The 109,815-nt window shown below is 36.6% G+C and overlaps 1 protein-coding gene across 1 annotated transcript; it reads right to left on the reverse strand.

Annotated features, from left to right (window-relative positions):
- Window positions 1–16,631: 16,631 nt before the first annotated feature.
- Window positions 16,632–104,915, reverse strand: LOC140159301 (cysteine-rich motor neuron 1 protein-like). Its single transcript, XM_072182725.1, has 4 exons — window positions 103,723–104,915; window positions 100,722–100,857; window positions 21,652–21,853; window positions 16,632–17,147 (listed from the first exon to the last, which is right to left on the reverse strand). Exons 1-4 carry the CDS (start codon window positions 104,090–104,092, stop codon window positions 17,097–17,099), a joined length of 759 nt encoding a protein of 252 aa, XP_072038826.1. The 5' UTR covers window positions 104,093–104,915; the 3' UTR covers window positions 16,632–17,096.
- Window positions 104,916–109,815: the final 4,900 nt, after the last annotated feature.

Raw genomic sequence — 109,815 nt, forward strand, 5'->3', positions numbered from 1 at the left:
AATATTCAGAGGCTTTGTGATAATTTAAATAAAGAGTTGAAGGAAATTGTTAACTGGTTTAAGTGTAACAAGTTATCCTTAAATGCCAGTAAAACAAATCTTATGTTTATTGGAACACCTCATCAAACAAAAAATATAACTGAAGTTCACAATGTATTTCTCGATGGATGCAAACTTTCACGTGTGTATGATGTCAAATTTCTGGGAATTACACTTGATGAAAACCTTACTTGGAGGTCACACATTAACAATATTTGTAAGACCTGTTCTAGGAATATTGGCGTCTTAAACAAAGTAAAGCTATTTTTACCTAAACCAAGCTTGTATCAGTTGTATTGTACACTAATCTTACCATATTTAACTTACGGTATAGTATTGTGGGGTTCTGCTAATAACTATAATTTAAACAGAATTGTGAAGCTACAAAAAAGAGCAGTTAGAATTATCACAAATAGTTCGTATCTTTGCCACACCAAACCACTGTTCGAAAAGTACAATTTACTTAATATATGTCAATTATTTAATAAAGAACTGGGTATTTTTATGTACAAATATCATATGAGTTTATTACCAAGATCATTTGACAATTTGTTCATAAACATGAAGTCTATTCACAATTATAATACCAGAAAGAAAGAGAATTATCGTACTGATATCCATAAAATGACTGATGTTCTAACACTTGGTCCTAGGTTATGGAATAGATTGCCAAGTGAAATTAAAGAAGCTAAACGGGTAAATGAATTCAAAAATAGCATTATAAGGTATTTAAAATCCAATTAATACCTCTCATAATCTCATAATTTCTTGTTTTTTGCCGACTCTGTACACAATTCACCATAATGTATTATCAAACACTGCTAAATTATTTGTTGCTTTAATTTGCATTTTTATAACTTAAGATGGGTTCTTTGTATGTTTTTATGTTTTTGTGTATAATTAATGTTTTGATTATTTAATGTACAATTATAATTATATGTTATAAGGTGGTATATCGTTTTCAGGCCTCTTGGCCTTGTGATGTACCTGCCTTCATCAATACTTGTTAATGTGCAATAATTTAATTTACCTCTGTTATTACATTGTATGCTTTATGAGATTGATGAAAAATAAAAGATTGATTGAATACACATTTTATGGCAAATCATTAAAAATTGATATTTTTGATATTTAACAGTACTCGAAGTAAACTTTATAAATCTGATGATTTATACTTAACGTATATGTAGGTGGGATGAAAAGCCGACGATCAATTGAAAATTTTGACCTTTCGTATTGAAGATATGGATTTTTTTTTCCCAAAACACAAAAAAAAATTAGGTTTAAAAAAAAAAAAAAACCATATCTTCAATATGAAAGGTCAAAATTTTCAATTGACCGTCGGCTTTTCCTCCCTGCTACATACACTTTAAGAATATATCATTAGATTTATATAATTTACTTCGAGGACTGTTATATATCAAAATTCGAAAAATATCAAATTTTTATAATTTGTCATAAAATTTGTATTATATTGTGATTTTCAAAAATGAAAATTATTTGATATCAGAAAGACATGCTTCGTATTCAGAATACAATTCGATAGGTCTGAGGTGCTCTCATGTGCCATAAAAAAATACTGTTGAAACGCAATAAACGCTAATTTTAGATCCCTTAATGAGCTAAAAGGACTGCAAAGGCTCATTAATATGTAATTTTTGCCAATATCTTTGCTAAAAATCAATGCATAAATGTTCAGGGTACTTTTATTTTGCATACTTTTGCCATGAAACTTGGTCAAAGTGTTTCTAATATGTTCTAATGTATTATATAGTGAAGCCGCCCTCTAATTTGCATATTTGCATAATTAATGAGCTAATTTGCATAAATGCTACTTAATTATGCAAATATGCAAATTAGGGGGCGGCTTCATTATAGAATACATTAGAACACATTAGGAACACTTTGGCCAAGTTTCAAGGCAAAAGTATGCAAAATAAAAGTACCCTGAATATAAATATGCATGGATTTTTAACAAAATATTATATGTTAATGAGCTTCTCCAGTCATTTTAGCTCATTAACTATATTGATTATTGATAAAAACAATAAGATATAAAGAAAATATAAATTGATATATTTTTAAAACTGTAGGCCTATGTCCGATGATCTGCTTCAAACAAAAAGCATATTGATAAGTGTGCATTGCTCTACTCAATTAATCTGTTTAAAACATGTTTAGAGCACTTTCATAATGCCTCCAATACCACCTTAATTTAATAATAAATTCTCACACTGGTCTCTTTCCTTTATCTGCATTCTATTTGTGCTTTGCAATTGTGCGTTAGGCCTAAGTTCAGTGTTCATTTCACGTCGCGTCAGTGCCAGACTGGTTTTCAAAACAGAAAAAGCACTATTTTTTTTTATTAAAAAAGTATTATCCTATTTTGTCAAGTGAAACATAACTAAATCCTAATCATTAAGGTTAGTTCTTACTGGCAATGAAAGTCCAATTTTTGATGTTCAGTAAATTTTTAGAATTAGGCCTAAGGCCCGAAAACATGCGTTTTTCGTATGCTGTAGGTCTACTACCAATCAAGCCCAGAGACTTGTACAAAGACTAATTTCAAGTTACGTATTCTAATAAATTTCTAATATTTGGAAAACATATTTTCTTATCTTTTTCATATTGAACCAATTATCAAAAATAACATAACATGTTAAGGGATCGGGTATGAACGTTTGGACAGTATTTATTGTAGGACATTAGAGCACATTAGACATATCGAATTGCATTCTGAATACGAAGAACGTCCTTCTGATATCAAATAATTTTGATTTTTTGAAATTCGCAATGTAATACACATTTCATGGCAAATGATTAAAAATTGATATTTTTGATATTTAACAGTACTCGAAGTAAACTTTGATGATTTATACTTAAAGTGTATGTAGGTGGGATGAAAAGCCGACGATCAATTGAAAATTTTAACCTTTCGTATTGAAGATTCCCAAAACACCAAAAAAAATTAGGTCTTTTGGTGAAAAAAATCCATATCTTCAATATGAAAGGTCAAAATTTTCCATTGATCGTCGGCTTTTCCTCCCAGCTACATACACTTTAAGACTATATCATTAGTTTATAAAATTTACTTCGAGGACTGTTATATATCAAAAATGAGAAAAATATCAAATTTTAATAATTTGTCATAAAATTTGTATTATATCGTGAATTTCAAAAAATGAAAATTATTTGATATTAGAAAGACATTCTTCGTATTCAGAATGCAATTCGATATGTCTGGTGCTCTCATGTCCCACAAAAAATACTGTCGAAACGCTCATTCCAGATCCCTTAAGTCTTAGAATTTTGTGACTACAATAAATTGAAGAAAATAAAAAATAAAAAGGAATGGGGCGCCCAGTGGGATGTGATGTGATGAAATCCGGGGGGGGTGACGCGTATATGTAGGGCTGGACCCCCTTTTCACCATCGCTGTCACCCAAAGACCCCTTTACCAGCACATGCTATGTCACCCAAAAGAGGCTTTGAGGCTTCTTTTGGCTCTCAGACAAAGACCCCATTAAAAAAGTCATATTCTCACCCAATGCCCCCACCTATAATTGAGATCCAAAAGGATCTACTCCTTTACCCAAATGACCCCATATTTCGTACATTTTGGTCTCACCGAATGCCAAAAATCATGCTCTCACCCTTGCAATGTCCCTTGCTCTCACCGGATGCCTCTTACTGCACAGCCCTACACCTATATCCATTTTCATATTGAAGTGCCACCCCGGGCCTAAAATGTAACAGTTTGGATACAATTTTTTCTTTAAAACAATAATGTAACATTAGCTCAAGCAAAGAAAGATTAAGAAATGTAAAGCATATTTATTGCAGTGAGAGAGGTGTAAAATCGTTCTGCAATGGGATGAAGCGGTTGGTTTCAAATAAAAAGGAATAAAGATCAGGTAATACCATTTCAGTTACTATTGTTAGGAAATCATGTTATGGGGGTTGTTAGAGCAGAATTATTTTATTTAGAATATAGGTTTGCATAATAGGATTGTTTTCCAAGTGCACATATGATAACTGTCGGTTGAGTACCTGACAATAATGCATACCTGGTTATTGATTTAACGGAAAATCGCCGCGGATATCAGGTTAAGAGCATTTGAACTTGTTTAACATGTCAAGTCAAGTTAAACTTTATTAATCCATTTCTGGAAATTACATGCACATATGACATCATAAAACTACATTATAAGAGAACAAGCATTATACAATAAAAATTCCTTTAAAAAAGGAATGTGGCGCCCAATGTGAGCTGGACGGGATATGGTGAATTCCATGGTGATTAGATTTGGTATTATAATGATTTTTTTAGGGAAGAGTAGAAGATGATCAAATATGAGAGAAATGCTTCATGGAATGAAGCTTTCGTGTCAATTTGCGATTATGTGGGGTGGGAGTTCTGTTTTGGGGGCCGTTGTAGTGAGGATATTGCTTTGGATATTGAATATTGTTGAATTTCGTTATCAGGGCCTAGGGTATATGATGGATAACTAGAAGACATAAATAAGTAAGCTTCCCCCTAGTCATCTATACACTCATTCTTGTCACACGACGAATTTCGACAAAGTCATGTAAACGTAATTTCGTTTTTCACCCGACCTCCGTCCAGAAACAATCCTGAAATGTTGAAAACTTGGGGTCGGCGCACTCATGCCAGTTTATAAGGTATAGGCTACTCTGTGTCTTTTGTAGCCAACCATGTGGCTAAGAGAGGCTAGGAAATACTTAAACTAATACAAAACAATCATACCCTCCTTTCATATCAAACAATACCAAGAAATTGACAGGCCTGTTAAATCAAGGGTAAGATCGATCGTTATTCTTCATGAAACAGGCACAGCCCATTTTTATGTTATTAATTCTGCTAAAAATTAATTAATAAATAACAAAATTACGTCATAATTATGACTTTAAGTCGGCCATAGAACTCTATTTTAAACAGACAAAATAGCCATTGGGGTTTCTTTCACTTTACCTTGCTAGGAACCCATCCCAGCAGTTAGGCATATTACAATAAATATTATTTTTGCAAATAAACTTCTGACCTTCAACACAGTCATGTCTTCCAAATTTATTCCTTTCTCTGCTGACCAGGGTTGATTTTCGTTAATTAATGTTTTGTTTTTTATCAGAGATAGTCACCACAAAGATACTGAGCTGTATTCAAGCACATAAACCATTAGTGATTTCATGTTTGGTCAGTGGTTGTGTTGGTCAACTATAATTAATTGGTGTTTGTTTAAGGATTAGGTGCACTGTGTGCAATCACTATATTATCAATAACCTCAATTAAACAATCATAGTGCAAAATTTGACCTTAATTTGCAAAGTATGAGTTTTTGTACTCACATTTTCAAAGGTCATTCAATGAATGCACAAATGTATTGGGGTTAACGAACTGTGCCCTGATAGATGAGCATGTTGTAGATTCTTCACACTGTAAACAACTAGTTCATGTGCAAACATGTTCAAAACATACATAATTAGAATGGTCAAATGTCACCGTCTATCGGGTTCTAAGAGGCGGTAAACTGGTTTAAACCATACAAAGGTCACGGGTTATTTGGTGTTTTTATAAGTCCATTAATTTTGTATTTTAAACAAAGAATATACACACATCATTTTATCCCGTGCATATCAGAAAACAATAATAAAATAAAATCCTAGCATATTGTGGTTTTATTTCTGAGCTGGGCATAATTTTAGCAAAACAATTAAGGAGTAAATCTAGCAAGACTGAAATTAGAAGATTTCACAAAGTGCATGCCTATATGTGGCCCCTCCGTAGAGGGCGCCACAAAAACAGGCAATATAAGCAAAATGAAATTCAAGGGCACTCCCAAGAAATTGAATGAAAACATAAATTAACGACATGTTTAAGTGACACAAAAGTCACAGCGTATTGGGTGTTTTATTAACCCAATAATTTTGTATTTCAAACAAAGATGACAAGCCTATACGCACGGGATTTTTTCAAAGGTAAATTTTTTAAATAACACAACAAATGTCAATTGCAACTACCGCGCTAGATTTTCCAGAGATAAGAGACCATCCATCCCTTTAAAAAATTGTGAAAAAAAATAAGAAACCATGTTTATCGATGGAGTCCTGGCTCCTTGATCGCCAGAGCAGTTTTTTTGGATCAATGCCGCATCAAATCATGGCGCTCATCACCTGGATCAAACTCTGCGATCATAATAGCACCATCTCTTAAAGCGTTTTTAGTAAACCGAAAGCATTTTTATTAATTTCGTATTTCAGCGTTAATTCCCGCTATATGTAAACTATTTTACTTGCATTCAATGCATATTAGTAAGCAGTAATAAAATCAAAAGCAAGTTGTGTTTTTATTTCTAAGCTGGGCATACTGTTAAGCAAAACAGTTGCGAAGTAAATCTAGCAAGACCGAAATTAGAAGCTTTTTGCAAAGTCAAGCCAAATAATGGGGCCCGCCGTAGCGGGTGCCCCAAAAACCATGCAAAATTATATACATCATGGTTTTTGGCCTATTTTTGCTCAAACTGATTGCCAGTTAATAGAACAAACTGAAGGATTAGGATTCAGCTAGGTGTATGTTTCGTTTGGCAAAATAAGATAGTATTATTTTAATTCAAAAAAAAAAAAAAAAAGTTCTGTATACTATAGGCCTACTCATTATATAGTAAGTTGCAATTAATGTTTTACGGTCCAAAGTGTCAAGTTCAATTTCAGCCCTAGTGCCAGGTGCATGATCAATTATTCTGCAATTACAATTTTAAAAGCCCAATATAAATTCCTGCTGAGACCTACTCATACCCAGACAACCCTTAAGACATTATTTTAATGTACGAATCCTAGCCAAAATATGTAACCTACCCCTGATTATTCAGCTGGTCAACTTCAATATACAGGCCTACCATGATGCCATGCATAAATTCACTATAGGCAAAATGTCTGCTCTGAGTCTGTTATCAACCTCTGGTTATCAACAGTTTAAAATATTAGCAACCGATTTAAATAATAAATTAACCGAATATTGGGCGAACGAAACTATTCTAGCACTTTGGGCGAACTTAAACGAAAATAAATTCAAAGCGCTTCAATTTTGCCAAAATAATATTTTATAGATGTTACTATAAGACCAAATGTTAAACAAATCTTAATTAGCTCACATTTATTTTGTCCTATATAGCACGTTAGCCTATGTAGTACCCTGAAAGTTAAACTAACTCGCCCTCAGTATTGTTGAGCTGTAGCCAGGAACCCAACTAAAGGTGGGATCTTGACAATTATTTATTATAGAATTGGCAATATACGGTATATGAATCTTTAAATAAATGTTTTGTTTATGTTTTTAAAAGCTATCAGACCTCTTGCCAGTTTCAGCAAAGGTGTTTTTTATAGCTTTCTAGGCGCAAACCTGTCAGCAGTCTACGAGATGTTAAGTTCATGCCTAGATGCCCTGTTCCCCGTGACCTTTTCACATTATTAAAGTTGTGTATTTTGTTTGTTTGTGTGTGTGTGTATCAATGAAAGCATGTATTTAAAAATGTTAGGGATGTTTGTTTGAATTTTGTAAGTCAAAATGTATCTAAGAAGAATGGTAAGTTATACAGACTTCATTATGTTTCTTTCATTTTCGTATAAATAAAAACAAACAATGACATGGCGGCATAGTAATTTTTACTTGACACCAGACAATTTTAATTGTCTGGTGTCAAGTAAAAATTACTTAAAAGTGTTATATGCAAAAATGATTAGTTCTGGCAGGGATATGAGACAACATATTCCGATTCCTCCTGGCAACATAGACATGTTAAGTATGTAATTATGCAGGCTCTCCAGGAAAAGTTTAATCTTTTGTTTTTCCACCTGTAATTCATGTACTTTTAGGGAAAGTCTATTTCCTATTTGTTGTTTTTAGTAATCAAACTGTTGTTAAAGTCCCACTGAGAACAAGGGTGTTATGAAATGTTTTGGGTGTGGTCCATGCTAAATGCCTTAAGGATATAACAATGTGTGTTTTGTTGTTTGATACCAGCCAGTACACCTGCAAAATTGGGATGTTTTTGACCTTAAACATGAATTGTGTCCTTCAGTGCATGCAGGAACATTGAGTATGGGTTAGCTGGGGTAATAGCCATGTGCTGAAATGTACCCCCCGGCCAAAAAAAAGGCTGAAATTTCTTGTGTCAACCCAGAGAGCGAGGGGTGCTCATGTACCACAATTTTTCCCCAGGAACAATTAAAAAAAAAAAAATGTTGGCAAAAATATAAGAAAAAAAGTCTATTTTTAGGGTCGATCGGATTTAATATGCCAATCAAATATTTTTTTTAGGCCTTATTATGCTTTTACTGCCTTAGATACATTATTTGGGTGTATGGGATACTGCATTACTCTTTATTTCTTACATCTAATCAATTTACATTTAACATGTTTAATATCTTGACCATGAAATAATACACACACCAAAACAAGCAAATATCTCATCTTTTTCATATAATTTTAATGGTGACAACAATACATCATACACATACAATTCATACTTTCACATACAGTCTTCATTTATGATGTGTAAAATGTAAAAACTAATATTTTAATTTCTTCACAATTGTAGGTTTTATGGTTATTTTCACTGAAAGAGGTTTTCCAATTATACCTCATGAAAATTGTGTTTTCATGTGTAAATTCTTACTATAATTTAAAAAAGTAACAAAATACTTTAATAGTTCTTTTGGTGCAGCTTTGGCAATATGTAATTACTTTATGTAAAAATAAGCTAATTCTATGACTTATAAACATAATCTTAAGGATAAAAACAATAAAAATTGAAGGAAAAAGCATCCTAAACAAGTAAAGGCAGATACTAAAAGCTTCATAATTTTATATGTTAAAATTTTATCTCACAGATCTTCAGCATTGTCATTCAGCAAAGTTAATGTGACACAATCTAGTCCATGGGGGCCAAAGGAGGCATGTTTGACAATTATCTATGCCCGTGCAACGGGGCATAGATATTGTATTTGTTTTGTTTAGTCTTCGGATTCTCCTTCTTCTTCTCCTTCTCAAGATCAGTCCTTTGCCCTCCTCTAGCTCAAGAACTAAAGTAGCCTCGGGGCCCATACTTGGTACAATGATGGCCCATGACCCCTAGAAACATCCTAGGGTACCCCCGACCCCAGAGGTCAAAGGTCATGGGCTACAGTGAGCAATATGTGTAAAATTTCAAACAGCTCTAGCTCAAGAACTATAGCGCCCTCAGGGTTCATACTTAGTATAATGATGGCCCATGATCCCTAGAAGTAACTTATGGTAGCCTCGACCCCAGGGGTCAAAGGTCACAGGCTACAGGGGGTAATATGTGTAAATTTTTTATACCGCTTTAGCTCAAGAACTATAGCGCCCTCAGCGTTCATAATTAGTACAATGATGACCCATGACCCTTAGATATTTTCTGCAGTAACATCGACCCCAGAGGTCAAAAGTCATGGGCTACAGGGAGCAATATGTGTAAAATTTCAAACATCTCCAGCTCAAGAACTACAGCGCCCTCAGGGTTCATACTTGGTACAATGATGGCCCATAACCCTAGATGTATTCTGAGGTAGCCGCAACCCCAGAGGTCAAAGTTCAAAGGCTTTAAACTGCAAATTAGGTACGAACTATTAACACAGTGTAGCGCAATAGGCCGCATTTTGTTAGCTACCTGTATTTGCAATGATAACGGCCTGAATCGTACATCAAGGAAACTGATCACTTGACAAAAACTCCCTTAAAAGGGAATGTGTAGGCATTTTGATTTTGGTTCCTTGGACCACCTCAATAGGTTGTCATGATGGGACAAGAAGTGTGGTTGGTTAAGGGGTGGGGTATAAGAGAGAGTGTGGTCAAGTCTGGTGGTGTTTAAGAGAGAGTGAGGGTCTGATGGGGTATAAGAGAGAGTGAAGGCTTAGTAGTGTATTAGAGAGAGAGTGGGCCAGTCTGGTGGTGTTTTAGAGCGTGAGTGTCTGGTGGAGTATAAGAGAGAGAGAGAGAGAGAGTGAGGGTCTGGTGGGGTATTAGAGAGAGTGTGGTCCAGGCTGGTGGTGTTTTAGAGAGATTGATGGTCTAATGGGGTATAAGAGAGAGTGAAGGCTTGGTAGGGTATAAGAGAGAGTGTGGGACAGTCTGGTGGTGTTTTAGAGAGAGTGTGCGTGTATAGTGGAGTATAAGAGCGTTAAGGCTTGGTGGGGTATTATAGAGTATGGGTCAGCCTGGTGGTGTTTTAGAGCGAGTGAGTTTCTGGTGGAGTATAAGAGAGAGTGAGGGTTTGGTGGGGTATCAGAGAGAGTGTGGTCCAGTCTAATGGTGTTTTAGAGAGAGTGAGGGTCTGGTGGGGTATAAATGAGAGTGAAGGCTTGGTAGGGTATTAGAGAGAGTGTGGGCCAGTCTAGTGTTATGAGCATTACATGTATATCAAATGAAAGTTTAAAACAAGGGGTTTCACATGGGGCTCACCAAGTTTTCGTTTGTGAATAGGGGAAGGGGGTTAGCTGTGGTCATCACGGGCATAGATATTCGTGTTTGGTCAAACACAACTGTGGTTTCTAGTTGAGTTACTGTAATTATGTTATTTACTGAAAACGCCAAAGGTCTAGCATACTTGGTTCTTAAGTTATGAAATTTTTTGATGTCTTTTGTATTTTATTGTTTTTTACTCCATATTTTTACCTTTACCTCAGTTTCAAATTTGCTTCCTTTGGCCCCTTTGGACCAGATCGTGTCACATATTATAATGTAAATATTAATTTGTCAAAAATGTGGTCTAATTTGGCAAATTAAAAATAATGTTATTTTGGAAATTTATTTTTAATAAAAGAACTTTTCATAGCATGTGAAAGTTTAAAACAAGTTTTCAACACTCACATTTTATAGCAAGTAATACATATTTCAAGCATATCAAATTATTTTCTTGACTAATAAATAGTCCATGTGTAAAGACAAATGAAATGGCAAATTACTTTGATAAATATTAATTTTTAATTCAGTTTGTCATCCATTAATTTGTCATTATAAGTGAAATTTTTATAACTCAAGAAAATAATTTATTGTGCTGAAAATATATTGGAAATAATTAGAAATGTTCTTTTTCATTATAAATACATTTCCAACATAACATATTATTTTTTGGATGACTAAACTTATATTTAAAGATGGCAACTCAAATTAGACCACATTTTTTGTAATTAATGTACAGAGTAAGATAATGTGGATGTTATACCTGCCTTGTTTTCTCATGTTGGGTCACATTTGATAAAATCATTTTATTCAAGACTTCAAATTTTGCGATAAAAGTATAATTGAAAATAAACTATAATACAAAATGCTATGAATACAATATACAAATACAACATAAAATGGCAATGTATTTATAAGATCTTTATATAAATAAATAATAAACATGTCACTGAAGGCAACAACAGTAGTAATACATGTGGGAATAACTGTATAACCCACACATTTGTCAATGAAATGCTACACTAGTAAAAATACGAATCAAAGTGATCCGAATTCCGAATGGGTGATAGATAAGTTATCAACGAAGGCATGTGCACAAACATTTGACAAATTCATCTGACTTACATAATTTTTGAAAAAAATACTTAACAATGAATATCAAATATATTTATGGTTAAAGGTTTATAATATAACAAGGCAAAAGCTATGATTTTTGTCAAAAAAAATATAAAACAGCTATTAATATAATAAAACTTGAAAATAAAAACATTGTGTGTCATTAACCATGATTGCTTCTTAGTATAATGTAAACTTTTTTTCCAAACTGTTGTACATTGGATCATAAAATCTTTAAAATTTTCGTAAAATAAAACTGTTGAAGCCAAATAATAGTGAACTACCTAAAAACTCTGTTAAAATAAATTAAATCATGATTCAAATCAGATCTGCAATATCTACTATAGTCTAAAGACTAAAAGTGCATCTTCTTTTTGGCCTGTTAAGGGGGTACTACACCCCTGGCCAATTTTGTGCCTATTTTTGTATTTTTCTCATAAATTATATAGCACATTTGTGACAAGTAAGATATGTTTATTATAGGGGCAAGGACTACAACTACTGTACTGAAAATTCAGCAACTCAAGGCAAGTAGTTATTGATTTATTTGTCAAATATTGGTTTTCCCTCATTTTTGACTGTAACTCCACAACTGTTGTCTGTGTTTAAATAAAATTTCCAGTGCAGTAGTTGTAGTCCTTGCCCATATAATATACATATCTTACTTGTCACCAATGCACTATAATTTTTGAGAAAAATGCAAAAATAGGCACAAAATTGGGCAGGGGTGGTACCCCCTTAACCTTAAACACCAAAATTAACTCACAAAATTTGTACAATTGTAGTACATGTATCCATCAATGTGTGATGTACCGATGGTCCATGCTATCTGGAGAGTACAGTGGCATGTGCAAAGGGGGGCTGGGGGCACAGCCCCCCAGTTTGACCTATCAGTCAGGCGAAAATGGTCATTTGGGCGAACTTTTTCTGAATTTTTTTTTGATAAGATGAAACAAAGACTAGTGCCTATAATTTCCCCTTTTTTCTTTTGCTCTTCACTTTTTCAAACCATCTAAAAAATTGGGTCAACCTTTTCAGGCTGTTGATGAAAGGGGAGGCAAAATCAACCTTGGGCGCAGTCATTCGGGGGGACAAGATTGTGTGCCCCCAGTCAAAAAATCCTGCGCACATACCACTGACTGACCCCTTATGTGTGGGAGATTAAGGTCATGTCTTCCATCACGGATGAAATTCAAGCATATATATAGATACAAGGAGACATTGCAGATCCGACTTAAAGCATTCCTCCATATCACTTGGTTTCTATACAATAATGACAACTTTTAGAAAGTGCTTATAATTTTACAAATAAATAACAATAATATTCATACAATGCTTTTTTCCCTTAAAAAGAACTCTACCGAATCCTATAATCATATCTATGTGCAGCTTGTCATGATTTTAAGCCTATATTTTCCCTCTTTTTATAGGCATTTTTTAGAATTATTTACACCACTTTTTGTACATATACTATAAAGTCTAATCTATTGAACCAGTATCAATCACTTTTAATCAGTGCATACATGTAAATGTCTTATACACATCATGTTTAACATTTTTTGTTGGAAGGGTTTACTGCAATAGGGCTATTGTCTTTAATAAAGTTGAGAGCAATGCCATCTTGGATTTTGCATTGACAGTTTTGAATTGTGCATGCTAATCTATCCCTTGGTGCATATACATGTACATACACTGCAAAAACTTGGGTGTTAAAAGTAACACTGGTAATAAAGGACCGCATCCAGGCGTGTTATTTTTATCACTTTTGGGTGTTATTTTACACGCTTGGTGTCATTTTTGACACCTGGAAGATATAATAATAACACCAAAAGTGTTAAAAAAAACACCACTGGGTGCGGTCCTTTATTGACTCCAACCGGTGTTACTTTTAACACCCAAGTTTTTGCAATGGACTTACGCCTACCTGGTTGTGCATACAAAGAGTGGTTTTGCATATTGGGCAAGGCGAGGATAAAAAAGAGATATGCATAAAGAACAAAGTCTTTGTATTCACCAGTGAAGTGGTTACATAACTCCTTGGTAACTGGATCACGCACCTTTTGGAATTGGTAGTACATGCTATAGACTTTGTGTTGCGATCATTTCAATCGTGGTGCAGAAATCAAACTTGCATGATCCAGTTGACATAGTGATAATCGGATTACACGTAACACTTCGCTGGTGAATTCTCACATTAGAAGTGAGAGGTATGCCTATTCACCCCCATGCACCTCTCTTTGTCAGAAATTACGAAAATTTCCACTTTTTGCAGTAATTTTACCAAAATTTGTTGATTTTGCCCCCCCTGAAATTCACTTTGCCCCCTAATGAAAAAAAAAAAAAAAATTCCTGGTGCCGCCACTGCATCAAACTATGCAATAGCCCTTTGATTTCTTTATGATCCAAACATAAAAACACACTAATGTGAGATAAACATTTCTTGCACAACAGAATCTTTTCCTTTTGTTATTTTTAAACAATTATTTTATCTACGGTGTAAAAAATCATTTTATTTTCAACTTTTGTCTGTCTATTGTTTAAAAACAGTAACCGACTAATGCAGTAAACCCTCAGAAAAACGATAAATATAACAATAACTTATTGTTGATTTATGATGAAAAACAACGGGTAACATGATCACTAAGACACAATTCGCAAAATTCACTTCTTTTCTACTTGTTCCACCACTTTGCAATTTGAAAACTTAAAAAATAAATTTTGTTGAACTTTTCAAAATAAAGATACTTTTTGAGTGAATGTTCTTAGTCATCCAGTAGTTTCAAACAGAGTTTTGGAATTAAATCTAATATTGGAACTTACTTTTTGCAACTATTGCCACGAGTTATGTGAAGGTGAAATTATAACATCCTACGATGTAACTGCTCTTTTCACATGTATACCACCTGAATTTGCTCTATAAGTTGTGAAAGAGTGTCTGGAGAGTGATAATACACGAAAGGACAAACTTGAAGGTTGAACAAATCGTTGAACTGGTTGAAATTTGCTCAGCGGCTTATGTTGGAGAAACCAAACAGGCGTTAAAAACCCGCATTGGTCAACATAGGAGACCAAGTACCAATGAAGCGCAAAGCTCTGCTATTTACCTCCATTTAAAGGGCACTGGACACTCAATTAAGAACGAGGAAGTTGTCATTCTTGATCAGGAGGAACAATGGCATAGGAGAGGCATAAAAGAAGCCATTGAGCAACCATCACTGAACAAAAGAAGGGGGACTCCGCTTTAACTTATCTCATGCATGGGACCGGGCCATCGGGATTCGGGATGATACCTAGCCGTCTATCACGTGACCAGTCCAACGGGTTAGTTGCCTGATGAAGTCTGGTGGTTCCAGACGCAACGTAGCAATAGTTGCAAAAAGTAAGTTCCAGTATTAGATTTAATTCCAAATGATACTTTTTAGCACATTAATTTTCATTTTGAAAATCAGCAAACTTGCAGAAACAAAATGTACTACACAATTCAGTCGATTCACAATACGATGTGTCTCAAGTGGTTGCAGGGGAGAAGTCAAAATATGCAGTGTATCATGGAAAAATGGTGACATCCAAAGCCCGCGTAATACGAATACAACACGGGAACATATGTCATTGTGTGTTTAAATGTCAATATAATGATGTTGCATGTGCAATTATAGTACATTTGTAGATCCATTTTCTATCTATTGGTCACAAAGACTCTTTTGCGGAGCTGTTATTAACATTATTATTAACACACTCACATAAAAATCCAATGTTGGCTGGAACGGCGATGTCGACCATAGACCCTGGAGATTTCCAGGGTCTATGTGTCGACCCTGGAGATCATAAATTGGACTGGCGAGTGCGACCGCTGGCAGCGCATCGCATTTTGAATTGAAAGAATCATCCAGACTCTTCTCCAAGTATTTTGTGAGACAACATAATAAATGCTATGTAAACGGAACCTGTTTCTTAGAGCATTATAGTGACACCAATGCATACCAGTAAATTTTAATGATCAACTGATCTATAACTCACAGGCTGAATCAAGTGACACCTCCCACAAAATGCCAAAGGTAAAAACAATGAAATTGGCGCTTTTTTTAAAGGAAATTTTGCACAAAATTCACAAAAGGTCCTGTTTTAGCCCCCATACCCCTGGCACACCCCAGAAGAAATCCTGGCTATGGGCCTGGTTAAAGTTTTTAAAAGAGTTATCCATCTATTTTCTCAGTTTTTTTGTAGTGTAGGCCAGAACATATGTGTCCATCCACCACAAACTGGTCGTAAAGTCAGCATTTTCCATTTTGAGATACAATCAAAAACAGTATATGGATTTCTATGTAAATTATAGTAGGAATTTGACCTTTGATGAACTATAACTTCACTTCCAGATGTCAAATGAAGCTGGTTGAGGTGTCATTTTTAAGCTGAAAGTGAATTCTTTTAAAATCTGCAATAAACAGAAAATGATCTAGAGCCAACTTTACTACCACTTCGTGGTGGATGGTCACATATTGGCTCCAAAATGGGGCAGGCCACACTACTTCTGAGCTATTCCAGTTGAAATCCATACACCCCCTAAGACATGACCTTAATCTTCCACACAGGAGGTGTGAATTTCAAATGGAAGCACCCCATCAGGTAAACCCCATTTGAAAATCACACTCCCTGTGCAGAAGTTTAAGGTCATGTCTTCCACAGGGGGTGTATGGATTTCAACTGGTTAGCTCAGTTGCCCCTGTACACAGCCTTAAATCCAATGGGACAGACTGCTGCTGAAAATGTTAATTATTTTCTTCATAGGCCCTAAATGCTATGTTCAGAAGATAGCAAAGCAACCTGTAGCTCAAAATTTGACCTCAAGATGCAGAGTGTGAGTAATGGTGCCCAACACATACAAACGCCATTTAAAACACACATTATGGACCACAATGGCCTCATCCCAATGTCATAGTTCAATAACCTCAATTAAACAATAATTGCGGAGTATGAGTCAAGTTGCGGAGTATGAGTTTGTGTACCCAAATTTGCAAAGGTCATTCAATGAATGTGCAACTGTATTGGGGTTAAAGAACTGTGCCCTGATAGATGAGCATGTTGTGGATCCTAGTGACATTGAGATTAAAGAACTATGCACTGGTAGTTGTGCACATTTCCGATCTGAGGTTTGGGTAGTCATTGATGTCACTATCATGACTATACACAGGACACAAAACAATAAATTGCTGGCAAAAAAACAAAACTTATATCAATATTTGAACAAAAAAATCTTTTGTTTTATTTACAAAAAAATAATAATCTGTGATTCATTGTACTGTCCTGGTACAATAATAGTATCTTTGGCACACACAAAAAAGCACAATCGTCTAATACCTATCCGGTAACCATGGTAACCATTACTTGGCGGCCATCTTTGAATCCATCTTGTTTTCAGATGACATCAGATTTTTGATATCTATTACTACTAGCTGACTTGACAATATGGTACCCTGCATTGAAACTTCCCTGCAGATTCCTGTAGGAAAGAACAAAGAATGGACGGAAATATATTAAAATTTAGTTAAAATTGACTTTTATATTCACAAAATACATACAAAAAACAAACAAATACAAGAAAACAAAACAAGTTGGATTATTATACACCAAAAAAAAAAAAAAAAAAGAAAAGGCTGTGGAAGAAAACTGATCCAATCATAGATTAACACACAACAGTAATGTTGGATAAATCTTATATCTAATTTATAAGAACCTTAAATCAGGGGCTATTTTAACGTGCCTCACTGTCACGTACGTGACGAGATAAAATATTCGTGCAGTGACAATTAACCATCCGTGTAGATATGCTTTAATAGTAGACAATGGTAGAGCCTTTCTTGCGGTCACATTCAGGTAAAAATGTCAATTTTTTTATTTTTGAAACACACTCTACTTCATCAACACTTTTATCTCATTGCACGAACGTGACAGTGAGACACATTAAAATAGCCCCTGCCTTAAATAGTCACATAAACTCAGGATTGGGGGGGGGGGGCTCAACAGCGGACCTTTTGTGAATTTTTCCTGCCAAAAGGACTGATTTTCAACATTTTACAGAACAAAATTGACACATTTTGTTCTGATTGGCAAATGGGGGGGTAGCCTGCACCCTGGCTATGGCTTTGCATAAACTTCATGTATTTTTAAACAGCCACTGACCCGGTGCACAGTGGGCAGCAACATGGAGCACCCCCTCATGTGTTGATGTTAATTGCATGTGAGACTTTTACAAACAACACTATACCAGTATGGGATTGTCAGTATTAATGCACTTGGCATTTAAACCTCAATAGCATATGAAACTGAGAAAAAAAATCAAATTTAAGTATTAATGCAATTGGAGGAAAAATGGACAAAAAAAACAGGTACTTTTAAATGTTTTCTTACATTTGCAATCACACAATTTAAATACTTGGCACAAGTCTTAGCATTCAAATAGGGTAATATATAAGGGACTGTAAGTCAGTGGCGTAGTTCATGTGTGGCCGTCGGTAGATGGAAGGCGTTAACTATAGGCTATTTTTTTACCCCGGGTGACAGAAAGAAAGGGGATAAAATTATTTAAAAAAATGATGAAAAATTGTGAATGAAACAGAATTGTACATAAAAATTTTTTTATCTATAATCCTTTTTTTTGTTGCTCACCATGCAAAAAATTTTGGGGTCAACAAATCACAACTTCCGTTGGCAAAAAATATTTCCGTCGGTACATTTACAAGTTGTGCCCCCTCGGTTCCAAAATCCTGGCTACGCCACTGCTGTAAGTACTGATATAAATTTTGACAATTGTTATAAAAGAGATTCGAAAATGTGTTTTCCAAAAAACTGAAATTAGTCCATGTACAAGTCTTTGGGATTGAATGTCACAACATATGAAAAACACCATAAAAACACATTTTGTCAAATATTACAATTTGACTTTTATTACCAGTTGGTGCTACTAATGGATTAGGATTTAGCTATGTTTCATTTTGCAAAACAGGATAATATTTCCAAAATAATGAATGAATTTGGAGTAGTAGGAGCATGCAATGTAAGTGACCCTGTTCACGTTAGAAAATGTCTTCATTCGACGAAGATAAGTAATAATCTTGATTTAAACTAATTAAGCATGCGTACACATTACGCTGAATGAAGATCGAACAAAGACATTGCACTATACACATTTCATAAAATTAACGAAGCTATTAACACCTGGCGAGGGTCACTTGTCATATAATCACTTTCCTTCGTCGAATGAAGTATACCTTCGTTAAAAAAACCTGTTTAGCTTTGTTGAACGAAGGAATTTTAACTTTGAAGGAGGAAAAGTGCGTACACATTAGGAAAAACAATTTTTTAATCTTCGTTCAAGGTTCGTGGAAAGAAGAAAATTTTCTTATGTGAACAGGGTCATAGTCACATACACTGTACATCTGCTATAATACCCAGGTGTTATGCATCTTTATAACCACCACATTGACACCAATTCCACATTTTAACAACATCGGGTGAAATAAGATATGATGTTACACCCAACTCCAATGGTTCATGTGTATATGTTCAAGATTTATATTGAGTCCTATGGAACACAAAGTTACAAAAAAGAGGCACAATCTAACAAAGACATGAATCCTGTTCATGCAGTTTCTCCCCTGGGGAAGGGAAGGGGGGAGGTACTCAACTTTAGAAGTCCCCTGCTAGGCAAGCAATTGCTGCAAACGCCACACTTTTGGCCCAGGGGGTGTGGGGCAAAATTTGTGGCAACTACCCATCCAATGTCTGGCCATCATCAGGTACCCAGGGGCCAGGGGTCTAATTGACTCTAGTTGTGTTCACATTGTCGGACGTACGCCCGGCGGAACTTGGTCGGCGCAAGTTGCTAGGAGTAGCGGTAGGCGCTGCCAGGAGTAGTGACAGTGTGAACGATGGTCAACGTAAGTTCCGCCAGGCGTACGTCCGACGATTTACTCCTGACAAAAGTCAGGAGTAGCGAGCTGGGTGTAACCTCCGCCAGGCATAAGTTGCAATGTGAACGCTGATACTCCTGGCACCCGGTGTAAGTTTGACCTTTTGATTGTTGGAACTAAGAAATTACATATTGCGTTGTTGAAAAGGTCACGGAAACACCGGAAGTGGTAGCCGATGTTTACACCGACCAGAAGTGAATGCTTGGTGGAACTGGTCGGCGTAGTGCTAGGAGTAGGCTAGGTGTGGACACGTGGTAGGAGTAGCAAAAATATTTGTGGAATTTTTTTATCAATGTCAGCGTAAGTTTACCCCGGGTGTAACTCAAAATGTGAACATGCCTATTACAGTGTTCACCCGGGAGTGTTCATTAGTCGCCACATTGTTCTAGTACCTGGAGTGGTGTAAAATAAAGTCCTGACTGTTTGGACTACAAATTTACGCAAGTAAGATGAGTGGTGAAATGTCACCTAATAAATGGGGTGAAGATGCCTAGCAAGGTCACCAAAGGTCATGACCTTTGAAGGTAATGACCTAGATCGGTGCAACTCGGAATGTGAGAAATGTAAAACTCCCAGAACAAATATTCATCTTCTAAATAACCCACCTGGTTTATCACCATAAGATTGGGGATGATCTGTTTAGAGTTCCAGGGCAAAATCCTAGGTGAATGTGGTTTTGTGACATGGGGTTTGTCAGGTTTGTTTTGAGCAGAATTTTTATTGGTGTATTTTTCAAGTTCAGTAAGAAAACAGATGTGTTGAGAGCACAAGAGACATTTGTGTATAATATTGTTATCTTGTCAATGTTATTACTTTGAATAAATTCGATCAATTGTCGCAACTGCAGATGACAAGTTTCAATTTAATTAATGAATTTCAAAATTGTAAGTTCTCATGACCATATTTGGAATCAGCATGTAAAATGCATTAAAATGAGTACAAACAATCGTAGTATTGGATCAGTGATCAGCTTTTGATATTTTCAGAAAATATCTAAAAAAACTTTTTATATTGAAGCCTATGGCTACCATGCAGAGCATTAACAGACAAAATGTACTTCATATTCAAATCGATCACATTCATGACCGCTGCCGGTGCGCATAATTGATCAAAGATGTGCACACAATCTGAAGACGGGACAATGATGAACAAGTAGTTTGTATTAATGTGAGTAACCTCAGTTTATATCAACACTCAGGGCGATGTGCATATCCGAAACTAAGTGAGGCAGCTAACTGATGAAACTTCTTAAAACAATTTTGCCAAGTAGCCATGAAGGATGGGTCATCATCTAGGCTAGACTACCCAAGATGAATGGATGGTGGTAAAGTGAGAGCAAAGTGGCAATATTATCTTCTTCTGTGGCTGTCCTCATTTCATCATCAACTATTTTTGCCATATTGAAGCTAAAATGGTGAAATAGCTTGAAATATGGTGCAAAGGTAGAACAAATTTGCACAAAGAGCGCACAAAAAGTAGACACTTTTGAGGCTAAAATTGGTCAGAAACCAACCTACAGGTGTTAATCTTGGGTAGGATAATTGTATGGATCAACCTCCATCAGGCCAACCAGTGGTGTAGCCAAGGGGCACAGATGCCCCTAACAGTAACAAGTCCACTTTTAAGGGGTTATCATGATGCATGCCATTTTTTCTTTAAAGGTTGGTACCAAGGGGGATCTGTCCAATCTTGGGCTTTGCCCTCCCCTTCAAGAAATTGGGAAAATCCTCACTTTTTATACCAAAATGCCAAATTTTGGACAAGTAATTGATCCCATGTTCTTCCCCCTCCCAAGGAAAGTATCCTGGTGTTGCCAATGCACATTTAGGTGGTCTGGTCCAATATTTGAAAACAAGAGGGGGTATTTATTTGCCCCTAAAATATTTTCTTTCCCCCTGCAAAACCCTAAAATTTCCCCTTTTTGCAGCAATTTTATGTAAGACTGACCCCCCCAAAAATTCAATTTGCCCCCCTCCAAAAAAAAATCCTGGCACTGCCACTGGAAATGACTAATAATGACTCAGTAGTACCTACCTCTGTAGTACCCTGCCTTCCACAGGGGTACTTCTTCTTCTGACACAACTCCCTCTTCAGACATTTGGCAAACTGTCTCATACAACGAAAGTCATTTGGTCCGCAACGCCCACAATCTGGTTGGGCCTCCACGAATTGGCATGCCATACATGACGTATGCTGGCACTCGCCTTGGCAATCCTGCTTCTCATCCGCATTATCTCTGTTGTGAAAACAAACAAACAAATTGACAGACATTTTAATGGATGTTAATTGATTAAACATCTATCATGTTTATATGACTCAAGTAATTGAGGTTTTAAAATTGTCAAAGCTTCAATTATGTTTTATAAGCAATGGTACAATGAAGACATTTTGAATATTTCAGCTGAACAGGGTAAGGAAGGTGTCTGTGGGGCATATGCCGCATGTGGCGTAGTGAAGGGGGGCACATGTCCTGGGCACCACCCTTAGGGGGCGCTGAATTGACCAATTCAGCATCGATTCTGCGCCCCTCCTAGCGATGAAAACCAAAATTTTCAGCACAAAATCATTTAAAACATTAATTTAAGACCAATATTCAACTTCATTGTAACCAAAATTAATGAGTAATGGGCCCTATTTGTGCAAATTTTGTTTCAAGAATTAGGGAGTGGGCGCCATTATGTATCCTTCTGGGCACCACAACCCCTAGCTACGCCACTGTATACCGAGGGGCATATTATGGGCAAAAATTAACCTAATACGGACAAAAATCACCTTATTGCCCCATTTAGTGCAAAAAATTCCCATTTGTAGGATTTCCCCTAGAAAAGTGTCCACTTTGCCCTCCCCCAAAAAAAAAACCCCCAAAACACAACAACAACAAATAATTGCAGTTGCTGGGGGAGTTTTCTCTGTGGGCCACTAGATTTTTTTTCATGTTATTTTCTTTCGTTTTGCTTTGGGGTGGGGGAAAGGGATAAGATTTTTAAAAAGAATGCATTTCTGATTATTGATGCGCACAAAAATCAATTGCCCAAATTCATTTCGTATGTACAACATGTTTTGTAGCCTATTATTTCGTAGCAAATGCTGCAGGTTACATACAGAAAAAGGTCAAATCTGATGATTTTTTTTATCATATGGTGCAGATTCCAATCAATATTGCCAGGGTCCATCCAAACACTATGGACTACAATAGCCTCATCCCGATGGCATAGTTTAATAACTTCAATTAAATAATCATAGTGCAAAATTTGACCTCAAGCTGCAGAGTATGAGTTTTTGTACCCAATTTTCAAAGGTCATTCAATGAATGTACAAATGTATTGGAGTTGAAGAACTGTGCACTGATAGCTGAGCATGTTGTGGATCCTAGTGAAAGAGCCTCTAGATCTATCTGCCACAGTCCTGCTGAAGGCCTGAATTGCACAAAATTTGAACTTTAGAATGTCTATCTATCTATCCCCTACTTCAAAATGATGAATCTGATGACATGATTGATCTTTTACAACATAAACCTCACAGTAAAACATCATTTAACCTTTAAGGGCAAAATTCTATGTCAGATTCATGGAGCATCAGATTGAATGAATGAGCTAGGCAAATTATTGAGGAGAGTAATTACTGTAATATTGACTTATAAATGCCTCCGTCATTTACACTCACTCTTCAAAGTCATGATGTGATTAAATATGTTAGGAGTAGCTGTCATTAAAGATGGTGATGACCGGGTCATTATTGGTATGTAATGTTGTGTCTTTTTTATATATTTCTCTGTAGTGTTATGCAGTGGCGGCACTACAGGGGAATTTGCCCCCCCCCCATATTTTTCTTGCCCCCCCCCACTTTTGAGGCAAAAAAACCCAAATTACACAAATTCAGTCCAATTTTGCTGCAATTTTGTGCAAAATTAGTTGATTGGTTGAGGGGGAAGTAATTTTCTTGCCCCCCACCAATTTTGTGCAAAATTTGTTGATTTTGCCCCCCCCTGAAATTCACTTTGTCCCCTAATGCCCCCGAAAAAATCCCTGGTGCTGCCACTGTTGATATCATATTTTACACTGGTGTAATTTAAGGTGATGCTGAAGTGATATCAGTTTAGATGAGTTTTTCTTTCACCCCCCCCCCAAAGTCACTGTCAAGGCATCTTGTTAATCTTAAGATGACCAAACAGTATTAGCCGTTATTAACAGGCCGACAGATTGTCCAAATAAAATTGGTAAGTCTGGAATTTTCCCCTGACTAACTGACCCTTAAAAAGTCACAAAATCTAAAATAATCTGAACAAATTTTGAAACTATATTTTGAAAATGTTCTGAAGACGATCAAAGAAAGCCAAAAATCTTTCAAAGATATCATCTGGGCGGGTCTGGGCCGTAGAACGTTTTTTTTTCTTCATCACCTCAGGTACAAAATTTCTATTATATGATCTTCTTTAATTTTCTAGTAGTTTATTAGGAAACTAACATTGGATGCGGAACAGGGGGGGGGGCATCCCAATAATTTTGGTGAGGGGGCCCAAGTACCCTGAGGTAAAATTCCTAATTTTAGGGTAAAATTCAATTTTGGGATAAAATTCATAATTTTAAGGTAAACTTCCTAATTTTAGGGTATAATTAAAAATATACGGTACAATTCATGTAAAAACGTATGCATTTCAAAAGCTTCCTTGCGTATAACCCTCCCACACCCAGCCCCTTCAGTGTTTCACCTCTCGGAGCAGGCCCAAAATTTGGGCCCCCATGTTCAAATCTTCCAGAGCCTCTGACTAAAGATTTAAATATCAACCATTATTCAAATTGGAAATATACGAGAATTTGTTCATTATTGACAAAAACATTCAATCAACATTATTAAACAAACAAACAAACAGACAAACACAATTAATTAGACACTTATTTTAAATCAATATTCTTGACTGAAGACACATTTTGCTCTTCCACATACAAATCACAGTAATTATTTATCACGTCCACCTTAACCTCAATTATAGGCTAACAAATCTTCACCTCATAAATTTGAACCAATCTCACACAACAATAAATTATTGCAGTTCAACAAGAGTTGACTACACAAATCTACAATGTGATTGATTCTTTCATTGGAAATGATGTTCACAAAACTGAGTGTGTTTGTAAACAGAGTTTGTAGAATAAATATTGAAGCATTGGTGGTTGTTGATGGGATGGCAAGAGCAATGTTTTTTCCATTTTTTCACCATTTTACGACAAAACTGCCTGAAAAATGCAGCGCACTTTTATAGAAATCAGTCTTGTAGGAAATGAGTTACGGAAGCCACTAATCAAATTTATATTTCCATAGGTCTTATGGTTCTTGAGTTAAGGCCACCAAAAAGGCCACCAATCAAAATGAAAGTTTTGGGAGCTTTTCCAGTCCCAAGATACTTGCACCATTCCTCTTGTGTGTTAGCTCAATATCCCGGTGGGTTCAGTCTTCACTGACAATGTGTACGCATGATGGTTCCAATTAGGGGTACTTTTCAAGAAATGTCCGAGGAATTTTCGAGGACAAAATTAAAAGCGATTGTCCAAATTAGGGGTGTTTTGGAGCAAAATTGTCCTTGAAATGAAAAATAGGGTATATTTCTAGGACTTTCGTCCGTGTTTTACCGCTACAGTTTTCGTTATTGTCCTTATTTCCACGTGAAATAGGGGTACAAATTCAAAAGCGTCCTTAAATGGTAAAAAATAGGGTATTTATTTAGAAAAATGTCCTTGATTCCTCGTGATAAGGGGGTGAAATGAAAATCGTCCTCAAAATGATAAAAATAGGGGAGGTATTTGGGGCAAATTTTCCTTGATTTCGCATAAAATAGGGGGTAAAATTGCTGCAAATGTCCTCGATTCCCCGTGAAATAGGGGTCATTTTCAAATCCTGGAACGGTCATACGTCCTACCTTTAAATACAAACTGAACCCACCGGGCTCAATATCTGTGTGCAAACACCACTAAGTCCTGTTCTGACCTGCCTTCGCTGTATTAGTATTCGCTGTATTAGTATTCGCTGTATTAGTAGTATTTCGCTGTATTAGTATTCGCTGTATTAGTATTCGCTGTATTAGTATTCGCTGTATTAGTATTCGCTGTATTAGTATTCGCTGTATTAGTATTCGCTCTATTAGTATTCACTGTATTAGTATTTGCTGTATTAGTATTTGCTCTATTAGTATTTGCTCTATTAGTATTCACAGTATTAGTATTCGCTGTATAAGTATTCGCTGTATTAGTATTCACTGTTTTAGTATTCGCTGTATTAGTATTTGCTGTATTAGTATTTGCTCTATTAGTATTCACAGTATTAGTATTCGCTGTATAAGTATTCGCTGTGTTAGCATTCGCTGTATTAGTATTTGCTCTATTAGTATTCACTGTTTTAGTATTCGCTGTATTAGTATTTGCTGTATTAGTATTTGCTCTATTAGTATTCACTGTTTTAGTATTCGCTGTATTAGTATTCGCTGTGTTAGCATTCGCTGTATTAGTATTCGCTGTATTAGTATTCACTGTATTAGTATTCACTGTGTTAGCATTCGCTGTATTAGTATTTGCTCTATTAGTATTCACTGTTTTAGTATTCGCTGTATTAGTATTTGCTGTATTAGTATTTGCTCTATTAGTATTCACTGTTTTATTCGCTGTGTTAGCATTCGCTGTATTAGTATTTGTGTATTAGTATTCACTGTATTAGTATTCGCTGTATTAGTATTCGCTCTATTAGTATTCACTGTTTTAGTATTCGCTGTATTAGTATTTGCTCTATTAGTATTCACAGTATTAGTATTCGCTGTATTAGTATTCACTGTTTTAGTATTCGCTGTATTAGTATTTGCTCTATTAGTATTCACTGTATTAGTATTCGCTGTATAAGTATTCGCTCTATTAGTATTCACTGTATTAGTATTCGCTGTATTAGCATTCGCTGTATTAGTATTTGTGTATTAGTATTCGCTTTATTAGTATTCGCTCTATTAGTATTCGCTGTATTAGCATTCGCTGTATTAGCATTCGCTGTATTAGTATTTGCTCTATTAGTATTCACAGTATTAGTATTCGCTCTATTAGTATTCACTGTATTAGTATTCGCTGTATTAGCATTCGCTGTATTAGTATTTGTGTATTAGTATTCGCTTTATTAGTATTCGCTCTATTAGTATTCACTGCATTAGTATTCGCTGTATAAGTATTCGCTGTGTTAGCATTTGCTGTATTAGTATTTGTGTATTAGTATTCACTGCATTAGTATTCGCTGTGTTAGTATTCGCTGTGTTAGCATTCGCTGTGTTAGTATGCACTGTATTTAGTCCCTTCCTAATTAGTGCTTTTAACATAATTTATGCATAAAATAACAATTATTACAATACAGCCTTTATTACATTTTGCATCCAAACTCTTCAACTGATGGTTCAGTCCTATACTACTGTCATGTAGGCTAGACACTTTTTCAAACTGAAATATCACTGAAAGCTGCCTTTTGTTTCAAATTAGTGAAGAAAGAAACAAAGTTGGAAATGGCTGTCAAACTCTTTGATCTGGATGTGATATCTCTGGTGATATCTATTATGAATATCATCATTGGATCTGACATTCCTCCAGACTGCACAGTAGCCAGTGTAAATATCTTATGACTACATCAGTCAACACAGAGATCTTAAAAAACACACTCATCTCTCAGAAAACATTTGTTAACTCAATATGCCTGTACATTCGTGCAACACTTTTGATCGGCATGGGTATGGAAACTGATACTCCATAACTTGAGGTCAAATTTTGATCTATGATTGTTGCATTGAGGTTAATGAACTATGCCAATGGATGAGACTATTTACGGTTCATATAGTGGCAATATGGTATAATTTTGACCATACTGGATACTATGACTACCATAACCCCTAAGGTATCCATCAATAATAACCCTTTTCCTCAGCTTTTGCCAGGGTGTCTTAAGGGTCACTAAGCAGAGTAATTCCAATCATTTTCAAAGTGTCAGCCAATGACAGAATTATATGCGACAAACTTGCCAAAATTGATTCACTTTACATAACGTCATATTGTGGTTTGCATTAATGGAGTGAAAGAATGGGTAATCATTTTTGATTTGTCCAACGTTTTTTGCTGTGACTTCTTGAGTTTATAGGCATGATCCAGAGCATGATCATCAGTGACAAAGCTCAGGCTGTAGCTATGGGAGAGGGGTGCAATGCACCCCCAAAATGCAATCTGAAATAAAAAGGCCCAATCGTTACTGTAAAAAGAAGGGAAAATTCCACAAAAGGTCCACTTTTTAGCATGCACATGCCCTAAAATAAATTCTGGCTACAGGCCTGATCAGTGTAATTCTAAGTGGTTGCCAGGAGACAGATTAACTAAAATCTTTAGATAATTGTTTAATATTTGTATCAAATTTTTGCTGCAAGTTTTTTCCTTTGGTTAAAGATTTGGCTGCTTTAGCATGTTTAGCAGGCTTGGGCCATGATGCACCCCCATGCTGATCTGAAAAATGGTGAGTTTTTTCTGTAAAAGACATTGAAAATCAGCCCTTGTTTGAAGGAAAATTACACAAAAGGTCAGATCTTTTTGATAAAAACATTCAAATCAGCCATTTTATGTGAACTTCATAAAATGTCCACTTTTTAGCGCCATGCAAAATCCCCAAAATTTCTTGGGGATAAATTTGGGGAAAAACTTCAGGGATTAGAATATCCTTAAGACAATTCACATGGTGGCTTTCCCCAAGTTTATGCTTGAGAATCGTTTTGCTTATGGGGGATTAATAAGGGACGCATCATTAGACTTCAAGGGGGGTTAGAAAAGAAAAAAAAAAAAAACTTCGCCCACTACTTGAGTAAAAAACACTTTCCCCACCAACACTAAAAAAAACTTTCCCCACCTAACTGTGTAGGTATAAATGCATGAAATTAAAAAAAACTTGCTTCGGTGGCTTAAAAAAAAAAAAAAAATTCCGCCCCAACTTCCTAACCCCCCTTGAAGTCTAATGGTGTGTCCCTATAAAGACAAAAAAATACCCCCAGACCTGGGCCTCAAGGGGCATGTCAGCAAACACAAAAGGCCATAAGATCAGTTTGCCTCACGTTTCCTATATCAAAATATAAAATAGGGCCCTGAACTTACATCTCTCTGGGCCCCAGTCCTGGATGCTTAATTACTTTTTGCAATCAGGATGGGCCACAATACCCATAACTCTTAGGGTTAGAGTTTAGGGTGAGAGTTAGGGTTAAGTTAAGGGTTTGGGTTAGTATTGCTGCTCATCATGGATGTAGAAAATAGATGCACGTCCTGGACCACCTCTCTGGCCTCTTTATTGGTCCCCTCGGCCCTCCAGTTACAATCCTACACAGAGCAGCCAGTCCATTTCTCACATGGCCAAATGAAGTCACCCCAGGAATCACCATGAGCCTAAATCATCTCATCTTCAATGGCAGAGTTCAATAAACTCCATAAACAGGCAAAGCTCCAAATCTAACCTCAAGTTGTGGAGTATGAGTTTTGGTACCCAACACAAAGGTCATACAATGCATGTAGAAGACTATTGGGGTTAAGGAACTGTGTATTGAGATGGAGATGAGTATGTTTGAGGTCCTAGTGAGTGGACACTATGGACCACAATGGCCTCATCCCAATGGCATAGTTCAATCACCTCAATTAAACACTCATAGTGCAAATTTTGACCTCTAGTTGCAGAGTATGAGTTTTTGTACTCAAATTATCTAAGGTCATTCGATGATTGTACAAATGTATTGGGGTTAAAGAACTGTGCCCTGATAGATGAACATGTTGTGGATCCTAGTGGGAGGACCTGGCACATTTGAGGGTCACGCCACACTATCACTACTATAACGTTTTGTCAAATTACGTCTCCTACAGAATCGTTTGATTTGATTTAACCCCAAAGTTAAAATAAGAATCCTCACACTATGCGGTATGTTGTTGTAACATTATTTTTGCTTGGTGTTTGTGTATACCTTGGATTTAAGGTCGCCAAGTTGGAACTTTATAATGTGTCAATTGGTAGTTTTTACACATATTGGACTTAGAAAAACAATAGTAAACTCGAGCTGATGATGCCATACCCATGGGTATCAATCCTGGGGGAGAGGAGGAATGTCCCCCCCCCCACCTTTTGGCAAAATTACCCATTTCCTGTTCTCTTCAGCCACATTTTGGCAATTCAGGCCGAAAGTCCCCCGCCACATTTCAAGCCGGATTGATGCTAATGACTTGAACGGATAATTTTACCGAAAATATTACAGACCAATTTCTATGGATTTTTGATTCAGTTAGGTCCATATTTTGACCAATTTCATGATTTTTATACCAAATTATGTGTGCAGCATGCATAAAAATGTGAATCAAAGTGATTGAAGTATTATATATATTTTATGTGCATTTTGTGACACTTCAAAGTTATGACATGCACACTGCACTCACTATAATTGGTGCAGCCATGCATGCACCCCAAACCATAAACCAACCCCAAATTTCTTCAATCCAAAAATTAACCTTAAACCTTAAATTCTAAGCCCAAATCTTACTTCTTTGGGGTGGCGAGCAACAGTTATTTTAAAGTCTTGGCAAACTATTTTTGACAGCTGGCACATTAAGTCCAAAACATGATGATTATATTACAAAATTTGGTTATATTTATACCGGTCTCAATTTGGCAAACGAGGTAAACCAATCGGATGGTAAACAGCAGTGAAATCATTTCGTGTAATGTTAGATGATATCGCACAGTGTGTGATACTCATGTATCATAATGTGATAGGGAAAACATACCGCTAGAAATAATATTACAAACACAATTGTATGAATTATACTTGCTAACAATTTAGAAATAGCTGATGAAATTCTACTGTACATGCTACTGCACCCAAATGTTGTATCTTGTCATATCTGTATTTGAGCATATCTATGATTTGAGAAAAGTTGTGATATGTGCTGGTATCAATTGAAAGTGATCCTTGCAGGATCTTGGATGTTTCATCTTGAATAAAAAGGCTGATAGTTCAAGTTCGGTTATGTTCTACTTAATGTGGTTTCAGTTGACACACCTGTAAGCTTGTGGACTATTGCATGACACATGCAAAGTAACAGTCCATTAGAAGCACTATGCTTGCTTAGATATCAGCATAAAATTCTACTCCTTCCCACTATGTTTCCCTTCCCCTCCTTCCCACTATGTTTCCCTTCCCTTCCCCTCCTTCCCATTATGTTTCCCTTCCCAGAAGTATGAGAACGAATAAGTCAAAAAATAAGTAAAATATGCACCAGTTCAATAAACTCACAACACTTTTTTTCTTCTGATATACATCCACAATAATTTGACAGCCTTATCACCCCATCAAAATGCAGAGTTTGGTTTAGGTGAAAACTTCTATTTTTATTATGTACACAGTGACAGCGCTACAGGGGGAGGGCAGGGGGGAAATTACCCCCGGTCAGAACCCTTGTCCCCCCCCCTGTTGTCCCCCAGTAAAAACTCAATATTACGAAAAAGTCCTATTTTTGAGGAAATTTTGCGCAAAATTTGTTGATTTTGCCCCCCCCCCTTACGACTAAGGCAATCAACATATATATGAACAAAAATTTATTAGCTTACTCTATGAACAGTTTAGTGTCAAACCTATATATTATGGTAAACACAATGCTTCAATCCTCCTCAGAAGTCACATATCATGTCTGTTATTTAAGCACAAGTTTAAAATTAACTTTACAAGTCTGCGCTAATCAGCAACAGTCTACCGCTGCTACTGTATGCTACTACTAATATCCACGTTTATTATTGAAAAGCCACTCATTCGGACAAGATACAGGATGATTGTGAAGTCATGTTTTAATTACATCTGCATCCCGTCATCGGTCATTGACAAAATCAATATGATTAATACTCAGCGTGCTATAGTCATAGGCTTCAAGATAAAAAAATCCAAGTTTTCAGATATTTTCTCAAAATATCAAGAGCTATCTCAAGAACCACTGAACCAATACTAGGCTTGTTTGTATTAATTTTAATGCATTTTTCATGCCGATTCCAAAAATGGTCATGAAAATAAACAATTCTGAAATTTTTAAGTTTTGATGAAACTTGTCATCTGCAGTTGACACCAGCGTGGGGAGAGTTAAGATGGACGAGGGCAATCAAGTTCATGCCTACACTATATACTCAATGTGCCTTCCATAGTAAATATGCTGTATCTATGAAAAAATTACTAAACAGATACAGTATTCTTACAAAAATGTCTACTTTTTGTGGCAACTTTTTGTAAAATTTTTTGTTTATTTTTTTGCCTCCCTGCAATTCGCTTTGCCCTACCCCTCATAGAATATTTTTTCTGGTGCCACCACTGCTAAACCCTAAACTTAAACTCTCTTTGAACTAATGACCCTTAAGATTAATGGTTGATCCCTGACTGAAAGTATCACCAACAAACACTATTATATTTTCAAAGCCACTTGTAATTGCTTTGCAGCTAATAACTACTGTCTGTTCAATTAGCTTAGATTCTTGTATTTTTAAGATATTTGAAAAACTAAAAAAATTGTGGTCAAAGTCATCAAAGAAAAGTGTTAACATGGCCTTAGACCCAATGTGATTTATACTTGTCAAATTCCAAAGTTCAATTTAATACCCCATTTCTTTTCAATTTTGGTCTTCTCCCGCGATATTTTTATAAAAAGCCGTAAAACGTCGAGTACCATAAACTTTTTTGAATCAATCCATTTAGTGCAATGGGGACGAATGTCATAATAATTAGATGCGCTGAGATGGAATTTATTCGACCATTCGCATCAGCGAAGTAGCTATATTTGCCAGTAGGCCTAATTTGTGTTGAAACCCCACTGTTGAAACATTATGTTATTATAAAAATGTGAACAAAAACCGGTTGGCCATCATCATCTATAGACCCTATCCAGTAACCGGAACGGTACTAACAATTGAAATTGCAGGACAGATTTATGAACAGATTGTTTTGCTAAATTGGATAGGGTCTATGCCCTAAGTTGAAAATGGACCGTCCCACTTGATTTGTGAAAAGGTCTCGAACCCTTTTGGTGGACCCAAGTAACTGCAGAAAATGAGGCAAAATTGAAAAGAAATTGGGTTTTAAAATGAACTTTGGAATTTGAAAAGTTTAAATCACGTTGGGTCTAAGGCTGTGGTAACACTTTTCTTTGATGACTTTGACCACAATTGTTTAATTTTTCATATATCTTAAAAATACAAGAATCTAAGCTAATTGAACAGACAGTATGATTCTTAAAAGGGCATTTTGTGATCCACAGCCTCATCCCCCCACTTTTCTCAAAATAAGTTGAGATTTTTATACCACTGGAACCGTCTGGCTACATAATGTTTATGTACCAAAAATTTCTTGCAGATTATTTCGTTTTGCAAAAATATCGTCAAATTTGAATTTCGTTCTGGTATACAAGAACGAAATGACAGCAGTGGCCTATGGAGCAGTGTAATACACAGAATCATGCATAAGCTTTTTTCGTGGATATCAACTGAAAAATGTCATAAAAAGAGGATGCTAGGATCACAAAATCCTCCTTTATTTAAGTCATGTTTCTCTATCCGTTAATAGTCATTGACGAATCAATCTGGTTAACGATGGAAATATTTTGTGACATGATGGGGTAGGTAGGTTCATGTCTATACTCAATTAGTCAATATTTAAGGAAGCAAAAGCTTAGAGGATGTGTGATGCGAGTTGGTGGTAAGACATGCAAAGGAAATTACAAGTGAAACGTGCAAATCCGTGGACAACAAGAATTATTGTCTATAATATGTGATTATGTTGGACAATAGGATGTGAACAGTCTCCTCAAATAATTTATTGAAAATTGAATGAAGCGATATATCAGTTTATTAAAGTGCTGGTAACAATAATCATTCAATCCAAGAAATGACTTTCTTACATGTATAGGTCAGTGTTCAAAAAGAAAAAAGATTAATGTTTTTTTCCGTTTCATTCCAATGAATTAGGATTAATGGTTAAGTCTTTTTTAAATGTGTCTAAAAAGAGAGGACCTTCATTCACAATTGAAACCTTAATTAATTTAGATGATTAATTAATCTGAATATGATTAATGATCATAAGCTATAGATGATCATTTTAAGACTCATTATTTTACTCTGAATTGCCAGGTTTTTGCAGCGTATTATAGACAGGTGTCGCAACGTGTTAGGAAGTTGTTGATCTAATTCATCCAAGCCTTCATCAGCTTGCTAATTCTATTAGTTCCTGAAGGATTGATTATCATTATGGGGCCAGAATTTGGCAACAAATATGTTTCTTAACCCCCTGAGCACAACCGTACCTGCCGATCTAACATTGCCTCTGATTGGTCAATTATGTGATATTTTCATTTTAATCACCAATCAGAATGGAGCTTTGCAAATAATTCGTCCCAATTGTTTTGTGTGGTGAAATTATTCAAACAATATATTGCTGATTGGTCCAAATGATAATGAAAACTTCTTTTTGGCCAATTGGCAGGTAGTTCTCATAGGGTTAATGAGAATGTTGAACTTCCTGTTTCATTTTTCCAACTTCCACCTGATATGCCCAAACCCATGTTCTATCATAATTACAATTTGCTATATAACACAAGTCTGGAATATTTTGGAGTCAATTTTTGTATCAGTATACTTAATTTACAGCCTGCATTGTGAAAGGTTTGCTTTGTAAAAAATAAGGTTCACTCAGGCCCGTATAAATCAGGAATTTTTTTGCGGGGGGGCTGATTTTGACAAGTGGACTGGGGAAGATTTTCAAAAGTGCATTTTTGTCAAAATTTTGACCTTTTGACCAATAAGGCATTAAAACCCTCTATTTTTTCACTCGCTATACACTCGCAAATTGAATGGACTTTTGGGGTCAACAAATTTTTGGCCTTTGGCAATGTACACCCCTCTCCCCCTGATTACAGGCCTAGGTTCATTATGTCAAATATAAAATGAGGCAAGCTATGTCATATCTAACCCTATACTCTTATCCCAGAGTCCCAGACTGAATATACAATGTGCAGAAAACACCTCTGCAGATTGTCTAGGCCCTCTGTGTCATCGTTCGTCACAAGGTTAAAAGAAAAAGACACAATTTCAGCAAAAAAGCTTAGCAAGATTGCAACATATTTTTTGCATTATACTTTTGAGATGTATCATAGCTTACTTATCATCATGAATCAACACATGGAGAAGCCGGCCAGACACTGTAGGTCCAGCGTAGGGTATGCTAATAGATTATGTCATCATTGGCAAGGAAGGGGGCAGACCAACATTTGACCTTTTCATAGATCACCGTCGTGTCCAGGATCTGTTCCTGCAGGGAGCTCAGGGGGGCTTTCAGAGTTATGCGGGGGGCTTAATGGCTAAAATTGCCAGATTTTACATGATTTTAAACAAAGTGCGGGGGACTTTTGCCCCCAATGCACCACCCCTGGATATGCCACTGTATATGTAGTATAGGTACATTTGAGTGAGTGGTCAAGAACTGCTGTTCATACCTCAACGCTGGAGATTAGACACTTGTTTATGCCTTACTTTCCCAAAACTGCTTAGAATTCCTTTTTTACTCAAAATCTCACCGACAAAGACACCCATCTATGTGACCCGTTCTGATGAAACCCACCATAAGTCGCACTCAGCCATTTCGAGATATTGATTCCTTAATATGTTTACTTTAACCTACCATTGAAAACAAAATATTCTTTTATGTCTAAAGCACCCAAATCTAGCATTTTCTGAGCCAAACAAAGTCCTAACATGTCATTTTACAACTTTTTTCTTGCATTTGCTTTTTCTTTATGTGTCGCCCCTCCCCCCGAATTTGGTCTATGATGACATCAAAAACTTAATTTTCAAAATTAGTGACTTACGTCTGGTTTTGTGGGAGCGGGTCACATATCTATATCGGATATCCAGATAACATGTTTCTAATAAATTACATGCGGTACACAAATTAGTTTAACTCAGTCTTACTCAATGGTAACCAATTCATCTTTACAATGTGATCAGATCTGATCCAATCAGGCTAAAGTCGGCAATAATGAAACTGAGATATAAGCAAAAAGAGAGTAGAAAAACAGTAAAAAACACAAGAAAATTGACAAAGGAAAGGTTCATACTTTGCAACCAAGTTTTCAAGAGACCCGTGGATTCAACATCAGCAGTGTAGATATTGAGAAAGCTAAATGGTAGTAACCTATTTTTCAACATTTGCTAAGCCTGAGTGCATCAAATCAGGTCACAAATTTCCAATATTTAGTTTCAAACTTTTTGCTTCCTATAGAGGCCGTCAGCGTGACGTCATTTGCCGCCATCTTGTGGGTACACGCTGTGATGGTCGTTCGATCTCCATGCGTGGACAGCAAAATCACCGCGTTGATGCGTGATAACAGCTTCGTGGCAAGCTGCGCCCTGCGCGTAGTGTCCGACGCATGAACATACAGATCATTTGTACCCACAAGATGGCGAAAGGCTGACGGCCTCTATTGCAAAGCAAGAAAGGAGGAGCACAGATATTGGAACACATGTTCCAATATCTGTGGGAGGAGTAACTCAAATCGGAATCAAGGTTTTATTTTATTCCATTTCGATAAATAAATTTTAAGAAGAATGTTTTGTTAGAATGTAAATCTTACCATATCGCAGTAGTAATTCATGTTTTTGGGCGTTGCAAAGCAGACTTGTGGCGCCTTAGCACTTGTAAGCAGTAACTACAGAAGCTTACAGGCATTGGGCTATTCCAGTTAAAATCCATACACCCCCTATGAAAGACATGGCCTCAATGTCATACACAGGGGGTGTAGATTTAAAATGGAGTCACCCATTCAGGTAACCCATTTGAAATTCAAACCCCATGTGTAAAAGATTAAGGTCATGTCTTCCATAGGGGGTGTGGATTTCAACAAGAACAGCGCATTGGCAAAAAAGAGGAAACAACTTTGAAATCCTTAAGAAGTGAACCAGAGAATTAATTCTCTGAGGGGACAAAATGGCTTTCTTAAGGGGCATTGGCATGAACTTCACTGGCATGAAATATGATGGAATTTCTCATGACTTCTACCTTGAGAAATATTTACCAATACAATAGTTCATAGTGATGACAGTCATGTTACAGAACATTTGTGAAATCCTCCCCATATTTTCCTTTCTATAATGTTGTGAATGTAATAGAATATAATGGGTCAGAATTGGGTTAGGTATTTAAGCTATTTTGTTATCATCGATTCATTTGGCAATGATTTGTAATGTCCTTAATGTGACACACTTTAATGATAGGAGTTCATTCATGAGACACGTTCACAAAGAAAAGTTTTTGGCATAATCGGTTCAATTCTTGTTTACGACATTACATAGATACATCAAATTGCTTTTGTTATGCAAATAGGCTCAAAATAATTGATATTCACACTCAACCTCCCCTTATGCTATTCACTGGCAAAGTGATGTAATAATTGGATTAACTATATCATGCTGATCACTCGCACCTGTAAGATTAGTATCTTTGAAAAGAGCAGTAGCAATAGGTGAAAACAATTTTTGAATGTATCGCGCTGCACTAAAAGCATGTTGCACATGCAATACTGCTCTTTTCAAAGATACTAATCTTACAGGTGCGAGTGATCAGCATGATATAGTTCAATACAGAGGTACCGTGTGAAGGTATAGTGCAGCACGGTATATTCAAATATTGTTTTCACCTATTGCTATGGTAGTTAATCCGACTATTAATACATCACTTCGCCAGTGAATAGCTTTCCTAAATTATATTGCATGCTCATGGTCATGCCTTACATAAGTGAACATCAAAAGAGAAGATATTTCAGGCTCCTGGCTAAATGGTAACTGCAATTTTCAGTGTGTGTGTACATGTGTGTATATTGTTTATGTAATGTGAAATAAAATATGATTAAGAAATTGAGCAAAATACAACAATAATTGAAAAAAAAAATTACTTTTTAATTATTATCTTCCATAGGGGGTGTATGGATTTCAACGGGGAACCACAAATTTGGGTCATTATCACCCTGTCCCTACAAACAAGTCAATTTCACAATATGCTCAATCACATTCAACATTTAGGCTCTTCTTCCGGAAGTTTTCCCTTGTCAAAATATGAGTGGAATACTAACTAATCAATGCCAGTAAATCACACTCATAACCATGTAATGCAATATGTGCACTGTTGTTCTTACACTGTACAGGTTTTATTCATCAACCTTCCCCCCACTCTGGGAAAAAAAGGGCAAGGATCCTTTGAACCTTTTGGTAGTAGTTTTTCCTTACAGCTGATGAGGCCTGAGGTATGTTGGTTGAAGCAGCCAAAAATAAAAAAATGATTTTCATTATTTAAATCAACTGTTACCAGAATAGTGAGGCAATTTGGATCAGGTGCTGAGAGATAAACACACGAACAGAGAGGAAGGAACTTATGTCAAATATTTTCAACCAGCTCCTTGCTCCTCCATTTAACAGTAGTTACATAGAAAAGTTGCATCGCAGCTTGAAACTGTAACAAGGTATGTCACCAAACATGTTTTTGATTGTATAAGCAGTTATAATTGGCAATCCAGATGAATCTAATACAACACTTCTCAGAGTGACTTTTGTGTTAAAACACAACAGAATACAAAAGATCTGACATGTCCCACATTCACATCAGCTTAACATTCCCAACCAACAAGGTCTAATTCAAGTTGAAAACCTCACAAAGTTGTAAGGCCTACAATACACTAGATAATTTGCACAAAAGGAAATGTACTTCTGATGTGTTTAAAAATCACAAAAGTGAGGAAGTGGAAAGGGTGACTTGTACTGTTCACGTCTATACAATAATTCCTCCAACTTGTCTTTTGGGAAATCATCCAACAGGAAAGGGGGAAGGATGCATAGTATAGGCCTACAGTTAGCAATACTGAAATAAGACTTGACGACATCATGGCCGCTGTTAGCTCTAGCCTAATCCCTACTGCCATCCTGCGAGATGCTCCTGAAATTTCACCCTCTGAATCATTCAATCATGAATGTATACAGTCTCAATTCTAGTGATGAAAGTTCCATAAATATAACCTTTTGTGCATTTAAAAGCATTTTGAGTATGCAACATCATCCCCTAAGCCCAAAAGGTCATTGTACAAGTAACTACACAGCAAAACAAGGATTAGAACTTAGTCCTCTGATATCAGTGACCTGACTTACTTTGGATGTGTTTTTTACCAGGAAAGGAATATCAAAAACAATCATGATTTGTGATTATCTCGATGAGATGCAAGTCCCAAGCATCTTAATTGTGATCAAAACTACACGACATTGCATGTGTATTTCATTACACGCTCAAATCTCTCATTTCCACTTGGTTACTGGATAGATGGAGTGACTGATACGAAAAGACTTTGATGCTTTTAAAGAGCCTTTCTTACTCTAAATTAAACTTTTAGTGACTTTTTTGGCCCTATAATTTCCTGGTAAACCAATTGTATTGATAGCATTTGACCAAATTTGATCCGATTTGATTGGACTGACTTTGATCAAATTTGTTCAGAAAGTCATGATATAAGCTTACATTAATAGAGAGTTCCCGTGTTTTGGGTTACCCGCCATCTTGGAGGGAAACCTAAACTCCGTTTACAATTTTCAGAATACCAACACTCGGCGCAATAATTAGCAAATGTTATTTTGTAGAATGTAGCACCAATAGGGTCATTGACCAAATCAAAGGAATGAGGAATACGGCGGTGCGAATCACGTTATAAACACTATTGTAGTCCGTTCCGCTTGAAAACACAGGAACTCTCTATTGTTTTATTCCTTTGAAAGACTGACAAGGAAAGATTTCTGTTAAAAGCATGCTTTAGACCTGTCCCTTAAAAGCCGATTTTACACAATGGAAATATATAGAAGCTGACCAAATTGGAAGGAAAAGTAAGTTTTTTTAATGGTCAGCATCATAGCATGGTTCGAGTCACAATTATGTCTTCAACCTATTAAAAAAGAATCAACAATGGATACAAAGTTTGCTATCTTCTCAAACTCTGAAAATGCAAATTCACTATCTAATTCACCATGGTTCATTTACAATTGGGTAAATGAATCATGAAAGTACCCCGTCCTTTGGAGGGAACGTTAAGCCATCGTATGAGAGCCATACCCGTACATGTATCTCGCAAGTCAGTATCGAAAAGAGTAGGGTGTTAACCGCTGATTTTTCCCAACAATGGTTTGGACGCCAATGGAAATAAGCTTCAATAGAGGCTTTCTTGGGTTGTCCAGGGTTGTCAAAACCTGAACAAATCAAATCAAAAACTTAAATCAAATGATATATCCTACACAAATTATATTAGTAACCATTGAATCCATTTACTTATTTTTAGTTATGTACTTGTAAGTTGTATTGATTTACAAAGGTCAATGAAGATTTATCACAAATCGGCAGCTTTAAAGGTGTTCCGAGTCAATATTTACCAACATGATCGACAAACATTGAATCAGATAATTGACACGTAATTGGTGTGTTGTCATTCTTGTTTCTTTTGGAAAACCTCTCTGACATATCCAAATATAACACATTTGCAGGCTAGTGCACAGAAGTCCATTCCGGAAAGTTCATCAGTCACCGATGCTTCATTCAAAATGATCGAGTTATTAACCCATCATACAGCTCAGATGAACAGTGGCAGACTCACTCATCAAAGGCAGACCTGAAACTGATCTTCAGTGAAAAACGCTGAAAATGCTCAAAAAGAGCTAAAAACAGCATAAAATTGGGGTAAAATGCATGGCTAAAATTAGGCTGAAAATAAAAGAAAACAAAAAAAAAGAGGAAAAGTTTCAGGTTTGCAAAGGTAGTTGGTTTGAATTTAGTTTTAGCCTATAATTTTCATTAGATTTACTTGTGAGTAGTGGCAGTACCAAGGGGGAAGGGTGCACTTGCCAAATATGGGCTTTCACCCCATTTGCCCTCCAGTCAAAACAAACAATCCCAAAAAAAAAAAATCCAATCATTTGGGGCAAAAAGTCAAAATTTTATGTATTTTCCCCCCATTCCCCGAAAGAAATCTACCGTTACTGCTTCCATGCAAACCTTATCTGATTCATCGCATGCTTATACCGATATTGTCAAGTTTGATCGATTGTCATCATAGTCGGTATTATCAAACGGTTACTATAACGATGTGTGTTGTTGGACAAAGGTTAGGCTATCACTTTTTTTTAGCTTTTGCTATCAGAAGATTAAGTTTTCTGTTTGTGGTATCCGCCTTTTTGACAGTTGAAGCCGCTCCGTTATCTCAGTAATTCACACCTACTGTCATGCTTACTGGCTGACGATAACTTGAACTGTTTTGTAGAGCCGTACAAATGTATTTACTTAAATAAAAAAACTGGCTAAGTTTGTAAATCGAAACAACCTGATACAAATGACTGTTTTGCAGAGTTGCTGTTTTTTTGTTGAATAATTTTTTTTTTTTAATCAGATTTTTTTAAATTATAGATTTTTTTGACTTTTTTTTCTTCCCAACCACATAACATCCGCTAAACTCAACTAAGTGGCTCAACACAATGCCTAAAGAGTTAAGAAGTTGGCAATTTCTATTATGAAATAAACATATTGTCACCAGTACATGTGTATGAAAAACTAAAGACCTTCTATAGTCTGTATACCTTCCTCGAGTCGGTAAAGTAGAATCAAATTTTGAGATTTTCTCAAAAACTGTCAATTCATTTTTTGCAGGAATCTGTTATGCTAGTTGGATTCCTTCCATCATTTCTTTTCTGAAAATGTATACGTTTATATACTTCTCATCATTAGAGATACAATAAAAAACAATATCAAATTTATTGACTCGTGGAAAGTATACAGACTTAGTGTTAAGTTTTATAATATTTTATTTTAATATTCCATGGTAGTGATACTGTGCAGGAAGAGATCCCTGCATCTGATATTTAAAAAATACTAAGCACTTGACATGCAGTATATTACTGTATTTTTAGTAATCGCATTTGAAAACTAATAAAGGAAATAATATATCTCATTCTCATCTGCACTCTTGGCTAAACTCTTCCCATTTTTGCTATTGGATTGAATCAAGTATGAAATATTTGTTTGCATGAAAATTTTCACAAATTGTAGGCCCTACAAGTGAAATGCATGCCATGTTCGCAAATATTTCTTTTCATTTTATTCTACGAAAATGTACTCAATTTAGCAAAAATTATATGCTACAAACTATGGTTCTTTTTAAAATGTGAAAAACTTGTGCCGTGAAAATATTGTGTTTTACAGTAATTGAATCATTTGTTACTACTATAATTACTATAGCTACCATGTTTAGTGTGAATCTTATCAAATGCCAAATACCTTAATATGTTTGCCTCTGTCAGATTTTCGAGATGTTAATGTGAAAGAGTGCAAGGTCTACGACACAGTTTAACTCTCTTCACGCAGGTGTCGACTGCAGACGACAAGTTTTAAAAAAAATTCAAAATTCAAAAATTTAAATTTTCATGACCATATTTGGAATCAGCATGAAAAATGCATTAAAGTGAGTACAAACAAGCCTAGTATTGATTCAGTAGTTCTTAAGATAGTTCTTGATATTTTGAGAAAATATTTCAAAACTTGAACTTTTTCCATTGAAGCGCATGGCTAGCACGCAGAGTATTAAAGATCGGAATGATAAATGGTTTCAAGTGAATCAATTAGCGCAAATATGTGTATTTACCAATTTGAGTCAGTATTTGTTGTTGCTACCTATCTACTGATGATAACAAGCAACACTATAGATGTAATCATGATAATTGATTGATTTTGAAATTGTAGGCCTACATATTCTCCTGGTATATTGTCTTTCTTTTTTGACAATTATTCTACCAGTATTATACCATTCATAATGCATTACACACAAAGACCAATTTGGTAAAATATATCACTGTAGGAAAATAACATAATAATATGAATAATTTTAACTATTTTCTATGTCAACATTTTGAAATATTTCTAGAGCCATGGTCACCGTTGTATGATATAAACCTTGTACCTTTATTAAAAGACTGCATAAAATTCCCTAAAATTCTACCTTATCATAGCGCATCTTCAATGTCACCAAGGTCACCATCATTTCCACCTGCCCCATAGTTAAGTTAGCATTACAATTTGATTTGCACACCTGATCTAATCAAGGATACACCTCACCTGATCAGGCCACAGTTTTCACCTAATCCACTCAAAAATTAGCCATTATTGAAAGCTACAGAAAGCATAAGCAAGGGGAACAAATTGTGATATCGCTTGTTTTAAGCATGGTTCTTAGTGTTATATATCCGTTCCAATTGTATGTTATAATTTGTCTTTTATAAATTTGTTGATACAAAATTGGGTCTAACCATTTGGATGCCCCAGTCAGAAATTTCCAGTTGAAATCCATATTATACTCCCTCTATGGAAGACATGACCAGCGTTCGAAATTTTGGTTGTCCGGTTGCCCGGGACAACTAAAAAAGTCGCCGGACAACCAAAAATACTGATTCGGTTGTCCCCTGGACAACCATAAATCTGTAGCCAAAACTCACCTTTGTACGTGTATGAGTACACATGTGGTTGTGGGGAACTTTGTTCCAAGTACAGACAACCAAAAACTTAGACGGACAACCAGAAATTTTAACCTGGTTGTCCGTGGGACAACCATTTATTTTTCCTTAAGGATGCACACAGGATCACTGAAGTGTTACATGGCCAAAATTTAGTTTTCATCACTAATGTCATCTTCAAACCGTATTTTATGTTGTCATTAATAGATTTTAAAGAAATCTTAAAATTTGAACCATAAGAAAAGCTATTTTAAAGACCCTTTTTTATTAAAAATTCGTCAAAATGCAAAAGCAAATAAATCATTGTTTTCCCACAATAGATCGCGTTCTCGTAACGGGTACTGCGGCGTACAGCTAGCAAAGACACGCACACATGGTAAACTGGATGGGCGAGGTGATTACTGATTGAGGCGCTGGAGTGGCCAATTTTTTTATATGAACATATAGTGAATTTTTTGTTTGTTTTTGTTTAATTTGTTTTTCAAGTTTCATTCATTCATTCATTCATTCATTCATTCATTCATTTCATTGTTAGTATTTGATTTACCAAGTTGGTGTAGTTGGACAATAATAGGCCTATTATATTAGCTTATATTTTATGCAGTCCCAGCCTTGGTTCGGGAGCCTCTGCATGGTCGTTCAGTATCGTCTTCATTTTGAAGACCATAAAAAATAGGCAAGCAGTTAGGGCCTACTACCGGTAGGCCTATATTAGATACCAAAAGGACCCGAATAATGTTTCAAAGTGTTATTAAAACACGGATTTAAGATTCGTTTTCATACGTTCTCTACTCCTGATTGACCATTAACGCAAAGTAAAAAACGTTGACATTTCAATAGGCCTACATCATGTTGACCATCTAGGCATAGGGCTAGGCCTAACTCTATGTCAAAAATGTCGATATTTGAAATCGGCATAGCGAGCAGCGTTTATGAAAGCATTTTCATGAATGTTTTAATGCTAAATAATAATTTCAAAGCGAGAAATATAATCGAAAACGCAAATTGCGTGCTTTTTCATAACCCATTTTAACTACATTTCCATTAGTATGCCTATTAGGTCTACCGTGCCATGATTGTGATAACTGACCTTTTGGTTTTACAACACTTTTTGCGAATGTTTTGGCGAATGCCTTTTTATTTGCAATGTTTGTCTGGCTTTCAACTTTCACGTTTTCTGCATGCTTTTGCGTGAATGTTTTCATGCAGTGTTTTAAAACGCTCTTTATAGCATGATGCCTATATACTGCATATAGGCCTACTGCATAAACCACAATCTAATTTAAAGCCATAAGTGTTCCGTTTTCTACTTTTGAAATTCGGTTTTGTTAGGCTATGTAAATTTCCGTGTTTTTCAGTTTTCTTGTGACCTCTCCGTGTTTTGCCCGTTTAACATATATATATAGGCCTACTTTTTGTCCGTTTTACAAGAAGTTTATTCAAGACATATTACAACTTTTACCCCACTTTTTACACGTTTATTTGATTGAAAACAACAACAGACACACTTTTTTTTTTTTTGTATTTTATTCACTTTTTATGCGGTACAAAATATTTTACAACTTTGATATTCCGTAACAAACAATTACAAAAACAAAAACGGAATATTGAGTAATGCGACACATCAGAATCTTTTAAAATTTTACTTGGGATTCCTGTGGTGTAGGCCTAGCTTTAGCTTTATCTTTGGCGCGGACGGGCCGCTGTGGTGCCTCTCAAGCACCAAAAAAAAGAAAAAGCAACGAGTAGTAATTTGTCAACACCAAAAAAAAAAAAAAAAAAAAAAAAAAAAAAAAAAAAAAAAAAAAAAAAAAAAAAGAAAGAAAATCACCAAAAACATTGCATTTTTAAAACAAAATTATGAAAATTAGTACAAAACAGAAATCGCAATTATCATGATTATGTCTCAATTTATTCTTCATTTCATAAAACTTCCTGATTATCTGCTAAAATAATTGCTTGTCAGTTATTCTATGCTAATTTTAATGTTCTGATGTCCGCAAATTTTAATACAGAGCATGATCTTTTTTTATACGGAACAGGACAAAACTGTGCTTCAATAATCATGGTTTCGTTCGCGGCAACACGACCATGCACTGTGCAACTTATTAGCGTAACCTGTCTGTCTGTCCATGCGCCCTGTCGCTCCTCAAGCGCCGACGCGACCATCGCGACCTTGCGGAAGCTCTGCTGCACCATGGAAACAAGACTGCAGTAAATAAAATGGCTGCACCATGTGGATAAACATCTGCCGAATGTGCACGGATAATTTTGTCATATTGTATATTTAACCTTCTAAATCACCAAAAAAATGCCAATCTGCTGCAGTTGGACGCCCCTTCTCATTTTCTAACTTGACCAAACGTCACAAGTCACCGGATTATATATTTATGGAATAATCTTCAAAAATGGACCTAAAATCGGCTGTATTTTTCTAAATCGCGATTTTCGGCAAGTTCACTTTTGACCACTTTTAACCATTTTTGGTCCGCCATAGCGTCTAAATGAAGCATCACTGAGGTAAGTTTTTAAGTCAAACGTTTAGATATGGCCAAAATCTAGATAGTGTTTTTTCATTTTTTTAAATTAGGGCCTAAAACTTTTTTATCACCCATGATTCAAAAATTTGAACACGGGTCACACGTTTTTACTGATTTTTTGCATATATTTTAAAAACTAAGCAAAATTTGAAAAAATAAAAAACACTTTCTAGATTTATTTGTCTAAATTAATAAAATTCATGTTTTACAGTTTTTGATTTTCAAATAATTTTTTTATGGCGGACCAAAAATTTTTGGTCAAAAAAGCTGTTTTTTGGGATTTTCTTGAAAATTGTACTTTTTGACCCAAAACTGACATTTTAAATGGATTTATGAGCTCATTTCCGTTCAAAAAATGTATACTTTTATATACTTTACATAAATAGTTTTCGAGTTATGAGGTGAATAATAATGGATAATTAGTGATCCTGTGTGCCTCCTTAATTCGAACACTGGACATGACCCTTAATCTTCCACACAGAGTAGTGTGAATTTCAATTACCTGAAATTGGCGACTCCATTTGAAATCTACACCCCTGTGTGGGAGATTAAGGTTTGTGTCCATATATAGGGGGTGTATGGATTTTAACGGGAATAGCCCATAGTAATTTGTATTAACTGTAGTGTCTGGTGGACTACCATGCCACTAAACCAGAACACCTATGAATGTTGGTTTCTCAGTAGCACAAAGGGAAATGTATACCTAATTCAACTCATCATTTATTGAACATGACAATCAAATCTGGGACAAACAATAGGGAAACAGAAACTAGAAACCAAATCATTGTTACTGATACTTCTGTATGTATGCGTCACAACTGTCAAAGTTTTCCATTGTTTGAACGCTGCTTGCTGGGAGTTACGAAACATTTTGAAAAAAGTTCATCTCCCTTAGTAATCTGTACAAACCCGGGGGAGGGCATACACTAAATGTCAAAAAAAAAGGTGCCATCATTATCATAATGGTGGAATTGCTGCCTTTTTCAAAAAGAGATGTTCCCCCTCCCAGTTTTCCCCAAGACAAAATAAAAAATCATAAGAAATCCTAAATTGGGGGGAAAATATGAAAATGTTTCCAATTTTGCACCCCCCCCCCATATTTCACTTTCACCCACCTTGGAAAAAAATCCTGGGCCATCACTGCATATTTCCCAGAATTCTGCGGTGTGAAAAAATGGTCAAACCCCTTTCATGTTAGTGTCACTTTTTTGGTGTAAGCGTAACTGAGATGAAACGCAACTGTGAGTGGGTACCTCTCGTGTGATGCGTCAAATTTGGCAAGCTTAAGAACACTTCTCACATAACCCTTGTAACATTAATGTTAATGTGTCATATCAAATTTGAAAAGTACAGTGAAATAACACTATTGATGGTGTGCACGTGTCAAAAATTGAAATGTTCTGTATGTGCAGATGAGACAGTTATGACATGTTTCCTATTACTGAAAAAGTGGACATTTTTCGGTTACATTATATTTTCAAACTTTTGCGCGCTCCACGCTGCTACACCAAAAATAGCAATATGAAGTATATTCCTTTTATGCATAGGTCAATGTAAAGATGCTAAAAATCACAAATTTGACAAATTAGTGAAACCGTTCAAAATCCACAAAGCGGGAACTTTAATTACACAAAAAATATCTGCTTATACAGTAGTTGGTGTCATGTATTTAGCTAATACAATCCATTCTATGCTGATAATACTACATAGGCCTACACCAAGCAGATTAAAAAAAATATTGTAACATTCTGAGTCCATTATGAAATGCTACATGCAAAATGCATTCAAGTAAGTACCAACAGGCCTAGTAGTGGTATAGCTTTAAAAATAACTGGCAAATTGGGAAACGTTTATAAAAGATCTTTTATGTGAAATTTGATAAAAAGCAATACACACTAGGATCCACAACATACTCATCTATCAGGGCACTGTTCTTTAACTCCTATACATTTGTAAATTCATTGCATGACCTTTGACATTTTGAGTACAAAAACTCATACTCTGCAACTTGAGGTCATATTTTGTACTATGATTGTTTAATTAAGGTTATTGAACTATGCCATTGGGATGAGTCCATTTGTGGTCCAGTGACAATAGGACCTGTTGACTTCTTCAATCTACCTATCTTTGCAGTCCTATAATTGAAATGAATGATTCACTAATATGTATTGAGATGATGTTACATGCGAAATGTTAAGTAAATGTCACACAAAATTACATTGGATAGTTCTAAGGATGTCCTTGTCATGACAATCACTGTTTGCGAAGAGAAATCCATCACGTTAGCTTAAATTTAACATACATTAGACGTTTTTCTAGAGCAAACATTCATCGTTTTCACACAGGGGTCATACCAATTGCGGTATACGTCTCGCCTTTCACATGATTGATTGTTCGATTTCCCCGTATTGATGATATATAATCGGCTATTCCAGATTAAATACATACACCCCCTATGGGGGCTATTCCAGATTAAATACATATACCCCCTGTGGAAGACATTACCTTAATCTTCCACACAGGGGGTGTAGATTTCAAATGGGGTTACCTGAATGTGCGACTCCCATTTGAAATGTACATCTGTGTGGGAGATTATGGTTTATGCCTTCTATCTAGGTGGTGTATGGATCTCAAATGGAATCCCAATGGTGAAGGTTGCATGAATTACCAAGGATGTGGGCGGGAGTGTAATAGTTAGAGACAGTGCTCAAACTTTTCTTGAGGGGTGGGGGTGGGGTCAAGTAATGGTACTAGGGTAAGTGAATGGGTCAGGGTGGGAAGAATCTGAAATTTGGCTGAAATTGTACTTTTCCACCAAATTGGAAATTCCCAATTTCTTGTTTCCCTTGGGGAAAAATAGGTGAGGAACAAAGCCCTATGGGGAACTCTGCAACCCCCCTGAGTCATCACTGATAATTGTTCATTTATTGAAAGCATTTCACAAATAACCTATTGAATCAATTTATGCACCCCCTTGCAATTGCCATAACCACAGCTTCTATGTTATAATGGCCAATTTGCCCTTTGCATGGATCCGCCATCTTGCTACCAAAACAAGGTTCTCCCTGCAAACACATGCGCAAAAAGTGCATTTTTGTTTCTCACTTTTCTATCAATGTGCCAGAAAGCTTTTGCAAAGTGTACACAGCAAATAAAGCATGTGTTTGACAGGTGTACGCACATGCAACACACACTTTACCGGTAGAAAGAAATGCGTTTTGAGATGACCGTGCGATCGGCGAATGATGGTACCCTCTTAAAATTCCTTTGAAGTTGCCACTATTATCAGACTCACATATCTGAAATAGCCACTAAAAATGTGGATTGGATGGGCAGATCCCGGGGGCAGATAGTGTTATTTATGCCTACTAAGTACTATATTTTATTTTAATTATTAAATGACGGTTGACTGCAAAAACAGTCAAAAATATCTTATAATTATAATAATTAATTTAAAGAATGAGAAATTACAAAGAACTGTGGACATTGCTGCATTAAATCAATGTAATGTTACACAGCACATCAACTGATAAACATTATTTTCATACATGAAAATCATGTAACAAAAAACAACATAGGAAATATATTCAGAGGGGTGATCAAAAGGTCAAATATGTCAGAATAGAACACCCTAAAGACAATAGTTAGAAACCAAAGTGCAATAATTAGTTCATAAAATCCTCTCAATTTGATGAGCCTTTCACTTGTCAGTGAAGTTGCTAATTATATCGGACATAATTCTGGTGGTCTACAGTTCAATGGTAATGGACAGATAAGGCCTTGGCCTCGCTGGAGGTGAAAGGAGAGAGCATCTAAAGGTCTTGGAATTTGCTTCACTGAATAATTTAATGAACAAGATGTATCTTGCTGGAAGTGATTTCCACAAAACCTCTCAGGCAGAAAGAAATTTGGCTGTCAAAATGAGCGCTTGAAGAGAAAAGAAAGACCTAAAGCAATGTATGTAACTGGTTCATATAGCTTTTAGAACTGAAGGTGTATGCTATATGAACCCATTCCAGTCACCTGTTTTTAGATCCAGCAGAGGGAACAGGACAGTGGCATAGCGTGGGTCATCATATTGGGGGGGCACCGACCATGATTGGCGGGCACAAGCCCTGTTTTTTCACAAAGGATTGTGACCAAAATTAACATGCCCTCGGTACCCCCACCACCTCCCTGGGTCACAATGCTGCTACACCGCTGGAACAGGGGACTGTATTAAAACCTGTATGTCATCCCACATAAAATAACAATAAAGAAAAACTGTTCAACCTCTCAAAAGTGGATTTCTTTTGAACATTTTCACAGGAAAAGTGTACTTGTTTTTTCAAATATGCCCACTCTCATTAAAAGTGGATCTTTCAGTGGATTTTGGGAGATGTATCACACTTCTTGTACCCCTGACTTCAGGACTGGTTCTATTGTTTTATGGTTCTGGGGTGGGAGGTGCATCACAACCCTGACACCCCTGGCTTTAGGTCTGGTTCTATTGTTTATGATTCTGGGGTAGGCCAGTGCATCACACCCCTTGCACCCCTGACTTCAGGCTTGGTTCTATTATTTTATGGTTCTGGGGTGGGAGGTGAATTTATACACCCCTTGCACCAGGTGGGATGTGGCTTGTATCACACCCCTTGCACCTCTGACTTCTGGGGGTCATGTGGATGGGTTGTAGGTATATCATGGATCACTGATATTGGATTGAATCACAGAATCCTATTTTGTCAAGCTACACAAATCATTTACACCATCAACAGGGCAGTCTATGCATAAACTCACTGTTGTCAACAGCCTATAAATTAGTTTCCCACTGAATACACAGCAGGTTGCACCTCTACAATTAGTCAATATTACATGTATGATATTACAGGTGTGACTTGCCTAGTTAGCCATGGCCTTGTCAGTTCATGTCCTTAGCTTGAGGACAAGGATACAAGGACATCAGTTATGTTTACTTTAATTTCAGGCATGGTTCAAATAGAGCAAAGGGTGCATGCAGGGATTTGGCAGACCCTAAAAAGAACTGGAGGGGCCTGCATGTGGCTGGATACACCTACTGCGACCCATTACGCATATAGGTCTGTCCTTTACAGATACAAGTTAGCAATGGCAGATTTTCAGTCATGATTGTTAAACTGGGCTGCTGAACCATGACATTGGAAAAAAAAGAAGCTCATTATGTAATTAAGGGTAAAATGCAGTAACTGTACAACTGCAGTATAAAATAGTAATATGTGACCATCCACGACGAATCCAGTGTAACTTGAGTTGTATATTTAAGAATCTTAGATTTTGAATTAGTCAAAATCTCCTTAAAACAAGCTTTAAAATGGTATATCACATGCCATAACTGCTTGAAAAATAGCTACTCAAAAATCAGGAAAATTCCTGTTTTCTATTGATTTCTGTTTGGTTTATTGATCCATATCTCTAAATCTGCGCTGGCGACTTTACACTGGGCTCGTCGTGGACGGTCACATATTGTAATTTTTATTGCCCCAATATTGGATAAAAAATCTTACCCAATCTATGAGGGTTGTTCATATGGCACCCAGCGGTTGGATAAAATTACCATTCTACCCAGCGGTAAAGTTTTACCCAACCGCCGGGTGCCATATGAACAACCCTCATGGGATGGGTAAAGTTTTTTATCCAATATTGGAAAAATTTTTAACCCAACATTGGGTAAAATACTGACAATAACCTGATGTTGGGTATTAAAAAACCGTACCCAATCAGTTTCTTACCCAGTGTTCTAACAGGGTACAATTATAACATCTTCCAGGAAGCTTTCAGTGTATTACATACAGTCAAGTTGAGATAATGGATCTACCTGTGATTTAATTGAATCCACTTGTTGGTTAAACGATGTGTATAGCAATGCCATTGCAATCTAAAAGGTTTTATCAAATGGAAGTATGCAGATATTTTATTTAAATCATTGTAATTTTCAGTTCGCTATCCAACAGGCTCTGTGTTCTTGTGGTTGTGTCACTCCCAGGTGTCACTCTGACATAATGGGCTATTCCAGTTGATATACAACTGGAAGACACCCCCTGGTAGACATGACCTTAATCTTCCACACAAGGGGGGGGGGTTAAATTTCAAATGGGGATACCTAAATGGGCGATTCCATTTGAAATCTACACCCCTTTGTGGGAGATTAAGATCATGTTTTCAATACAGGGTGTATGTTTTACAACTGGAATAGCCTAATGGCTCTTATTCCATTCCAACTCTTGACAACAAATTGTTCACCCTTGAACAAGCAGTCAATATAGAAGGTGTTGCTACATTGAGGATGCAGTTTTTTGCACCAAAATTTACTCCAAGTCACTTTGTCTAGACTTATAAACGGTCAAATCGATAATGAAAGCAGCCTAGAGGCCACAAAAAACACAATGTAGCGTGAAAATTCACCAATTTAAAGTTGACATTTTGAGGGAGTCTTCAGTTATTTTAATGGTGAGGTAAAGGGTATAATAGCTGCCTTGTGCATTGTTTCTTTGCTTTTTGTTCAATGGCTGCCTCATGCTCATAGATTGTTTGACATTTCGGCGAATTCGAAAATCCTTTACGAATGAAACTGTGAGAATACGTCATAGCCAAAACATGTGCAGTGATGACTTGTGTATCAATGTGATGTTTTTGTGTGTTTGAATCACATAATTGCTTTCAGAATGATACAAACAAAATAAGATGCATTCGGTCATCACCACATTCCAGGGGCAGATCCAGGAATTTTCAATAGGGGGCGCCGAGCCGCCTCGGTGCCCACACAAAGTCAGGTGCCGCTCTGCAAAAAGTAGGGGGGGGGCACTGCTAGTATAGGTATAAGCCCTGCTAGTATAGGTAAATTGCCTCTATCAGTTTTAAAGATATGTTGTAAAATTAAAACACAAAAAGTGCCTGGAAAACCCAATCCTGCCATCAGCACCCTTAAAGTCATGTCAATCATCCCATTTTATTGTATTTTTTGAAACAATGCAGATAAATCAAATGAGCAACCATCCCAATTCAAAAGTGAAAAGAATTCAAAAGAGAAAAAGATCTGGAGTCTCTTTTCTCTCAATTCCTGTGTTTTCTTTCATTAATATTTATCCAAAAAAACACACAAAAAAACACCAAAAAAAAACATGCATCTTTACAACAAATTGGAAATTTTGCTTATAGTGAGTACTTTTATCAGTGCGTATTGTGAGTACACAGCTTCCTATACCCTTTATTAATATTTAATATAGCATAACATGTTACAGTATAAACAAAAAGCAAGCGTTATTGGCATATCTATTCATTAGGACTCAATGGGCATAATTACAATCAAATTTTCTGCATCAATTATCACTTTTAAGAAAATTGAGATGAAACTGGTATTTATCAATAGCCCAGTGATTTGTCACCACTATGTAATAGCACTAGGCATGCTAGGATCCACAACATACTCATCTATCAGGGCACAGTTCTTTAACCCCAATACATTTTGCACATTCATCATGTTCATTGAAATTTGGGTACAAAAACTCGTAATCTGAAACTTGAGGTCAAATTTTGCACTATGATTGTTTAAATGAGGTTATCAAACTATACCATTGGGATGAGGCTATTTGTGGTCCATGCATAGTGCAGGTGATGTAAATTTAAACACTGTCCCTCCCTTCCTATTGATCCAAATAATGCACTGTTTGCCTTTCGTTATTGATCTATTTCACTTTTTTGTCCTATTTTGTATAAAAATAGCTAATTACATCCAAATATAGGACCGTTTTAGAGGCGTGTGGGCGCCTTGGCATTTAATTAGAGCTCAATGACATGATATTTTATTCATTTTGTCTATTGTTAATTGTTGTGAATTAATTATGATTTTTTTAACAATTTTAAGATGACAAAATTTGTAAACATGAATGTTTAATTGAAGAGAGTGGGAAAGTGAAATTTGCACTGTGGGTGGATACACAATGGCTGTTCCAGTTGAAATCTGGCTACCCCTGTGGAAGATTTACAAAAAGTCTTGCACAGAGGGAGTATGTTTTTCAAATGTAATGGACTAGGGTTAATTATTTAGAAACCCACACTGTGCTCCTCCTCTATTGTTGTTTTACCTATATCTGCCACGGTATTTCAAATGGAAGTTAACGAGTTGTCTATTCTATTTGAAACTTGTACTCCCTCTGTGGACAACTTTAACTAAATCTTCCACAGGGCAGTGTGAATTTCAAATAAAAGAGCCCAATACAGGAAGCTTGTGACATTTCAGCTAAAATGAAAAGGGCAAAAGTCACTCATTTGAAAGATTGTGTTATTATTTAATTTCGTTGTATTCACCATGTTCATTCCTTCACTTATAACATGTATAAATTTACACTTATATTATTTATCTATTTATTTATTATTTACTTTCTTGAATTTATTTATTTTCATTTACTCATTTACTCATTAAGTTCATATGTTTATTATTTAGTAATTTATTTATTTCTTATTCACTTGCATTTGTGACACGATCTGATCCACGGGGACCAAAGGCGGCAAATTTAAAACTGAGATAAAGGTAAAAATATGGAGTAAAAAGCAACGAAATACATAAGAAAATAGACATCAAAAAACTTCATAACTTTAGAACAAAGTATGCTAGACCTTTGGGGTTTTCAGTAAATGATAGCCTATTGTATGTATAATGTAATAATTACAGTAACTCAATTTTCAAAAATGCCTCCTTTGACCCCCATGGACCAGATCATGTCACATTTACTTATTTTTATTTGTTTATTATTCATTCATTTACTATTTATTCATTCATTCATTTATTTGTTTGTTTGGCTGTTTATTTATTAATTAATTTATTTGTTTGCTTATTTTTTATTTACTGTTTTATCAATTGATTACTGGTAAGAACCGTTTAACTCAAATATCCTGGAAAGCAATAAAAAATAAGTTAAAATGACATAAAACACCACCCATTCCCTTCAATATCTACTCCAATCACTTTCAATCATTGTAACAAGTCACATTTCTACGAGTCACTGGCGTTTTCCTATTAACTAACATGATCTAAAGCCTGTTTTCATTAAAAAGATCAACATTTTCATGTGTTCTTAATATTTCCACGTGGTGATTTTATTTTCTGCATTTACACGCCAAAGTCTAAACATCCGGCTCATTACAATGTGTAAATCTTTGAAAACTCCTCCCAGGGGGTGGGGGATAAAGTTTGAAAATTGCTACCAGACATAAATTCAGACAAAAAAGTCTGATAACTCCTTTTGATATTATAATTTGCTATTAAGCAGTTTGAATATTTACCCCTACCTATGAGTGGTTTGTATATAAAAGTGTCATACACAGTCAGATTCTCTCCCTATGTGTTACCTCGTACAACTAGCCCTGTATTACCCTTAGAACCATTGCTGCACCTGCACCTTAGTGGGTGCATAGGGCAATTACTGATAGCTGTATGGTTTTTGTTCTGATCTGTTGGTACCACAGGGGACAAAAGGGGCATTTTCCTTCACCCAAAGTACTTTCTCCCCCCCCCCCCATGACAAAAGATTCATGAAAAATCCACTATGAAATGTTCACATTTTAACCCTCTTAAAAATATATTTCACGTCTCCCCCCATAAAATAATTCCCGGTGTTCATGACAAAAGCAAATCCCTGTTTTATGCGTGTCGGGTTTTTTTTCTGGATCCCAAAATATCACCAAAAGGTTGAAAAATCTCTCAAAATGCAAAAACTCGGCCGGCGCGGTTGGGCCAGTAAAACAGTTTTTTATTGCCTAATGTTAAGGGGACTCGATCTTTTGTGCGTAATTATAGAGGGCCAGGGGATTCACTCTATCATTAAAAAAATTATTTGAAGAAGTCAAAGAGCCCTAAGAATAAAAACTGTAGTGTAATTCACGCCAGACACTATTTCTTTATATGATAAAAATTAATTTTTGTAATCGATCAAAAAACAAACGTTTTATATCAATTTTAAATTTAGCCTGAATCCGTAAATATGGTACCTCTCGCCCTTTTTTAGGTCAAGGCTGTTTTTACCATTATGCAGCGAACCATTGTTGAAGCTATTTCACATACATGTACAAAATATTCTAGAGAAAGAATGAGACCATATACTGTTGAAATATCTTTTGTTGATTTTGAATGATAATGTCATGAAGTCGTAAATTTTAAGGTCAAATTCCTAAAACCAAAACAAAACATTGCGACGCAGATATTTCCCGACTTACGCAATTTCATCATCACATCAGTGTCTTTATTATTTGTTTGAAACCTTTCCCAAACGTTTGTGCTCTTTATGCATAAAACGGCCAATCTATCTTTACAAAACGCGTCTTTTTTTAGTAAACAAAAGGCTAAAGATGGCATTATGAGATTTATCATTTATCATTACACTCCTCAACTCAACTGCCACCGTGGCTGAGCGGTAAAGCGCTAGACGCGTAATCAAAGGAAGTTCCGAATCGCTGGTTCGAATCCCAACGAAGCCTGTGGAAACTTTTTTTTCTTCAAAATTCATGATCGCATTCCGAAATGAGTCACTTGTCGGTAAATCATGTATCGTATCCTTAAGTAAATAGATGATAAGCTTGGAGAGTCTGGCTGTGGACAAAAGTAACACAATGTATTACAAACCTGCAAATGATTCAGCAATTTGCCTTGATATATCCAGAAATCATTCTGTTTACTGTCATAATGCTTACTTACTGGCCAGCCAGTCAGTCAGTATTATGTCTGATGACATCACAGGATCTATCACACACCCTATTGAGGAGCTCACAATAATAAAGTACGGTATGTCTGCTTGTGATAAGTAGACCTCAAATTCTTACAAATCATTGCCTTTGTTCAAGTTTCGGTCTTAATCCTGAAGATTTTCGCCAGCATGCTGATAAAGATAACGAATGAAACAGCATATTCTTGCTATGACTGTAGAATCTGCCACATTCTCCGATACACTTTCAGCAAAAATTGCCCCTGTATACAGGGGAAGAAGAACCACGCATCACGCACGAGCACAATTAAACATGAAATTACAAATGGAATTAAATATGACATGTATATGCATATATACCAGAGTAAAAACTCTGGACATACCTGCCTGTGCGGGGACTTGAACCCCAGACCTCTCTCTTGTGGGGCGAGCACTCTAACTAGTGTGCGCTGCACATGCACATATTCATAAACAGGGATTTGCTAACTGATTGTTGCCACAAATCTGACGGTAACCAAATTTTCTTTCAAGCATTTTTTTCTGCTCTGGTTAGGCCCACAGTACATCTTCAATTATTGTGCTATTTTAGCTCCCTCATACACGACAATCCAATATTGCTAATATCTTGGAGGATAAGATTCTTATTCTTTTCAAAATTAAAAATATAGATATGATCAATTCAAATCAAAGAAAGGTATAACCTTTAATAAGAATTAAGCCGTAATATCTGACTTGAAGACTTTCAAACAATGACTCAGATCTAAACGTCCTGGATTGCATGTGCACATGATGTAAACCTGGCAAATGTCATCTAATTATTTTTGTATGTCTATCATTGTCTTCAATGACTTTATCTCAGTATGTCATTTCAATATTTGCAGCTTGCATGCTAGATCCTATACAACAGTGAACATGGTGAAACATGTATAAAAAAACTTTTCCCCAATCAAATAATTTGTTAAATGTGTTAAGAAATTCCACCCATACCTTGTGAGTATGGAACAATCAGTGGTGAAACAAGACTTTTGTTGCAAAAATGAGATTTAAAATAAGCAGCTTCTGAATTAGAGCAATTTTGTCCATCTTCCAGCCAAAATTTACAAAAATTTCAATGTCTAATTCTACTGGGTCTTCATATCATAGACTTCTCATGTATTTAGTGATTCACTGTCTGCTTTTTGCATAATTAAGACCAGCCAAAATTCAGTATTTTAAGGGATTTAAAATTTTAAACTCAACATGTTGAAAGTGGAAATAAAAATAAAAACATTCAATTTTTACTTCTTATTCAAATTGTCATTTTCATTTTCTGTTTTAAAATTGAATACACAAACCATGCATACCCACATAGATATTTAGCATGGTGGTTAGGGGTAGGCGGACCAGCAGTCCTTTTGGAGTTGTCTGTCTGTCCCTCAAGGATGGTTGACATTTTACAATTAGCAGATCTGATATCATGGGACGAGATATTATCTATTTATTTGTCATCTTGTATGGGTTGAAGACTGCATAAATGGCAGATGTGCACATTCTATGTTAAATGTCAAAATTAGAAACTTCCTGAAGTGAAGTCTTGTTGGATTCCCCCGGAGTAACATGCATTGGCGCTAGTAGTAAATTCCAATTTTCTTTGCTTTACTTCACTTGTTCGGCTCAAAATTAAAAGGGAACATATCTGACAGTAAAAGCTACCATTTTATGGAAAATAAATACTAATCTATTTTTAAAGAAATGTTATAATATGGCTTTAACTTTGATGATATTTATCTACAGAGTTCCTATCCCTTTCTGTATAGTGGTCAATGCATGAGGATTTGGTCACACTTGTTGGTCTTGGTATGCCGTGACCCATGGCATGTGTGCATTTATAAAAGCGCATTTATAGATATAACCGAAGTACACTGCCATAGGAAGATATGTATATGAAGTGTCTACTGTACTGTTCCCTTGCACATGTTCCAGGGTGAAAATGGGCAACTGCTTTCAACATTTTTTTTTTTGAAGAGATTCATCAGGAATACAAATATTCAGATTACAAAGTTTTCATAGTATAATAAAAAAAAAAAAACATTCAGCTTTCAACATTTTTTACTAAAAATAGGAATAAGACATCTTGTTGGTATGAGAAAATGAAAACAGACTATGATAAAGAAATGGAAACAATAAATATAAAAGTTACAAAAATGTTAACAATTTGGCTGCACTGACGTTATCTATTCTGATTCAGTGCTATCACATCATCGGCAGATTATATACTTTCTCATTCTGTCACCACGTTGAAATCCAGTCCAGGCCTATTAGCCTATCTGGCATTTGTAAGTCAAGTTCATCATCATCTTCATGATAGTCATCCTAACTGTAAGTCACATGTTTGCATTAAAAATCACTCTCTAATTTGATTATAAACACTTTACTCATAGGCCTAGTTAGTATCCTTTAGTTCTTGCATGGGTATGGTGTTTTGTGATGAGTGATTTCACTAACCAGATCCCAGATACCTGATAAAAAGTGTCTTAAATTTGTGAGTAAAAATATATTATAACCATTTTGTAAATTTGGTAATTTTTTTAATAAAGTTTTTAAAAATGTTTTCGAAACGTTTGATATAAAAAAAAAGTTTTATACCCTTTATATAACACGACATATAATATAAAAAGTTTTCTGTATTATGTTTTGTGTTTGCTGGGATGTGTGCAGAAGTAAAATTCCCCTGATCTTTTATAAAATCACCATATGAACAACAAGGGCTTACCAAATTCCGAAGAGTACCGAAGTCCATGTTGCCTACGCAGGCAACATGCTGCCTGGCCCGGAAATGCCTTCTGGATCGGACTGATCAACATGGTCCAAACAAAGCCCTACAAACTTTTATATTGGGTAAATGTTGACAATACAAAGGCTTAGTGCAAGATTCAACTTGAATAAAAGGTTCTTAGAAATCCAAAGCTGATGGGCAGAAATCTTTAATTTATAAAACAAAATAAAAACATGTTCTTGCATTGTAATCACGGTCAAGTCTATATTAAAGGATCCATCTAGCCAGTGCCATTTGTTATTTTCATCAGCAATACCTGCAATCAAACTTAATGAGCTATGTCAATTCTATCTAGCCCATATTTTGTCAAATTCTTGCCCACCATTAGTAATCGGATATCCCCATTGCAGGTGTGTAAGGAATATGTCCATTATTAGACATGACTGCTGGGTAGGTGGACATAAACTTATGGAAACAGAGGGAAGAAATTAAAAACCACAATAATTAAATAAAAGCCACAAGCCATATAGCTGCCGCCTGTCATAGGTGGTATTTGATCAATGTTTAACCTACGGATGTGAGGGCATAAAAGAAAAACTTTACATGGCAGCTATTCCAATTTCAAGTTCTTGCTTCACCTGTCCAGTGTTTTTCCAAATGAGCAATTAGGAAGTCCGAATCTTCCTGCTGTGGCTATTTGTCTGACAAATTGACCGGCAATTAAGGTCTAATCTTGGTTGCTCAGTATGGTGGGGCTGAACCACACTAAGACCACTTAGACCACAGTCCATGTAGTGATTTGACCACAGGATGCCAAGTAGCCTCAACTTGTCACAACTGATCAAAGGACGAAGACATTTTTGAAGGTGGAATTTGTTGGTTTTATTCATTTGGACAAAAAAACTCAGCAGTCAAGTGACAAGTTTATAAGTTTGACTGGTCATTATTGAGCTGCATTATGGATCACAATGGCCTCATCCCAATGGCATAGTTCAATAACCTCAATTAAACACTCATAGTGCACAATTTGACTTCCAGTTGCAGAGTATGAGTTTTTGTACCCAAATTGTCCAAGGTCATCCAATGAATGTGTAAGTGTATTGGGCTTAAAGAACTGTGCCCTGGATGATAGATTAGCATGATGTGGATCCTAATGCATAGAGCTTTGATCATATTGATGAATGGCTATATATACTGCTCTGTGTTAATTTGGGATGAAATTCAGAATCAGAGCCCATTTTTGATCCGCCTTAAAAGTATCGGCAATTTGGTCCACTTTATGACGACAAAAGTATATAACAAGGAAAATAATCATGAAAAGGTCTTACTATGTGGGTGCCCCAGACTTTCATTTATTCATAGGTCTCTATTCAAAAATTGAGAATGGATCTATATTTTAGCTCCATTATGCATAGTAATAACAACATAGTGGAAACGTGCTACCAATTTGGTAGAAGTTGATGTCTAGTTCCTGACCATTGAAATGTCACAAAAGTGAATAACAATTGATCGACAGACAAGGTATTTTACAGGCCTGTGTTGTCCTTTTGTGTGCCATATGACAATTTATCCCCCACAAAGTTCACATAAATTTTGACATTGATCATGTTCACTGTCTTATTTCCCTTCATGTGAAAGATGGTTCCCATTCATTCCCATCTTCCTGATGACAAGCAGTGGCGGTGCCGGGAATTTTTTTCGGGGTAGGGGCAAAGTGAATTTCAGGGAGGCAGTAAGGATGCCTATTATAGCTGGCTGCAGTATAGCCAGGGTCCAGGGAGCTGCCATGTGAGTTTTACCCCCTCCCTTCCCCCTGTGGGATGTCGACCACAGTGATATTTTAGATGTTCATGCTATTTTAGTCCATTTGTTACACCATTTTCATCAAATGTTGCCCCCTTGAAACAAAGAACAGTAACTCAACAGTTGCAACATCTCAAAAACCCCAACTTGCGACTTTACGCTCATTTCGTCGGAGCCGGTCACACATTGTATTGTTTCACTTTATAGCTGTCACAAATGTGGAATGAAACTCGATCACTTTTTAATATGCATATATGTCATTCATTGTTGGAATTACCTGATTGCATTTATGTTGAGTTTAAATTCCCCAATCGCCTTGACGACTAATCAGAATCAATCTAATTTAAACACACACACTATCAAATCAGAATTTGAATGAAAACAATAACCTAAATTTGTCCAATCAATACAAATTATGTCGACTGTCTCATATTTCCACAGAAATAGTGCGAAAAAATAAAAGTCATTTTGTGTTATTTTAACCTTCTAGTAGTAGCCTTAATTGTTCCTAGTATTGACACAAGAGACTCTAGTGCTTACAAAAATACAACTTGGACACTTAGTCTAAGTGGTTGAAAGTTTCTCTCTATATACACACAGTATTGTACACACAAAAATGCCTTAAATTCACTGTCAAGATGGTATGTGGTTACTTGAAGAGAATGAAACAATGAATGGATCAATTAAAAGGTTTCAAATTTGTCATTCTTTTAAAAGAAAATAAAGGTACGTCCACATGGAGCGCTTTTTGCTTAAGCAACATAGCTCTTGAGCACAAAGTTGTCATGTGAACTGTCTTAAGGGTTCCAATCCCTAAGTTTGTCCCCAAATTTATCCCCCAAAAAATTTGGGGATTTGCAAATTTCTGTGAACAAGCCATTTTGCAATTCTCGAATGCTGAGCTTAACCCATGATCTTGGTTTAACTATGTGTTTTAAGTATGCTCAGTGGAAGAAGTGGGTAAGTGCAAATTACATGTTATACTCATTTTGACAACAAAAAGATGGTTAATTCTGCCTTCTGTAATAAATGTGATAGTGATGTTGGGGTCTAAGCATGGTCACTTATATTTAACTGTTGAGCGATCACGCATATACCAACTTGAAGTCACTTGCATCTATCATGGAGGGCAGAATTAACTATCCATTTGTTGCAGAAATAAGTAGCATGTAATTTGCACTTACCTACTTCTGGCACTGAGCAGTCGATTTAACATGGTTCAATTCTGCGTGCCACAAGTTGCAGATAAGGTTCAGGTTGTAATTTCAACGCCGATGTCATTATAGGCATTGCTAAACTGAAGGATAGTCCTCAATGGGCTATTCCAGAAAATATTTGCACACCCCCTATAGAGGAGTTCGGATATCCGGACTTTTTGTCCAGTCGTGTCTGTTGGAGCCTTTTAAAGTGTCCAAAGGCGAAAAAATCCAGCAGAAAATAGTTCAAAATCAGAAATCCTTAATTTGAGAGCTTATTTTGGACATTTCCGTGATTTTTCCTTCATTTAATTGGATTTCCAGGCTTTTTCAAGTGACATTTACAACTGGAATTCCAGTCGTTTTCAGAAAGCACACCTGGAAATCCAGACATTTCTTTTATTGAAAATTTACTCCTCTATAGGAGGTGTGCACTTATTTTCTGGAATAGCCCAATGGAGTCGTGCGAACACGCAGTCAGGATTGACTTAGGAAGCATAATTCGCAAGAACGCCGATTCTTGAGTTGTATGATCGTCTGAGCACTCCTAGTCCCAATAAGTTGAGGTCTTTAACCTTCCAGAGGGAATGCAATAGTGTCCATAACTTGATGACATGCATGAAATCAGTGCAGTATAATTAACAGCTGTACCCAGAAGTTCAAGTTTAGAATTTGAGTCATTTGGAGTAGTTTCACCTTATAGGAGCCTTGTCAATAATTTGTCAGAAGTGTTCAAGTTTATGCCCAGACTGGTTTGTAATTACTGGCACCTTTTCATAATGAGGCCTGTAATTAAACTTAATTAATTGGTATGTGGTATGCAGGAGCTATATGAGTTTGTATTATACTATTTATTTGCATGGTTTGTATTACAAGTTTTTTGTTTTGCGAAAAGTAAATAGGCTAAAATATGTTCCAGAGAAAAAGATTTTTGTCAATGCATAGGCCTAAAGCACTTGACAAAAAAAAAACCAAGAAAAAAAAAATCAGAACAAACAAAAAAAAAACATAAAAAAGTCAGGATCCCACATAGCCTTAAACATCTTAAAAAGCTGTAGAAAGGCTGATTTTCCCTGATTGTTTTAAACATTTTGCTACCCTTCAAATCTTGCTGCCCTAGGCAACTGCCTAGTGGTATTTGGAACTTGCATGGTTCTGCCATTTATGTGTGGGGAGAGCCTCGAACTGGTTTGAACAGCATACATCACAGGAAGAATTGCGTAACCTTGCACAGAAATTATGTTTGGACTGGTTCAATTCCCATTCATGTATGCTGCCAGTTCGAGGCTCTCCCCGCACATAGTGCATAATGGCGGAACCATGCAAGTAGCGAATAGCCCCGGTCATGGCACAAGTTTGAAAATCTCATAGATACATTATTACCGTAATAGTCTAATACAATATTAGGTCTATTCTTCAAAATATCAAGCATGTTGTAGAAAAAAGTTCACACAATAATCTCATCTTTCAACAACCATGATATCATGTGTATCACGTTCCAATACTCTCATTTTATCATCATTTTCCAAATTAATTTTGCGAATAATATGTACAACCAGGAAGTATTACAATTCATGCACTAGTACACACATGATGATATTCCAGTCCAATGATGAAGCATTATTGAATTCAAAATTATCATAAAAAGTGTTCACTTTCATTCAAATTTCCTCTGAATTCAGTCAATCGGTCCTCAAGTACCAATAAAAAATGAGCGGTCAGACATCCTGTCGCCTTGTACTTTCAAACAACCTTCCAGTATAAGAACATACTCACAAGTCAAACTGCGGCTTTTGCGAGAGGAAAACCACCACCCCGTCGTTTTATTAACAACGCTGCAGATACTCGACACCTCTGTTAATTTTGTTTTAATTTGTCGGGCATCGATCACTGTCATTGATATATTTTCTTTGTTGATGAGTGCACAACATGGGTATGTCACATCTCATCACCGTGCATCTTAACCACCCCTCTCTTACTCAGACGGCCAAGGAAGCGGGAAATTTGGACAGAAATTCTGAAACTTCCTCCGTCAATTTGTATTTCTATGTGACTATACTTGATGAGTTTACTGTCACTTACACAACATGCTCATCTATTAGGACTCAGTTCTATAACCCCAATACATTTGTACATTCATTGAATGACCTTTGAAAATTTGAGTACAAAAACTCATACTCTGCAACTTGAGGTCAAATTGTGCACTATGATTGTTTAATTGAGGTTATTGAACTATGCCATTGGGTTGAGGCCATTGTGGTCCATAGTGATTTAGTGCAGACATACAGATATAGGTCATTTCTTCTTTTGAATCATCAATATTACTCTACTTTTTATCAACCATCATGAACATGTACCTTTATGCCCATTCAGTAGTTTTCAAATTGCAATTGGGGGACTGGGGGAAAATGGGTTTTTTATGCCTTTTTGGTCAAAAAAGGTTCACATTTTGAAAAAAAAAGGTCCGCTTTTTCAAAATCAGCTCCCCCCCCCCCCAAATAAATCCTGGTTACAGGCCTGGTCTGGGGGCTCATCAAATTTATTTAGGAATTATCTCGCGTTCATTTTTTGCCTCCACCTTAAAAAAAAGTTTCTTAGTTGTTTGCTTTTGTTTAGAAACAACAGATCCAAAAGGACTGATTTTTTACATTAAGTTTCATACCTTTCATCATTCATTCAGATGCAGTCCACCAAATGTGTGTGTGTGTGGGTGGGTGGGTGGGTGGGGGGGGTTATATTCCTCCCAATATTTTTCTTGTTCCCCACACTTTTAAGGGAAAAACCCAAATTATACAAATCTCCACATTTTGTGCAAAATTTGTTTACCCCCAAATTCACCCCCCACCCCTCAAATTCACCCCCCCCCCCGCAATGTATTTTATGTCACTGTTTTACAAAGCATGGGTCACTCTGTAACACCCCTGGAGTTGACGCTTGAATGAAAACTGGTTGCAGATCACATCAGACAGTCGTAACCACACCAAGATACACTAAAAATACCCATAGCTAACCCGGTTCAGTTTGATTAAACTGTGTCGGATATACTGTACAAACAAACTCGACTTCCATGACTACTGTATGGATTTACTGGCTGCCGGCAAAACTTTATCACTCCAGCAAGGAGGGGGCAAATTTATTTTCATTTGTGCGTCAATCACAGTCGTGGATGTGAATCAGACAATAAGATAATAGAGGTATAATTAGAATATCTGATGAGAATGAACATGATGAAGGAAGGAAAAGAGGGAGTGGTAAAGTGAAAGAAGAAGTTGAGGACTGCACGCTTCGTACATTGTAACATGTTTCCGATTTTGTCCATGTCTGCTAGCTGTTGCTTGGTTTTTTTTATCGGAGATGGTTACTTTAAGTATTTACATTATATGAAACTTTTTTTGGGGTTGTGATTTTGGTTGTGATTCCCCACCCCCCCAAAAAAAAAACCACATTGGGCTTTGTTCCCCAGTTCCCTCCCCAGTCAGAGAAAGATAACTACTTATTGATATCCAAGGTTTGATCAAATTGTCACACAGTTCTCATATTTTATTTTCCCGTCTATGTTAAAGCCATAATGTACGATCTTTTAAAATGAGTTTGGTCCAATTTTTTTCAAACCTGATTTATGTAATATTTACATAGGTGACCTGTGACAGGTCCCAACTTACACCTAATTGGATTCAGCCAAATTATTTGCATTTTAAGGACAACGGTGCAAGTTTGAATTAAAGTCAGAACACCAAAGTTAAGATAGTAAGCAAGTTTTCTGCCTGAAACCTTTTCGGACAGTTGTTACTAATAATATTTTATAATATTTGGCAAAGAATAAGCAAATTAAAATTTGATCGAAATCATATGATACACCTTTAAACAACCTATATCTTCACAGTTCCCATATCACGTACATTCCAATTGCACGTAATGTGTACAAAAGTAGAATGATCCAGGTGTAAATTGTTTCAAAATGACGCCCGACTTGACTTCTGTCCACCTTATAAACACTTAACACACATTTGTCACATCTTTACAACATACTCATGATATAACTTCATTTTGAGCTTGTCACACTTTGTTTCTCAATCCACACTGACTTGGACCTATGGTAACCATGGTAACAGTGTTACAACATTATATTCACCAAATACCACCACTTCCCACATGTTAGTCCCACAATGTAGTGCTTGTCGAAAATCCTGAATCTGCGTATTCACATTGGATTGGATTTGGATATAGGCAACTGGCGGTCGAGGGGGGTAAATCAAGTTGAAGTTTTTAGGGGGTAAATCCAGATTGACTTACTGACTTGGATATATGTGACCGTACAGCATGAATGAGCCCTAAATGTCCTGAGTTACAGCGTAAAATGTGCATGAAGGTCGTATTCAAAGGTACCTCAAATTGGTGCGACATGTATCTCCTTTTAAACCAATCAATAATCCTATTGTTGAAGAGGATTGTAAGCTTCTACCTTAGATGTCTATAGAATTCTTAATAGCTCTGGTCTTTGTTTACTAAATCCTGTTCAAGTGGTGGGTTACAAAGCATTGTATTTTGTCTAGATGTATAACCAACAATTAACAATGAGAGGATATTCCTGAACCTTGTTGACTTGGGGATGATTTGAAATAATCGCCAATTATGACTGTTTGATATTTATTACAAGCAATGTGGAAAAAGAGACACATGTAGAAACGAAAAAAGCTACCATTTTGTTGAAGGAGCAAAGTTCAACAAACCATAACCTCACTTCTGGATATCATTTGCAGTCAAATGATATATCATTTTAAAGCTTAAGATATATATATTTTCTAAACATGAAATTAAACAAAATTGACCGGGGGGGGGGGAGGAATTTACAGCTCATTCGTCGTGTACGGTCACATACCGTGGGTCAAATATTGTGATTTGGAGATGCTGGTGTACTTTTTGCACAGAAAATAAATGTTGTTACAGTACAATTGGAGTACAATATCATACTAATGACACATCAGTGCTTGATATCTTGAAAAGGGAGTGCCCAGGGAGGAAAAGGGGCACCAGGGAGGTCATACTGGCCCTGAAAATGGGCATTGCCAACAGAATTTGTACTTTTATACATCAGGTGGCTACTGCCTTGCTAGTCTCTGTTACATTCCATGCCAAAACAACTCAGGGAACTATATTCTTTATACAGGAACCATATCGTACCATTTAGATGGTTGATGTCACTGGATATATAGATGTCTTTGACAAAGGCAACTTACTGCACAAATACCCTGGATCTTCACAGCTCTTCACCAGGGCTGTAGCAAGATTGATAAAAGTGGAGCGGCCATCACAAATGTGGGGCGGCCAAATTACAAATATATGCACAAATTGAAATACAGATATAAAGAAAACATAACAAATTTCTCAAAAAGTGGGGCGGCCAGGGCATCCCCGCCCGCCCCGCTTGCTACGGCCCTGATCTTAACGGCAGATTACAATGAATCTAGATTCAAAGACTTTGTGTGAATATGCCTTATACAGTAGGGACTTGGGAGGATGCCAGAACAGGTAATGTTTCATCTGTGTTGGAAAAGTATGTTAGGAAGTCACAAGGTATCAAGGTATTGTCTTCTGTCAGACAATATAATGTTGTGCTTTATACTCTATCCAATCTGAACAACAGGTATTAAACATTGGGCATTTTCAAGTTTCAGCACCAAAAGCATTGTTATGCAGACCCACTGACATCATTTACTGTTTAAAGAGATTTCTAGCATGTTAATTACGTTTACTTCAAATTGTTGAGTCTGAATTGGGTAATTTGGGTAAAATACTCAATATTATTATTAGCTCTCCTATATAATATTCTATCCTCCATGAAATTTTTAATTTGTCGTAAATTCATCTCATTCTGTGTCAGACATCAGATTGGACAGAGTATAGGCATAAATTCTCAACAGACTTGGGATCTGCTTTAGACATCTTGGACAAGAGTATCAGTGGCGTAGATTTCTTTTTGACATTGGGGGTGGGGTTTGGAAAAATTTCTTGAAGTATAGTGAATCCAGTACCTTTTGGCGAATAAATGTGCACTTTGGGGGCTAAAATGGCCAAATATAAGGTCAATTTTGTCAAAACCGTACATACCGTTAACTTTGGGGGAGGATGATTGTATGGACCATCCCCCCTGGCAAAATATTGGGGGGATTTATCCCCCCATCCCCCGGGATCTATGTCTATGCAGAGTATTGGTTGGAAAATTGACCATAATAGGAAAAGTATTATCTACTCGCCATCTAGGGGGATGGGTAATATGGGTAATATAGGTACAGAGTCTGTAGCACAAACTAGACAAGTGTAGGTCTAAAAGACTTGGTACTCAGGGTGAAACTTTGGTCAAATGTGTCACAGGGAGTCCAACTATGGAGTTTATCATTGGGAGGGGTGCAAGAATTCATCACTATTATGACACAACGTCACTGACGGTGCTCATATAGTAATAATTAAATGCCTTTAAGCGTAATCAATCCCAGACTTCATGTCTACAAGCATGATGGTCTAATGTGCTACAATCTTCTATGATGTGCAATATAAGATCTTACAGGATTTGACTCAAGATCGTCAGGTTATGGGTTCAAACCCTGATGGCACATTTGTGTTGTGCAAGGTGGAAGCAAGATCTATGCCTTTCTCAAGTACATAGTGAAGGCATACCTTCATTTTGGGAAGGTTAACAGAATAGCTTTGAAAGAGGTGCAACAAACATCCCCCATATTATATGAAGTAGTCTAGCCCCACACTATGATATACAGACGGACAAGCATCTTATCTTACCAAATATGCCTATTGCTGGTTTCACACCTTCTTGCTGCTTTGCTGATGATTTTGCTTCACTGCGCAGTCGCGCCAGAAATGCTAGCGGTAACCAGCTGCAAGCCGATATACCCGGGCCGATATATTGATCACTCCATGCTAGCGGCAGATCGCTAGAAGTTGCATTCAAGTCAACTTGAGAGTGGCGCTGCTCTGACCGTTTTAGAATGTGATATGATTTTTGACCAATGAGCACAGAGCGGTGCTGAGCGGCAATATTGGCTTTCAGAGTCATGCTGCTGCCATTCAGCGGTGTGCCGCTTCGCTTGCAGAAAAGTGCAAGCGGCATGATGGAAAAGTCATGCAGCTCAGCGGCAAATGGCAGAAAGTATGAAACCAGCATAAAGGAGTGTTATTTTGATTTTGGATGGCATGTACTTCATTGATTTTACAAGTAAGGCACATAAACTGATTTGCAGTTGAAATTCAAAAATTGAAAAATTCTTTCGATCATACCTGAAAGTTGATTTTAGCAACAAATAACCTGTTTTTATGTGATCATGTCACATCGTTGAACACACTTGTTTTGATATAATACTATACTGCATGAAATTGAGAAGAATATTTGAAGAATATTTGATAGTTATGTTTATCACTAATATTAAGCATACATCATCACGCTAAACCGGTCACGAACATTAGGAGCCAGCTACATTACCCATAATCCCTAGAGAAGTACATAATCTGATCATGCTGATGGCTATCCAGTCTTATATATCTAAATAAACTCTAATTCCCAGGCTCAAATCACTGTCATCTTAAAAGTTTAACCCCATGAGAACTACCTGCCGATTGGCCAAAAAGAAGTTTTCATTATCAATTCGACCAATCAGCAACATTGTTAGAATAATTTCACCACACAAAAAAAAAATGAGGTGAATTGTTTTCAAAGCTCCATTCTGATTGGTAATTAAAATGAAGATATCATGTAATTGACCAATCAGAGGCAATTTTAGATCGGCAGGTAGTGCTCAGGGGGTTAAAATATGTTTCCTTGCAAAGCATGACACTGGTAAGCGTTTATGATTTGGACTCCTTCAGGGATAGTATATCCTGTAAGAAATGAATAAAACTTTTCAAGACAGATAAATCATTTATACTTGCATCTGGTAAAGATTTGTTTTTGTTATTCACATAAGATCATGTTATTCATAAAAGATCATGCCAGTGTAGGGAACTGTAATAGACACATACATAAATGCTTTACGCTTAAATACACCATCAGACAGGTATAAAATTACTAGCTTTTTTTTTTCAGTTGGGCTCTAACTGACCTTTTCAGGACCACCACCGCTACAAATAAGTGTGAAAATGTTGGAATAATCACACACACTGTGATCCTTCTGATTCTTCTTATTCATGTTATTGGTGTTATGTACATATTAAAACTGGCCAAGAATTGCAATACAATGTATTGTACATCATGCTGCAAGTTTGGAAAGCCAGCAACCCCAGGAGACAAAACATTAAATAAGAAACTTCACACTAAACTTGGATTCACTTCAAGTTCTGTAGTGTCCCGGAGGTAGTGTCAGATCGATGTTCGCTGTATCATCGCATATGTTAAGTTAATAGAGTAGTCTAAGCGTACAAGGGCGGTTTGTCAACATTCTTGCAGTGCAACTGCGAAAAAGCATTGACATCACTACCGAACTTATGATGAACCTAAGTTTATGCTTAATTTTCCTGATGCAATATTTCAAGTTCATTGCACTTTGCAAGAATCAAATTTGATTCTCACAAGCAATTGGTTCTCACCAATGTGTTGCATGTAAAGAAAGATCACAGCTTTGAGAGAATCAAACTTGATTCTCTCAAGCAATTGATTCTCATCAGTGAGTTGCATGTATAGAAAGATCACAGCTTTGAGCTTTGAGAGAAACAAACTTGATTCTCCAACATCTGTTCTGATGCAAAATTTCAAGTTCATTACCCTTTGAAAGAATCAGATTTGATTCTCACAAGCAACTGATTCTCACCAATGTGAGTGCATGTATAGAAAGATCTCTGCTTTGAGAGAATCAAACTTGATTCTCAAATATCTGTTCTGCAAAAATCATTGCAACAGATTATCCGATTCTCATCAAAATTTAAGCCTTAGCCTTGCACATAACAGTAGCAATGTCATAACAAGAGCTTTGCTCTGGAGTGAATACGAGTGACTGAGTGGCTCTGAAAAGAGCTGTGGAACAAAATAGGTGCAGGAGTTCTGTAAGTGTATTGTCAAATAGTTGATTGATACAATCATAAGAACCAGTCATCACTCGTCATGTCAAATAGTTTAAATGATACAATCATAAGATCATATTGGCCACTACAGATTTTTTTGTGGATGTAGAATATTCGATGTAGCATCTCTTTGTTATTTAATCTTGCTCATTTTATTTCCAGTAATGTTCACTTCTAACAAATGTTTGAAGACAGAAAATGGATAATATATTTCCACCAGACATTCTACATAACATATTATCGATTTTACCTCATCAAACATTTGTTAGAAGTAAAACATACTGGAAATGGACAGTGGCGGCACCAGGAATTTTTTTCGGGGGCATTAGGGGGGCAAAGTGAATTTCAGGGGGGCAAAATCAACAAAGTTTGCATAAAATTACCGTAAAAAGTGGAAATTTTCGTAATTTTGGGTTTTTCTGGGGGGCAACAGGGGGCAAGAGTTCTGACGGGGGATTTGCCCCCATGCGCCGCCACTGGAAATGGAATGGGCATATAGATTTAAATAATGAAGACATGTTACATCAAATATTCTATGTAGAATACTCAGTGTCTGTATGGCCCTTAACAACCAGTCATCATGTCAAATTGTTGATTGATACAATCATAGAAATAAAATGCACTTGCTTTATCATATAGAACTTAAGAATCTGTGCCTCTAAAAATCAAATCAAATCAAATCAAATGGATTAACAAAAGAAAAAAAAGAGTACACCCACAGAGAAATATTCATCTACTTGCCTGCCAAAATGTCAACACCAATATAAGCTGTGCTTGTAAATACCACATTAATGTTCAGAAACAATACCAGTGAGGAAATATCAACAATTACCCAGTTGTAATGTTTCTAATTGAGTGCACCAGGAACCATCAGTGCCGTAATCCAAGTGCTTAAATCATGAACTAAACTGGACCTGGCACATTGTCATGTTTCTTTCTCTAATCCTAATCCTCACCTATCAGGTCTCATTTACCCAGGAAATATCATCCTTACAAGTGTCAGTAACTTTGCATTAAATCATATTAAGTCATGAATACTTTGAAATCAATTATTTTTGCATGTGTTTAATTTCAACAATTTCTGGTGAAAGCTTCAAATTCCCAAACCAAGTCATTGAGCAATATGATTGCCTGTATATAGACGAATCCAACAAGCCAAGTGATGGTCAGAATTCATTCGGCCATTACTGGGTCCCTGACACACCAAAACACTCAAACAGGTGTTGTGACTGCCCAATTGGGTGGATTAAAGCCGCTTAAAAATCAATTTTATATTATATTGTGTTGTAAACTTTCATCATTCTTTTGTCTACTTGTAACACGGGTGATAGAATGCAGTTTAAAATTCCCGCCAAGGCCGCATCATTTCACATTTCAGGTGGGATAGACCAAGCGGGGACCCAGCTATGATTGCCATTGGGGTGTAGGAATGTGTGAAATTGGATTTGTCTATAGGTGACAAATAATATTGCTAAAGGCCACCCCCCCAAAAGGTTTATCTTTGGTCTCTCAGCAGGTTGGAAATGCAATGCGTTATGCGCTTCTTTTTTTTCTTGAATGATACCACAGATCCTGGAAATAGGATCTGTGATGATACAGAGTATTTTTCAGGTTTTGACCTCTGTGGAGGTCAAATTGTGACCATTGACCTTTTTTGCTTATAACTCCAGAAGGGTACCCCCAGGTATGTCACAGATAGGTAAAAGTATACATTTTCTGGGCCTTATGACAAGAGGAATATTTTGGTGAACTTTTCAACAACATTTGAGCAGTTTTGATTTGACATACAATATCTCAAAATGCGCAATGCTGACAGAGGTCATACTTTTAAAGTGGTGGACTTGAAAAGCAAAATCCATCAAAAAAAACTAGGGACACCAAAACAAGCTTCTGTGGAAAAATTACGTTTGACAACCAAACTATCTTGTTATGAAATAAATATGGCAGCAAAAATATTGCATATTGTATCATGTGATTCACCCCAGCACTGTCCCATATTCTGTGTCTTGTCAGAGATAAAAATATGACCAATCAATTCCCCTAGCATTGCTGACAGGCTCAGCAAAGCTGCAGGAACAGTCAGTGTGGAAGAATAGGAAATGCAAGTGCCATCAGATACTGCCGTTTACTTCAGAAGCACACTGATTCACTAGAATACCTCCTAGATTAAAACACAGTATCAGCAATGTTTTTTTGGAGCAAGACAAGACTTCCAGTGGCGGTGCTACAGGGGGGGCATGGGGGTAAATGCCCCCCCAGAAAGAAGATCTGCCCCCCATTGGCCCCCAGAAAAATTGAAAAGAGGGGTGAAAAGCCACTTTTAGCCAAAATTAGGTGAAAATGCCCCCCCCCTCAGTTGGAGGTTCTGCCCCCCCCTTTGCCCCTCCCAGAAAAAAAATTCTGGCGCCGCCACTGAAGACGTTTCTCGGAGGCGGTGGACTGCCCCTTGCCCACCTTGGCTTTGTCACTCAGTTCATCACCTTTACTGGATCACATTTTCCAACTTCTCTCTATTTGATGACCAAAAACGTAACTGTAACACTTTAAAACCCAAAACCAAGATGTTTTTGTTGCGCCACAACAGGGCCCAGGGTGTCCCAGAAAGAACTGTAACATCAACTTTTTCATTTTTGGGTATTTAGCTGTTCATATTGGTGAAAACCACCTCAGTCTACTTAATATGAGCTACACATGGCTATAGGAAGGGGAATTATTGCCACTTCTCTATAATGCCTTCAAGCATTTTTGCCATGTAAATTGGGTGGAACAGCATTGGTGCCGGTTTACAGGGGATCAACACCAATAGAATAAACTTTTGTCTGTCCTGGATACGAGTCAAAATTGATAACAAACCTGGCAAAATATCCCGGGGGAAGGGGATCTGTGGTGGAATGATGAGTATGGGGATGTACTGCAGATATTTCAGGCTTTTAGGTTCCGATTCCATTCGCAAATTTTAGGGATACTTATTCAAAATGTTCTCCAAAAATCTGGAATAAGTGCTAATTTTTGTTTGTGTGTTTCAGCAAATCTAGATCCCATAATGGTTGATTTTCGTGGATTTACCTGATCATGAACTTGAGGCAAAATGATTAACCACTTTTAATGATCATACTGATTACTGTAAACCTGCCCCTCCCCTCTTTCCCCTGCTCTTAGCAGTTCTAAGCCATAGGGGCCATTAGGGGGAGTTTGAATATTAGTGGCAGAACTACCGGGGAGGGGTCCCACAAATATTTTTCTTGCCCACCAGTAAAAATCCAAAATTACGGCAATTTTGCGCAAAATTTGTTGATTTCCCCCCCCTCCGAAATACACTTTGCCCCTCCCGCCACTGTTGAATACCCAAAACTCACCCACCTTGGCTACACCCCTGCTTGTCACTGGTATCACTATCATCGCAATCAAAACTCAATTTTCAGAATTGCCGACTTTGACAAGAGAGGACCTAATCTTTTTATATATTTAGTACTCTTAAAACTTGCACAAATTTGTCTGACAATTTTGTTGATAGGACAGAATTCCAGCAGCTAAGTCTGGGAGCTAAGTGTCAAACATTAATCCTTCTCTAACCCTCCCCTTCCTTGCCATAATGTCCGGTACTACTTGGCACACATAAGCAAAATGACAGGTTTCAACTGTGTGATCGAAAGAAGGAGAAGAAGATTGTACCCTATTAAAAAGTATTCCAATGCCTTTGTCCATTATTTTTGTTCAAAGTCAGCTAACAATTTGTGAAATATATAAAATAAAAATCCCTTTAAAAAGGGATGTGCTGGGACATGGTTGTTCACAATGAGTAACTTCATATTTCTTTTTGTAAAAATAGTCAAAATTATTTGAAGTGGCAAGATTCGTTGGTTCAAACCCCAAAATCAGGCACTTTTTCCCAGATACTGATGACTCAGTTGGATTCATTACATCAGTTCCATTCCAATTCTTGTACTTCAATTCATATGCTCTTTACGCTGTTACTCCTCTTCAGGTTTACATTCACCAACTTAAAAGCCCAATACGAACAATTCCAAAATTTGACCCCTATATTTACACTGTCAAAACCTTTGGGACTACATATTAACATTTCTTGCAGATTCAGTCATTTGCCTCAAAAATTCTCCAATTGATATTTACTGTCTAATCGAAATTTTGGAAAAAAAGGATACATCACAATTGATCCATACTGAAGAAAAATTTGGGGGCATGTGCCCCCCCCCCACATGACGCTACACCACCGCCTAATGATATATCAAAATACGTAGAACAAAATTTTCCATATGTCATGTCTATCGACCACTTAATTTTGTAATTTGTTTTAGAGTCTATAAGATATTGCTTTTGTTTTAAGTGTACGGATACTTTTCGTGTGCCACAGTATACTCCAATGACAGTGTGGTGTATATAAAAATAATAGGAAAGTACAACATGACAATTCCTTAGAGAGAGAAACAAAAGGAAGACCAAGTTAATAACTGGAACAAAGTTTGTTTAACAATTTCATGGTCAAATCTTTTGGGATCAAAAATAGGCAAACTCTGGTTTGTTCTGTGCATCAGGCGCACATTCCTTCAGGCAATAGAAGGGTTTCATTCACTGTTGCATCAGAGTCATTCTGGGACGGGAAGTTCCGATTTCTTTGTCAAGATTGTCCAGGAGGCAGGTTTGCAGACAAAAAACCTGATAGCATCATAGTTTAAGTCCCCATGCCAACAAAGTTAGATATTGTGTTACGCTTAGAAAAATGAGTAAAGGTACATAAATCTTGCACGTTGTCTGACTACAAAGTAATTATTGCCACTAGGAGTCTGGATTAAAAGTATCCATTATCTTGTCGCACCCATCAACAGTTTGTCCTCCTTGTAAAACGGAAGTATCTACAACTAAATTACAAAGCTGATACTGTCTTCTTACTTGGCAGACAAGTGTATTTAAAGTGCTGCATCTACAAGTAAATAACATAGCAGATACAAGGTGGTCTTTGTAAAAAATGTTTTTTTGGTGGGGAGAGGGAGGCCCAAGTATTTTACATGTTCAGTGGCATATCATGGTAAGTTAAGTTTTATAGTGGGGAAAAGACAAAAAAATCCTGGTGGCATCATTTTGGCTGTGATACTGTGGTAGTTTTACACTATTTTTGCACCAATTTTCAACTTTACACGGGGGGGTTGGTGAGGGTTGAAATTCTCTTTCAGAAGGATTGGTTTTAGCAGTTGAAATTTTTTTTTGAGTTGAGTTAGCAAACCAACTCATTTGGGGATTCAACCCCCCCAAATGACCACATTGTGCTGCACTTACATTTGGGAGGCAGCATTCTGAATCCATCTATTTCCAAAGTAAAAGACAGTAAGTGGTGGTAATTAACTTAGCAGATGCAGCGTTGTGACTCGGGGAGGACAGTAACTAGGTACGGTTGTTAGGCTTTCTATTAAAAGAATACTCCTTGTTTGATGCCCATGCACTGAATCAGCCAATGGGTTTCAGGGCAACTTGCTTCCTTCATATAAAACTGATATTATTATGTGTGACCTCTATGGTCAGGGTGTTAGAGATGTGTGGACACTTATTTCCTTGTCTTTTGGTCAATTTTGGGATTTTGGAATTAAAAATATATTATCCTGTTTTGCCAAATGAAATCTGTATCCTTTAGCATGTTTAGTTAGAACTAGCTGGCAATAAAATTCATAATTTAATATTTGGTCAATTTTTGGAAGGAAGGGGCAACCAAAAACATGCATTTTGGGGGCATTTTTCGTATGCTTTAAATCAAGCCTTGTACTAAGACTAATTTCAGGGTATGCATTCTGATTTTTGGAAAACACATTTTCTAATATCTTTTTATAACCAATCATCAAAATTAACATAAAATACTAAAACTAGGAGCAAACTACAAGTCCATACTCAAAATTTTGAATGCTAAGAAAACATGCAAATTTGCAATGCATATTTTTGGCCCATTTTCCCCTCCCAATTGCAAAAATATAAAATATTCGGACTATTATTATTAGAACTAAATGATTGTTTAGCTGTTTCATTTGACAAAGCAGGATACGATCTTTTTTAAATAAAGAACAAAATCAATGCTGTATATTTTTTGGAACTGGGAATAGGCATCTTTGAGTAGTCTCTGTCAAAGACCCTTATGATCGATACTGAGCATGAAGACACAAACATAATAGGCTACTTTATTTTAAAGTGCAAAGGAGCAAAATTGAGTGCAAAAGGTGTGATAATGAGTTGGAAAGCTGAGATAAAATATTTTCCAAAATTTTAATTTGAAATACTCAAAATACAACATTTCAAGTGATAAACCACAACCCTGTATACAAATAAGTCCAGATTTAGAGTTGCTTCTGCTTTATTTCATTTTTGAATATAACATATCAAATCTATGCCAAATTAAACGGCATCACTCACCACATTTCTAATAAATCTTCTTATGTCCAGACAAAATCTGCGACTAGTCGCTAATTTCCTGGATATCTGTTGGGTTTTTCGGATATTGGCACGCTCATTTGTTCTGTACCTTTGTAGTTGCATTAATTAACAAGGAAAGATAAAAGGGGCTTATTGTCTGGCTTAAGTCTGCTTCTTTAAGTCTGACAAATTGGTATCAAAATGGAATTAAAGCTCATGATTTTGTTCTCTTTATGGATTTTAATACATGAAATAATAGTATGAGCATGTCTGTCACAATTATGTGATGTTACCTGTGGGAAACCATTGACCAAAATGCAGCTAATGCTTTGGAGTGGTTTTAGGCACAACTGTCCTAATTTCACAAAGATGCTTCAGTTTTTACACACAAAGTATTTCCTTGAAAATTGCCCACTCGGCTATTTCAAAAAGGTAATCAGACTTCCTCAGCATGTGCAATAAAGTAGCATTAAAATCAAGTTGGTTTTTTTACACATTTTAAAAACACTTGGCCTCATGGTGTATACTGCTGTGGTGTGGAAAATTAAGGTCATGTCTTCCACAGGGGGTGTATGGATTTCAAATGTAATAGCCGGCAGGGTTACCAAAAGATTTCAACCCGAATCGCAGGTCAAATATTCGAAAAGTCACCCAATTTTTCTCTTTACCATTGGTTTCTATGGGGCAGGAAACTATCGAAAGTCGCAGGAGCCAATGTTGAAAAGTCACCCAATTTTTTTTAACCATTGCTTTCTATGGGACAGGAAATCGTCAAAAGTAGCAGGAAAAATCTTCAAAAGTCACCCAATTGTGCTACCAAATAACGGGTTTGGCAACCCTGATAGCCGGATATAGAGAAAACCTGTGTGAGGTCTGTTGAACAGATCATCCATCATATGTAGAAAACATTTTCATTGAATTCCTAACCATAATATTGATGAGCAAACCATTTAGCGCCACTTACACATAATTGTTCATCTTTTCAATAAGAAAGTCATTAAATTGCAATCAAACAATAAAACCCACACCTTTTCATATTGCATTTGAATGTACCTATCCATCCGGTGTACTACCTAATGTTTAAAAGAAGATCCAAAAGTGTGAAATTATCAATAGATGCATGGGTGGAGAATTCAACCTCCTGTGGGCCAAATATCAACCCACTAAACACTTTAATCCATCATTATTATGTACTTACAAAGGCACTAATCAGTACGACGGCAACTTCGTGACCTCTTTTGTTCGACAGAAAATTTATACGGGTTGGTGAACACGAGTTACGTAACGCAATGTTGAAATTTTAGCCGGCAAACACGTTTTATCAAAATAGCTCCAGAAATGGAAGACACGGGTCGTATATTGCTCCATTTATGTACCCTAACCACAGATAAGATATCAAACATTGTGTAAAGCAACAAATAACTTGTAAAAGTTGAATTAAATGGACAATAAAGAAGCTTGAACATGTCCAAAGTAGCTCGGAAAATGAGAAAAATTGCATGTCACGAACACAAAAATGTTCATATCATCAAGCAAGAAAAAGCGCCGGAATCAAAAATGGGTGTCATGTTATAGAATAACTAAAGTGAGCTTGCCTGAAAATTTCATCAATTTTGGTTGGGGTATATGCCGAGTCGTATGTTGAACATGTTGAAATGTTTATCTTTGTGCGTGACTACTGTCACGCGATATATTGTAAGGCCGATGTTTTTCCTGCAAAGAAACTTGCATTGTCAATTGTTCATTGTTGGTTATTTACCTTGAAAATAATACTCCCAACGTTTAAACAATTTTAAAGTCAGCATAAAGGTTTGTGTTACATTATTTGGACGGTGTTAATTCATTCCAGAAATAGAATATACTGAGTGAGCCATGAGTGGGAATAACATTGCTATTATTACCGTATCTATCAAATCACTGGTATGGCTTGGTGGTAAATACCGGGGTAAATTAAATTTTGGAAGTTCGATCTTGGTTCGAACCCCGCTAGCACCTCTCTTTGATTTTTGATTTTATTTTAACAATTTTTTTTAAATCCTAGTTTTCATATTTTTTATTAAATTTGAAGTTTTGTAATTCCAAAAATTATAACAATATTTATAATATTAATGAATAACTGTCAGGAAGGTTTTCACATTAGGCCTACATTTGAAGCAGGAGTAGCGAGATAAAAATGAAAGAAAACACCTAATATCTTGACCGCTTAACTGTGGTGTTCTATAATGGGGGATTAAATAAGACATCAAAGCTCTATCTGGAAAACGAACTTCTGCTGATTTCAATTAGGTGTAATGCGAGGTGTAAGTTGGACATTGTGTAAAAATGACAAATATGCCAAAATATTAGGTTTGAAGTTCGTGCATCTCGTGATTTAATATGAATGCATAAAAGCTCATAAAATGTGTTGTCGATAGGGGGAGGAATCTAGTCCAATTAAAAAATCGTGAAAATCTGTGTTGATGTTCCTTTATTTGATAGGCCTAGGCCTATATATAATCTTGAACTAAAAATTACTTAAGTTTGACATGCTTTATTTGAAATTATTTCATGAAAGCTACTGAACTTAAATGCAATTTTAAAAAAAGATCAAATCGAATGTAGGATTAGGCCTAAATATGAAATACTTAGCACTAGAAATAAATCATGAAAAAGGTGGGCCTTCAAGCTGCATTCATTAGGCCTATATTATTAAAGACAAAAAAAAAAAAAAAAAAAGAAAGAAAACGAACTGAAAAATTCTAAGAATAACATGATGGGAATCGAACTCTCAACTTTCCGCAAGACTGCAGACCTTCGCTCTGTCCACTAAGCCATCGCATCTTGTTCTTGCAACGGGTATTATTTTGCTATCTTATTTCTCGTTCAACATGTTCAAGTATCTCACTCATCAACAGTCTTTTTAAAACTGCGTGTACTTCAGTTAAATGAGATGATACTACCTTCTTTGACGACTACAATATTTTGTTACACAATAGAGTATTTTGCATTAATAAAATATATAACAATAGACGTTTTTAATTGCTATATTGTTCAATATAACATGCATAATAGACAGCGCCGGCTGGGATCCATTTCGTGAAGCATCGTGACACTTGCATCGTGCGCGGACGACACGATAACTCAAAGAACACAACTTTTCAACCTACGACTAGGTTGTTCCACCGCTCATTTTCGCTGAAAATTTAATACAAGCTCTGGTTAATTAATGTTTATCATAACAGAAAAGCATTAGACCGGCGTTTCCTCCAAGCTGTAGATATGAGCATTTTAGTGATCGTGACATGCATTTTCTCTCATTTTTTAGGCTACTTGGCGCACCAAAAGCATTCATTTTTTCCACAATAATTCAACTTTTACACGTTATTCTTTGCCTTATACTCATGTTTCATATCTTATCTATGGCCTGAATATGGAAAGGAAGGGAGGAACGACTCGTGTATTCCATTTTTTTTTTATGTTTTCTGAAAACCCGTATTTGCCACCTGATTTTCAACATTGCGTTACGTAACAGCAGAGGTCACGCCGGTAAAAATTACCGGAAGTGAGCTAAGTTGCTGTCGTACTGTAATGCGATAAATTGTTGCTCTGTGATGAAGAAGATGATGATGATGATAATGATGATGACAAGAAGAGGAAGAATGAGTGACAGCAGGGTACCATTAATATTAAAGGAAAGAATTGTGGTGCAGATGAAAAATCTACAAAAACACCCCACTCTTCCTGTGAATTTTTCAGAATGGTTGTTTGTTTGATTCTTTGTTTCTTTAAAGGTCGGTCACCCACCTTTGCACAGTATTTTTCTGCTGAGACTAGTAACTGAGACTATTATACCTATTAATACTGGTCTCAGATTTTTTGTGGGGCCTGAGATCACATCAGAAACACCAAATTGAATTCGGAATATGAGGAATGTCCTGATGATATCAAATAATTTAGGTTTTTTGAAATTCAAGAGTACAAATTTTATAACAATTTATTAAAAATGATATTTTTGACATTTAACAGTCCTCAAAGTAAATTTTATAAATCTAATGATATGTACTTATAGTGTATGTAGCTGGAATGAAAAGCCGTCCAACATATGAAAATGTTGACCTTTTGTATTGAAGCTATACATTTTCCCCCAAAACACCTAGAAATTTAATATTTACTTATTTACTAACTTAAAAGTTAGTATTTTGCACTAATTCTTGACTTTAAATTTCAGTGAAGAAATTGCATGCCTATTTTTAATCATTTAAGTTCCTAAATGCCACCAGCCTATAGTTCCAGAAAGTAAAACAGGTAGGCCTATTCTATTATAATCCTTCAAACAAAGCTTTCTATTGTGCGTAAAATACATTCCTTCCCATCGTGAGTGACAACTCAGGAAAAAGAAAAATCATCCTCTCAGATTCAATATGATATGTATACTTCCTTTATAATCTCCAAACTTCCTCATCAGGCACAATTCAGGGCTATTCCAGTTGAAATCCATACACCCCTGTGCAAGACATGATCTAAGCCGTAGCATGTAAAATTAGCCCTTTTTAAGGGAAATTCACTAATGGTCCGACTTTTGATGTAAAAACTTTGAAATCAACCATTTTTTAAGGAAAAATTCACAAAAGGTCCACTTTTTAGCTCCCCAATAGCTCCCAATAAAGCCTGGCTACAGGCCTGGACATGCGGATATCTTCCACATAGGGAGTGCGAATTCCAAATGGGGTTACCTGAATGGGTGACTCCATTTGAAATCTACACTCCATGTCGTGATTAAGGCATAGGGGGTGTATGGATTTCAATTTAAATAGCCCAAAGGATGAATAGACTCCCCTGCAATATTTTGTCACTTTTTACAATACCTCACAAAATAGTACTGAAATACTCTATTTCAGATCAAGATATATGCTAACCTGCTTAAACACACCACCTGAAGTGTATTTAAGAAACAAAATAATACCCATGTAAGCCAAGATTTATTACATTATTGAAGCGATATTTGTACATTGCTCTTTCAACTTTTGAAACCCCAAAAGCTACCTACATGTGACATCTATCCTCAAAGCATACAGGTTTCTAAATAGTAAGGTAATGAAGAGTTTTGGCATTTATAGATTTCTTTATCTTTATTTCTTTTCACCACATGTGATCTTTGCAACTGCTATGTACATGATATATTGAAATAATAAGGGCCATGATTTAAAACAAACATGGTTGGACAATAAGAAAAAAAGAACAGACTTTCCAAACACAGCTTTACTTAAGCCTTTTCATCATCTGCAGAACATGATTTGCCAAAAAGTACCTCAGGAAATATTGAGGATCAGTAGTTAGACTGTATGTCAATATTGAAGTAGACAAATCAAAAAATGGAATGAGGTTGTTAACTGGGCCATCCTCCTTTCTGGTATTATAATAGGTATGTAGCTCTTTTAGGATGAGGGCGGATTTTGAAAAAGTGGCCTTTTTTAAACAAAATTTTGACCTTTTTGGACCAAAAGGCATAAAACCCCTCTATTTTGGATCAAAAAGGGGATTTTTTGTGCCTTTGGCAATGGGGGGGTCCACCCCAGCCCCCTGGTTATAGGCCTGGGTATACAACAACTAAAGGCTAGTGTATACTTTGTGTGTGCATTTTTTGTATGTTGCAGACAATGTCTGGAAGAACAAAGCAAAGCCATGAACAAAACTAATATTCATTCAGCAGAAAATCACATTGCAGCAAAAGAATGGACACAGGGTAAAATGGAACTCCAACGGAGGTTCTGAACAACTTTGCCTGTTAACATTTCATCAACTACTTACCTCAAACTATATTAGCCCGTTCACAAACTGCGCTCCCCTTGTATAGCACAAACAAAGTGGGATATTACTGGGAGATCTTAGATCATCATACATGTATGAGTCCAACACAAGGCCTTGTATTTGGATTTTAGCCATCCACAGAAAATGAATAATTTCAGAGAAAGTAATGTGATGAATTCTTGCTGAAAATGAATCAGATCCCCAAATGGACCATATTCAAATGTTGATTTTCTGTGGAATTGATTCACGCATTGTACATGCCGCATTATAGCGAAATCTTCATCAAAATTGATTTGGTAGTTGCAGGCCTGTAACCAGGGGGAGGGGTGGACCCCCCCATCACCAAATACCAACAAATCCCCTTTTTTAGCCAAAAATTCCCATTTGCATGCATAGCGAGCGAAAAAATAGAGTTTTTTTAAGCCCTTTTTGGTTTAAAAGGATCAAAAATATAAAAAAAAAAGTCCACTTTTTCAAAATCCACCCCCGTCAACTGTTTCAAAATCAGCCTCCCAAATAAATCCTGGTTATGGGCCTAGCACACTATGAGCGTGTTTATAGTGAATATACCGCATTTTGAGTATACCGTACACGATAATCCTTGTATATGTACCGATACTCTTGCTGTTTATAGTGGGACACAGTTACTGTTACCTTTTAAGCAAATGTAGCTTCTGTTTTGATAACTCTTGGGGTGAGAATCGTTCCGAATGTCCTGCGCGCATCCTACGCATCATGAAGAAGCTCCCACTTCCCGTAATACCGCACACAATTTATACTGGTGTGTTTATAGTGGGAATATCTCGCCACAATATCCTTCGATTTAGAAGGATATTGATGTACCGTACATACATATAACTGCTAGTGTTTATAGTGGGCAAGTATCCGGATAATCTCTAACCGGGTAGTAATTTTACCGCAATGTACCGCACATCTGCTCCCACTATAAACACGCTCTATGTTCACTATTCCAACCATTATTTGGACAAGCAGCATAAAATGATGTACTCTTTTCAATACAATCAATTTCATTTCATTTCAACATAGTGAACATACATGTTGTGTCTGCATTTGAGTATTGTCTTTCAGACGGATATGCAAATACTTCACTGCTAAATTGAATTGAAAATGATGAAACCTTGGAGAGGGATAATGTCTGCATAACTTCCAAAATAAAACAAATATATATAAGAAAGCCAGCCGTCTCATTTGTGTACAATTTCAACATTTGTTTAAGATTCTTTGATCATTGCTCAATTATTGATTAATCTAAATCACTTGCAAGAACTGTTTGGGTAAGGCCACCGATTTAGCAAGACCAATGACCGGGGAACAATGCGGGGTCCAATGATGGCATTGGGGCAAATTGTTTAGGCGCATGTCCCGGGGTGCATGTATAGTCAACTGGAATAGCCCAACATTATTTTTGCTCTAATGCATAGTCCATGAAGCCAGTGGCATAGCGTGGGTCATCATATTGGGGGGGCACTGACCATAATGGGGGCACCAGGTCTGATTGTGGTGGAACAAGTCTTTTTTTTCAAATTTTCCTATAGGATTGTCTAAATTTGGCAATCGATAAGGGGGGAGGGGGGACCCCATGCCCCTATGATGCTATGCCAGCCACTGCATGAAGCCTCCCTTCCCTGACCAAGACCCGAATGTTATGTGACAGTTTTCATGTTTTGGCACATTAGCAAGCTTGTTGTTTTCTATCAATTTGAATGAAATTCTGATGTTTTAAGTCTTCAAAATAAACTGCCAGATCACAGCCAAAGACTACAAGACATCAGCTCTCATGCTTTGCTTAACTTTTTAATTATTCCATAATTTAAAAATACACATTCAGTTATATAGAAAATAGCATGTCATCCACACAGCAATAAAACTTATCCCTATGATGGTAAGTGATAATAGCACACTATGACAGACTCAAACAGATTCCACATCGTCAGATCAACTTGTTGTGCACGGACCTCCAAGCGAGTCACCTTGTTTTTACTTCATATTAACTCCCCTTTGGCATATAGTTAAAGAAAATCACTTCAACACACATACGCAAATACGATAATTAGACAATTCACGATGAGCAATGTGAAGAACTTGAAACATTTGCAGCGTCCGCCCGTGACTATGATGATCAAGGTAAGTCATGGCCAATGTTGCCAGTGTCGGGTCTAAGCCACCCAAATGGGTGCATTTGCATCAGACTCTTTGGCATTATAACTCATCTTACTACATTTTTGGCATTTCCCAATGGATAAGTTAAAATTGGGGTGGCTTTCTATTTGAACTCCTATTTAAATCAGTTATTAAGCTTTCAACAACTCTTCTTATACCTTTGTACAGGAGCCAAGTGTTGTTAATTTGTGATGAATCCACAGTCCAGTAGTGTAGGCTATAAGGGCGTATTACACTAAATCACTGCTTGCGAAAGGTGCAATGGTGATGAGTTCGGTTAAACGATATGGCTACTGGAGACAACGTGGTGTCCTTAGGGACCATGTTCTTCGTGAGGTTGACATGTTCTGATTTAAATGAAAGATGCTAGCCTATTAATGACTAAAATAGATATGAAATTATACAAATCGATTTCACAAGAAAAGTAGGCCCTGTCCGAATTACTGCTAACGGAACAAGTTTTAATGCTAGTTTTGGTGTTGAAATAGCGAAGCGTAAGCTTTTCAACATTTTTAATAAAAACTGATTCTATAAAGTTCCCCAAAATTGAAGCTTAAATAAAATTTCAGTCCTTAATTAATACAGGGATGACGTAAAAAGTGACAAATATTGTCACGCCTGGTAGAAAACGCCGTTTGAAAAAGTTGATTTTACGTGCTTTTCAATGGAGAAGTTATTTGGTGGTTTCGCCCTTGAAAGCATGTTAAAAATGGTGGAATGAGCTATAAAATTCGAAATTTAAAGTTATTAAAGAAAGTTTTCCCCTCAAACTGATTTATTTTGAAATGAGAATATTCTATTTTATAATCCCGAAGCTTTCAAACAAGATTTTAGAGTATAAATTTCTGGAAAATTCGTTGGAAACAGGGTTTGGTACCAAAGCTGGCAATGGCGGCCATGTTTGTTCAGATATACCACTTTGAGCTTAAAATCGAATAACCATTCAACTTTTAAAATTTTTGTTTAAGAAAATGGTACAATAATTGAAAAGCGTATAACATGAAATGCGTTTATAAGATTCTCTCGGAAACATTTATCCCATCAAAGGTATCCAAGTACCTCCAACTGCCTTATCAATAGCGTTTTAAGGGACGTGTCTATTTTCCTCTCAATTTTAACGAAACTTGGTCGGTATATGGCGTTACTAGTTACAATGCGGCCGTTTTCAATTCTCTAGAGGGAAATTGATTAACCAAGTTTGTGACGAGTTTCTTTGATTGAAGATATTGTAATATTATCAGACATTGGGAGAAAATATGCGCGCAAAGGGGGGGGTGTCGTGTCTTTATACCCCTACCCCTAACGTTTTCGACCTAGGCATATACTCGTGCAATGAGATGATGCTTGTCATGGGGGGGTGCAGAAACCTTTGTGCATTTTGCTTATGTAATGTGCAACTTAAGTTATTTGACTCACTGTTGTTAAAATTTTAACTATTATGATGTCTTAATTGTATTTAAAGATCGATCAAACCTGCTATAAACTCTGTTTATATCCATAATGGTCAAAAGTACCCAAAATGGCGGGTTTTTTTAATGTATCAAAAACTGTTTAGAGAACCCTTATAGCAGATTGGTGTAATGTATGAATTAAAGAAATGACAGTTTTTCTAAGAATAGTTTATTGTTTCCAAAAATAGAGAAAAGTAAAAAAAATTCAAACCTCTTGTGCGGTTCAAGGGCGTATTACACTAAATCACTGCGTGAAAGGTGCAATGGTGATGAGTTCGGTTAAAGCGATATGGCTACTGGAGACAACGTGGTGTCCTTAGGGACCATGTTCTTCGTGAGGTTGACATGTTCTGATTTAAATGAAAGATGCTAGCCTATTAATGACTAAAATAGATATGAAATTATACAAATCGATTTCACAAGAAAAGTAGGCCCTGTCCGAATTACTGCTAACGGAACAAGTTTTAATGCTAGTTTTGGTGTTGAAATAGCGGCCGCTTTTCAACATTTTTAATAAAAACTGATTCTATAAAGTTCCCCAAAATTGAAGCTTAAATAAAATTTCAGTCCTTAATTAATACAGGGATGACGTAAAAAAGTGACAAATATTGTCACGCCTGGTAGAAAACGCCGTTTGAAAAAGTTGATTTTTACGTGCTTTTCAATGGAGAAGTTATTTGGTGGTTTACGCCCATAAGCGAACGCAATGTTACATGTACGCGTTATGCGTGGACGCATAAAATTTGACATGCCTGGAACTCTATGCGTAAGCTGTTGGAGGCAGCAGCTAAATCATTACCATTTTATTCTTTAGTTTATTGCTCGCGTTATTCTTTAGTTTTATTGCTGAGTGATATCAACAGAGAAATCACTGATCTTCTTGTAAGGTTGAGTGGCAATGACGAACAGATATTCCGAATGAAAGAATCATGTGAATGAGACAATCTTTAGCTTGTTTTTGTTGTTGAAATGGATTCAAGCAAATAAACAAAAATTTTCACCATGGATTCAAGCATTTCACTGTTGCTCATCACTGATTAATAACTCGCGTCCGGGGGGTCTGTGTGGTTTATTTTGCTCGGGCAGCTTTAGCTACCCTCGCAAAGTAAACCACACAGATAATGCGTCCGGTGATGAACAACGTTGAAACATGATTGAATCCCTAATTAGGAGATTGTTTTGTTCTATAGTTACCCATATTTAACTCTCTCCATGCGGGTGTCGACTGCAGACAACAAATTATTTCAGAATTGTAATTTGTCATTACCATATTTGGAATCAGCATGAAAAATGCAAGAAAATGAGTACAAACAAGCCTAGTATTGGTTCAGTGGTTCTTTAGATAGCTCTTAATATTTTGAGAAAATATCTCAAAACTTGGAGTTTTTATGTTGAAGGCTGTGGCTAGCATAGACATACCACCTAGACCTATGACTCCCCATCCCTTACCACAGCGGGAGGTGATGCCCCGTATCCAAGGTGATATTGACGGATTGACGGGGTTACTAGGCGCGGAGATATATCGCGTACATTCTGACGCGCTCGTGTGCGTGTTTACTGCGCTGTTATCGCCAGCGTCAAATGCAACATGTTCCGTAGACGCAAACATGTCTGCTTGTTTGCGTCCGGGTATGCGTCCTTGTCAAATTCGTTGCTAAGCAGTGTCGGCTTCACTACGCGGGTCAAAGTTATTGGTCTAGGTTCTCGTTTGTCTGGGGTGGCTAGCACGCAGAGCAGGTTGGAATTAAGTGCTATCCTATTATTTGACATGTTTTCTGTGGCAACACTGAGTGATAGCCACATGAACTGTTTTACCCTCTCTATCTCTCGCCATCAAGTAGAGACACCAAAGACGGTGTATATGAAAGTTAATGTCATTTAATCTGGTATTGCTGAAATATAATTATTTGGGGTGGAGCTGTTTGTAAACTTGAGTCACTCTTTTGAGAGTCGTGCTGTATTATGTGAAATAATCAACATTGGGCTATTCCATTTAAAATCCACATTACCCCTGTGGAAGATTTTGGAAATATACCTTCCACAGGGGGAGTATGATTTTCAAATGAAATGAACACATTAGGCAGTTCCATTTGAAACTCATCCTCCCTTCTCAAAGGGTGTATGAAATTCAAATGGAGCTGTCCAATATGTTCATTTCATTTGAAAATCATACTCCCCCTGTGGAAGATATTTCCAAAATCTTCCACAGGGGTAGTGTGGATTTTAAATGGAATAGCCCATTGAGAATGTCAAGCAAATTTTCATTCATCCCCTCGATTTGTATTCTTTTTCACTACAATGGTAATTTTGCCTTTGATATCTTTGATTTTGCTAGGATCAAAAGCTTGGTCTAATAGCACTTGAAAATATTTATACCAGTCATTCTGGGGTTGGTGCTTCTTGAAACTGGTATTTGATAATGAATCACATTTTATAAACACTTTACAACGATCTCGTCCATGGAGGCCAAAGGAGGCATTTTTGACAATTGAGTTACTATAATTACCTTTACAAACATTAGGCTATCATATACTGAAAACATCAAAGGTCTAGCGTATTTGGTTCTAAAGTTACAAATTGTCTATTTTCGTATGTATTTTATTCGGTTATTTTACTCCATATTTTCACGTTTATCTCAATTTCAAATTTGCCGCCTTTGGCCTCTATGGACCAGATCATGTCACAAATATCATGTTCAAAGAAACTGATTTACGTTTGAAAACAAATTTGTATCCAATTCTCATAGCTTTTATGCATTTCCTTAAAGTCCGTTAGAAAGAAAAATATTTGCGTGCACCGTACATGCAAATTTGGTGAATCAACGGCACTTGCAAAATTTTCATGCACGCGACATTCAGTGTTCGAAATATGCCTCAAAAAGTTACAGGCCAGCCGGGCTTGACCTTAAAAAGTTACCAGCCAGCCGGGCCGGCAACTAGATGCCAGTCAGAAAAGTTACAGGCCAGGCCAAAAAGTTACAGGCCAATGGCCAGCTGACCGGCCCTATTTCGAACGCTGGCGACATTTCATACTTGACAGTATACACAGGAAGAATCAATCAAACATGCAAACTCTTCTATTGCTAACAAATCACTCCTGAAATTGTAGAAAACTCAAGTTCAAGCTCAACTTTAAACTCTTCCTATCGACAAAACAACTCGCCACAGACTAACTCATCACTCAGCATGCACCTCTACCTGTAGGTGTAGCATATAACAGCAGTAGATACCTAAAACCCCAATGTGATATCATGTGATCATCACATGATATCAATTTTTCATTTTCCCCTTCATATTAAAAAAAAAAGCTCATTTCACTGGCTACAAACTGATGAAAACTCCATTGTAATCAACCTTATCGCTCCTTAGTTATAAATATTTTATGTTTTCAAAGAACAATGAACTACAAAAGCAGATACACACTTTAATGGACTGTACCTCAGAATCAGCAGTCCCGACAAAAGACTCTTTCAGCTTTGATTGCGCCACAAATGATTCTTAATTGTGACTAGGAACCACAACAAGCTCATCTATCAGGGCACAGTTCTTTAACCCCAATACATTTGCACATTCATTGAATGACCTTTGAAAATTTGGGTACAAAAACTCATACTCTTCAACTTGAGGTCAAATTTTGCACTATGATTATTTAATTGAGGTTATTGGACTATGCCATAGGGATGAGGCCATGTTGGATGGTGTGATTCATTGAAGACACTTGATGCGTCCTAATTTGTTGTCTTATTGACTTGCCCTTGTAGCCTGACGCATCTTTTATTACATTCACGCTATGTTAGGAGCTGCTTGCTCAGTCGTGAAACTATGTGGCACATTCAGTTGACGGCACGCAATGAGCGAGGCAGAGGAAAAACATTCATGCAGTTTCCACTTCCATATATTCCCTCTAAGGGTATTTCTGATGATATTGCTTTTTTTTTAAAAGTCAGTAAAAGTGAAGGGAGAGGGTGGAGGCAATGTGAGCAAGACCTAAGCTCTCAAATTTAAGTAAACATTTACTTTTTTTTCTTGAAATTTAAACCCAAGACTTAAACCTGACCTAATTTGTGCAAAAGTTGCATAAAAGATCTGCTGCACCATTTTAGAGCTTAGATGATTTGGAACAAACAAGAGAGATGGCTTGAAACTTTTTATTGATCATAAAACATTATTTAGGTCCAAACTTTACAATTCAGGCATATATTTTGGCTACCATTATCTATTTTTTCTATGTTTTGTTTTTTCAAAGTAGTGTAATTAACTAGACTCTCACAATCAGGGGGGTAGCCGGGGGGAACCTTAAACCATGGGGCCGAAACACTGATCCTTCATTGCAGCATATACAACCCACGCTTAACTCAGTTTTTTTTGGGGGGGGGGGAGGGGAGAGGGGAGAGGCTTCCAATTAGGAGATCCTGCCCCTGCCAGTTACACCACTGGTTTATCATCATGTCTTTTTGATTTTGTGATTTTATGCCAACTCCAGCTGACCAACCAGCATCAAAATGATCAAAGACCATCTCTAGACATGCCAGGGGATTTGAGAAACCGAGAAATAACCCAATTTGTATACTTTTTATAACAACAAACCCAGATGCCAACTTTGATTATAGGAGCTGACAAAGTGACCCACATTGGAGAACACCCATCCCTTCGGTATCGTCCTATCGTGTATATTCATTTCATATTAACGAGTCCCCACCTCCCCCACTCTCTGCTCATTACCCAGAGGCCCTGCTCCGATAATCAGACAAATATGAAAGACGAGCCCTTCAATTATCTAGCCTCTTTCTATTGGATTATCTGGTGTGTAACCAGACCTTCTTACTCTGCCCTTGCACCGTCCAGCTGATCTAAGGAATTGGAAGAGTTTGCATACAAAATATAATGCATCCAAAAGCTACCTTGTGCATTTTTTTGTCTGTATTAATGCTCTGCATGCTACCCATACGCTTCAACATAAAAAGTCCAAATTCTGAGATATTTTCCTAAAATATCAAGAGCTATCTCAAGAACCACTGAACCAATACTAGGCTTGTTTGTACTCATTTTAATTAATTTCTCATGCCGATTCCAAATATGGTCATGAAAACGTACAATTCTGAATTTTTTTTTGTAATTTTGAAAAAAATTGGTATATGGATGTGTCCTCTTTTAAATTTTTAGCGGCAAACCCCTACCCAAACCCAACTTGAGCACACCCTCCGGGACTGATGTTCATTTAAAAAAGAAATGTTCACACCAAAATATAAAATATAACTTCAGAAAATAATTTTGATTATAAAAATATCACAAGGCAGCACATGATGTACATCACACTCTGCACCTGAACTCTTCCAATTAGGCGCAGAATTTAAACCTTTACTTAGTAGATAAGTAGACCTGGTGCTACTGGCTTCATGTTTCATAACAGCAAGATGTGGACAGTGAGGGAGAGATCTGTGATCACTAAATAAGTCTTGGAGTTCTTAAAGTCACTGGAAGGAGGAGAGTTTGAGTCATATTTTGGGTTTCCTTGAATTAATGTTTTAGACAGTGGCAGTGCCAAAGGGGTCATTGGGAAAAATGACCCCCCCCCCCACCCCCGAGTCAGATCTCTTTTTCCTAGTAAAAACCCAAAATTGCGGCACTTTTACACAAACTTTGCCCCCTGAAATTCACTTTGCCTCATTGCCCCGCAAAATAAATTCCTTGCACCATAGATAATCTATGCTTGCACTGCCACAGGTTTTAGATCCATTTCCCCTTGGCGCTAAAGAGAATTCTGATCACAGCACAATTAAACTTATGTTATGGTATATCATTATGAGTTTGGCATAACGCCGAATGGTGATTCATCTGTTTGTTAAATTCATGTTGGGCATGAATTCTTTTGAATTGTACCAGTGTGTGCAGCTGCGCATCACTGTTCTAGTAGCCCAGGGCTGTAATGGAGATCGGTCTAACCGAGACTGAGACCAAGACCAACAGTTCCAAGACCAAATCCGGGCTTGATGTCCTCCATGAATGCATAACTGGTAAACCATACAATCATATTTCAAACAAAATATGCATGATGGATTTACACAAAAATTGTATTCCTTTTTATAAATTTACAAAATTAAAAGCACTTAAACTGGAGGGATCAGTGCGAGGCCAAGAACCCCCCCCCCCAAAAAAAATAATAAGGCCCTTCACAATTGATTCTTAGTTTCCTGTTTCATGGTTGAAAACAAGGGATGAGGCGACTTTTAATTATTAATTATCTATTATTTTCTTTATTTTTAAGCACATGGTTGCAACCTACAACAACCCGTTTTGACTAAGAACATGCATTTAATTATTTTACAACTATGTTTGATTTTATACAGTTATGTACAGTTATGTTCTTTGTTTATCCATCATTATAGTTGATATGATCAAAGTCATCAAGTATCAAATTGAAGTTATTAAAGTTATTTTAAAAGAGAAAATCCAAAATAAAAATAAAATAATTAAATATTTTGCAATTCTCGACTTTGGACGCGGGCAGGAAACAGGAAACTAAGAATTAATTGTGAAGGGCCTAAAAACACATACTGTTTATGATTCTAACTGTCAATCTGCTTTTGCTTCTCTCTCTATCTCCCTTTCTCTTTCCTGTACTCATTCTCTCCATTTTGCTTTTGTCCTCATCTCTCTCTTCTTGCTCGCGCTCTCTCACTCATCTCACTCTTTGTCACATCATTGATGACCTTGTTAGTCCCCAGGTGACCTTTGTAAAACAACTTGAGAAAATTCAATTTGCCAAGAATTTAACACTGGCTCCTCACCACAAGCGTTATTTGATTTGATTCTACACAGTCTATATTGGATGCTGATTGCCACCTAATGTCCCTGCCTTCTAGTTGCCTCAGGGCCTCAACAACGCCTGCAACAGCCAAGGCGTAATAGCTAGCATGGTTTGCTTCAGCGTAACTTTCAAATCTATCTATTTTCGCTGTTGTGGTTTTCCAATTGTCTTTATTTGATTTAGACACTCTCCGTTCTTCATGTTTTACAGAGAATTTTGTTATTGGAGCATGATGAGGTTGCGTTAATTGCGTTTGTCAACTGCAAGAGTCAGTTGTTTGTGACAAACACTATTTGGGATGAAATGTACAGAGGGGAAGCTACAACTATAAAATGTAGTTGAAAACGAACACCTAGTGGAATGGCAAAACTAACTTAATGATTTAAAAAGGGAGTTTCACTGGCTGACTTGATGGGGGAGGGTTATGGATGATTTCCCATATTTGGATCAATTTTCCGGTAGAATGAAATTGTATCAAATTGGTCATGCCAAATGTGTCTCCTGTTTCTCAACTTAAATTTTAAAGGGATTGACACAGATTTTGCAAATGAAAAACCTTAAAATTGTTCAACTAAAGACATGCAAAACAAAGGTTGCCCATCACCAGTGATCGATAGTTATTGCACAGTCCCTAACATGGGGCACTAATTGCGTCACATTTTGGAAACTGATAACTGATTACTGGCAAAATAGGCTTCTGAACCAATTTTTAAAAAATTTTTGGGTCTAGTGAACTGAAATTGGACTAAATTATACTAGCGCTATCAAGTTTTTCCCAATTTTAGCCAAAGAGTTACAATTTTGGGAGTTGTATTAAATTGGAGCTAATGAACTGGAATACGATCCACAACTGGGGGTCTTTGGAACTGAAGATTCAAATGTTGAAAAGGGCCAGTTATCACTCTGAGGGGCACAAGGGCACAAAAATTCTGAGGGGCACATATAAGGGGAGGACCCTAATTAAGTGGAATATGATACCCTGGTTGAATAGCACCAAGGACACATTAGTGTGAAAGGTTTCAAATGCTGAAAGGAAAACCAGTTAATGTAAAACAACTGTGTTCCAGGTTGGAAGAGTTACATCATCAGCATTTCTATAATCAAATTAAAAAGTTGACTAACACAAAATTCGAATCAATATTTATCCTTTAAGCAATATCATATTGTTCTGTTTTATATCTACGCCAATGCATGTGACATAATGCGATTTAAGCAAATTAACAACAAATTTAACAGATTATTAATATTTTTTCCCAGGAATTTTGTTGTTAATTTTCTGATGATACAGTTAAGAATCAGAACTTCTGTCTATGGTAGATGCCAATGGCTCTATCGTAGCTCTCTCTGTGATACAAAAATAAAGACTTCTAAAGACAATTGGGCTAAGGTGGCGATAAAAACCGACCAAGATTTTGTGTTGTGGGGATTTTGTTGTTGATGCTATATGCATGCATTTGGCAAAAAATGGTGATAAACTGAAGAACACTTGAAGCAAGCAAGATTTTTTTATACAGATTTTTTTGTCACCTACAACTAAATATCACTGCTATGCCACACCATGCGAATGGGAGGGGTTGTTACTGTTAGGAACCAAAAAAAAAGCAGTGCCCCCTAACACCCCATGAATCTGATACTGACACATCTGATTGAGGGTGACTGCAATAATACTGAAACCAGCCACTTGGCTACTTTTGTTGTTATTTCATATTGGAAATAGTATATTCATTTGCTTTGACCATAACTGGATCTACAGCTCAGCTCCTAAAGGTAATCATTTTGAAGATGGGTTACCACGACCATATGCTTAGGCAGTGGAAGTCCGCTCACACTATAAATCCTCAAAGGAAAGAAGAAAGAGGGGTTGTCAGAAGAAATGGTTTGACAACATTAAAGAGTACTAGTAGTCTGGATTGATGTAGGCCTATGTGGAAGACAAGAGAATCGCACAGAACAGGACAAAATGGAGGGAGCAGACAAGTGCAAATGTGGTAACCAATCGTCAGAAGTAACAGCGGCAGCAAGGCATATTATTCATGTGCTATAGTTCTTTTGACATCATAATTCTCTAAAAAAATATCAATTCCACATATTTGTGGAATCAGACCACCTATCTATAGTTGTATCTATAATAACATTCTTAGAAAGTTAATAATAAACAATCAAATATACCCCCAACGAACAAGAAAATATGGGTAGTGTCTCATCAGCTATATTATAGTATATGACACTGTCTGCCCATCGACTGACCACTCCATTCCAGGCTCAATTCACAGGAAGTCCATCACTTGTGACTTAACCACTTTAAAAAAAAACCTGTTTATAACTGACAACTTAACAGCATTTAAAAGTGTGGCATTTAACACTTAACAGTAAAATGAGGCATCAATAGAATTGAAAAGTTGCCTCATTAACTAATGAGTGGACCATGTAACACTAATGAGGCACTTGAGCCAGGCACTTGAGTGCCCACTTAGCAGGGGCATCTTCAATAATAAGCAAGTGGGTCCTAACAATGTCTGGTAAGCACTTGGCTCAATGGACCTGACAATCACTCATGTGTCACACAGTAGGGGAAGATTCACATATTTTGATGGAAAATTGACATTTTTTTATGTGTCATTTATTATTTTGAATTGATTTTGATGATAACAAGGCATTTTGTTGATAAAGATTGTAAGAAATGTTATGATGATATTGGTTGGCGGTGTTAATCACTTCCTCTGCAGCCTCAATAATTTCTTGTGAAGTCTGCCTACACTTTAAGTCATAATTGTGTCATATCAATCAATCAGGCAATAAATTAATAATAAAATCAATCAATTTATAAAATACATGAGATTGCTTTTGAATGTTGACATACATACAAAAACTTTCAAAAACTCACTTTTCAAAGGCCTACAAATGGGCTGTTCCATGTGACCCCCTCTGAGGATTTTGGAATTCCAACCAAACAGTTATTCCCGTTTTCATCTTTAAATATTGGAAAAGTTGAGGAAGATTTAGGAATTTTTTAATTCAAGAATTTAAATTATTCATGATCCAACCAGTTTCATCTTTAGGAAGATTTTGGAATTCCATAAAATTGGCTCATTTTAGGCCATATTCAACTGGATTAGTATCTATGGAATATACATACTTATTTCAAAACAAGAAGGAAACTGTGATATAACATTCAAATTTCAAAATATTAAAACTTTTCAAAATAGCAAATCTTTTTCGACTTATAAATTTAAAACAGTAGTACAATCAGACAGTCAACATTTGAGTAGCGTAGCCCACAGGCGAGTGAGCATCGCCTCACACTGCGTTTATTTGTACATGGTTACTTTGATGCTACTAAGTAGAGATAGTGATTGTTATGTTGGTTAAACTGTTGTCAGTGAAAGCAAACATTATCTTGTCGGAGCACTGTGAATGGTACAAAACTAACAGTTACAGGAAATAGCATTCTGTCTTCCGGCCCTGATGTTTAAGACACAGCATAGGCTCTCATTTCCCACCTCATCTACTATATTTCATCTTTTGTGGAGGACACTGGTCGATCCTTCATGTAATTATTTCATGTAAGCTAATCCTAACTCTAACCCTAATCCTAACCTTAACCCTAATCCTAATCCTAACCCTAATCCTAATCCTAACACTAAACTAACCCTAACCTTAACCCTAACCCTAATTTCGTGTAAAATTACATGAAGGAATAACCAGGACACTAATCATGCTACTACATGAGAGTACTACTCTCCCCTCTATACCCTCATCTCAATGTTCAACATATTCCCATTTCTAACAATCTTGTCTATTTCACCTCTTGTGGTAGACACACATACAGGAGGAGAACACCATCTTTCTATTCTATCCTCTATGCCCTTCATCAGAAGTTGAATACAACATACTCCCATTTCTCACAAACATGTCTATTTTCATCCCTTGTGAAAGACATATAGTACAGGAGAGTACTCTCTCTCTCTCTATTCGATCCTCTATGCCCCAACGATGCTCTAATTCTTCTAACATGTATTTTTAAAAGTCCCCCATGCTCTTTTTGGTCACAAAATGTCCAAATTATGGAGAAAATTTCTACTTTTCACAAAATTGCCCTCATGGAAATAAGGGTAACTTTTTCAAAATCTGCACCCCCAAAGAATTCCTGCATATATGGGCCCATCTTTTGCTACTTCATTTATCATGTCTATTTCATCTTTTGAGGAGGACACAAACATTGCCAGAGTTCTCCCTCTCTATTCTATCCTCTATGCTCATAATATTATACTAACACATTAAGTGTGTCTGAGGTGCACAAAGTTAACAATAATCACAATAATTTTCAAGGAAACAGGATTTTCAAGCTTTTCCTATATCCAATATTTTACCTTTATATTGGATTCAGCAATAATAATTCCCATCTCCCCTGAATCATCTTTATAAAGTTATCTACCACTGATGAAGTGAAGATTTATCACTTTGCTTTCCCTCCCTTCTTGTTATAAACCCCTCATAATGGATTTAGACCACACTATCTCTGTCATTAATGCCAACTGAACTCCCTCTCTGCTTTTTCCGTAAGTGCAAGGGAAGAAGGAAAGGAAGAAAGAAAGAAGGTGAAGAGAAAAGTTTGAGATTTGACCCAACGACCCTGCGGGTGCCAATGTGGGTATGTGGTTAGTGGTATAGCTAGGGGTTGTGATGCCCAGGGCTAAGGATACATAATGGCGCTCCCCCATTCTTGAAACAATTGCGTGCGGAGGGCACAAAAGTTTGGACAAATAGGCCCTATCACTAATTAATTTTGGTTATAATGAAGTTGAATATCGGTCTTCAATTGATCTTTCAAATGATTTTGTTCTGAAATGCAAGCGAAGCGCGTAAAATTTTTGACTTTCATCGCTTGGAGGGGGTGCAGAATTGATGCTGAATTGGTCAATTCAGCGCCCCCTACGGGTGGTGCCCAGTTCTGCAGCAATTTTAGCAGAAACTTCACAATTTTTGACCCCCTCTTCCATGCTGCATCTCCAGATGTACAACAATCAAAATCAGTAAAATTAAATTTACAGAGCCTAATTAGTTGTATATTTTGAAAGGATGAAAATCTTCATCAAAATAACACAAAAGCACATTTTCACAGCCAGGGTCAGGAGGAAGATGTGTCTTCTGAATGATATCTATTTTAAAAAGTAAGAAATGAGACTTACAAAAATCTAAATATAGTTTCAAATAACCCTCATGAACTCAATAGCTCCCACGATTTCTTTGAAAGTACCATATCATGTATATTCAATATAAGATCACTTAGCACGTTCAGCTCAGGGACTGGGGCTTGCAATAGGAAGCCTGTGTGTTTGTACTTAGCCCTAGGAAGTTTACCATTTTCAAACCATACAAATACAAACATTCATATCCTCCATGATATCTCCTATTATCATTAACTTTGCAGTAGCATCCTGAGTTCTGAATCTAGGACAGGGGCAAAGGGTGAATCTTTCAGTGTTCGGTTGAAAGTCTTTCCCCTCAATTTCAACCTAATTCATGGAAATAAATAACGTAATTCTTCCTCCCCACTAACATTTTGCAACATCAAAAACAAATCAGCATGTCCAACTTCCTTGCAAACATGTTCCTTGTTTTGGGTTGGAAACAGTCTGAATGTGAAGTGTCTTGTCGAAAGACATTGATGACATGAATCCTAATGAAGCACATGACATGCATTATGATTCAGGTTCATCCATATGTGATGTAGTCTTTGTCAAAGACTACTCGGCAGTACTTGCGATTTAGGGGGACACAAGCCACGAGTCACAAACTGCGATGCCCCATAAATAGGTTTACAAGAGTGTGTGGTTCCCAGTAGTTTATCTCCCTATGGGTGATATAGGTACACGGTCTGTAGCACAGACTATATGTGATGCTGCAATCATTGAAAACGAGTTGTTTGATGAAAGTTCCAGAATATCGTACGGTCTATTTATTGGGTAAAATATTTAAAAATTAGAAGAAAAAAATTCATGCTTGACAAAGGCCTTATTTTCCATGATTATGTCATATACTCCTCATTGACTCATTTTGGCAGGGACTGCCTTTTGAGGAAAGCGAGAGCAATCACTCTCTACTGCTCTCCTTAAATCTGATATAGGAGAGTAATTTTTAGCTCTCCTTAGTTGACCATTCTCTCCTTACATTCTATTGTAAATGCTCTAAACAGCTCTCCTTGAAGGCTCCAGAAGAGTTATTTAATGCTCTCCTGCAAACTCCAAAAGACAGTTACTGTGTTGGGTTGCCAATACATCATAATGTTGAGAGGGGTAACAATCTTTTTGTAATAGAGGGGGCAGCAAGAGGAAAATGCTGTCTGAGAGGGCATGGGGGAGTCAGGTCTTGACTGAAGGGCACATTCCCTGCCCCCCTCCCTCTGGTTATACACTGAGTCCTTCAATGCTTGATGTCCTCTACCCACACTTCTCAACAGTGCCGCCGACAAGGGGTGTTAAGAGGGTGCGTTATCCCCGGGCCCGGAGTCCTAGGGGGCCCTTAAAAATAAAGAAAGCATACCTTAATGGGCTCATAATAGCAAAGAAAAGAGACCTCAGGGGGCCCGTAATGGTAAAAAAGAGGGCCTGACCTTCATTTTACCCCCGGGCCCACAATGGCTCTCGACGGCACTGCTTCTCAACATCAAACCCCCTATTAATAATATTCTTGTACACAATGATTTGTAAGTAAAAACAAACAAACAAACAAACAAACAAACAAACACATAATAATGATCAACTTACACAGCTGAGCAGATAGCTTTAGGGTTGGCCATGCAATAGTCCGGTGTACACTTAGGTTCACACTTTGTCTCGTGGCCTTCAGGCTCATCACTTATAGGTTGCACCCGAGGTTGTATACCTTGTCTTTCCTGTGGAACTGTAAAGGAAGAAGAAAGAATACAACATTACTATTGACAGTGGCGGACCCACAGGTGGAGGAATGGGGGGGAGATGCCCCCCGAGTCAGAACTCTTGCTCACCAGTAAAAACCCAAAAGTACGCAAATGGCAACTTTTTGCGGCAATTTTGTGCCAAATTTTGCCAATTTTGCCCCCCTGAAATTCACTTTGCCTCCCCCCAAAAAGAAAATTCCTGGCGCTGCCACTGTTCACTGAAGGCATCATCCATGTGGTCTGGGAATTGAACCTGGGACCTTGGTCTCTTCCTAGGACCATACTTTTGCTTTTGAAGCTGACAAATGAAGATGGTATCATGACAATGAACAAAATCAAATGCTCATAATATGGATGATCACCCATGAGAATAAACTTTTAAATGCTCTAAGAAATAAGGGCTCAATCTAGAACTTTTCTTATCCTTTTTGCTTGTGTTCATTGGTGCTTGCTGAACTGAAAGGGGAAGTGAATAGCAACTCTCAATTGAAAGTGGGTTTGTTCCAAACTTTTTTTATTCTGAATGGTTATTTTTCTGATTGTTTTTTAATGGAACTGGAAGTTCATATATCTTAAAGTTTTTGTTCTTGAGGGTCATTATTTTGACTGATTGGTTTTATTCAAAAATAAACTACTGTTACCATACTCTACTTAGAAAAAGTTCTTTAAGAGCCTAGAAGTTTCTTCAGCTGTTCTGTATGTAGAAACTTAAACAGTATGAACCAAACGGGTTCTCGAAAGGCCCAAAAGAGAACCAGGACCTGAAAAAAAAACGGTTCTGTAACGGCAGAGCCATAGCCCGAGGGGGGGATGCACCCTATAATGCCATTATGGAAAAAAATCCTTTCGAGAACCAAAAGGGTTCTCGAAAGGCTCAAAAGAGAACCAGGACCTGAAAAAAAGCGGTTCTGTAACGGCAGAGCCATAGCCCGAGGGGGGGGGATGCACCCTATAATGCCATTATGAAAAAAAAATCCTGGCCTTCTTACACTCAGAAATTGTTTAATTTTGAGATGAAAAAAAAATGAAACTTTTATTACTTTTTAGTTTTTGCCATTTTTGCTGGCAAAAACTGTTTTTGCCAAGTGGAAAAAAACACAGTTGAAACCATGGTGTTTTCCACTTGCAGTAAAAACCTGCGAACCATGGTTCTAACCCTATTCTCTTGAATAAAAAACTGTTTGGAACAAAAACAAACAGAATAAATTGCCCTTGTACAGTATTGTACAGTAGCCAATTGTTTTGATCATTTTATTCTGAAGACTTCCTGATGCCCTAATCATGCTGAAAATGGAACAGAAAAGTCAATGGGAAGAGAGCATTCACTCCATAACATGATGCCATTCACTCACTGTATTTAAGCAGACTGGTTCCTGAACCAAAATTAACTGAGTCTGGAATTGTCACTGAATGACTGAGAATTTATATCATCACTGATTCACTATGTTGCTTTAACTTGCAGATTATTTTCTTGTCCTAATAATTTTGGGAAGAGATCCAAGAACAGCTTAGATTGGATAAGCCAAGAGAAGGTATAGATTAGTTACAAAAACATCCAAATATATCCGACAACTTTGATGACAGTTTTGACTTCTCCGAAACCCAAACTTGTTCACCACAACTTCAAAATGGCAGATTTAAACATATCTCATGATCAATGCTTTATTAACCCAACATTTTATTATGATTGTTAATCTTTTATTTTCTTCCTTCCTCCTCCTTCCTCTTTCACCCGATCCTCTCATCAGTTTTGATATTTCACTTGATGCTTGAATCTACTGTCTGTATACAGTGATAGGTTAAACACATGGCATTGCAGCAAGATGATTTAAAAAAAACATACAACAAATTGTAGAAATTAAAAACAAACAAGCAGGTATAGTTTTTGATCAAAACTGCCTAAACTTGAGCTGATAATAGACACTCTATCGAACCATAGACCCTGGAAATAGATAGAACAGTTTTCACCTGAAGAAAGACATACCGGTAGTTTAGGAATTATAAAATGTCTGCATGTTTTGGGAAGGCTGAAAATGTAAAACACAAAAATGTCAGACTTAGGGTTTAACTTGCTATATGCACTGTATAGGCATTTCAGTTATTTTGAGAGGATGTGCTGTTCTTCATTTTAATAAAATTAACAACATGTGTAAATCTAGAAGCAAAAAATCTCAGCATTTTATCCAATCAACTGAAGAGAAAATAAAATGTCACTGATATTTGTAGGTGTTTTTCTTCAAACCCTCAAATGTTCTGTTTTTATGGCTTTGTGTGGGTGACTGGTATGCAAGAAAAGAAATGGCTCTTTCACCCCTAAAATTACTTTAGATATCATATATTAAGCCTTCCCCTCATAGAGTAAGCCCTCTGATTTTGAAGGGGTGGGGAGGGGTGTCTACATGTATCTCACCTTCATCTACACGCTTTAGCAATGAAGTTAATAAGCTCACAAAAGATGCAAACTGTTATAGAAGTTTGCACTTTTATTTAAAACTTTTTAGTGTGTGTTTTCTGAAGTTTGTGGAACACAAATTTGGGTCAAGTTAATGACGATTGAAATATTCAAACATGAATTTAGGAAGAAATGGGATACTTCCATGGACAATATATATAGCACAAGATTACAGAAATACAGAGCATGCACACAAGGCCTGGCTGGCTCCATTGCAAGTTTCCTCAGACCTCGGATTTTCCATTTCCAAAATGAAAAATGATAAGTCCCAAATTTTACCGATTTTAGTTTTAGAACCCTGTACAAAATGCATTCGATGGAACATTTTGATCCGTTTTTCTCATTATCTCATAAAAATAATAATACGAAACATTAGGAAATAAAGGTGTAAACCTACCTCGCCTACAAACCCCTCTCTTGTGCTCTAGACTAGCACTTTCATCCCATTCATCAAACATGCATTCCAATCCCGCGTCGCAATCTCCCAAGTAATTCCATTTTCCTCGGCAAGATTCCCCTTCTAATTTGGCGCATCTTGGGCAACAATTACAAATTCCCAGTGTTATTCCACCTTTACATTTGAGTTTAGATTTGCGTGGACTGCAGTGTAGTTGTTCACAGGGTGGGCACCTCAACATGTCAACCCCGCGTGTAGTCCTGTGATGCAGCCGTAAGTCCTGGGGTCGATTCACACCATAGTCCGCCTCACTTAAAGACACCAAACTTGTACTCAAAAAGAGAGCTAGTATTTGTGTTAAATATTGCATTGTTTTTCAGCCTTTCCTCCTTACTATCCTCGTCAAAACAGTGGAATTACACTTTATTTTATGTACCTTGTGTACACAAAATCCGGGCACAAAATATTGTCCTGATGATATGTGGAAACTTTATTATTCTGGAAAAAGTTGACTCAAAGAAAAATTAAGTAAAAATAAAGTGCTCCTTTCAGCTTGAGATCTCGATGTATCTTCTGCATCCGAAGTAACAGCATCATTGTTTTAGTACAGTAGTGATTTCATTTAAATAAATCAATTATGATTCTTTTCTCACTTGTCGACGGCAGAGGGTGTCCAACTTTTAAAATCTCATTTAAATCCCGGCAGCAAAATGACGAGCTTGTTCCCTGGTAGCATCTGCGTTTGTTTTTGATGATTTGCAATCTGCAGTCTTGTTCAAGTAAACAGACAAGATTGTAGTAGTAGGCGATCTTCGTTCAGCGGTAGCATGCAGTGTTCTGTGGGAATCTGAATTTGCCACGCGAATTTCTGTATACAATTTTAAAGCTGTCACTCAACTTTCATCGATGCGTCAATAGTGCATTGATTGATTCACGGGAGCGCCTCTGTGTAAACGCGGATGGTATTCGCATGGGAGAGAATTTCCGTTTTATTATAGTTTGATCATCAAACATGTAGATTTTGCTTAATATTTTATGAAATTGACTCAAAATAATTTTCCACAGCTTCCATTTGCTCCCACACACAGTCCATTGACAAACAGCACAGCATGGTCAATCATACAAAACACACGTGCGGTAATTTTGGTAGCAGCGGTGTTACTAGAAAGAAATACCTGGGAAACTCAGTCTGACATGGCTGGATGTCAATGAGGAAATATTTCTCACTATGAGCGGAAATTTTAATTAAAACAAAATAATCTGATCATCTAATTTATCCTTGATTGATTTAATTAAGTTATGTGGTTATTGCCAGCATTAACTGCATGGTAGACAAAGATGCGCGCGTTGAGTTGAGTCCATCGCGCTGACGTGAGGGGTATAGCAAGATGCCCCTTTGTAAAGTTGTTCTGTGCTAGGGGCCTAGTGCACCATGAACATAAATCCTTAAATTTCAATTTTTTACTACACCCTCTACCCTATAATTACGATCATCAGGGCGTGTCAGACATTTTGAGAGTTTCGATTTTGATTATTTCCATCTCAATTTTCAGATAATTTACTTTTTTTAATGAAAATAATGAAAGTTTTGGTCAAAATGAAAAGGTGATACGGGCGGGTAACGGGAAACTTGGAATCAACGTTCATTAGCGTTTATATTTCATCATGTCATTCATGATCTGATGATCTAAATCATACCCATAGTCATACTGGGAGTCTGGAAATGAAGCCGTACGCCCAATACCCCCTGGCCAATACCCGGGACCCAATATCACAGTCATGCATGGGCTGCAAGATTAGTATTTTTTTAAAGTCAATCAAGTATTTTTAAAGGGTTTTTTTTCTGTTCTTTGTTTTAAAGATCTGCAGAATAACTTGTCGAAGAATCTAAAAACAAGAATAGGACCAAACACATATTTTCCTAGATCCAGGCTTGGCAATTGCACCGGGATGTCTTTTTAGTTCCACCTGACTTTTTTTTTCTTAAAGCAGAAACACTGGCCCAAAAACTTTGGTCACTTCACGATTGGTGACAGGCGCTGTGTAAACTTTCCGATGCGCTAATGACCGTTGATTGGCTGAAGTATTCACTATCAACAACCAATCTAAAACGAGCTACAGGAACCACGCCATGCATGCATACCATCATGATACCATTTTACTCGCGGCAAATGCGAGAGAGGATTCGTTCCTGAAAAGAGTTTCTGAACTTCCTGACGGACAAACTATGCGCTCTATGTAGAATCACACAGTGACCCAATATGAATAAATGAGGCGCATCAAATTGCGGAAACACCATTTTGATTTTCGTTAACATAATTGTGAAACAAATAAGAAACAAGGTCAAAATTGATTAAATGTTGGCAAAATTATTTTTTATTTATTGCTTTTGATATGAATGCTGTTAAAATAGGTTGGGTTTGATACTATTATCAAAATTTATTTTATTATCAAAATGTTCACACACTTTACAAGTGAGAAGAACTAGAGAGAGGGGGATACCTCGCCCGGTGCCCAACAAAGTGCTGATGAAATTCACATGAAATACCCAAACCTGCTGTTTTTATATTTGCAGCAGGGTACTAGCAGATACTGAATTACATTATTTGGATGTTTGTCTCACAAAATATGAACATTTGGGGGGGGATGACATAAAACCATGACATTTGACCCAGTTCAATAGTTCAGGAGTGCATTGTACTCCTCGGGATGGATGGTCAAAATAAGATTGTAATAAACCAGCCTCCTTCACTGACCAATCACAGACGCCGTAATAAAAGCCTTTGGGAGTAGAAGGAAAAGTCCATAAAACTTTCTAAAGACAATTCTTAATGAAATTTGAAAGAAAATGCGTAATTTATCGAATTCCGGTATAGAAAATGGAAATGTGCATGGTATATTATTTTTCTTTCAAGTTCGGGAAATTTAGATTTTTGAGCCACTTCTTGAAATGGATGCGACCTGACTTTCAAATATGTGCCCAGATAAACAATAACATAATACTAGATGTGCATGCCATCCCTATATGAAAACCCTCTGTTCCCCGCTACAAAACAAATCATTTTGAGATTATTTTAAGCACAGAATACAAGTTTCAACTGATTTGCTAAAGAAAAAGTATTATGCCTATAACCTGAAACCTAACCATAACTCAAATCCTAACATTTACCCTATCCCTAACCTGTCATCTAACCCTGAACCCTACCTATAACCTTATCTATTCCTAATCATCCTAACCTTAAATGCCCTAAATCCTAACTTTAACCTTAGGACCAATGACTCTTCGGACTTATACGTGCATGTATGTATATTTTTTCATCTATAATTTCGGGGTTGTACATTGCGATGACATTGTGTTAAAAACAGATTGCACTGTTTATTTATAACGATAGGACTCAAATAGTGAACCATCTTTCCTAGAGCAAAATTTAAAATACCAAGTATGCATGTTTGCGCTTAAAATTCTTGTGCCGCAATATAGCTGCATGTCATGGTGAATCGATTAGGCAGTTGTTGAAGAAACACTGAGCAAAACATTTTTGGCCTAGAAAACGGCATTAAATTGACAAATACGCCAAAACGGCTAATACTGATTTCCTAACATTTATCCTAGGCCTATTCAATTCATTATGTGAGCCTTCTTGTGATAGGCAGATTAATACGTGATTAGCTATGTAATGAGATCTTAAGTTTGTCTTACACTTTAGTGCCCACTCCTTAGTGCCTATAAATTTGTCCGTTTTTTTTTAATGTATGTATGCGTAGGGGTGTGTATGGATTTAGGTGGTGTGTGGGGTGTGTAAGTATGGGGTATGTGTATGTATGTAAATGTTTTTATTAAATAAATTATGCAACTTTATACATGTAGGCTCAAAGGGGCGTTTGTCCGGTCCTTAAGTTGAGCATCTCCTCTTTCAAATGTGTGTTTATTGTATTTGTTGTTGATGTTGTACTTTCGAATGAAATAAAGATTTAATTGATTGATTGACATTCGATGCCAAAAATATGATTGGGTTATAGTTTATAGGGTCGGATAAAAATAATTCCCTCTTGACGGGGCTCACGGAGCGGTGGCCCGGGATAGGTCATACCGGTATAACATAATTGCCTACATAAGTTCCAGGAATCATATTCTACTACTAGTTTTAATGAACAATATACATGCGAATCACATACAATTCGGCAAGAATGTTCGGCCGCAGAGGTTGCTATGACTGAAAATCTCCAAACTTTATGCAGGCTATATAGGTACTCACGCACGGGCTGCAGGAACTGGGCTACTTTGTGCCGTGACAGTTGATCGACATTTAATACGCTGGCGAAGTTACGTAATAATCGGATTAACTACCATAGCAATAGGTGAAAACAATTTTTGAATATACCGCGCTGCACTGATACGTTCACGCGGTACCTCTTCATTGAACCATATCATGCTGATTACTTGCACCTGTAAGATTAGTATCTTTGAAAAGACCAGTATTGTATTCAATCTGGTAGATTGCAGACATACACAGGTGATGAGTGTAACCTGCTTGTAGTGCAGCGCGATATGTTCAAAATTGTTTTCACCTATTGCTCATGTAATTAATCCGATTAATTACGTATAATGGAAAAAATGCGGAAATGTCACGATTTCTGTATTCTGGTAGTATTTATAGTCTATTATGAACAAGTTTCATATTGTATATTCTTGCCGAAAAGGCGGCAAATGATCAGGGTCCCGGTTTTCCACAAATTGCAACTACCTTTTAAAAAATCCAAAAGTTAAACAATTCTTTCAATAGGCCCGACAAAAATTCATAATTTAAAAGATTCGAAATTTGGACAATCAAAATTCCAACTCTGGACTTTTGAAAGGCATCTGTCAATATTCTAGTTTGTCACTCCAGAAAAAGTGGCACCCCACCAAGCACGCGCATTTATTTGTCAAATTACCATTTAGCAATTTGAAGAGGGCGCTCTAATCTCTCTCTCACACACACACAAAAAAAAAAAACAGGTGGTGCATGCCACTTTTTAGGCAACTTACCCCATGTGAAAACAAACTTGGATATTTAAACAGAGAAAGAGGCTTACGCACTATAGGGCCTATACACTGGAACATGGAAACATTCAAATATTACAAACTAGCGCACGAGATCAAATTAATGATGCTTAATCGTTATTCTTAATACAGGGCAAAGAAGAATTACGTATCGCACACCAGCACATCTAAACACGAATTTACAAATGGAAACATAACAAGCATAGGCAGATATACCAGAGTAATATGAATGGAGATAAAAATGTTACACATTCACTTCAAATTCTCATCATTATATACATTTCAAATAGAAATTTTAATTTATTGCAAAAATACGAATACACATTCTCTTAAAACAATAGCTATATAATAATTGGTGTCAGTCTACAAGGCGATGAATTTATTGTGTAAACACAATTATACTATTATTAAATGGATATAATTATATTTAACATTAAAATGAAACACAACTTTATGATAAACGTAATGAAGCTGCATATAGCTGCACGAAAGCAAAGAAAATAAATTAAAGGAGTATTTCGTGATCCTAGCATCCTTCTCTCTTTATGACATTTTGACATATCCACGAAAAAAGCTTATTCCCAAAATTTCAGTTGATTCCGATTTTGCGTTTGCGAGTTATGCATGATTATGTGTATTACACTGCTCCATAGAAAATGTGTTGTAATTTCGTTCTGGTATACCAGAACGAAATTCAAATTTCACGATATCTTTTTCTAAACGAATTAATCTGCAAGAAATTTTTTGTATATACATAAACATTATGTATAGCCAGTGGTTTCCAGTGATATAAAATCACAACTTATTGTGGCAGTAACAGTAGAGTTAAGTAAAAAGTTCCGAAGTTAAATTGCATTATATAGGCCTATGTGCGCTTAATATAAAATGTTTATTGCATACCATAATAAAACAAATTTACATAACAAAGGTAGGCCTATTTAACCGCGTTGCTCTGCTCATTAGGCCTAACATGAAAAGAGTTTCCCTAAATCTAACAGTTGAAGTATGGTACAAGGCCTACACGGAGCCCCGGAGGCGGAATCCGTAAA

This window comes from Amphiura filiformis, chromosome 8, assembly GCF_039555335.1.
Source record: "Amphiura filiformis chromosome 8, Afil_fr2py, whole genome shotgun sequence".
Lineage (NCBI taxonomy): Eukaryota > Metazoa > Echinodermata > Ophiuroidea > Amphilepidida > Amphiuridae > Amphiura > Amphiura filiformis.

What these genes read in the sequence shown, in the direction of transcription:
- LOC140159301 (XM_072182725.1), bottom strand. Translation starts at nt 104,092, where the DNA reads ATGCAATATTTAACACAAATACTAGCTCTCTTTTTGAGTACAAGTTTG. An exon ending in GAGAGGGGTTTGTAGGCGAG is followed by an intron (nt 100,858 to 103,722) that starts GTAGGTTTACAC and finishes CTTCCTTTACAG; the next exon opens with TTCCACAGGAAAGACAAGGT. An exon ending in GAAGGCAGGGTACTACAGAG is followed by an intron (nt 17,148 to 21,651) that starts GTAGGTACTACT and finishes TCTTTCCTACAG; the next exon opens with GAATCTGCAGGGAAGTTTCA.